Source organism: Salvia hispanica, chromosome 1 (assembly GCF_029641045.1).
Source record: "Salvia hispanica isolate PSC_SH4W2 chromosome 1, Shi_PSC_v1, whole genome shotgun sequence".
Taxonomy (NCBI): Eukaryota; Viridiplantae; Streptophyta; class Magnoliopsida; order Lamiales; family Lamiaceae; genus Salvia; species Salvia hispanica.
The window spans coordinates 22,790,649-22,934,119 of record NC_142692.1 but is presented as its reverse complement, the minus strand read 5'-3'; the positions used below and the strand labels follow the sequence as shown (position 1 = coordinate 22,934,119).

The 143,471-nt window shown below is 36.6% G+C and overlaps 12 protein-coding genes, 2 long non-coding RNA genes, 2 other non-coding genes and 1 pseudogene across 20 annotated transcripts; 9 read left to right on the top strand and 8 right to left on the bottom strand.

Moving 5' to 3' along the window:
• Positions 1 to 15,571: 15,571 nt before the first annotated feature.
• Positions 15,572 to 19,031, top strand: TAF15 (TBP-associated factor 15). Of its 2 annotated transcripts, none has more exons than XM_048082132.2 (8): positions 15,572 to 15,689; positions 15,881 to 16,061; positions 16,361 to 16,713; positions 16,825 to 17,019; positions 17,485 to 17,568; positions 18,100 to 18,181; positions 18,255 to 18,378; positions 18,606 to 19,031. In XM_048082132.2, exons 2-8 carry the CDS (start codon positions 15,942 to 15,944, stop codon positions 18,788 to 18,790), a joined length of 1,143 nt encoding a protein of 380 aa, XP_047938089.1. In that variant the 5' UTR covers positions 15,572 to 15,689; positions 15,881 to 15,941; the 3' UTR covers positions 18,791 to 19,031. The 2 variants fall into 2 exon arrangements, with proteins under 2 accessions (XP_047938089.1, XP_047938088.1); XM_048082131.2 differs by having other exon boundaries at positions 18,603 to 19,031.
• Positions 19,032 to 30,494: 11,463 nt separating this feature from the next.
• LOG7 (Putative lysine decarboxylase family protein) lies at positions 30,495 to 33,733 on the top strand. Its single transcript, XM_048126941.2, has 7 exons — positions 30,495 to 30,733; positions 31,352 to 31,449; positions 32,182 to 32,212; positions 32,293 to 32,392; positions 32,471 to 32,541; positions 33,034 to 33,177; positions 33,363 to 33,733. Exons 1-7 carry the CDS (start codon positions 30,623 to 30,625, stop codon positions 33,456 to 33,458), a joined length of 651 nt encoding a protein of 216 aa, XP_047982898.1. The 5' UTR covers positions 30,495 to 30,622; the 3' UTR covers positions 33,459 to 33,733.
• Positions 33,734 to 34,880: 1,147 nt separating this feature from the next.
• Positions 34,881 to 37,644, bottom strand: LOC125223708 (2-Cys peroxiredoxin BAS1, chloroplastic-like). Its single transcript, XM_048126971.2, has 7 exons — positions 37,381 to 37,644; positions 36,878 to 36,952; positions 36,426 to 36,507; positions 36,259 to 36,338; positions 35,890 to 36,015; positions 35,263 to 35,376; positions 34,881 to 35,185 (listed from the first exon to the last, which is right to left on the bottom strand). The coding sequence occupies exons 1-7, from the start codon at positions 37,576 to 37,578 to the stop codon at positions 35,069 to 35,071; spliced, it is 792 nt and encodes a 263-aa protein (XP_047982928.1). The 5' UTR covers positions 37,579 to 37,644; the 3' UTR covers positions 34,881 to 35,068.
• Positions 37,645 to 41,233: 3,589 nt separating this feature from the next.
• On the bottom strand, positions 41,234 to 44,016 carry LOC125224574 (2-Cys peroxiredoxin BAS1, chloroplastic-like). Its single transcript, XM_048127993.2, has 7 exons — positions 43,666 to 44,016; positions 43,171 to 43,245; positions 42,719 to 42,800; positions 42,552 to 42,631; positions 42,194 to 42,319; positions 41,644 to 41,757; positions 41,234 to 41,566 (listed from the first exon to the last, which is right to left on the bottom strand). The coding sequence occupies exons 1-7, from the start codon at positions 43,861 to 43,863 to the stop codon at positions 41,450 to 41,452; spliced, it is 792 nt and encodes a 263-aa protein (XP_047983950.1). The 5' UTR covers positions 43,864 to 44,016; the 3' UTR covers positions 41,234 to 41,449.
• A 10,424-nt stretch (positions 44,017 to 54,440) lies between these two features.
• On the top strand, positions 54,441 to 55,952 carry LOC125220164 (uncharacterized). The gene is made up of 3 exons (XR_007176327.2): positions 54,441 to 54,700; positions 55,162 to 55,539; positions 55,627 to 55,952. It is a non-coding gene; the product is annotated as an uncharacterized LOC125220164 (long non-coding RNA).
• A 127-nt stretch (positions 55,953 to 56,079) lies between these two features.
• LOC125223833 (uncharacterized) lies at positions 56,080 to 57,126 on the bottom strand. Its single transcript, XR_007176788.2, has 2 exons — positions 56,768 to 57,126; positions 56,080 to 56,620 (listed from the first exon to the last, which is right to left on the bottom strand). It is a non-coding gene; the product is annotated as an uncharacterized LOC125223833 (long non-coding RNA).
• Positions 57,127 to 57,856: 730 nt separating this feature from the next.
• LOC125224489 (alpha/beta-Hydrolases superfamily protein) lies at positions 57,857 to 61,414 on the bottom strand. Its single transcript, XM_048127894.2, has 2 exons — positions 60,684 to 61,414; positions 57,857 to 58,388 (listed from the first exon to the last, which is right to left on the bottom strand). The coding sequence occupies exons 1-2, from the start codon at positions 61,352 to 61,354 to the stop codon at positions 58,082 to 58,084; spliced, it is 978 nt and encodes a 325-aa protein (XP_047983851.1). The 5' UTR covers positions 61,355 to 61,414; the 3' UTR covers positions 57,857 to 58,081.
• Positions 61,415 to 63,664: 2,250 nt separating this feature from the next.
• LOC148933451 (uncharacterized) lies at positions 63,665 to 64,842 on the top strand (annotated as a pseudogene).
• Positions 64,843 to 70,009: 5,167 nt separating this feature from the next.
• Positions 70,010 to 81,745, bottom strand: LOC125223004 (FAD-linked oxidases family protein). Its single transcript, XM_048125945.2, has 18 exons — positions 81,460 to 81,745; positions 81,091 to 81,193; positions 80,881 to 80,981; positions 79,985 to 80,033; positions 79,796 to 79,888; positions 79,097 to 79,211; positions 78,583 to 78,643; positions 78,201 to 78,237; positions 78,063 to 78,124; positions 77,625 to 77,721; positions 72,287 to 72,361; positions 71,912 to 72,020; positions 71,542 to 71,651; positions 71,294 to 71,356; positions 70,837 to 70,916; positions 70,629 to 70,759; positions 70,484 to 70,527; positions 70,010 to 70,390 (listed from the first exon to the last, which is right to left on the bottom strand). Exons 1-18 carry the CDS (start codon positions 81,708 to 81,710, stop codon positions 70,271 to 70,273), a joined length of 1,701 nt encoding a protein of 566 aa, XP_047981902.1. The 5' UTR covers positions 81,711 to 81,745; the 3' UTR covers positions 70,010 to 70,270.
• Positions 81,746 to 83,133: 1,388 nt separating this feature from the next.
• Positions 83,134 to 83,236, bottom strand: LOC125185726 (U6 spliceosomal RNA). The gene has a single exon (XR_007170229.1). It is a non-coding gene; the product is annotated as a U6 spliceosomal RNA (small nuclear RNA).
• Positions 83,237 to 89,510: 6,274 nt separating this feature from the next.
• Positions 89,511 to 92,688, top strand: LOC125219524 (myosin-binding protein 7-like). Its single transcript, XM_048121524.2, has 5 exons — positions 89,511 to 89,654; positions 89,735 to 89,952; positions 90,134 to 91,634; positions 91,900 to 91,946; positions 92,273 to 92,688. The coding sequence occupies exons 3-5, from the start codon at positions 90,285 to 90,287 to the stop codon at positions 92,379 to 92,381; spliced, it is 1,506 nt and encodes a 501-aa protein (XP_047977481.1). The 5' UTR covers positions 89,511 to 89,654; positions 89,735 to 89,952; positions 90,134 to 90,284; the 3' UTR covers positions 92,382 to 92,688.
• Positions 92,689 to 92,900: 212 nt separating this feature from the next.
• On the bottom strand, positions 92,901 to 98,413 carry LOC125219274 (downstream neighbor of Son). 4 transcript variants are annotated; one of them, XM_048121201.2, is made up of 15 exons: positions 98,268 to 98,413; positions 97,959 to 98,097; positions 97,158 to 97,228; positions 96,943 to 97,072; positions 96,713 to 96,801; positions 96,470 to 96,623; positions 96,199 to 96,389; positions 95,575 to 95,774; positions 95,402 to 95,500; positions 94,907 to 95,028; positions 94,654 to 94,755; positions 94,263 to 94,369; positions 94,041 to 94,128; positions 93,495 to 93,691; positions 92,901 to 93,393 (listed from the first exon to the last, which is right to left on the bottom strand). In XM_048121201.2, exons 2-15 carry the CDS (start codon positions 98,076 to 98,078, stop codon positions 93,177 to 93,179), a joined length of 1,887 nt encoding a protein of 628 aa, XP_047977158.1. In that variant the 5' UTR covers positions 98,079 to 98,097; positions 98,268 to 98,413; the 3' UTR covers positions 92,901 to 93,176. The 4 variants fall into 4 exon arrangements, with proteins under 4 accessions (XP_047977158.1, XP_047977157.1, XP_047977160.1 ...); XM_048121200.2 differs by having other exon boundaries at positions 98,249 to 98,399; XM_048121203.2 differs by having other exon boundaries at positions 97,959 to 98,094; positions 98,249 to 98,399.
• Positions 98,414 to 101,780: 3,367 nt separating this feature from the next.
• LOC125185778 (small nucleolar RNA Z247) lies at positions 101,781 to 101,917 on the top strand. Its single transcript, XR_007170276.1, has one exon. It is a non-coding gene; the product is annotated as a small nucleolar RNA Z247 (small nucleolar RNA).
• A 5,788-nt stretch (positions 101,918 to 107,705) lies between these two features.
• LOC125223773 (calcium-dependent protein kinase 20-like) lies at positions 107,706 to 111,234 on the top strand. Its single transcript, XM_048127068.2, has 7 exons — positions 107,706 to 108,865; positions 109,522 to 109,665; positions 109,730 to 109,882; positions 110,059 to 110,174; positions 110,349 to 110,516; positions 110,628 to 110,852; positions 110,932 to 111,234. Exons 1-7 carry the CDS (start codon positions 108,037 to 108,039, stop codon positions 111,034 to 111,036), a joined length of 1,740 nt encoding a protein of 579 aa, XP_047983025.1. The 5' UTR covers positions 107,706 to 108,036; the 3' UTR covers positions 111,037 to 111,234.
• A 6,992-nt stretch (positions 111,235 to 118,226) lies between these two features.
• Positions 118,227 to 118,652, bottom strand: LOC125221021 (uncharacterized). The gene has a single exon (XM_048123146.1). The coding sequence runs from the start codon at positions 118,650 to 118,652 to the stop codon at positions 118,227 to 118,229; it is 426 nt and encodes a 141-aa protein (XP_047979103.1).
• A 16,261-nt stretch (positions 118,653 to 134,913) lies between these two features.
• On the top strand, positions 134,914 to 135,550 carry LOC125185623 (uncharacterized). Its single transcript, XM_048082180.2, has 2 exons — positions 134,914 to 135,150; positions 135,235 to 135,550. The coding sequence occupies exons 1-2, from the start codon at positions 135,012 to 135,014 to the stop codon at positions 135,417 to 135,419; spliced, it is 324 nt and encodes a 107-aa protein (XP_047938137.1). The 5' UTR covers positions 134,914 to 135,011; the 3' UTR covers positions 135,420 to 135,550.
• Positions 135,551 to 138,878: 3,328 nt separating this feature from the next.
• Positions 138,879 to 140,061, top strand: LOC125222082 (uncharacterized). Its single transcript, XM_048124514.2, has 2 exons — positions 138,879 to 139,167; positions 139,242 to 140,061. The coding sequence occupies exon 2, from the start codon at positions 139,324 to 139,326 to the stop codon at positions 139,819 to 139,821; it is 498 nt and encodes a 165-aa protein (XP_047980471.1). The 5' UTR covers positions 138,879 to 139,167; positions 139,242 to 139,323; the 3' UTR covers positions 139,822 to 140,061.
• The last annotated feature ends 3,410 nt before the right edge of the window (positions 140,062 to 143,471 follow it).

The following is a 143,471-nucleotide window of genomic DNA, read 5'->3' as shown; positions in this document are numbered from 1 at the left end:
AGAAAAAGGCGCGGGGTTGAGTAGAGAGGGTTAGCGCATCAGGATGGGTGATCTACCTAGTCATACGCAAATAATATTCCACATACTCACAGGGATTGAAATTTTAAGTTTTGATTTTAAGAAACGTTTTTACGAACCAGTTTGTTTTATTATTAAAAATATGTTAAATTACATTTATTTATTAGCATATTATTCTGGATCTTGGATAAATTACATTTATTTATTAGCATATTATTCTGGGTCTTGGATTTGCCACAAACAAAAAGTCTAATAGTAGTATTTTGATATTTAACTTCACACTATACATAGCTCCGTCAGTGCAATACAAAATCTTTTGCAGATTTAATAATAATTATAATAGTAGTATTTATTAAAATTAATTATAAACCGTAACAACACAATGCAGGATTGGAATAAGATTACTATATTTTTTTTGTAAAAAAAAAAGAAAATTATACTACTGCATCACATGTAGTGTCACACTGTCACGGTTTAATATAAAAAGATTGTTTTTAGTGCTCTTAATTTTTGTCTATTTGTAAATAGCATTATAGGTTCAATCTAGGTGTTTCATATTGCTCTTGACCTACGCTATAGTTACAGAATTTTCAGTAAATATAAAATTTGTTTCAAATCCAGATTGTACAAATGCCAAATAAGTATATCTTGTAAGACATTATATCTTGATTGTGATTGAAGGGTTAATTTTAATTATGTTAATTTTGGACCGTTGTAATACATGTTTAATTAGAGTAGGAAAATGTTGAATATTTGTAAAATTAGCCGTTGGATGAGAAAATGTACACGCTCAATTATCAACCAATATATTTTTATTTGATTTGATAAGTTTGAGATTCTTCCTCCGATCTCTTATCCTTACGAAGGCAAGGAATACTATATTAGAGCATCAACATCCGTACTCTTAAATAAGAGCACGCATGTGATTCAACTTATTTTAAAACAAGTAGTACCCGCAAGTGTACGGGAACAGTGTAGCAATTAGCAAGCAAGAGTATCGTATCCCACAGAGACAAATTTGTATCAACTTAACTACCACGAACAAATGTTGACTACTATCTAAAGAATCATGAAAGGTTTGGTTGTTTTCTAACACTACGAAAAGCATATAATGAGCAAATAAACAAATAAAAGCAAGTAAACACGGAATGAAAAGATAATATGGAAAAAATTGTAGAACTCAAGGATCCGATGCACAATTCCAAGCTCTTATCCAATCAAATTGTCTTACCTTTTGGTGTCTCTAGAATTACTAAGTCGACCACAATTATAGATTAAACCCCCTCCCGAGGTGAGAAACCTGCAGATTAGGTGCTAGGATTGAAGTCCCCTTCTAATCCTAAAACCCCTAACTCCCAAAAACTCGATTAGATCAAAGACCTCACTCAAAACCTCAACTCTCCCGAGTTTTATTGCATTAAGGTGTGAATTATTCTTATTTCCAGATTAATTTTTTCATCTCTCGATTAATCTAATTAATCCTACACAATCAAGTGGTGATCAAGCAATTGAAAGGAATAAACCCAAGAACAATCAAATAACTACAAGAGCAAGGTAAGAACAGAATCAATTGGATAAAAACTATGAAATTAATGTATCATTACCAAGAATTCTACAAAAAAGTGTTTAACTACTCATGTTCTTCACAAAAACCATGTTTGAAACAAAAGATTCTATGAAATACATGGAGAAAAGATTAAGATACTCCTGTGAGAATGAATCTATGGAATGGCAACTTCAATCTTCCGATTGGAAGTCTTCAATCTTCAATTCTCTCTCAAAGTGTTCTTGGGGGTGTGTGTGAGTGTTGGAGGCGGTAAGTGTAGAATACCTCTCGCAGAATGCAACCCTAGCCTTTTTATCCTGATTTTTTCGTTAAAAATCGCGTTTTCAGAAGTCAAACTGACTTATCCGGCCGGGTAGGATTTTTGTGCTGGAAATTCACCCGGCAGGGTGTCAAAATTCGACCCCTTTCTTACCTTCATATGCTGATTCCATTCTACCCGGCCGGGTGGAATTTATCAAGGTAAAATTCACCCGGCCGGGTGAAGCCTTTGAAGGCTCCGCTGCCTCCTTTGCACAAACGGCCGGATTTTTGCCTCTTTTTCATCTAATTATCCTAGATCACTCAACAAACACATGAAACTCCAAAAGATAGGATAATTGGCTGGAAATAGACAATTCAAGCATCAAAACTCAACATTAAGCACCTCAACAGAGCAATTAAACTGACTATAACATGAGTTTATCAACTTCCCCAAACTTGAAACCTTATTTGTCCTCAAATAATAAGAAGATCACAACAATAGACTCATACAAGAGGTAAAATTAGGCTTTGCTTCAGGTATAAATTCAAAAAGACAGTAGCATGGAAGTATGCAAAGATTATCAAACATTACCTTGAGTTACTGTCTCGTGTATCACTTGGTTTCAATGCCCTCACAAGTTCATGAAGTGTAAATTTATTTATTTATTTATTTATTTTAAAGCTTCTCTCACTCTCAAGTGTATATAGGCTCAATAATAATCACTCAAATCAAAATACGAGTAGTGTTTACCATAGGCTTGCTCAAAATCAAACATCTCCTCTACTAGAATGTGAAAGTGAGTCTAAAATCAGATAGGACTTTATTAAGGTTGTAATGTGTCTCTTTAGACGGTAGGAAATATTTAAGCTAAAGTGGCTGAAAAGAATACGAAGCACAAGTACCACATATTGAATCTCCCAACAAAAGACCATTTCCCAATACAATTCTCAGATAAGTAAGACTTTGTCAAACTTCTTCCTCCCATCCGATTCCCACTTATTTAGAAACCCAACCAAGGACTCCTCTAGACTTCGTCTAGCTTATACCTCCACAATTTATTTGATGTTTTTTTTTTCTTTTTTTTACTCTAGACTTCGTCTAGCTTATACCTCCCTTATTTTCGTACAACGCCCCATATGTGCTTCTAAGTTTTGTAGGCTTGTCACTTTTGAGAGTGATTTAACAATTAATCAACAATCAACACTCTTTTTATAGGCTAGGAGGGTTGACTAAGGATTAAGACAAAATATCTACACTTGTGAGGGGAAAATCAAAGGCAGAATGCCTGACGTCATCTCCTAAATTCACAATCACTATGTATACTTGAAAATGATTAGGAGGAAGTTCTAGAAACAACAACAAGTACTTGATAAAATCACACAGAAACGAATGTTAGGCTCAAATCTCACATGGAATTGGCATTGAATAAGCAAACAAGCAATTCACTCAAAAGCAAATCATAACCAATTAAGCATATTCCCGCCATTTTCACAAAGCATTTTTCAGATAACAAAAGAAATCATCATAAGCGCCCAAAAATAAACACCTCACAATATGGATAAGTATACGATCATTACATTCCCATATTCAAGTCCCACAGGAGGGACTTGAATTTAAATTTAATATCATCACAATTTTACAATAAAATTAAAATTTTAAATTTTTTAATAATTGAAAAAATCCACACACACACTTCACACACTTCACACATTTAACACACTACACACACTTCACACACTACACACTTCACAAATTTCACATACTACACGCACTACACACATTTCACACACTACACACACTACACACACTTCACACACTTTACACCCTACACATACTACACACATTTCACACACTACACATAGTTCACATACTGCACACACTTTACACATTTCACACACTACACACACTACACAAATTTAAAAATAGGATGCTTGAAATATGTTAAATATGTGTAATGTTTGTAGTGTGTAAAATGTGTGTAGTGTGTGAAATTTGTGTATTGTGTGAAATGTGTGAAACACGTGTGTATTGTGTGAAATGCGTGTAGTGTGTGAAATGTGGTAGTGCGTGTAGTGTGTGTAGTGTGTAAAATGTGTAAAGTGTGTGAAGTGTGTAGTGTGCGAAGTGTGTGTAGTGTGTAAAATGTGTAAAGTGTGTGAAGTGTGTAGTGTGCGAAGTGTGTGTAGTGTGTGAAATGTGTGTAGTGTGTGAAGTGCGTGTAGTGTGTACTGTGTGTGCAGTGCGTGTAGTGTGTGAAGTGCTTTTTTGGTAGAATCAACATATTAATTATTCATATTTCATTTCATTCCATTTCTATATTAATTTGTAGATATCAAACATAGGAATGAAATCAATCAAGGAATAACAATTTCATTCCTTTTGCATTCCTTGTGCTAACAAGCACAAGAATGTTCCATTCCCACCTTCATTCCATTCCCATTCTCATCTCCATTCCATTCCATTCTCATTCTATTCCATCCTTCCAAGTAGGAAGACTTCCCTAAAAGATTTAAAAGAAACATCAATGCATACATTTTTATTAAACTTTTAAAATACTAGTCGAAATAAGGCTAATTTAACTAAACGGAAATCAAAGAGCCCTCACATTTTTATTAAATGCAATATAGAGCATCCATAATAATGCATTCATTATCATTCGATTATTTATTCATAAGTTCTACATTACTTTTAATTATTTTTATTCTCTCTCTTAACTAGGAGATAAAATACAACTATTCATCCCTTGTCATTCCATCACATAATTATATGGCCCCACTATCATTTCTTCTTTATTAAATTTGTTCCAACCAATTTAATTTCAATTAAAGATTATATTCAAATTATATAAAATGACATTATGTTAACATAGAACTAAAATAACAATCGAAATTGCATAATTGAAATGCTAAAATTATAATTTATCTAAAACGATAAAATACATATTTTTTTGGAATCGGCTACTAGTTGTCAAATCTCATAAAAATATTCTTGGTTAGATCTTCTTGGAGTTAGATGTGGGCGGCATTATTGCGCGCAATTGCCCGAAGGCATATGTGTTCATGGAATGGTGTCGGCGCACTCCGCGTGGGGGACTACTTGCGGTTGAGCTTCTAAAGGTATCACCGTCGAACCAATTTGCCACACACGGTCCTTCTTCTTCAACTATCATATTGTGTATGATAATACCCGCATAAATGATGTCGATTAGGTTGCTCACGTGTCACATACCACCCGGGGACTTTATAATGTTGAATCGTGCTTGAAGAACTCAACGCTTTTTTGACATCTTTTCGAACAACCTCTTGTCGCTGCGCGAAAAGAATCCGTTTGGATTCTTGTGGCATGTTGAGCGTCTTCATGAAGGTCAGCCCCTTCGGATAGATACAATCGGTGAGATAGTACCACGTATTATATTGTCGATCGTTTGCCGTGAAGGATATCCCGATGCTCTAACATTTAATACCCGGTTGAAGAAATCGGATGAGCTAGGTGTTGGGGTTTAGTGCCCCTTGCACAGCGGAAGACTTGTACAAAACAAATAAATCAGATACGGATCTATTTGACCGATTATGCGATTAATCAATTCACATGTTAAACAGATAATTGCATGCTAGAACGTAAATAATTCATGCTTAGAAAATATAAATCCTAAACATGATTTCTACGGTTTAGAGTTACCGATTTGATTCTCCAAAGAATCGCCGATTGCTCGCGCCTTCTCCACGTGATGATCTTCAATACTAGACCACGGATCTTCTCTCTGGTTCCCGAACTGTATCTCGATATCAGGGTGGGCTGATCTTATCAAAATATTAGGACTCAAATAAAGAAGACAGAAGAAATCCTTCTCCAATTAGGAGAGAAATTCGAACTCCTCTAGGTAGAGGGGGACGAAAATTATGAGTAATAATAATGAATGATTTTTGTCTCCTTTATTCTCCTATTTATATTAAGTTACTTTTGGGCCCAGACAGGGATCTATGGAAGGTTTTGGATATGGGCTCCCCCAATTAGCTTTTTACTAATTAAATTGAACCCACAATTTAATACAAGCTTATATTGGAATATTACGAGCAGCCACTACAGAAGTAACATTGAACTCTCTCCATCCAAATCCGAAATTGCAAGTAATCCGGGTTTCCACTTTGTTTATTATTTATTTCCCGCGCTTAAGATATAATTGTCCATTAATTAATTAATGTCTGCTATGGACTTAATTAATTAACATCTTATTAATTCCAAGAGTGGACTTAGCAAGAAACATTTATTTATTATTCATAGAGTAATAAAACTCCAACTGGCCAGTTTTCTGAATAATAAAACCTTGTTCAAGCTCCTCTTGAGGTTATTATCAAACGAGACTCACCTCGCGCACGATTCAACATAATAGTAATCCTAGCACCACTAGATATTAATCACCACTACCCAATATATCAGGATTATTGGGTTGTGAAAAACCCGCACCATTTGTTAAGTCAAAGTAGTGCATAATCAATACCGTATGCTCAATGCTAACATATGTAGATTAAGAAGTACTCCCTCCGTCTCGCTTAAGATGACACGTTTTCCTTTTTAGTTTGTCCCAACTAAGATGACACACTTCCTTTTTTTGTAACTTTCTCTCTCCAATTAATACACTCAACCACTTTTCTCACTCCTATTGAAATATACATCTTTCTTTATATCTCTACTTTAATACTTACACTCACATTCTCTCTCTTCTATTAAACACTTTAACTAATAACTCCTAAAACCCCGTGCCGGCTAAGCAATGTGTCATCTTAGCCGGGATGGAGGGAGTAGTATTTTATCAATACCTAGTCTTTCAGTAGATAGCATAAAGACACGTCTTGCTGTTAAATCCGTTCAGTGCTATACCACACCAATGTCATCTTATTTCAGTAAGGCTTAGAAATATGCGGACTGACATTGCAACATTTCACGATAGGTAGCCAAAGCCTATCTAGGTTGTGAAATTCTTCTTTTTCTTTTGCAAAGCATTGCATAGATCTGACCGTGTTACCTTAAAGTGGACGACGCCCACAACCGGTCTACTAAGCAAAAGACTTAGACTTTGTTTACTTCTTATGCATTTAAATGTTTGTAAAACATCTTATAAATGCACAAGCAAACACAATGTAATAATAATAGTGATTCTATTCGTGCGAGGCTGCTCGAATAATACTGAATCGGGTTAAAAGTGGATTGTAGAGTTTTACGTATACAAGCAAGATTCTATTCACGCGAAACTTGCTCGAAACATGCTTTTCAGTATACTAAACCTAACAATCTCCCACTTATACTCAAAACATGCTTTCGAGTATACCCACTGCCAAACACTCTCCCACTTATACTCAAAGTAGGTCTTTGTACTAGATATATCGAACTACCATTCATTTCACTAAGTGAAAGAAAAATCTGCATGGTTGTTCTCTGATAATATCTTTTTCATCATAATGTCTTTGCTGCGTACTTGATCTTTAATTAATTTCATTCCCATATGTGATTGCTAAGCTTAATAAACTCGTGTGTCCTTTGAGTTAGCCTTCACTAGAGTAGTAAAAAATAATACTCATAGGCATACTCAAACTTAAGATTAAAGCTATTAGGAAGATATTCCTAAGGTAAACACATATTCAGAGGATGACTTACTCGATCACTGATTAGTCATAAAACTAAGACAGTGTAACCCCAAGGACATTACATGAATGACTGGTAAACTAGAATATAGTTACTAGTCTTTCTCAAGCACTAGGGTATATTCATTACCTCAATCAAAATCCTTTGCCATGGTTAATATGATATATACTTGCTATGCATAAGCACAACTAATATCACACTTAGTACACATTATAGCATATATGAGACAACTATCTCCGAAACTAGTCTCATAATTCTTGATCTCACTAAGCGTCAAACGACACTTGACTAGAGACAAGACAATTCCATCTTGAGAGGTATAAACCTTTTCATGGAATTTCTAATGCTTAAATGTTCCAAGCAATGTGTGGATATAGAATTCCTAAGAGAATCTCAACATTCTTTCTAGCATCTTAAAAGGACTTAGATGCTAAGAATGTAATTAGTTTCTCTTAAATCATTTATCTTAAACTAGGTAGACAACCAGTTTCCTACGCGAGATGCCAATCTTAGTTGTTTGCAACTTTTGTAGATTTCATCATCGTAGAGTACCAATAATACCATACGTAATGCACTTTCAACTTCCTTGTGTTTACAGCACTGTTAAGGACACAAGTCAAATTCCAAATATTTGACAATTTTGATAAAACACATATACTCTGATTTAGATGCTTGCCTAAGACCACGAAGGTCTATATAAGCTTCCAATCATGCGTTTCTCGCCCTTAATTATATGTCCCATTAGAATGTTCTAGTAAATGATTTCCTCAAGACTTCTATTTATAGAAGGCTGTCTTGACAATCATAATACATACATTCTAATTTATGTAAGTTTTAATAGACAATATGATCGAATAAATTCTGGCACAACGATAGCGAGAAGATAATTCTCTTTGGGCATAACCCATTGTCATTGTCTAGCCATTTGAGATCCACATTTACACTTGCAAAGATATTTGCTCCCACTGACTGACACAACCTGTAGGTAGTATTGCAAGTCTTGTAAAATATGTTGTCTATCTTAGATTGTAATATGGAATCTATCACCTTTTCAAAGATGATTATCCAAATTAACCAATACTACATTGTAGTTAAAGGGATTATGTTCAAGTTAATCTAAGACCGAGTCTTACGACACTCTTAGACCCAAGAACTTGTTGTGTTCCAGTGGAACGCTCCCACTACGATATGGTTCTTACAATCTTAGGTACTGAAGTTGATTTTATTAATGCAAAAGTTTCTAATGGTATGACTTCTTGGTAATGTGGAAAATCCGATATCTCTCTCTTTATTTTGAGAGTTATCACGCTGTTAGGCTTGTAGTTCATCTCTTGATCTTCATACAAGAATTATATCTTTGAAGATTACAGAACTTATAACCTTACATCATTTGGGACAATCCTTAAAACATGCCTCAGTACTCAACTCCAATTTCTTGGACACTTTTCCAACACGTGTTGGAACAACATTACACCTTGAGATGTGCTAGACTAGAGACGCTCTAGTACACAACTCGTGTTTTGTAGAAGGTACTGATGTTGGTAGTTTCTTTAATGTTTATCCCATCAATGATAAGATTTTAATGAGTACAACTCATCACTTAATCAAACTTGTCTTAGAAAGACTTAGATTCCTTCTTACATAACTATCCCATTCATTAGATGAATGCTTGGATTCGTTAATGGAGATTAGACTCCCACTACTGATCATAACCCTTTGCTCGTCTCCTTATGGTGTAAACCATTAAGACTTGCTAGTCTTTCTATGTTTCACTTCTATAAGTATTCTGAATCTCTTGAAAAATCAAATGATTCTAACTCATAGTGCATTAAACAGACTTTCTCAACTGTCAAGCTATTTAACGAAATGTTAAAATATTGATAGTCTAGATCAGTTCGAACAATTTCTAAGTATTTTCTTGGCCTTAAGGCTAAGAGCCATAAATACTTTTTCATTCAATGATTAAGAAGTTGATGGTTGTTGAATACTCAACCTTGTCGCACTAATATTATTTTAATACTATGATGCCTTAAGCATCAACCATAAAACAATAGTTGAGCATTAATAGCTCCCACTGCAACAAAAACCTAACTGGATCAAGATCTCTTACTTAGAAGTTGCATTGCATGTAAGTAATTGTCCTTCTATAAAATAGGTCAATCCAACTCACAAAGCATCTTTTTTTCGCTTTAAACAAACTTCGATGACAATCCAGGCTCTCACATTTCCATATCTAGTCTTTTGTTCAAATGAACTAGGACTTAAGAAAAATGCAGCCTTTATGAATTCGTCATCTATCATGTTACTTTCATCTAATAGTAACACAACGACTATTATTCTGAAGATTTTCTAATTTTCAGTTAAACCTTCTTATAGTCATTTCTTGTTACTTAGAGCGATGACTTGTGTCAGAAACTATTTGAGTGATCAAAAGATTCTCAAAACATTATGTCACTCTAGGATATTCAAATCGAATCATCTTGACAGATTCTATTGATATACATCTTTCATCGTCATTAACCAAGACTTGTCAAGCTACTTAAGGAAAGTAGCTTGACCTTATTCCTCAAAGAGCTTGTCAAGTACATGCATAATGCATTCTCGAACATTTTTCGTGGAATTATGTCGAGGAAATGGAGGACATGAATCATTGAGTATGAACTCAAGGTTTTCAGCGATGAGAAACTTATCCATTTTCGTTTCCGGCCTACATAGTTTAGGCATTCGAGTTCTCTTTCTTTAAGGATCGCAGACAAATATTAAATGACATAATGAAGATTTTGGCAAATAAACTTATTATCACATACTCATGCTCAATACATAATCACAAATAACCACAAAACAATTATGTATCTTACAACAACAAAATTAATAAATTGTATCCTCCTTTGGAGGTTAATACGCATTAAAATTTTGACAATTTTACTGGTCACAACACCGACGCATTAAATTGTATCCTCCTTTGGAGGTTAATACGCCTAATGTTGCCTAAGCACGACCATCAGATTTAGCATTACAGAATTTTATTTCTACAACACACTCCCATAACAATGTTCATGTGCCGATAACAAAACCAAGTTATCTCATAAATTCTGATTGAAACTTGAAACTCGCAGTTCCTTAGGATTATTGTCCCTACTTTGCAGGTGGCAATAATATTGGGAACCACTTTCTAGTTCATTCTATTTATTATGTGAGAAGTCCGCCCTTATGAACTTACTGTTTTCGTAGGATTATTGTCCCTACTTTGCAGGTGGCAATAATATTAGAAAATCAGCTTCACAAAATTCGGCAGTCCAACCGATGGAGACCGTATACAACGCACTTGTTGTAATCATCACTTAGATATTTTTATATGGTTTTTGCATAATTATCACATAAGCAGATAAAGCAGATAATCCACTTAAAATAGATAAACACCAAATAAACAGATAAATCCATTTAATGCATGACATTTAAACACACCGGATAATTATCGAAAATTATTTAATCTAGTGAAAGGAGAATCAATTAAATAATTAAGTTTTATATTGGATCATAATTATCCAATTACTGATAGGATTTATCAAGATAGAGTTAACTATCTAAATCCATTTAGGATTATTCAAAATTTTATTTCGATAAAATCAAATCCTACAATTCAAGATAACGTTGATCTATGATTATCATTATTTAAATCGTACTAGGATATTACTAGATAGAAACAATTCCATCATAATCCATTAGATAAAAATAAAATCCTATCAACCAAGATTTATATCAATCTCAATTCTATTTAGAATAGACATCATGGATATATCAAACATTACTTATGATTTCTTAGATAAATAAATTTATCTAAATCCAATTACATAAGGATTTTCTTATATATTATCAATATCCTAATCTATCTAGGATATAAATCCAAAAGATAAGGATAACTTGGATTAATATTTATTTTCAACTCATCTATGATTTTTCTTAATAGAATTAAATCTATTCAAATCCATATGATAAAAATAAATTAATATTAATATTATTCCTAATCCATCTAGGATTTAATCTTGGAGTAAATCCATATAAATACATAGAATTAGATAATATTATATTATAATTATTCAAATCTATCCAAGATTTATCTAGGAACAAATCCATATAAATCTATAAGATAAGAATAAAATATTATATCATCACTATCTAAATCCATCTAGAATTTATCTATGAATAAATTCATATAAATTCATAGGATGAGAATAAAATAATATTATATTTATCTAAATCCAACTAGGATTTGTCTAGGGATAAATCCACATTAATCCATAGGATATAGATAAAAAATTAGATTATTATTTTCCAAATATAACTAGGATTCATCTAGGAAAAAAATCCATATAAATCCATTAAATAAGGAAATAATCTAGTTAATCCATGATTTAATTCATAATTAAATCTCATATAATATATAAAATCCACAAAAGATATATTCAAATCTTATTTCCAAATTAATCTTGAATACTTTCTAAAATTAATTGCAAGGGTTTAGAAAACCCTAAACTAAAATTTTCTAACCCTAAACTAAATTTGGAAATAATCTTGATCGTTCCTTGCAAGGAGCGGCTGGACTCCCACTGAATCCATGGCCACCGCTGCCTGCATGATGCAGCCATCTCGGCTGATGTTCCTCGGCTCCTCGCACCGTCTCTGCAGCCACCGGTGTTGCCCACGAGCAAACCACCGGTCTAGACCGCACGACACCACTGCGCGACACTGAATCAGGCCGTCGCTGCTGTGCGGAACTCCTTGCGTCGCTGCCTCATCCCCGGCGTTGCTGCGCGTCGTCATTGCTGCTGCAACAACGGCTTCGCTGCGACTGCTGCACCGTTGTTTCATCAGCAAAACTCGACGTCAACTGCTCCGATCAGCGCCCTTGTTGCGCTTCTGACGCTGCTGCATCGTTACCTCCGCAGCGACTGCGACAACAGCTTTCTTCGAGCCCAGAGACTGCCCAGGAAGTAGGGCTGGGTCGATACGATATACCGTATCAAAAATTTTGTTTCGTTATCATACGGAAAATATCGATATGAAAGAATTTCATATCGTTATTGTTTCGAAAGTTCGGTATACCGTATTTCGGTATACCGAAATTTCGGTATGAAAAAGAACTATACCGTTACCGTTTCAAAATTTCGGTATATCGTACCGAACTTCGGTATACCGTTCTGAACGGTATATCGATATTTCGTACGATATACCGAAATTTTATACCATTTCGAATACCTGTATACCAAAAAATATAATTTCAAAACTGAAAAATAAAACCAAAATTAATATAATTTTAACATAATAAAATAAACATTGTCCACATCTTCATAATCAAAAAATATATAATTAAGTTATATGGATATATTTATGATTTAAACTTTTAATCTTAAAAAAATAAATTATATTATTATTATTATTATTATTATTATTATTATTATTATTATTATTATTATTATTATTATTATTATTATTATCATCATCATCATCATCATCATCGGTATAAACGATATGTATCGATGATTCGATACGTATTGATTTTCGATATATTTCGGTATACCGATAATATCGATATATATCGTATATTCGATATAAAACGGTATACCGCGGTATAAGAAAATTCATATCGTTATCATACCGAAAACTTTCGATACGGTATTGTATCGTACTGAAAGTTTCGGTATACCGAAAATTCGATATTTTTCGATATTTTTCAATACGATACGATCGATATACCATTTTTTCGGTATATTTACCCAGCCCTACCAGGAAGGGCTCCCACTCAAAAAGCAGTCGGCGCCGGAACAGCGTTGTCTTCAATTCCGGAGGCGAACCGACGATCGAATTGACTCACAATTCACGCATAAGGTAAAAAAAAGTTTCGTTCATGCACGTATTCAAAACCATTGGAGTCAAGATAATCATTACCACATAATTATTATGTTATGATTACAAAAATTAGGAATTAGATTCCTCATGGTACGTCTCCAACAATCCCGCAAAAAGACGACACAATTCATCCAACCACACAACGGTCAAAACATGCATTCAAGCAATTCACATAACATGAAATTAATCCACATAATCAGAGCCAAAAATTGGCTCTGATACCAATTGTTGGGGTTTAGTGCCCCTTGCACAGCGGAAGACTTGTACAAAACAAATAAATCAGATACGGATCTATTTGACCGATTATGCGATTAATCAATTCACATGTTAAACAGATAATTGCATGCTAGAACGTAAATAATTCATGCTTAGAAAATATAAATCCTAAACATGATTTCTACGGTTTAGAGTTACCGATTTGATTCTCCAAAGAATCGCCGATTGCTCGCGCCTTCTCCACGTGATGATCTTCAATACTAGACCACGGATCTTTTCTTTGGTTCTCGAACTGTATCTCGATATCAGGGTGGGCTGATCTTATCAAAATATTAGGACTCGAATAAAGAAGACAGAAGAAATCCTTCTCCAATTAGGAGAGAAATTTGAACTCCTCTAGGTAGAGGGGGACGAAAATTATGAGTAATAATAATGAATGATTTTTGTCTCCTTTATTCTCCTATTTATTTTAAGTTACTTTTGGGCCCAGACAGGGATCTATGGAAGGTTTTGGATATGGGCTCCCCCAATTAGCTTTTTACTAATTAAATTGAACCCACAATTTAATACAAGCTTATATTGGAATATTACGAGCAGCCACTACAGAAGTAACATTGAACTCTCTCCATCCAAATCCGAAATTGCAAGTAATCCGGGTTTCCACTTTGTTTATTATTTATTTCCCGCGCTTAAGATATAATTGTCCATTAATTAATTAATGTCTGCTATGGACTTAATTAATTAACATCTTATTAATTCCAAGAGTGGACTTAGCAAGAAACATTTATTTATTATTAATAGAGTAATAAAACTCCAACTGACCAGTTTTCTGAATAATAAAACCTTGTTCAAGCTCCTCTTGAGGACATTATCAAACGAGACTCACCTCGCGCACGATTCAACATAATAGCAATCCTAGCACCACTAGATATTAATCACCACTACCCAATATATCAGGATTATTGGGTTGCGAAAAACCCGCACCATTTGATAAGTCAAAGTAGTGCATAATCAATACCGTATGCTCAATGCTAACATATGTAGATTAAGAATGTATATTTTGAAGATGATATGCAAAACTAGAATTTGGTAAAAGTTTGGAAGTTTTAAGCAAATTACCTTAGAATTGTGTTGTAATTCCAATATTATGGAATGAATTTGAAGTATGATGTCCTAATTTAGTTCCAAATCATGCCAAAATTAAGTAATTGATGTAAAATTGTACTAGTATTTTATTTTAAATTTTCCACATGGTTCGACAAAAGATTAACTAAAATTTAACATTGACAATATTTTTTAGCAATATTCTTGATCCATCCTATTGAAAATGATCCACTTTTCTTTTTTATTTGTCCTAATCAAAATGATCCATTATAAAAAATGGAAACACATTTATCTCCACTTAACACACAAAATAAAGTTGCATAAAATCTCGTGTTGCCCAAGAAATGAGTCATCTTCCTTGAGATGGAGGGAGTATATTTTTTACTCTGTATTATTTTAATGTATTTAAAATTATGTGTGCGGATGTATGTGAGGTGAGATGTGTGTTGTGTGCAATAATGTGTGTTCTCTCTGTGTGCGTGTGTGTTCCGTGTGTATTTGTACGTTTCTCTTTGTGTGCGAGTGTGTTCCTTGTGTATTTCTATGTAGTCTGTGTAAATCAATTTTATACTAATTATTTGTAATTTAAATATTTACTTCTTCCTATAAAACTGAAATTGCAAAATTGAAAGATTTTGAAATGAAAATTCTATTTTAGATTCAAATAATTTCAGTACATCAAACAATAAAATGTAAAATAAAAACTATAGTAGTACTGATTTCTTAAGCTATGGCAACACTCCAATTCTATCACACCGGACTAGCAACTTTCTTCATAACGATTTTGGGCTTGCCGAAGGCCCAGAAACGTAGGACTTTTAAATTGGGCCTGGGACCAAAATGGCCTTCTGATGTAAATTTAATTACGTTCAAGTCCCAGGGCGTATTTGCGATTGACTGGATCCCTTCGCGGTCAGAAAATCCCCATTCTTTCCTCATCTATCTAAACCGGCAGTGAACCTGCGACGGCACTGGCACCACCACCACAGAAATCAGGTTTTTGATTCCTTCTCATATTTTCTCTTGAAAATTTTTTATTGAAAAAGCTTAATCACCACTTTCCGAAAAATTGCTCGGATGTGATTATTAGCCCTAATTACGCCCTAACATTCATCCCGAGCCTTGATTTCTAAATAATTAGTGTCTCCTCTTTTTTATGCCTAATGATTACTTGGCGTGGTTGATAGAGTGGTGATTTGGAGCTTGAATTATTGTTTGTGGTGCGGCGCTTCATGAATTTTGAGCGGAATGGCAAACTATTTGGGGAAAGGGGCGCCGACGAACGGGTCTGTGTATGTCTGCAACTTACCTTTTGGTACTGATGAGACAATGTTGGCCGAGCACTTCGGCACCATTGGCTTGCTAAAGGTATTAACTTTTACTCTTCTATTCATTTAAAAAATTGGATTTTGCCCTTGGATTATCATTTAATGGTTTTATCCATGCTACATTCGTTGATGTATGTTTTACAAGCATAACTGTTGAAGTTGTTTGGATAGCATCCATGAGACCTTTAATTTACTGTTGGTTTGAAAAGCCTTGATCATTTATTTGTTACAAATACCAAAGTTCATGTGTATGCATTTTGCGTAATTAATGGGCTTGTGTGTGCGTTTCTGTGTGAGTGGTCATTTGTTGTCTGACCGAAGTGAATTTCTATTCCATAGAAGGACAAACGAACAGGCCGTCCAAAGATATGGCTATACCATGATAAAGTGACAAACGAGCCCAAAGGAGATGCCACAGTCACTTATGAGGATCCTCATGCTGCACTGGCTGCTGTTGAATGGTTTAACAACAAAGATTTTCATGGAGCCACAATTGGAGTCTTTATGGCAGAGTCAAAGAATAAGGACGACGCCGTGAATCATGTCGATGACCAAACTATTGTTAACGATGTCAATGATTTGGAGGAAGGATCCTTGGATCCGAATGATGGGAGCGGAAGAGGTAGAGGGCGAGGGGATGCTGGGGGGAAGCCATGGCAACAAGATGGAGATTGGTTGTGCACGAATACAAGGTCTGTGATGCAATTATTGGTGAGCTGCTCATACTTGCTCTTCTGCTATCTGTTTATGTGACAGCTAGAGACTGTTTGTGCAAAGAATATCTTACATTAATTGGTGGACAGTTGTGGCAATGTGAACTTTGCATTTCGAGGTGTGTGCAACCGCTGTGGAACTGCACGCCCTGCGGGAGCCTCTGGTGGAGGAGCAGCAGGTGGTGGTCGAGGAAGGGGTCGTGGTAGTAGTGATGCAGGACCTGGCCGTGCAGTTGGCGCTGCTGGAGGCGGCCTTTTTGGTCCAAATGATTGGTCTTGTCCAATGTAAGACTGTTTACAACCTTGCTTTATTACCCACTCCCCCCACCTTTTTGTCCAATAAATAGTATCTAATGCCTGATGGTAAATGGAAACAATACCACTTACTTAAATGATGCTTGGAGATATAACTTTTATAAAATTTTGATTTAAATATTTTCCTTTGAGATGTTTGGGACTTGGATTCCAATAGAGTTTGTTGGATCATATTGATTATTTAGGAAGTTGTAAGAACACACTACATGATTATGAATGGCCTAAGTAAGTTAGTTATCATGGCAGTAAATATTTCTCTTGGTTCTTGATGATTCAATCATTGCTTATGAATAATTGCATTTGGTTTTCTTCTTCTGGTGCCTATTTTGTTATATAAGGCTCCTATGTTCTCTATTTTACCATGGGTGATGCTTATGCTCTTTTTCTTCAAATTTATGCCTGTCATTCTACTTAGTTCATGAATTGATGATTCAGGTGTGGAAATATTAATTGGGCAAAACGCACAAAATGTAATATCTGCAATACCAATAAACCTGGAACTAACGAGGGTGGTGTGAGGTAAGTGGATATTTTGTTCTTATCTTTTATTTTTTAATTCCTTTGTTATTGCATCTGGCACAAAGCAAATACAATGATTTTGAACATATAATATTAAACCCAAACCTATGCTATATGCCCAACCACCCCTAGTCTTTGAGTCACCAAAATTTTACTCCATATGATTAGTTGCTTTCCTCAGGTAAAGTCATTCATTAAGTCCAGACCTTATGGGACTATCAATATACAAGGTAGAATGGTTAGAATTTTGAAACATGATTTATTTTCTCAATTCAGCCCCTTAAATTATAGAGTATCCTTCATTATTCCAATTGCCTAGTGAGTTGGTTTTCAAAAAAAAAAAAAAAAAAAAACCTTTTACAACTAAGCATGTTACCCTTTTATCATCACCTTGAGCTGATTTTCTTATTTCTTCTTGATGCTCATGTGGGTGTTGAATGAAGGAGTGGAAGCTTTTTTCAGTTTCTTTATTCTTGTATGTGCTTGTCTTAACTGAATACTGATCTTATTTGAGAGTTGATTTTGATATAGAGGGGGACGTGGTGGAGGGTACAAAGAGCTGGATGAAGAAGAGATAGAAGAAACAAAAAGGCGCCGACGAGCAGCTGAAGAAGTAATTATCAACCTTCATCAGAAGTATGGCACAGTTTCAATTAATGTAACCTAAATGATATTCGTGATTACAGGATGATGGTGAAATGTATGATGAGTTTGGCAATCTTAAGAAAAAGTTCCGTGCAAAAACACAAGCTGAAACAACTCAGGCTGTTCCTGGAGTTGGCCGCGCAGGATGGGAGGTTGAGGAAATAGGTATTTAATCTGTCTGATGATAGCATACCATTTTTTGACTTTAGCACACATTTCAACAACCTCCAAACTCTCTTTATTTTAAGCCATAGTGTTTGCTCAATTAATTGATTTCAAATATCATTGTGGTAAAAAAACGGATCTGCATTTTATGGATGCTCACTCCAAAAAGCCGGTAGCCAATCCACCAAATGCTCATCTTACAATTATCTTTGGTTATGTCGCAGCAGGTGACAAGGATAAGAGAGAGAGAAGCAAGGATAGAGGAAGAGATCGTGATGATAGGGAGAGGGACAGGTATAGGAGTCGAGATTATGATAGGCACAGGGAGAGAGATCGAGGTTACGAGTATGATCGGGACCGAGACTATGGGCGGGAACGAGAGCGTGATAGAGACCGTGGTAGGTACCGTTGAAATTTTTGGCTTCTGGGAGTGCCTCGACTCTTAATCATATGGTCGGAAACGTGTTCCATTTGTTTACTTAGTATGGATGGTGATGGTTGCAACTTTAGACCTTTATGTTTATGCTTATTCATGATCTCGGCTGTGTTCACAACACAAAATGCGTGGTTTTGTAATGGAATTTTGGATGCAAACTGATGAATTTCATGTGTGAATGATGCTTTCTGATCTACAAAGTGCAAATTAGCACTCAGCGCTCTTCTGTTATTTGTTTTAGCTTATTTTGATTTTGAATTGCATTGTGTAATGTTTGTCCATTTGTTTTAACTTTTGAGTTAAAACAAGAATGCAATTCTACTTGAATATGATGATATCCGCCATAGCTCCTTGAATATGCTTTATTACTTGATCCAGGTTCTTCAACAGAAAATGAAACATAACATAAGCTCAAGATTATCTGAAAAATTAATAGGGGAAGTGATGTCGGTAGTTAGCCTAGATATCTATATCCCCTGAGAACATTGCACAAGGGAAATAAGTCAGACAACCCATCCGTTGCTACTAACATTTTGTAATTTCTACGATTTCGGTCGTGATGGATATGGAAAATGAAATTGATGAAGTCGATGCAATGTATAATTAATTGTACTAATAAATAAAATATTATAAAAAAATTATTTTTTGAAATATAGTACGCATTATCTTTTCTAGTAGACTAGTACTTGTAGTTGATTCCTGCAAGTATAGATTAATAAAAGATTCTAAAAATATGTTCAGGATTGATTAATATGCACATAATTGTTTAATGGTTATTAGCGTCTAATACGATAATATTACTTTTTCTAGTACCGGGTTAAGTGAGTTCGGACTTCAGAGTTATCGTATACAAGCAACCGTTCGGCTCGAATGCATGCTTTTTCAATATACAAAGTTACCGCCTCCGATACAATTAACCCCTTGTTGGCCAGTGCCTTAAGCTGCGGAGGGAAAAGAATGAGACTTTCGTTTCTGTTCTGTTCCCATTTAGAGGAAGAATTGGACTTTTGTTTTTGTTTTTCATCTCTAAAATTACACATCATGTATAACTGAATGAGACTTTCGTTTCTGTTCTGTTCCCATTTAGAGGAAAATTTTGTTTTTGTTTTTGTTTTTCATCTCTAAAATTACACATCATGTATAATTGACATGTAAACTAGGGATGTGTATTTTCAACTGCAATTGCAACATTGTGAACGCCGAAACATTTTTGTGGGACATTTTATTCCCAAAACTAAAACTATGGATACTAAATGAGTAGTAGTAGTTAAATGGTGGAACATTTTCGGGTCAACCCCAATGAATGAGATATTTTAGACTCTTTACCCTTACAAAGTGTATGCTCTCATTTTTCATTTATTCTCAATTTAATTAATTCTAACAATTAATATTCAATAGACATATAGGAGTATATTTTTCATTATTTATAATAGAGTAAGTATGAACATTATTGTTTGGACGTGTCCTAGAGCATCTCCACCGGCGGACGTCCCGGTAGGACGTCGCGGAAGTCCGACCGGACGTCCGCCATTGTGAAGGAAAACGTCGGACACGGACGTCCCGTGAGGACGTCGGATATCCGCGCGACGGGCGGGCGGACGTCCGCCATTGTGGCGAGGGTCAGACGTCAGGGTCGGACGCCCGACTTAATTTTTTTTTTTTTTTTAACTCTATAAATACGGCTCGTTAAACTCCATTTCATTCATACCACTTGTGTTGACAAGTTTCTCTCTCTAATCTACAAGTTTCATTTCTACTATAAATTGAGTACAATAGGAACTCCCCCACCACGAGCGGATCAAACACACCCACGTTTCCTGCCGAAACGGAGGGAAACTTTAATGCGGGGATGAATCCCCAAATGGCAGGGATGAATCCCCAAATGGCAGGGATGGCGGGGATTACTCCCCAAATGTTCTACAATATGTACAATTGGATGAGTCAGATGGGTGGGACGATGCCCGGTGCAGCGGGGATGGGCGGTATGACGCCAAATATGGCAGGGGTGGGTGGGATGATGCCTGGGGCCTCGGGGATGGGGAGTATGACGCCAAATATGGTGGAGATGGATGGGACGATGCAGCATAGGAGCCCTTAGACACCTAGGGAATCTGTCTATCGCTCATATATAGATTTGTTGTCCGATGATTCCCCTAGTACTATTCCGGAGATTCAGTACGCCGGCATCGAGACTTTCTCTTTTGAGGAGTTGAGGCTATCGCCGATCCGTGAGACTCCCGATGAGGCGGAGCTTGCTGCAAGGGGCAGGGGCAAAGGCAAGGGCAAGGCCAGGGGCGGGGGTAGGGGCAAGGGCAAGGGGAAAGCCCCCGAGCTCTTCCTCGCAAACGGGGGCAGAAGAGGAGCATGGTGAGGAAGAGCGGGGGAAGAGGTCGATCTGGACCGTGTGGGAAAACGCCGCGCTTGCGAAGTCCTGGGTCGGTGTAGTCGAGGATCCCTATGTCGGGGCGAACCAGTATATTGACCGATTGTGGCATCGCATTAGTGAGGCTACCTCACACACAAACCGGCTGGGACGAAGCCTCGCAGTCCCGAGCAATGCCGGAAACAGTGGGATCGGTTGAGGCCTAAGCTCAGTCATTTTTCCACCCTCTACCAAAACAACCTGCGCATGGCAACCAGCGGCATGTCTGAGGAGGATGTGAAGAACCGGGCCTTGTCCCAGTACCCTGATAAAGAATTGAAGTTCAAAGATTTTGACCAATGGGAGGCCTTTCTCATGGTCAGGGGTTCGCAAAAGTTTTGTGCAGGTGTTGACTCGGGCTGAAAGCGGACGAAGATCAACTCTTCCGGTGAGTACAACAGCAGTGCTGGTTCGCACGAGCTCCTCGAAGTCGAGGAAGTGTCCCCGCTACCACGATCAGACTCTCGCCGTCGCCGTCGTCCGATGGGGCAAAAGGCTGCGCAGCGGATGACGAGGGGAAGCGACAGCCGCAGCGGGTCCTTCGAGGTCGAATCGGAGGCCTCGGATGAGTACGACCGTCTTGCCGCGCGCAGCTAACGAAGACCCTGAGTCAGAACATGCATAGGTGGTATAGCACGAACGATCCTGCGTACAAATGGATGTGCAAGGATGTGATCGACGCATGTCGGCGCAATTTAGAAATGCCACCCATTGATGATTATGCAGTGTCGAGATTGGGGGCGGGGACGTCGGAGGCGACAGCGGCACGGGCGACGGGGACGAGGACGAGGAGTGAGAGCCGAGGTTGTATTTCTCGACTTTTTATGATTATGTAATTTTTAACTTTATTATGTTTTTTTATAAGTATTATGTAATTTTTTGTAATGAAGTATTCGAATTTTCCCGTAGTCCGTGTCGACATTTTAATTCCGAAAATTGAATAATTGTGAATTTAATTTTATTGCGGGAAGTCCTAGTGGGAAGTCCTAGTGATGTGGCAGTGGAATGGGAAGTCCTAGTGATGACGTGGCAGAAAGTTTTTGTGGGAAGTCCGCCACCAGAGATGTTCTTAGATAATTTTTCTTATTTAGAATTAATTTAAGCACATCGGCTTCAATTTTGTGCAAAAATGTATTCCTATAAAGAAAACTTAGAAAAAATAATTATTAGTGTATATTTTATTTTAAATTATTTTTGAAATGCTAATATATATTCTCTCTGTCCTTAAACAATAGTCTTCTTTTTTCTAATTTAGTACGTCCCATAAAATTAGTCCACTTCCATTTTCTGCAAGTTCTGATCTCTTACGTGGTAGGCCGGCCTCATTCCTCACCAACAACACTCCAAAATCACTTTTTATTCTAGAGTAAAGGCCAAATGTGGTCCCTAACATATGGTCGTTTTATCAATTTGGTCCTTAACATTATCTTTTTGATTATTTGGTCTCTCACAAATAAACTCGGACCAGAATCGGTCCTTACTTAACAGAACCCTCAAAAAATAGACGATGAACCGCAATTTGACTATATTAAATTACTAATGGTAATTAATTATACCTAATTATAATTATTTTCCTATAAGCAAAATTGGAAAAAAGATAGTATCAGTTGCAAAATGAAATGAATAATTTGTAATTTAATGGGAATTAAGAATTATAATTAGGTATAATTAATTACCATTAGTAATTTAATATAGTCAAATTGGAATCACCGTCTATTTTTTGACGGTTCTATTAAGTGAGGACCGATTCGGGTCCGAGTTTATTTGTGAGGGACCAAATAATCAAAATGATAATGTTAAAGACCAAATTGATAAAACGGCCATATGTTAGGGACCACATTTGGCCTTTACTCTTTATTCTATGTCGCTCTTACTTTATCAATTTTGTATTAAAACTTATATCCGTCCTCAAAGTTTCTATTTTTATGGCACAAAGTGAGGGTCAAATTAAAACTATACTCTCTTCATTTTTTAAAAATAACAACTATTTCCATTTTTGGTCGTTCCTTAAAAATAGAAATTTGAGAATCTTTCTATTATAGGACATGAACTCCATAATTCACTAACTTTACTTTCATTACATTTTATCTTCTTCTCTCTTAATTTACTCATTTTTCCTTTCATCTCTCTTACTTTACCAATTCTTCTCATTTTTTTTTACCAATTGTGCATTAAAATTCGTGTCGTTTCAAATGTTTTAATTTTTTGAATACGGAGGGAGTATATGTATTGAATATTTAATATTAATTAAATTAATTTGAGAATAAATGGATAATGAGAGAGATGAATAAAAAATTAATACTAGAGTATAAAAGAAAGAGAAGAAAAGGGAAAAGGAGAGAGAAATATGAAACATAGAAACTAATTTCTTTAAACTAACATGAAAAAATGACCAAAGAGTCTGAAAATAATGCAAAAGTACATTAAATATAATTAAATATTTAATTTCTTTAAACTAACATGAAAAAATGACAAAAGAGTCTGAAAATAATGCAAAAAGTACATTAAATATAATTAAATATTTGTCCAAATTTTTTTAGTAATACATTTTTTTTATCAAATATTAAAAATGTGCAAACTAAATTGTTCAAGAATGTTTTGTAATTCACTCAATAGGGAAAAATATAAAATTTATCGTGCACATTGTGAACACTTGACCAAATCATAATTGCTTATTCTATACACTTAAAGATTTTATGGATATTATTTGATATTTTAAAATTCAAACATATCTTCCTGAAAAGTACATTATTTTGTATAGTCATTTTGTTGCTATTTATTTTATCACTATTCCGTAGTATTTTTTCCAACTCAACGATTTTTTTCGTTCACATTTGACCTAATCTTAACAACTTATAAATTTCTAATTGAACATTTTACGATATTTATTTCATACACTTGATTTGAATGACTATTTAATCATTATTAAAATATTCTGCCTATATTTTAACACAATGATGAGAGATGTGACTGATAGAGAAGATCGAGGCAGGAGGACCTTGGATTTTTTAGGCGAAGCAAATAATTAAAAATTGAGCTAGGGAGGTGTGAGGTGCACTACAACGTGGATTGAGTCGAGAGTCGAGAGTCGAGTAATATTATTATTAGTGTTTTTCATGCCTTATTAATTAGAAAATACTCATTTGTCTTATTTAAGGTAAATAATTTTAACATGAGATTTTTATCAGTAATATTTTATTTATTAAATAAAAATAAAATAAAATAAGAAAAAAAGAAAAAATAAAAATGAAAATTAATATATTTACTTTTAGAAATACATCATTGTAAATCTACTAAGCATGCTCACTAAAACATAAATGTATCATCTGTGCTAGACAACGGCTGAGGTGGAAATTTGTAAGATGAGGGAAAATTATGTACAAATAAAAGAAATTTTAAATATTTGAAGAGAGATATTTAGTGAGAAATTTTAAAAACTAATTTAGGAGTACATATAGGATCATATAGGAGCACAGGGGTTTGATATATTGCTAAATCACCCCTAAATTGCTAACTATAACTAAATGATAGATATTAGATTTTTAAATCAAAGGTAAAGATCATTCAGTCTTTGAATATTAATATCATGCACAAAAGATATCAATAGGAATATTAATGTCAATTAACTACAAAATTAATTATAACTAACTTTTAAAAGAAATTTCTTAATTATAACTAACTTTTAAAAGAAATTTCAAAACTTTAAATTCATATAACATATATCAAATTAAAGATAATTTTATAAGGATTCCAACGATATCCTACATGCATATGTTCTGACGTCAAAATTTGAAAAAAAAATTCAAAATTTTTTAATTTTTTCGTATAGCAATAATGTCAACATACTATTTGTAGAATGTCAATATAAGCAATGAGTTAACATTCTTAAAGCATTATGTTGACATTCTCAAAGCATTGTGTTGATATTTTTGAAACACTATATTGACGTTTACATCAAAAACTTTAATTTGGAGTTTTTTTATCTTTTTCGATTTAATTAATAAAAAAAAATTACACGTGGCAAATTGTAGACCACACGTTTTCTAAAATCCTATGGCCTTAAATTAGTTATAGTTAGCAATTAAATGATAAGTTAACAATTGATCACTCTCCTAGGAGTACATCACTTATAATACAATTTAAACAATAATTTGAACCGTTAGTTTTCAAGATTTGATGTAAAAAAATGTCCAGCATTATCAAGTTTTTATAATTTTAGGCTGTTTGAAAAAATAACAAATTTAAAAAATAAACAATGTGAACTCTCATTTCATGTTAACCCTATGTAACTCGGGTTAATTAGGATCAATCCTATAAGATTGTGTTTTATTCGGTTTAAAGTCATTCGAATTGTGTTTTTGTAGTTATAATTTTTTAATCATAATCCTATCATATTATCATGTTATTTAGACCAAAATACTAAAAAAATACTACTATATATACGTAGTAGTATTATGTAGACAGTAAATTACTACAATAAAAGTAGTCCATATATATAAAAGTATTTATCATTACAAATAAAATCTATACATCAAATTAAAATGACAGGCTTTAATTAGTTTCGAGTCGCTTTTTTATTGGTTGAATTTTCAAAATCATACAGTATTAACTTTATTGAGATTGCTGGTATTAGTTAATTATCGATTATCTTAATTATTAACTGAATTTGCTTACATAATTAGGGAATTTAGTTTTTAAAATTAATTTGATTTTATATTTTTATTTTTTAAATAAAATAAAAAAAAGAAAGATTATCATGAAAATTGAAAAAATCAAAGAGAAAAAAAGTTAAAATTAACTAAAATCAAAATCATGTAAAGATATCAATGAATAATATTTTTATTTCTTTTTGGCCGTTATTTTAGAAAAATAATAGTATAATTTATAGTTAAAGAAGTGAAAAAGTAATGTAAAATCTCACTTACTTTATTTTATCTCTATTTTAACTATCATTTTCTCCAAATACAAGTTAAAACTAGTTAATCACTTTGAGCTTGGCGGACAGAGTATTTAGTAGCCTAAAATATCATTTTAAATGTCACAGATATCCTTTTAAATTTTAATTGAGAAACAGTTGTGTATCTCACTTTCTTCGTGTAACTTGTTTTAAACAAAATTTAATTGTGAAACAAAATTGTTTTATCTTCTTGAATGCATATTCTTTTACACTATTTAACGAAATTAGTAACTAATTTACATTTTAATTTTATTTTTACTGAGTATTTTTTTACACTATTATCTATTATATTAAAATTAAGGATCGGAAAATGTCAGAATCCAACTTTCTTTGTATTAGTAGTACTCTAGTTTATAAAAATAAAATCATTGTATAAATAATACTTCCACCGTCCTAAAAAGAATAGATTCATTTTATTATCTCGAGTCATTATTAAAATTAGACCAAGTCTAAATGTGGAAAGTTTTCAACAAATAATAATCATATAGAATTATACAGTAGTACATCACTTATAATAGGGGCCACAATCCATTAATACTCTCGCCTTTTGTTTTTTTTTTTCTTATTTTACCAATTGTATATAAAAATCTAGTATATCATTTAATAGTTTATCTCTCTTTCTCTTATTTTACCAATTGTATATTAAAATCTATATTCCCTTTGTCCCACAATAATATGCACTCTTTCCTTTTTAGTTTGTCCTACAAGAATATTCACTTTCCAATTTTGGAAACTCTTTTCTTTTTAAAAGCATCCAGAGTTGGGCGGACGATAGCCCGCCCGATGCATCGTCCGCCCCATCGTCCTCCATTGTAGCTCTGTGGACTATGCAATTTCCTTCCTCCGCGCCCTATGCATCCTCCACGGACGATGAACCATTTTTTGTTCCTGCGGCCTATCCTCTGCCCATTGCGGGGGATAAGGAGGATAAGTCCGAACGATGCACACATTTTTCATTTTAATTTTTTTTTATTTTCTTATATATATCACCAATTTTTTTACTTCATTTAGCGCCTTTCACTCCACTCTCTTCCCCCGCTCAATTTCTCTCTAAATTCAATAATGAATTCCAACGATTTTCCATATTTGCAAGCATAAAATATAAAAAAAATAAAAAAAAAATATCGACAATAGGATTTGCCTTTAATTTATGGTATTTTTATATTTATTCTTGCTAACTAATATATTTGCAAATATTAAAAATAAAAAAATAAATACAAAATAGGAGTTAAAATTATAGGGTGGGCTGTAGGGCGTCCCACTGGAGGTGGATAGGATTGAGGAAAAAATGTTGATGTGGCGAAGGATAGAGCGCTCCATTGTGGATGCTCTAATGAGATAAGACTCATTATCAAGTAACAATACTTTAATTACTTTTTTTTTTCTACCGTTCTATCACTTTACTAATTTTTCATTAAAATCCGTACTCCAAAGTGTTTATCCGTTTTGTTATTTTAGGACGAAGAAAGTAAAAAATAAAATTAAGAGTGAACTACATAAATGGTACATTATCTTTCACTTTCGCACATAAAATGGTACTTGATTTTTATTTTATATCGTTTTTGGTATCCAATGACAAAAATAACCCTAGATACCAAATACGTGCTTTTTTTCATAGAGGATATTTTTGAAAATTTTAATTAAATAGTATACCAAATATGTGATTATTTTTTCTTCCTTTCTTATTTCTCTTTTTCTTCTTTAGTTTCTTCTTCTTTCTTTTTTCTTCATTTTCTTCTTTCTTTTTAGTATTTTACCTTCCTTTCTTTTTTTTCTTTTTTCTGCTTAATTTATGTTTCTTCTTCCTTCTTTTTTCTTCTTTTTCTTCTTTCTTTTTATTATTTTATACATATGTCTAATATAAATAAAAAATAAAATACCTAATTAAATTAATTATTTAAAGTAATTAAATTAATTAAATATTTTTTATTAAATTATTTTATACTCATTTTAAGGTTGAAACACCTAACTAAAAATATTCAACTTTTTATTTCATTATAAATACAATCACAATGTTAAATTTTTATTAAGGCGGTAGTGATTAGTTACTAATTTAATGTAAAATATAATTATTGCTATTATTATTATTACATAATATTATGTGCTTCATAATTTATATAATTATACCATAATTATTTATTAATTTCTATCCGTTTTTAGTATTATAATAATAATATGATTATAATAACTAAATATAATTATTATATTCAAATATATTGGAATGATATTAAAAATGAATTAATTATTAATTTATAATATCAAAGTAATAATATTAATATTGATTAATAATAATATTATAAAGAACGAGGAGAATGAGAGAATATATTATAATATTATTTTTGGTACTAATTTTATATATGCCTAAAATACTCTGTATGACATAAATAAGAAAATATATTCGTTTAAAGGATATTTTGGAAAGAAAATTACATCAAGTACTGATTTATAAATATAAAAAATAATATAAAATAAAGATTAAATAAAGATCAGGTACCATTAATTTAGTTCAGTGATTAAAAGGCTATCTTAATTTTACCATATATCGAGTGGAGGTGGGAAATTAAAGGGGAGCTTAACTTGTGTTTTGATGTTTACACTGACAAATATAATGATTGCACTTTTGCTTGATTTATGCAAAACTGACTGATTGATACGTTTACCATTTATTGAAAATCGAAATATATATAAGCATTCCATCTTTCCTACTTTGCCCTTGCAATATTTAGTTTGGTAAAAGAGAGTTAATATTAGTAAAAGAGAGTTAATATTAGTACCTAGTATTTGAGAATTTTGAAAGTAATTAGAAATATTTAGTGAATTAGGGATAATACAAATTTGAGAAATTTAAAGGGCCTAAATGGAATTATTAAAGATTAATTCAACTAAGGTGAATAGTCCAGCTGCCATGTGCCATCGTATCCTTGCTTTACATGCCACAGTTTGCACTCATCTCAAGTGCTCAATACACTTGTGAATTGATTATATCAATCCAAACAATGTACTACGAAGGTGTTCGATTGATAAGATTAAATCTCATGATTAAATATGTATCATGTTTGGTTCATAAGATTAATCCTCTCAATTCATTCATAGATGGATAGTCTCATGATAATTAGTCATAGCCTCCTCTTCCAATTAAAATAATCCCATAATTTAATCCTAAATGGATAGTCTCATGATTATTAGTCATGACAGCCGAACGGCACCTACTACTACTGGTTTCTATTCTCTTACACCCCCACTAAATATTGTAATTAAAATACTAAGCAAACTTCCCTGAAGTATTTGTATTACTAGTAATTAAAAACTTGACTCCACAAACGCATGACATCTTTTAAGCAGAAAATCTTCAAACATATCAGGTCTTCGGCTTAGCGTATCGGCAAAATATTATACGAAGCTCATTTATAGTTTTTATATTTACTTATTTTAATTATTTGTTTCCTTTACTGTTATCTTTTAGTTGAGCTAATTGAACAAGGGTTACATTATTAAAAAATTTAATAATTCAGAGGAATGGAACTTTTTTTAATAATTCACCGGAATGAAACTGGGACGTGGAGGCATCCTACATTGTAGTTTTCGCAGTAATTTTAATTGAGCTTGATAATTACACGAATATCTTCAAACTATTTATTAAACTAATTTTAATGTAAATGTCATAAATATTAAATACTAGTAATTTTATTACACTTTAAACTTAAAAGATTATTAATTATACATCCACTCCCTTTTCACACTCACAATATCTCAAAAAGTTTGTAAATAAATGAGCAATAAAAAATAAGTAGTCATTTGTCTAAAATTCAAAATGAGATAAAATTTGAGATACCATTAATATTAATTTCATACTTTATTTTATGTTTGAAAATATCATTGGAGATTATCTATATAATGCACTAATACTGAACTAATTAGTTTACATACATATAGTGTGCCATCAAAATAATAGTATTTGTGATGAACCCGCCGTTGAGAAGTAGAACACATTAATTATAATGTCATAAATAACCTACTTCGTGAGAAACTAAATTGATACATCATCCGTAGAACATAGATAAATATCAATTGAATCAGAGATTCCGAATATCTTCAATACGATTAATTTAATAATAAGGAAATAAAGTAAGAGTATTAATTTATGAAGTGATGAAAATTTAAAAGTGGAGTAGCTTTTGGCTTAACCAACCAATCAAGCCATCTCTTTCCAAAACTTTTGACATAGTAAGAGAGAGTACTAGTATTGTTTTTTGTGAGTAAATAAATTAAAGCAAAGGGGGTTGGGTTGGGGTTATTTGGTACTATAAAAGCTTAACACTATTGCTCCATTTCTCATTCCTCATCTCCCCAGTTGTACTTGTAGGGCATCATTCATTTTCACACAAACATAAGTATATACTCCACAAAGAGAGACAGATTGTGTGTGGCGATGGAGATGGAGAAAGAATCAAGATTCAAAAGGATTTGTGTTTTCTGCGGCAGCAGTTCTGGCAGGAAACCAAGCTATCAAGAAGCTGCTGTCGACTTGGGAAAACAACTGGTAATCACACTATAATTTAAAAAAAAAAAGAAACCTTTTTTACCTTTGTGTGTGTGAGTGAGTACAGTTTCTTCTCTTGAAAAATACAGTATTTTGTGATCAATAACGAAACAAACAAAATTGTCTCAGCATTGCTGATTTCTGACAAGTAGTTTCTGTCTTTTATTCTCTCATTCATAGGAGTATTATTTATGTCACAATATAATTCTTTGTTGATAATGAATACAAGTTTGAGTATTCTCTCATGAAATCTGCATTTAGAGAGAGAGAGAGAAAGCTGCTAGCTGTAATCTGTCTGTAGTTGGGAGCAGCCTTCTTGCGTGATCTCAATTTGTTTATAGTAAAATAAAAATAAAAGAGTGCCTTTGAACGGGGAACCAAACGTGCCCTATCGAAATGATGACTGTCTCAAGCGTGTTCCGTTTCGCCCCCATTACCATTTACCAATCCTTGCCTTGGTCGTTTCCATTTCTTCATGCACGTATAATTAAACAATCTCATCATTTTTTATTAATTTTAATATAAATAAGTATAACTAAGTAGGAGTATATTCTTCATCTACAATGTGGAGTATGATGTTGAAGCGATGTGTAATTGTTTTGATTATTAAATGGGAAGGTGGAGAGAAGGATTGATTTGGTGTATGGAGGTGGAAGCGTGGGTCTGATGGGTCTTGTTTCTCAGGCAGTTCATGATGGTGGGCGCCATGTTCTAGGGTATGTCTCTCTCTCTCTCTCTCTCTTTCTCTCTCACACATATATACTACTGACTATGTGTGTTGTAGGATGTGTCAAATAAAGAGGGGAAAGAATCATCAACATCATTTCTCCCTCATAATTCCCATCTTTTGTTTCTCTAGTTATTTATCATAATAATAAAAGACCATGCAACTCTGTCTATCTAGTCTCCTTACCACCCAAAGGCAGACATCATGGGATCAAATGCTTCTTTTCTATTATCAATGCGTCTTCTCTATTTTATTACCTTTATTACAAACATACCGACTTGTCTTTTACTATCATTTCAAGGAAATTATTATGTTAATTGCTGTCGTAATCTTGGTCTTATGATATTAGTTGCAAGTGTAAAAGGATTGGATAGTGCCAAAATGTGCATCTAAAACTTGGTTACTTAATCTAGTACTCCCTCCGTCCCAAGGTATTAGACCAACTTTCCTTTTTGGGATGTCCCAACATATTAGACTCGTTTCCTTTTTTAGCAAAAAACATCTATCTTATTTTATTCTCCACCTACTTTTTTCTCTCTTCTCTCCTCTACTTTTTCCCTCTCTCATACTTTACTCTCTCCACTTTAACTATTTAAATATTAATTCCTTAAATCATGTGTCCAAAAGAAGTGAGTCTAATACTCTGGGACGGAGGGAGTAAATGATTGTGTCTTTATTTGGAAAACATTACCTAATTCAAGGGTTTGTGATTGTGTTGCAGAGTTATTCCAAGAACTCTTATGCCTCGAGAGGTAGCATTTATTATGTGTATGATCATTTTTGAGTTGGTTTCTTGTCATATGCCAATAATACTATTGAAAATGTGTTGTAGATCACGGGCGAAACTGTAGGAGAAGTACGAGCTGTGTCCGATATGCATCAGAGGAAGGCAGAGATGGCGCGACAAGCTGATGCTTTCATCGCCCTTCCTGGTATACGATGCACACTAGATTTTTTATCATCTAAATTGGTTTTCAAAGTTGGATTTTGATGAGATTCCTTCCTTTTAGGTGGTTATGGCACTCTTGAAGAGTTGCTTGAAGTCATCACTTGGGCTCAACTAGGCATTCATCGTAAACCAGTAATTAAATCTACTCCTTTCTTCTTAATTCATACTAATGATATAAATTTAGTAGTGTAACAAGGTAATGATTCAAAATAAGGGAGACAAAAGACATTACTACTATCACCTTAATAATGTAGTTTTGGATAAACAGAGAGGCAATGAGATAGATGTCTTCTTTTATTTTGACTATATGCTATGATGTTAAGCCCTTTTAAATATTTGGAAGCCATTTGTTTATAATTTTGGTCAAAAGTGGGATATTCTTCAACAATGTGGAACTTGCTCTTCACATGGAGAGATCGGACAAGATTTGGTACTAGCAATGATTCATGGTTTGAATAGTTAGAGAATCCCTCTACGAATTGTAGAAAAAAATATAAAGTTTCAGAAAAAGGGATGATGATTAATTAGTGGTCAAAGGAAGGAAATTGTATGGGTGTTTGATTAATGTGGTTTAAGCATATGATTAGGCGGTGATTAATGTAGTATAATGATGTGAAAACGCAGGTGGGGCTGTTGAATGTGGAAGGTTACTATAATTCCTTGTTATCTTTCCTTGACAAGGCCGTTGATGAAGGCTTTATCTCCCAAACCGCACGTCGAATTATTGTGTCTGCCCCGACCGCCAAACAGTTGGTCCTAGAGCTCGAGGTAATATAACTAAACGAGGTGCCTAGTGCCAAAGGTTTCGGATTTAAATCTGTCATGACATAGTCTTTAAATTTATGTTCATTTATGAAAAAAAAAAAGAAGCTAAACTGAGTTGAATTATGTCATGCTTGACTATACCATTGTGAAAGTTCTAAATTAATTTATTTTAAATTTATAAATTGTAGGAGCATATTCCGGAATGTGATGAAATTGCGTCGAAATTGATATGGGAAGAGGTGGAAATGATGAATTACTTGCCTGAATCAAATGTGCCAACGTGATTAATGAGGGAATATGGGCTTCGACTTTTGGCTTTGGAATTTTCTTGACTTTGTGGTATATATACGAACTACTACTATATTTTGATGCACAGTAACTACCACTTTTTTCTTTTCTTTTTTTTGTACTTTTGTAACTCTCCCCGCAACCTTAAAGTTGTAAACGTATTGGGGGAAAGTGGAAAGAAAAAAAAAATACTCCTACTACGTTTAATTGTTCTACTTATACAATGGTTTTACTACTACATTTTAACATGTCTAATGTAATTTTCTGGGCATCTTGTTCATTTTTATTATTGTATTTGTATTAACCCACATGATTGTTTTATTCCATAACAATAGTATACGTACAGTACTATTAACTTCGTATATATGGTTAATTTTCCATTTCTAACAACCAAAAGTTTAGATATTAGATGAACTCAATACGAAGATGAATTCAAATACATCTCATATTTTACTTGGCTTAATATATTACATTATATACTGTGAATGGAATATAACCTAAGGTCCTTTAGGATTTGTTTTTTTTGGTTTATTGACATAATTTGTATTCTTTCTGTGGAGCTAACTAAGACAAAATCTATCTATATCTCCCCAAAAAGATAAGTTTATATGCTCCAAACATAGTCATAAAATCTATCCATATCTATCTAGTCATTTAAAGTAAACATGCCCTTAATGTTTATGGAAAATACCAATTTACAACAGAAGTTTGTGATTTTAGTGACTAGTACCCTTTTCTAAAATTATAAAATATTGATTTAAAGAACTTATATTCAAATTTGAAATTTATGTCTTCATAATTAAAACCAAATCTTATTCAAACCTTTGACCTAAAATAATTAAAAAATAAAAAGATATAGTGCGTGTTTAATAAGTTAGTAATACCAAGATAAAGAATTATATATGGAAATTTCTAATTGTTTGATATCATAGTTAAGCTTAATTCAAAGCTCAATATAAGATAAGGGCTCTTTCTAATTTTACTAAAATTATAACTTTAACCATGTTTATGTAACCCACGAATTTGTCAAGTTAAACCATGTTATTTAATATGCTATACAAATTTAGATAATTTTTGTTCTATCAAACATAACGAAAAAAATCATATCTTTGTATAAATTGACATGAAGGCCGTATTTCTTATCTTATTTTATCAAACGAGTCCTTAATCTTGATGGATGGTGGCATTGGAAAGTGAGAAAAAAATGACTTAGTGATATTTTTCATTTACCAAACACATGTGATTTTTGATTTTTTTTCAAGAGATCTAACCATATATTATTATAGAGATTAAATTTTAAGCTCACCCTTGAAACAACTGATATTTTCAAGTAAAAATTTATGATCTTAGACATATAAGCCCATTAAGCCTTTTTATTTCTAATATTGGCTAATTGTACTTCATTTCAGACCAAGATGTGGATTGTAGAGTAATAATAAGACAATGGAACATTATACATGCGACAGCCTTGCTGCGTTCTACATTGATGTCACTGGAAAACAACTGCGAAATCCATCGAATTCAATAAAAAACAATTTGCGCAACAAATGTTTTCGATGACATCTCTCTCACACACAAAACGAATAACATTAGTATCAGGAGCTGTTTATATTGCAGCAAAGTACTCCTTGCTGAGCTTAGGGTCTGGTTTCATTGATTTCTCCCCAGGCTTCCATCCAGCTGGGCAGACCTCATCCGGGTTATCCTGCACAAACTGCAAAGCCTGCACAACCACCAACCACCACATTTAGATGGACATAGAGAGAGGGAGAGAGAGATTGTTCTAGTGTGATATAGTACCTGGAGTGTTCTCAGCGTCTCATCCACACTGCGACCAATAGCAAGATTGTTGATGGTGGAGTGTTGAATAATTCCCTCCTTGTCGATGATGAATAGTCCTCTCAAAGCAATTCCCTGATAAAGACAGCATCACATATGATGCAAAGATTTAGAATACTGCTAAATAGCTGCAGTTCTTTGTTCATATGTTACGTTGGTCAAATTTCAGGAAATAAATTGGCTGTTAGTGACATCTTATAATGAGTAATAAACAACTGAACGAGAGGTTGATTGGTATAACTAAACTCAACATCGCCACAAAGATATAAACAAGCTCCATTCATATCTGGAAACTCTGAAAGAGGTCAGCAATTTAACATCCTGAGTTAGATTAGTAACATAATTGTTAAAATAGTTACTGAACCAACTGCATGCAGACTTCCAAGAGTTTTGGGATAAAAAAAGTCGGTCTTTTCTGTAACTCAAATTCCTTTGTCTCGCTCAGATACAAAATAACAAATCATACCAGGCTGGCAATAAGAAAACATAAATTGAAGTTGATCTAATCAAGCATTGTTGAATCAACTAATATTCTGTGCGGGACCAAACAAATAGAAAATTATGATAGCAACAATGTTAAACACATACCTGATCCGGGATCAGCACGCCATACGATTTTGAAATTGATTTGGTCACATCGGAAATTAAAGGATACGCTAGATCACCCAAACCTCCAGACTTTCTGTCAGTTTGAACCCATGCAAGGTGGGAAAACTACAGTAAAATTAAACGACCAGTCAATGCAAAGTTGAATCCATCCGGATTCTACGAGAATTATCTAGAGAATGCAACACTTAGGACCAATACATCGAGAAAGCTGAAGAATAATAACGAGCACAGAAAATCCAAGACTTATCAGTTATTGTAAATGCAGACATAAAAAAGTAACATAAAATACCATCATGCTGTGAATGGGAAAATCTAGACAATATTTAACATGTTGAAAGCACTACATACCACACTGTCGACAGATACACCCAATATTTCTGTGTTCAACTTCTCAAATTCTCCATGGCGATCACTGAAAGCAGTGATCTCTGCAAGAGGAACAATAGATAAGGGGAACTGCCGGAAATACCAGTTTAATGACAGCCAAAATGTTAACAAGGCAGGTTTGGACGTACCAGTGGGGCAAACAAAAGTGAAATCCAATGGATAGAAAAAGAGAATAACATATTTCTTCTTAAAATAGTCAGAGAGTTTAACCTGCAGAAAGAGAAACTCATCCATTTGAGAATTATGGATATTTAAACCCATTCACCAACTAATTTTGCATTTGGATTTAGAATTGGGAGTGCAGCATTCGACATTATAATGAATTTCTGACATTTGTTGTACAAATTCTGAGTAATATTCAGATGATACCTGGGGATAAATCCACCTAATGTTTAAAATATTTTGATTCATTTTCTCAGATTCGAATAACATAGCATTAGTTAATACAATAGCAGAATATATACCTTGAAGGTTCAGTTTGAATATATTCTGATGAAAAAAAGCTTCTTTGCAAACAAAAGCAACTATAAAATGTACTCCACATAAACAGATACCTTAAGAAATGATGAAGCAGTGTTACCTGGACAAATTCCTGATCGAAAACAGCTTCTGCCTCAAAATCTGGAGCTACATTTCCAACTAAAGGAAGTTCACTCTGCAAAAAGGAGATAAATACATCAGCAAAAATAGATCAGTTAACAGTTAACACTCACAACTCCCAAATCATCAAAGGCAAGTCTCGCGGTGTGAATTTAGAGCACATTGGTTCCGTTTTCATTCATAACCTCCCACATTTTACAAATTGAGCCAAACATAACACAATTATCAGATAAAATAGCAATAAATAGTCAACCCTAAAGTTAAACATGAAAATGAGAATAAAAAGGCAATTGGATAGAAAGGGGAATGCTAAGGATGAAAAGAAATACTACTCCATATTCTATGAGCTCAAACCAATTATAAAACCAGATATTAAAACAATGCTAGCTTAAACCCTATAAATTCAATACAAACAGACGCAACTGAAATTGAAAGCGCATATCCGTATGTAACAGCTAAAGTGAATGTGAAAGGCAAACTTACGGCACGAACAGCCAAACTCCGGCGTCTGGAGACGGAAGGGAGAGAGCGAGTGGCACGTGGCACGACGGGCCTGCCGGCGAACGAGGAGGGAAGGGAAACGGGCCGCAGAGAAACGGGCTTTTGGGAAGAGACACAAGCTTTGGGATTGAGATTGGATGAGATGATAGCAGCCACTGAAGCACCAGCTGAGCACGCCATTGTTGCTGAATTAGGGGCTTTCACTATCTCACTCACTCTACAGTGTTGAATATAAATAGATGAATAGTTTGGGATCTAAAGGTGGAGACTTGTTGTAGAGGAGCAATACAAGATAACGGAACTGCGTCGTTTTGTTGTGAGTATTTTGGGCTGGGCTGGGCTGGGCCTTTCCGCAGTTTGGTCCTAGTTTTGTCTTCCATCACAGTAAAATTGATTTATTCTGTTTATTAATGTTTTAAAAATCGGACAGCTAATAAAATTGATCAAGTTATTAATTTATTTGTCTTATTGCAAGGGATTGATATTTTATGTTTAGTTGTCTTATTGCAAGTGAAATTTTTTTTAGCTAACAGTAATCTTTTTTTATCTTTTACATTTTATTCTGCAATCTTTATTCTACTTTTATCTTTCTATTTTATATTCTCCATACTTTATTTTATCTCTATTTAATTCAATAAATATTACTCCCTCCGTCCACAAAAAATAGATCACTTTTGTCATTTTGGAACGTCCACAAAAAATAGATCATTTTCTAAAAATAGAAAGTTTATCTCTTATACTTTACTCACTTTTTCTCCCTATCTTTCTTATTTTACCTACTTTTTCTCCTCATCTCTCTTACTTTATCAATTCTACATTAAAACTCATGCCGAATAACAATAGATCTATTGTTTATGGACGGAGAGAGTATTTTTTAAATTTATATGCGCAACAAAACTCAGTCACTCTAAGTGAGACAGATGGAATTATAACAAATATTATCATTTACTCTCTTTGTTTGTCCTTATTTTTCGTTTTGATTTGTTCACCAATACTTGTAATGCTTTTTTCACTATTTTTATTATTACACCTCTCATATTGCACTAGGAAAGTGTTATATTGTTAATTCAATACTTAATTACTAACTACAATTAAATAATAGCCATTAGATATTCAAATTACAACATATATCATCAATCTCGAAATGTCAATACAATAAAAAAAACGTCAATAAGGATATTAAGGTCAATTTACAACAAATTAGTTGTAAGTAACTTTTGAAAAATATCTCATAACTTTAAAACGCATATAACTTTCTCGATTTAAATTGTTTTTTCGCAAAACATATATCAAATTAAAGATAATTTCATAAGGATTCTAACGAGATCTCTCTTGCATATGTTCCGACGTCAAAATTTGAAAAAAAAATAAAAAATTTAAAATTTTTTAGTATAACACAAATGTCAACATAGTATATAAAATATGTCAATATAATACATGTAGAATGTCAATATAAGCAATGTGTTAACATTCTCAAAGCTTTGTGTTGACATTCTCAAAGCATTGTGTTAATATTTTCGAAACACTATATTGATATTTTCATCCAAAACCCTAATTTGGTAGTTTCTTTTATCTTTTTCGTTTTAATTAATAAAAATGAAAATTACACGTGGCAAATAGACCACAAATTTTCTAAAATTCTATAGTCTTAAATTAGTTGTAGTTAGCAATTAAATAATGAGTTAGCAATTGACCACTCTCCTATTTGCACTAATATTTTATTACAAAAGTATATGCAAGTGTTCACATTCCACTACTTCTTACACCCCCCCTCTGTCTCTCTTGTTTTTGTTCTCTACTTTAATAACTCTTTTACTTTATTCACTTTCAACTTTACTAACAAAACCCTATTTTCTTAAATCCTATACAGAAAGTGTTTTGGCTCACTTATCATGGGATGGAGGAGTATTTATTTTTCTTGACATTTTCTAAAATCCCAGTCAAATCAATTTGTGATAATTAATAATTAACATAGGAAGTTTATTTAATAAAAAAATATTATATATTAAATTACTCTACGTAAATACTCCCTCCGTTCTAACTAAGTTGAGTCGTATTCCTCTTTGGGTGTCTTAACTAAGTTGAGTCATTTAAAAAAACAAAAAAACATCCAATCACTTTTACTTTAATTATGTACTCCCTTCGTCACACTCCAAATGTCCACTTCTTGAGTGGCACCAGATTTTAGGAGGAGTTGTTAGAAGGTGAAAGTACAGAGAAAAAGGTATTTCAGTTGAATATTTTATGAGAGAGGAAAGAAAATATAAATATAGAAAGTTGACATCTTGATGTAGTTATAGAAGATAAGACTTGGAGGCTAAGCAAGTTATATTTTAGGTTTTATTTATTTTCTAGTTAATAGAATTAGTCGATGGAAAAATATTAGAAGTAATTGTTTTTCCTTCTATTAAATTAGATTTTCCTTTTTGTTTATTTTCTTTTAGTTTTATTTTCCATAAGTTTAGGATTTCCCTTCGCTTTGCCTATATAAAGGCCTCATTGTTGAACTAAAAAGACATACTTTTGAATATTAATTTTAGATGAGTTTTTATACTCTAGAGTTCTCAATTTATTGAGTTCTTATTTCTAACAGTTTAGTCATTTTTATACGTTTCTGCACCACATCTTCAGCGGGACAAACTAAAAAAGGCAAGGCTGGCATCTTGAACGAGACTGGATGGAGTATTTTTTTAATTTTGCAATTTTATTTTTAGAATTTTAATCTATAGTTTTTGATATTTTATTTAAGTGTTTTAAATGAATTGTTTTTAATTAATTGTCATTTTTAATTGAAGAAATTACCATGAATAATTAAGAATAGATGGTTAGGTCGTTAGGACTTGGGAGATAAGAGCATCCACAATGGATGCCCAATCGCGCGTCCGATCGGCCGAGATCGGGCTCGGGCGTGGTCGGGCATCCATTGCAGGCGTCGGTCGCGACCGATCGCCCGCCCGATCGATCGGGCGCCCATTGCGTCACAACGCCCGTGCCCGATTTAAAATTTTTTTTTATAAAAAAATCAATTTTTAATTATAAAAACCAATTTTTAATATTAAAAAATCATTTTTTAACTTGAAATAAAAAAAACTATAATTTCACAACGATCCGTACTAAAAGACGGATCCATGAATTAGTGAGCAAGTTCTGCATTACTCGAGTAAACCTTTTATAGATAGGTTTTCAACTCTAACTTTCATTGTGACTTCGATGTGGGACAAATGATAGTTTTATAGATAGGTTTTCAACTCCAAATTTCTTTGTGATTTCGATGTGGGACAATTAGTTTTACACGAGTTTTTTTTTGCTTTATGTAAAAATTTGTTTGATTTCATTACATAATCTAGGTTAGCCTAATGATAAATGTATCTTGTTAAATTATAGAGTTTGTGTGTTCAAGCCCCAAACTCAACATATTTTTTTTTATTATACTTTTCTCATTTTATTTGATTAATGTAAGTGTTTTATTTAAATTTATTGTGTTCTATAATAGTGTATTTATATTTTGCTATTTTTTATTTGATTAAAATTAAATATGAAATTTACAAATTCTTTTTTTAAAATTAAGTAATGCATGATTTTCATTTAATTTAGTATTTAATTTTTTTTATTTATAATATGTGAAAATATAAAAAAAATAATATTAAAATTAAAATGAGAAATGAATAAGAGATAGGGCATCCACTAGGGCTCTACCATTGTAGAAAGATAGGACATGCTGATGTGGCAACCATTAGGGCTCTCACTAGGGCTTCCACTAGGGCATCCATTGTGGATGCTCTAAATAATTGCCAAAAGTTGTGAGGTGGAGTATGATATGAGACCCATACATAACTTAGATAAAAGATGGATAAGAGATTCATTTCAGACCAAGATGTAGACTGTAGAGCAATAAGACAATGGAACATTAGACACAACACATCCTTGCCGCATTCTACATATATATCACTGGAAAACAACAGCAAATCCATCGAATTCCATTATTTGCGCAACAAATGTTTTCAATGACCTCTCTCCTACAAAACGAATAACATCAATAACTGGGAGCTGTTTATATTGCAGCAAAGTACTCCTTGCTGAGCTTAGGGTCTGGTTTCATTGATTTCTCCCCAGGCTTCCATCCAGCTGGGCAGACCTCATCCGGGTTCTCCTGCACAAACTGCAAAGCCTGCACAACCACCAACAACCACATTTAGAAGAACACAGAGAGGGAGAGAGAGATTGCTCTAGTGTGTGTTATAGTACCTGAAGTGTTCTCAGTGTCTCATCCACACTACGACCAATAGCAAGATTGTTGATGGTGGAGTGTTGAATAACTCCCTCCTTGTCGATAATGAACAGTCCTCTCAAAGCAATTCCCTGATACAGACAGCATGACATATGATGCAAAGATTTAGAGGACTACTAAACAGCTGCAGTTCATTGTTCATATGTTACTTTGGTCAAATTTCAGGAAATAACAAACAGCTCCTTGAGAGGTTGATGGGTATGGCTAAATTCGACATCACCAAAAGATATAAAATAAGCTCCATTCATATTCGATAACTCTGAAAGATTGCTTTGGGTTGTAGTCGGCAATTTAACATCCTGAGCTAAAATAGTAACATAATTGGAAAAAGTCGGGTTTTTTCTATAACTCATTTTCCTTTGTCTTGCTCGGATACAAAATTACGAATCATGCCAGGCTTGCAATAAGAAAACATAAATTTAACAGAATTGATAACTTGAAGTTTACTAATATTTGTGCGGGACCAAACAAATAGCAAACGCGATAGCAACGATGTTCAACACATACCTGATCTGGGATTAGCACGCCATATGATTTTGAAATTGATTTGGTCACATCAGAAATTAAAGGATACGCCAGATCACCCAAACCTCCAGACTTTCTGTCAGTTTGAACCCATGCAAGGTGGGAAAACTACAGTGAATTTAAACGACCAGTCAATGCAAAGTTGAATCCATCCAGATTCTACAAGAATTATCTAGAGAGAGTGCAACACTCGAAGCCAATACATCCAGAAAGCTGAAGAATAAAAATGAGCACAGAAAATCCAAGACTTATCAGTTGCTATAGATGCAGACATAAAATACCATCATGCTGTGCATGTGAAAATCTGGACAATATTTTACATGTTGAAAGCACTACATACCACACTGTCGACAGATACACCCAAAATTTCTGTGTTCAACTTCTCAAATTCTCCATGGCGGTCACTGAAAGCAGTGATCTCTGCAATAAAAATGATAGATAAGTGAAACTGCCTAAAATACCAGTTTAATGACAACCAACATAGGAACAAGGCAGGTTGGGACGTACCAGTGGGGCAAACAAAAGTGAAATCCAACGGATAGAAAAAGAGAATAACATATTTCTTCTTAAAATAGTCAGAGAGTTTAACCTGCAGACAGAGAAACACTTATCCATTAGAGAATTCTAGATGTTTAAACCCGTTCGCCAAACTAATTTTACATTTCGACTGAGAATAATGAGTGTAGCATTCAACATTATAATGAATATCTGACATTTGTTGCACAAATTTTTAGTACTAATCAGATAATAGCTGGGGATAAATCCACCCAATGTTTGAAACATTTTAATTCATTTCTCATATTCAAATAACATAGCATAAGCATTACAACAATGTAATTTATACCTTGAAGGTTCAGTTTGAATATATTCTGATGAATAAAAGCTTCTTTGTAAACAAAAGCAACTATAAAATGTACATAAACAGACACCAAATTTAAGAAATGATGAAGCAGTGTTACCTGGACAAATTCCTGATCGAAAACAGCTTCTGCCTCAAAATCTGGAGCTACATTTCCAACTAGAGGAAGTTCACTCTGCAAAAAGGAGATAAATACATCACCAAAAAAAAAGATCAGTTAGAACTCCCAAATCAAAAAGGAAAGTCTCGTGGTGTGAATTTAGAGCTCATCGGTTCCATTTTCATTCATTAACTCCCTACAATTTACAAATTGAGCCAAACATAATAAAATATCACATAAAATAGCAATGAATAGTCAACCAAATGAGAATAGAAAGGCTAATGGATGGAAAGGGGAATGCTAAGGAAGAAAAAAAAAACTACACTCCATGAGCTCAAACCACTCAAAAAATATAATTTAAAACAATGCTAGCTTAAATTCAATAAATTAGATGCAAAATCTCAGACGCAACTGAAATCGAAAGCGCATTTCCGTATGTAACAGGTGGTAATCAAATGAGGACAACAGAAAATGAATGTGAACGGGCGAACTTACGGCACGAACAACCAAACTCCGGCGTCTGGAGGCGGAAGGGAGAGAACGAGTGGCATGGGACACGACGGGCCTGCCGGCGAACGAGGAAGGAAGGGAAACGGGGCGAAGAGAAACGGGCTTTTGGGAAGAAACACAAGCTTTGGGGTTGAGATTGGATGACATGATGGAAGCCATTGAAGCACTAGCTGAGCACGCCATTATTGCTGAATTGGGGGTTTTCACTCGCTCTCTCTACAGCGTTGAATAAATAGATGAATCGTCTGGAATCTAAAGGAGGAGACTTGGTTGAAAAGGAGCAAGAGAAGATAAGTGGTGGAACTGCGTCGTTTTGTGTGCGACTGTTGAGGGCTCGACCTTTCTTCCGTTGGTCGTAGTTGTCATCAATTATATACTACTCCTACTATTAAACATTGGTTCGATGAGTAAGTACTACGAAGTTATTAGTTGGGACTTATTATCATCTATCTATACATATATAAAAGATGAGTTTTGACCTTAATACTAAATATTTATTAATTTAAGGGCATAAATTTAAATATTTATAAGTTTAGGAATTTTGAGTAATTATAGTGATATGTTTAATTCCTATGATTTTAATCAACAATATAAATGTAAAGGTACAATTAATGTATTCAAATATGGTACTCATCATTTTGTAACTGCTTTCTACCCAAATAAATTAAAATTACTATTAAAACTTTAAGTTTTTATAATGATGGTAAGCAAAGTGTCAGTTACTAACGAAAATTGTATAAGCAAATTTCTATATTCTATAGTTATAAACGTATATTATAACTTTTCACAAAATGTCTTGTTACAACTTTTGAACATATAAATCTTTAATATTGTTATTGTGGAGCCTAAAGCCTAAACCCAATCATCTATAATTTAATTCATTTATAATAGCTTCTTTCTACTTTTTGCCTATAAATATGTATCATTTGTTACCTTATAATTCACATCCTCATTGCCTCCTCCCATAACATTACGAAATCTCAGCAAAAAGAAGAATATTTTCCGGTATGTTATTACTCTTTGCCAATGATAGTATCTTTATTTGAGTATATAGTAAGCGTTCTTTCTGTGTGACTAATATGTTCCTAACATTGTGATCTTACCAAAGGAAAAAATTGAAGTCATGGAATTAGCATTCCTACATGATCTAAAGCCTAGCAATAACTAAATCAGTCAACAGAGACCGGAGTGCGCATATTTTCTATGATCGTAAGTTATTTGTGTCATTACTTATTAAGTTTTTTTATTTATCCAAAACCATTGATTGTTACTATATTCTTTTTCCATGCAGACCAATAGGATTCAAGGAACATGTCTCGACACCTTACAAATTAAGCTTCGTGATCAAATTAGGGAGGGATCTATTATTTCTATTTTCAAATTTTTGTGAGAATATATATAGTCCATACCCCTATTATACAAACAAAATTATTATACCTCGGCAAGGTAGTTCGATCAGTCTTATACAACGTGCACATGTCAACATATTCTCAACCTTAATTTGCCGAGGTAGTTCGATCAGTCTTATACAACGTGCATATGTCAACATATTCTCAACCTTAATTTGTCACATTTTTTAACACATCCTTTACACACCATGTAAAATCACTCTTCGTAATGGCATTCTACAGTTTTTAAATTTGCCAAGAATTCAATACTATGGAACACAAACCCAACAAATTTCATTCAAAGATAAACAATTTTATTAAAAATGGACGGGTTTTCTTGGTTATTGATCACTTAATTGTACTTTTGTCATATACATTCAAGCCATAGTTTATTAGTATTATTGTTTTGGACTATAATATTAGTATAATTAATTTAATATATTGATAATAGCTTTTTTTTTACATATAATTGTGGAATAATTATTTCATATTTGTTTAGAACATTATTAATTTATGGAGTATACTATTGATGAAACTAAAATAAAGTTTACAAATTAAATGTAATATTAATAAGTAAATTTTTATAAAAATATATGTCACTCTATATTAAAACTCCTTCTGCCACATCATCTAGGATTAGAAATATAACTGTCACATTATTAAAACTGGACTAGTACTAGGACTAGCCACAATAAATAAAATTATAAAAAATAAATAAATTACAATCACGCAAAATACGGAATTAAATTTACGACACAAATACGGGAAAATGCAATAATTTTATTTAAATTAAAAAAAAGTATATTAAAAAAATTACATAATTAAAAAAAAAACCTCCTACTTCCACACACGAGCCCCGCCTCACTCCTCGTCGCCGTCGTCGCCGCTATCTAGGAATCCCAAATCTGCCGCATCTGAGTCCCCGGCGTCTCCCGCCTCCCTACGTGCGGCAGCCAAATCGGCCTGCATACTCTGGAGGAGATCAAGAAGAAACCCCTTCTCCACAGGGACAGTTGTCACCCGCCATTCACCTATGATTTTCCACATGTTCACCTGCGTTTGTTGACGCGCGAGGCGGGTGAGCTCAGCTGACGACTGGCCAGTAGGGGGGATGCCGACTGGACCTCCTGGGACCTGTGGGCGACTCTCCTAGCTCCCTGTTGCGCCCTCTTTTGACCAACCGAGCGAGTGCGGCAAGTAAACGATGGAGGGGATGGGAACTCCTGAGTAGGGGTGGGAATACGGATATCGTGTATTGGATTTACCCGTACCCGACCCGATATTCGCCGGATTTTGGATACCCAATATCCAATTTTATGAGATTGGGTTTGGGATTGGGTATTGAAATATAAGATAAATCGGGTATTGGATAACCCGAATGGATATTGGGTATTACTCGAAAATATACAATTTATTATTTTAATCATATTTTAAATTAGATTTAGTCATTTTGCATTAAATAATCTTATACTTTAAAATAAAAGTGTTCCATTTTTTTTTGTTTTATACTACAAAATAAATAAAACATTAAAGACATTAGTCAATTTAGATATTTCTATATTTTCATTAATATATAATATTCAATTTTATTATATTAGTTATTAACATATGTAAAGAGTCGGGTATTTGGGTACCCGATACGTCGGGAATGGATACCCGAGGCGGATATTGGAGTACCGAAAAATATATCGGGGCGGATTTTGGATAAACATTTTAGTGATTTTCGGGTTTGGATACCCGGTTTTTTCGAGTCGGGTATCCATGGATACCCGTATTCCCACCCCTACTCCTGAGCATCGTCGGGGAGCGAGTGGGAACCACCGCTGCTGCTGTAATCACCGGAGAGGTTCAGCCGCTGCTTCTTTGGCCAGCCAACATCGACACCCGCCCGAAAATTCTCAGAATCCATCAGCACCTCATAGCAGTTCCAGAAGGTGAACTCCTTATAAACCCCCTTCAAGGGGAAGACGGCCTCCACCATCCTCCTCACATCGTCGTCAGTTTGGCCATTGGTCTTCATGCGGAGGTTGTTGGCGTACAAGCCCGCAAATCGGGAGACCGCAGCTCTGATTCGGTCCCACTGCTTCCAACACTCCTCCTCGCTGTGTGGCTTCCTGTCCGGGCAAAATGTCTTGTAGGTTGCTGCTATTTTAGCCCACAAGTTGATGACCCTCTGATTGTTCGAATGGAGGGGATCATCGCAAACACTCACCCAAGCCTTGGACAGCGCGACGTTCTCCTCATCCGTCCACTTCCTCCGTACCTTACCCGAACTGTCGTCATCAGCCGGCACTGTGACGACTCGCCGACAACCCCTTTGCCCTTGCCCCTCTTCTTCTTCTTCGGTGTGCCCCCACTTCGACCTACTCCCCCTGTTTGAATTGGAGAGTCCGCATCCTCGAGATCACTCCCCAACTCCTCTAAGGAGAAAGTTTCAAACCCAGTGAACTGCGTCTCCCCTGGGGTCGATGTGTGGGAAGAAGCAGTCAAAAAGTTAAGACTGGGGCGATAGACATTGTCCCCCTCCCCCTGCCATCCCCTGCATCCCCGACATACATCCCGATATCATCTGCATCCCTGGTACCCCCTGCCCGCCTTGCACCCCCTGCCACCCCGGCATACTACTACCCCCGGCTGCCATCCCCGGCCAAGGGTACATACATATTGTAGTACCCGCCCATTGAACCCCATCCACCTCCCACGGGTATCGTGGGAGTTTGCGACCCGCTCGTCACTAGAGGCACTGGAGGAGAGTCGTTGTTATTCTCCATTTCGCGTTATTGCTCTTGTACAAAAATTAAGAGAGAGAGAGAAACTCGTTAAAACAAGTGGTGCGAATGAAAATGACGTGCAGATCGCGTATATATAGAGTTAAAAAAATGCGCTGGCCGAACGCTAGCCGATCGGGAGCCTACAATGGCGGCCAGCGGATCGGCTAGCCCATCGGCCAGCGCCCGTGAATCGGCGTGGGCTAGCCGACCTGCTCGTCGATTTCGCGCTCGCCGGTTCCAATGGTTGGTTTGCGGACCGGCCAGCGCCCGGGAATCGGCCAGCCGGCCCGCTAGCCGCCATTGGAGATGCTCTAAAAGTAAAATGTGATTCTTATTGTGGGAAGTACCAAAATGATAAAATGTAACTCTTATTGTGGGACGAAAAGAATACTACATTGATTGGATAAAATATGTAATTCCATCCCTTCCTTAATAATTAAATTACTTTTTCATTTTATAATGTTACAGAATATTTAAGTTATACTCCTCTATCTCACGTTACTTTGACAAAGTATAAGAGCATCTGTATCGCCGCTCGCCCAGAAGAGCAAGCGTCGTGCCGTCGGCACGACGCGACCCCTGCTCACCGCTGTGCTCAAGCCGACGGCACGACCATGGTCTTAGCATCGAGCATCGTCGTGCCAAAGAGCACGCTTACGTGTCGCGCTATGATTCGCCAAATACCGTTGGCTATTTTTTTTATAAATTTTTTTGAAAAATATTAAAAAATCAGATTTAAATAAAAAAAATATTTTCCCACTTCACAATAAAATATATTCATTTTTTCTCCACTTTTTAATTTAATTTTAATTATTTTTACTCCAAAATTCACATTTTCATCTATAAATACCTTCCATTTTAACACAAAAATTTACACCACACTACACTACACCAAACAATTCTCTCATCAATATAAGAGCATCCACAATGGGGCTGATGTCCCGGTGGACATCCCCAAGGATATCCCGACGGACATCCACAATAATAAAAATTCACCAAATTAAAAAATTTACGAAATTTAAATTTCGACACGAATACGGACGGAGAAAGTGCAATGATAATTTCATTAAATAAAAAAAAAATAGTTAACAATTTTTTTTTTAACAAATTACATTATAAATATCAACGTGCACCCCTCCGCGTCCATAGCTCTTCAATTATATCGTTCTGGAGTCGAATATGAGCTTGTTGTTGGCGCATGTCGGCAAATGCACGGACCCGATCGGCCTCTCCATAGGGTATCCCCATACGTACATTGACGGTGGCCATGCCGTGGCTTGGACCGGCAGCATCGACATCATCATTGGCCTAATCAGTCAGTGTTGGACCTTCATTTTCGACAATCATGTTGTGCATGATAATACATGCGTACATGATATCAGCGATGCAGTCAATATACCACATCCGTGACGGACCCTTTACTGCCACACATCGAGCCTGGAGCACACCAAATGCCTGCTCCACATCCTAGCGCGATCCTCCTAATGTTGCGCAAAGTAGATCTTCTTATCTTCTACTGGGCATCTGATCGTCTTCACAAAGACGAGCCACATAACGTATATCCCATCCGCCAAATAGTAACTCATAAATAGCGGACGATGCATCCTAAAACGTCACCGGAATATATTATCCCCAAACCGCGGCTCCGGAGCGAAGTAGTCCTCATACAACCGACGGTGTGCAACGATGTAGTCCTGGGGTACTATAGCTCGACGACGGATGGGGCGAGGTACCGCCAGCTGCTGCTGCAAGGCCGCTTGTATAAGACGATTTATCTCCCGGGACGTATGGGCCCGCACGCTTTGTTAATTTGCCGGCGTACGTCATCAGCATCCCCACCACTACTACCCGCACCACTACCACTACAAGTCTACCACCTCCACTAGTCATTTTGGATATACTGATAGTGCTGGGGTTTTGAGCCCCTTGCACAACGTAAGACTTGTACAAAACAAATAAATCAGATACGGATCTATTTGATCGATTATGCGATTAATCAATTCACATGTTAAACAGATAATTGCATGCTAGAACGCAAATAATTCATGCTTAGAAAATATAAATCCTAAACATGAATACTACGGTTTAGAGTTACCGATTTGATTCTCCAAAGAATCGACGATTGCTTGCGCCTTCTCCACGTGAAGATCTTCAATACTAGACCACAGATCTTCTGACTGGTTCCCGAACTGTATCTCGATATCAGGGTGGGCTGATCTTATCAAAATACTAGGACTCGAATAAAGAAGACAGAAGAAATCCTTTTAGAAAAGGGAGTAGAATTCGAAATTCTCCTCAGCTGGAGATTTTCAAAAATTTCGAAAATTACAAGAAGTAAAATTGTGATCATTCTGTCTCCTTTATTCTCCTATTTATGGGCTCGCCCAATTAGCTTTTTACTAATTAAATTGAACCCACAATTTAATACAAGCTTATATTGGAATATTACGAGCAGCCACTACAGAAGTAATATTGAACTCTTCCCATCCAAATCCGAAATTACAAGTAATCCGGGTTTCCATTATTTATATTATTTATTTCCCGCGCTTAAGATATAAATGTCCATTAATTAATTAATGTCTGATATGGACTTAATTAATTAATATCTTATTAATTCCAAGAGTGAACTTAGCAAGAAACACTTATTTATTATTCATAGAGTGATAAAACTCCAACTGGCCAGTTTTCTGAATAATAAAACCTTGTTCGAGCTCCTCTTGAGGACATTATCAAACGAGACTCACCTCGCGCACGATTCAACATAATAGCAATCCTAGCACCGCTAGATATTAATCACCACTACCCAATATATCAGGATTATTGGGTTGCGAAAAACCCGCACCATTTGATAAGTCAAAGTAGTATATAATCAATACCGTATGCTCAATGCTAACGTATGTAGATTAAGAAATAGTTATTTATCAAGACCTAGTCTTTCAATAGATAGCATAAAGACATGTCTTGTTGTTAGATCCATTCAGTGCTATATACCACACCAACGTCATCTTATTTCAGAAAGGCTTAGAAATAATCGGACTGACATTGCAACCTTTCACGATAGGTAGTCTAAGCCTATCTGGGTTGTGAAATTCTTCTTTTTCTTTTGCAAAGCATTGCATAGAACCGTCTGTGTTACCTTAAAGCGGACGACGCCCACAACCAGTCTACTAAGCAAAAGACTTAGACTTTGTTTGCTTCTTATACATTTAAATGTTTATAAAACATCTTATAAATGCATAAGCAAACACAATGTAATAATATACTGATTCTATTTGTGCGAAATTGCTCGAATAATACTGAATCGGGTTAAAAGTGGATTGTAGAGTTTTACGTATACAAGCAAGATTCTATTCGAGCGAAACTTGCTCGAAACATGCTTTTCAGTATACCAAACTTAACAGATAGAAACCTAGAGAGAGAGAGGGAAACTCGTTAAAATAAGTGGTGCGAATGAAATAAAGTTCAACGAGCCGTATATATAGAGTTTAAAAAAAATCAAAATTCAGGACGTCTGCCGGGACGTCCGTCGTGGCACCGCAATGGCGGACTTCCCGACGGACATCGCCGGAAGGCCGCAGATACCTCACATCCACGGCGGACGTCCGCATCCGCCTCTTCTAGCCTAATGGCGGACGTCCCGCACGGGTATCCGGCACGGCGGTCCAACGTCCGGCGGGAAGTCCACCATTGCGGATGCTCTAGTTCTCACTCTTTCTCTCTTGCAAAAATGTTCGGCTCCGGCAATCACCCCTCCGAGTCCCGCGAATGGAACCACGAATGGTTTGGGGCATCGCCATTCCCTTCGCCAGATACGAATTTTCTCGCCCCTCCCTTTTACCCAAGGTTTGCGAATTCCGAGTGGCTACCGGCCTTACCCGGTGAACGAGCAAGATGCCTCCGAGGGGCAATACGGGTGGGCACCCGAACAAGGCTCAAGAGGGAGCGCCTCGACGCCACCGGTGTCCCAAATTCTGAGTGGCGATTCCGGCAGTCGTGGCGCTCGTGGTGTCTGTGTCCGTACTCGTAGCAGTGCCGGTGACCCCAACGTCCGCACCCCGTACACTCCAGTCGAGATGGAGAAGGTATTCATGACCTATTTGAAAATCTCCAAAGATGAGAAGGTAGACACGAACCAAACCGAGGACATGTTTTATTTCCACGTCGCTTGCTTGTACAATGCCAGCCGACCGGCAAGAACTGTGGAGCGCAATGAAAGTATGTTGTGCAATGTCATTGAAAGAGCCAACGAACAAATCCAAAAGTTCCATGAGTATTATCTCCAGGAACAGCGGTCGGCAGGAGCGACACGAGCGGTTCCCGACGCCGGCAGCAAGGAAGGAAACAAGCGACGACCAACCGCCGTCGTGCCGTGACCCCAGCTGCACCGCCGGCTCCCGCTCCTTTGTGTCGCCTCCACCCCCCATCATCACGTTGTGGGCCCTTCTGGCTCAAGCCAAAATGGCCGATACGTCTCGGATGAGACCCGATCAACTTGATTCACATATTGCAATGATACGAGCTCTCCGATAACAATTGGGGATATCACCATGCGACTAGTCTTCTTTTAAATTTCCACGGATGTATTTTTTAGGATTTAATTATGTAATTTTTAATTTGTAGGATTTTAATTATGTAATTTTAATTTTTAGGATTTTAAATATGTAATTTTAATTTTTTTTAATTTGTAATTGTAGTTAGGAAATTTTTAATGCATCTTAATATTGTGGAAATGTTTTTATTTAAATTGAATAATAGAATGGTGGGACCCTTGAGCATGCTCTTGCGGAAGAGCATGAATATGGGTGTTGTGCTCTTGCGGAAGAACAGAGATTAAAAAATAAATAAAAGTGGGTCCGGGCCCATCCATGCAAGATCATGGATGTGTTTGCTTTTACTAAAAAGGAAAATGACTATTACTATGGAACGTACCAAAATGGCAAAATGACTCTATTACTATGGAATATGGAACGAAGGGAGTATCTCTTATCTTATCATTCATCTACCTAACACACTAAAAAAAAAATCATAATCTCTTTACCGAAAAAATGACTCAATTTATAAGAAACGGATGAGTATATATTATTTTATAAAATATTAGTAATATTTATTAATTGAAAAAAAAAATTACTATATGATAAATCAATTTAACTATTTTCCAATAATATACATGTAGAAAAGTTTTGGAGATACTAACAAAAATGTCATTGGAATTATTATAAAAATAAGTCATACTAACTTTTATTGTGTTTTTAAGGGATATTGGCAGGTAAAACTGTACATTTTCGCCAAATTTTAGTATTTTTCATGAACTTAAAATTGGTCTAAAATATAACAAACTTTATATTTTGTTTGTTATTTCTCAACTGACCGCTAATAATATATATCTTCGGCGTCTACGTCGGTAACTATGAAATATTATGATATTTAGACCACTTTTTAAATCGTGGCAAGTAGGATAAAAAAAACCATATAGAAAACCATATTGATTTAGTAGTGTCTACTAGGATTAAAAAAAACACGTAAGTTAATCGTGAAAAATAACAAACAAAATATAAAGTTTATGATATATTCAAAAGTTTACGAAAATTTCACAAATTAACCAAAGTTTATGATTTTAGGCCAATATCTCAATTTTTAATGCATAAAGTGAATGATTTTTTTTTTTTATATTTAACTTTTGCGAAGTTAAAAGGATTTTTAACTTATCACAGGTAGGGTAAGTGAAAAGTTTTTCGAATGTGATTCTAATTTTACAACTTCAACTATAAATATGATACGTTGGAACGTCAAATAACATTCTCTTGAAACATTTAATAAGAGCATCTGCAGCGATGCTTTTGGGGAAGAGCAGCCGTCGTGCCATTGGCGCAACGAGTACCAATGCGCCATGCTTGTCGTTGTGCTCTAGCCGACGGCACGGACGTGCTCGATAGCAAGAGTACTGCAGTGCCGAAGAGCATGGCTACGTGACGCCTCTGATAGAGCTCGTTTTTATTCTGTTAAATTTACTCTTTTTGGAAATTCATAAAAAATCGAAATTAATCTAGAAAAAAGAAAAACAAAAAAAAAATCGGATTCCCAAAAATATAGCCGTTTATTTACCCTTTTTTCCAAATCTTTTGATTTTTTAAAATCTTTTTATCCCAAAATCATCTATAAATACACACATTCATCATTCATTCTTTACATCAAATTATCTCTAATTCATACTTCAAATTTTCTTTTATTATGAATTTAATTATGTAATTTTTAATTTTTAGAATTTTAATTATGTAATTTTTTAGTAATTTGTAATAGTATTTCGGGTATTTTTTGATGAATTTTAATATTGTAGAAATATTTTTAGTAATTGAAGTATTTAAATTGAATAATAGAATGGTGGGACCCTTGAGATGCTCTGGCGGAAGAGCATAAATGTGGTTGTTGTGCTCTTGCGGAAGAGTATGAAACTAAAAATAAATAAAGGTGGATCTGGGTTACATCCGAGATAGATATGGATGCTCTAATTTTGCCACTGAAATTAAAATAATTGTTTTCGTTCATAAATCATAGGAGTAATAAAAGCACTACTATTAGCTAAGAACTTTGTCTTTCCATTTCATTCTTCCAACACATTTTGCTGATTTTCAGCCTCAAAATTCAGCTATAGTTAAAAACTGAAATCCCTCACTCATTCAGGTGTCAGATTATCGAATCGATTTTCAACATTTGTGTTTAATTTGATTGCGGCAGCAATCGATTGATCAATAGATCAGGATTTTGTGCCGGTGTGACATGAGTTATAATGTTGGCGATGAGGAAGATCGTTGGTTCGTGGAGGATGCTGAACTTGGTCTAAACAAGGCAGCTGACACTTTGCAGGTAATTAAACTTGATCTAGCACCCTTTCGTTAAGTCCTAGAAACTTAATTGAATTTCAACTATGCAGGCCCAGAAAAGATATAATCCTTTGTCCTATAATAAAAGTTCTATTTGATTATGATACGAGTTTTAAAAAATATAAAGAAAGGTGGATTGAATAAATTAGTGGAATAGGTGTCCCACTTACATGTATTAGTTTTATAATAAAATGTGAGTGAAATAAGTTGGTAGAATATGAGGTTACTTATCATTTATAATAAAAGTGAAATAAGACTCTTATTGTTATCGAAATGGCAAAACATGATTATTATTGTGGGACAGAAGGAGTATATATTACATGACGAATGTCCTTGAAGGGATTGGTCTTATTGAAAAGAAGCTGAAAACCAGAATACACTGGAAGTAAGTGTGTTTAGAATGTTAGAACTATCATTAGATAATAAGTATCCTTATCAATACAGAGAATGACAATAATGGCAAGAGAATGAGCCTGATTACTTAATAGGCTACTTGATCCTTCCTGGACAAGTGGACGACAAGGATGGTGCTCTTCTGCATGTAAGTATGATGGAAAAGTTTGAAAAGGTGAATGGAGTTGAAGATTCAACAAATTTCCCTAATGCCTCAAGCAAGTTGAGAGGCACATCAGAACTTAGCACTCGAGCGATCATCAATAGCATATGGTACACCACAGTTTGAAACTCAGACACAAGATAGCCATAAACTTAACAATTGTGCATGATTCTAAAGATGTTTTCTACTGTTACGGAACGATTCAGACTACTGGCTTTTATCAGATGCAGCAGGCATCAGGCTGACAGACTTGTGGAAGACAGATAGTAACATTCTACCAATTCTCTTAATACTTTTAATTTTCTTTTAAAATGAATCTTGCTCAGAAGCAAAATTCTTTTTATCTTATGCAGCTGGTGTGGAGTGGAATGATGTAAATATGCTTGAAGAGGAGTTGGAAATGGCTGCTATTGGCACACCAAAAGCACAGATTCCATCATCTGTTGATACTGTTGTACATCCTGTTGTTGATAATGTCCAACCTAGGTGATTCACTAGAATTTGTTGGGTGGGGAGGGAGGGGGCAAGAAGACTCCTATCCAATTCAGATAGTAGAAACACTTGTCATTTTGATGTTTATGAATTGATTAGCGTCACAACAATAAAGATAAACCGAGTGTTTAGACCATTGAATTTTTACTCGATTTGAATACCGTATATATGGAAGAGATATTAATTTGTGACACTTATTAACAGAATGATTATGCTCCAAAGTCTGCATCAGTAGGTTATTTCCATTCAACTCATAAGCAAAAATTAGAAATACAAAGTGATAGAAAAATGAGTGTAAAATGGAAAAGAAGCACTAAAATGAAGTGATATAGCACTTGGAAATTTATGGACCCATTTTTTTTTTTTATCTCATGTAATAGCAGGCTTTACAGTCCGACTTGCTGTCAGAATTACAGTTTCACCTTCTCCATATGTAGGATTTTACAAAGAATCAAAGACAAGATTACACCCTCTAATTATCCAAGACTTTCTTCACTAATTAAGGCACCAACCAACATTTATTTCAACCACGAATTTCCACACCAATAGAAATTCTTAACTAAGTACTTTACAAATAAAATTGAGCGAATCTCAAAATTCATAATTGAAAATAAAATGTATTAGTAAAATTAACTAGCATGAGTTTGAATGGTACTTTGTTGCTTTGAGACTGGTATGATGGAGGAAGCATGATTTGAAGTGATAAACAATGACCTCCGGTGGCCATTAAAATCTCCAAGTTGTTGTTCACGACTTTTTTCCTTCAAATGATTGAAGAGAAAAATGATTTCGTGCACAAGCTCTCGACATCATATAATTTAAAACTAAATTTATATAGTAGAAGGCCATTTGCATCTGCAAGAGGATGATAGAGAAGGAGCATTAGCTTGACAAGTAGTCTTAGTACATCAGAACCAACAAATGGTCTCTCTGCAGCTAAATTTCTATAAAAAGGCATATGAATGAAAACCCATCTGGTACTAATCACTAGCAAGAGCGTACCTTTTTGAAGATGATTGGTCTCGGCGATCAACGACATATATTATCCATAGCCAAAGTTTTTTTCCAATTCCGCCCATACCAAACGCATGAATCGATCCTCCTACTTGTCCTCCATCCCAATCGAGCAACCCCAAAATAGAAGATTTTACCATTTTTTTTGGAGACATATTTGAGTTGTGAATTGCACAAGATATAGGGTCGAGGAGTCTTGGTCAATGTCAAGTAGACTCGCTTCACCTAACACGCCCTAACAACTTGCAGCTCCTCTATTATTTTTACCACCAAAATCACATTGACTTTGATATTGACTGTAATCGACGACTTCGTCAATACGTATTCCAAAATTTTCTTTCTTGATTTACGACGTACTCCAACTTTGAGTTTTATACAAATTGCCTAAACTTTTCTTCCCTTCTCTCACAAAATATTCTATTTTGTCATTTTAATTAGGTGTCCACAAATTAAGTACTCCACAATTTACAAACTGATATTCTTTGCCCATCTTTCCACCCAATTTCCTTATCTTTTTATTCGTACTTTATCCACTTACATATATATAATGATATAGTAATTCATTACACATGACTCATCATTTTCCACACACAAAAAAAACTCTACCAATAAAGTGGAGTTGGCTCCACTCATAATATACTAGTACTACATAATTTATCTCATTTTTACTAAATTTTGGGATGGAGATTATTTCAAATTTGCTTTTTTAAATTACCTGTACTAGTTTCTGATCGAGAATAAATTTAGTGAATACTCCACTTAGAGTTTTAAAAACGTGGTAAAGTAAAAATTTTGCATATATTTTCCATTGATGTATAGACTATAGAGTAGTATAGAGTACTAATATTGCAATCCTTTTGTTTACATTTTTTTTTTCAGTTTTGAGAATAACTAGTTTGCTCTAGTAGATTATTGAGTCTCGCAAAGCTCGAGCTTAGTTTAGTACACGCTTAGTTAATAGGGGAATTTGTTGGCAATTGAAACTAAAAAAAATGCAATATAACTATCCCTATCATCAATTGGTTTTTAGGATGTAAACCATGATTTCTATCATAATTAAGCAATGATACACTAATATAAGGAAACTAATTTTACACCTCCAATTTGAATCATATAATACACGACATCTTATTACATAAGTACATAACTATATAATGTAATTTCATGATCATGAACTATGAACATGTGCAGAGATACAAGATTCAAACTGTTTATTCTAAATTACAAACTTTAGTGACAAAATCTGGATACACGACCAACTTCATAGTACTTTTAAGGTGGAGTCTGAAAGCAAAATACTTTTCAAAGGGAGTTTTTGGTAATAAAACGCTTGATTTCTTCTAGAACTTTGTAAGCAACTTGTGAGAAAGGTTGATTGACAAAGAAACCGTGTTGTTCACCTTTATATTCAACATAATCAACTTCTTTTCCCATCTCTTTCAGCCTTTTGGAATAATCATCAATTCTGTCTCTCATCACTTCACTCCCTCCAACCAACACCAACATTGGGTCAAGTTTAATGCAATCCAATCTTGGGCTTGAAGGTCCAAAAGGGTTTGCAAATGGGTGGTCTAATGTTTCCCCACTTGGAATTGACAGCCTCCAGAACCTATTCCATTTCCAATTTTAAAACAAAAAAAAACAATTAATTAAGGTTTGCAATCCAGATAGTCTTTATGGACTCCCACAAATTATAGAATCCAAAGAAAAGTCTTTTAAGGTTTATGATTTACAATAACATGCACACAAGTATTGAGATGTCATTTTCATGCAAGTTTAATGTGGAGTAATATAAAACAGAAGGCAATGATTCTTGTACAATAAAATAGTTGTATAAGATATTAGGATGAAACTTATCCAAATCTGATATCTTTATCTAATATCTTATCTTTTAAACGTGACCTAATATTAGCACCTTTTGTTTTTGGGGATGAAGACATACTTATCTTTTAGCAGAGTAAACCACTATCTGTAAAATAAATATTGCAGAGGATTAATTATTCCATATACGAGAGGCTGCAGTTGCAATACATTAGTAATTCATTAAAGTACTAATTAGTTATAAGTTTGCTCACCTAGACGATTTAGGTCCTAACGCTACATAATTGCATTAGGAAAATGGTTTTCAATTGCTTCAAATATTTTAAGAAAATAATACTAATATTTAATTAGATTTAGATAGAAGAGTCACGCTTTTGAAATTGAAGATTTTGGACATTTTACCGACGTTAAAAGACTTTTCATTCGCAAATCGCAACAATATGCAATAATGCAAAAGGATGTGATTAAGATTTAAGATATTTGGACGTGTCATTCACAAATTTTCCCGCATTATTGGTGACGGACCTTTCACTTTCCTATCATGTATTAATTGAATATTGACCATATACCGGGAAAAAGGAGATAATGATTTATATTTTTTAATATATAAATAATAAATAAATACTATAAATTTAATATAGTAGTCTGTTGTGGTGGATTTGAATCCGAATTTTTTTATTTAATTTCAGGCATTACCGTATTATCACTAAACCGACACACACTGATTTATTAATATGAGGTAATAAAACACCCTTAAAATACTGATCCCCACATTATTTTCCCCACTTTTCTTCATATGAAAAATATAAATAACTCTAATTAAGTGCTAACTCCTAAACCCTACTAATAATACTATTAATGATAATGATATGACTATAATTCGACCTCGTGGCTTTGCATTCACATTTAATTTTATTTTTTCCTCTTTACTTTTGAGGGCATCTTTACATTATCATGTAGAAGACTTTTTCCCCTTTCTATGGATGGTTATATATATAAATATTCCATAAAATCTTTGGTCCAGTCATGAAAATATGGGCGAGATAAGATTGAAAAAGCTAATCTTAGGAATGTGGTTGTTAGTGGATGCCTATATATATAGTATAATCTAATACATATATGCGACTAAATTCATGTTGAAAAATTCCAATATATATACATAAATGGCTGCACCTTTCTTGACGCTGATAGGTTTTGTCTTCATCTTCTCCTTTCCATATCCCACTACCTCTTAACCGGTCTCTATCATTATAAAGTTTTAGTAATTATTCACCACCATTTCCCACCCTCCACAAAGTTATTGCAAATTTGATTTTACGTTTGATTAATAGGAGTATTTTAGTTTTCAAATTTTATTAAAGAAGAAGAATCATTTGGCTAGCTAGCTTTTGATTTATTTTGGTCAGATATATATGCTTCTCAAATGGGCTCCAATATTCATGAGTATCTAAGTGGATAGCTTTTTTGACACTATTTGTCGACATATTTCACCCAAATTTAAATTAATTACTAATAAATAAATAAGTTTGACTTGATCCACGTGGTGGCCTAATTATTTCCATTTCGCTTTCCATATGTAATACTCCTCGATTGTAAAGTGGAATATTGGAGCACTCAGCATTTTCCGGATCAATTATTATACCAACAACAAAATTCATACTGAATAAATAGTATACCATGTCAATAATTATACCAAAACATGGGATGTGCTCCCTAATTAGATATTGATTTCGTTTTTTTTTGTTTTGTTTTGAAGTGATAGATTTATATATACAATTTTTTATGTTGAATCTGGTTAGTTGATATAAAGATAAAGAAGAATATGTAGGAAGTGATATACTATAGTTCCTTTTATTGCATGCATATATATATGCAATAGATGTTTCATTATAAATGTAACTACTGTGCATTACATTAGTACTATTGATATTGGAAGATTCATCATAAAGTATATTCTTGTTCTACTCTATAAATTAGTAAATTCAAATAGTTTAGTGTTATAATATTTATCATCATTTCTAAATTAAGCCGCCCTAATTCCCATGCAAACAAAATGCTTTTCACGTAAGTAACAAAGAAATACCTGTCGAGAATTTCCAAATTCAAGTATTTTTCCGGCGGCCCTTCCGCTTCCGATTTAGTCCTAACAACCCCGCCGAAGAACGGCGCCATCAGCACGTATCCCCGCACCCTAACCGGGGCCAATCCAGGCGATCCAGGGCGGAGCTCCACCGCCAGATGGTGCGCCAGGTTCCCGCCGGAGGAATCGCCCACCACGAAAACCCTCCCGAAATCAATCCCCTCCCGCAGCCACTCGTCGGCGGCGGCGGACGGCATCAGAGCCTGTTGCTGCAGCCACTCGAGGGAGGCGCGCGCGTCCTCCGCGGCGGCGGGGAGGCGGTGCTCCGGGGCGAGGCGGTAGTCCGGGGCGACGACGAGGGCGTGCAGGGCGGAGGCGAGGCGGAGGCAGCAGCTGTGGCAGTTGGGCCAGGTGCGGGAGCCGACGCAGAAGCCGCCTCCGTGGAGGAAGAGGAGGACGGGGAGGGGGGCGGAGGAGGTGGCGGAGCGGGGCTTGTAGAGGCGGAGGTGGAGGTTGTTTTGGTTGTCGTATAAGCAGTCTTTCCAGAGGGCGGTGCCGTCGTCCTCCACTTCCATGGGGAATTTGACGAATTCGGAACGGGAAATGGAGCCGTCGCTAAACACTTGTACAATTCCTAGGCAATCTTCAACTACCTTAGGTGGAAGGGATCCCATTTCTCTCTCTCTCTTTACTTTCTATGTGGAATGGTGAGTACTTTAATTGTATAAATAGGCTTGAATGCGGGAGGAGAGGATAAAATTGAAGGATTCAATTAATATAGTAATGGATAATGACAAGGGTGTAATCGCGCAATATTGAGGGGGAAAAAGCAAGTGATAACGACATTTTTGAAATGATAAATGGAATAAGAAATTGGAATTCGTATCTGATTTGATAGTGCTATGTCCACAACCAACAATAAAAACCTAATAATGTAACCGTTAATGGAGTAATGTAATTACTCTGATTGGTTGGATTTCATTTTTATCATGTGATATTATATATCCGGGTCAATTAATAATTTGCAAGCACAACTTGAGTTCGGCACTTGCAAATCAGTATACTGAGCAATTGAGCATTAGTCACAAATTGAGCATTAAGTAAGTAGTCACATAGTATATCGAAAGTATACGTGTTTGCAAAAGAATTACGAGTACATACTGGTTTCATACAGTTTGGTGTCATGGAAAAGTAAATTAAAAATTGTTAAATATTCCCTCCGTTCACCATTTAGATTTAGTACTCCATTATTTTACCATTTTTAGATATCCACAATTTAAAGATTTGTTTTTCTTTTTCCACTTTTAGTATACAGATCTTATATATCATTATTTTTTCCACCTATGATAATCTACAATACTCCCTCCATCCACAAATATATATTTCGTTTCACTTTTTCTATAAATAGTAAGTACACCACATATTCCACATGTCACTTTGCTTAAATTATATTACTCTATTATAACAGTAATAGAGTACATTTTTAGCTATCAAGTACTATATAATTATACTTCACATAAATTATGAGGATCCTATTTCAAAACTTTTTCACTCGCCCATCTCCTAAAATCTTTTCATTCCTCCACTTATGATAAGGAAACATTTCAGTTTCCTAAATGTGTATATACATTAAATTCAGTTTTATGTCTGTTTATTAAGATGGGATCATGTATTGTTTACATTGTAAAATGTATATAGTACCATAATGAAACACATCCTATGAATCCTCCAATAAATATATTTTCTGTAGTCGAGTCATTTCTTTTTTGGACTCGTTTTGAAAAAATAATAATTAAAGAGAAAGTAAAGAGAAAATAATCTAGATGAGAGTCTGATACGGTAGTCCCTCCAATCCAGACGGAGCAGCGCCAGACCGTCATAGAGGAAGAGGAGGTCGAGGAGCCGCAAGCGCCGGAGCTGAATTGCGACACGGTGGAACGGGGAAGACCGTCGCCAAGGGAGGCGAGTAAACAGGGGAAGCCGAGAAGAAGAACAAGGCCAACTGTTAGATTTGGAGACTTTGTCTCTAAATGAAGCGTGGAATAGAATAGGATTATTTATTGCTATTTTCTGAATTTATTGTTTTGTTTTATTATTATTATTTGGAACTTTTGAGTCGAGCAATTTATAAGCTCCGTTCCGGGTTTTCTTTGTTGGTTCTTTCCCGGGCCGTAAGTCGAACCAACCCTAGGGTCCTTAGATTATAAATAGGCGCTGAAATTAATAAAAGAGTATCGAGAATTCACCTACTTTTCTGTTTTCTTTATTTTATCGCTACAAACCCTAGTTGTCGACGGGATTCTGCCTCTCGGGACTTTTTATTTCTGTTAACGGCATCAAGTTGAGAGGAAGACTCTTAACAAATTGGTGCTTTCACTGAACTCATGGACACTATCACTTCTGATGTCGTTCGATCGGATGGGTTACCATTGTTTCGGTCGACCATCTCGCCAATCAGTGCACCTGTTTCATCTGGTACGCCGATTCAGGGCCCGAATCCGGTGTCAACAATGTTCGAGCATATTTTGGCTTCTTTAGCGAGATTCGAGACTCGCATGGATGATTTTGATCGGCGTTTAGTGCCTCCGCGATCGGCGTCGGAGCAGAGTTTTGGACTTCCTTCGCACTGGTTTACCGATTCCCTACCTCGTTCGACGCCTCTCTCAATCCCTACCCAATCAGTGGTGATGACCATGCCGGCCTCTACATCATCTCATCGGTGGGAGCAACCGGGATCAGCCGCGGGCGCGACTGGAGGGATTCCCTCGCTCGGATCGTTTATGCCCACCTTTTCTGCACCTGGCTATGGTAACGGTCTGGTCAGCAGATGGCGCGCGGGTTCAGGCCAGGGAAATTGCTGGGAGCCTCCGGGGGGCAACCAGGGGATGGTGGCACCCTTGGCTCGTCAACCGACTTCGTGGGATAATCCAGTGTAGAACAATAATGGGAGCCATCGGGCATGGGAGGAACCAAGGGATGTGAAGATGAAGCCACCACGCTTCGATGGGTCGGATGCTGTTAATTGGATTGCCAGAATCCAATACTATTTTGACCATTTGATGATGCCCGAGGCCTATCGTCTACATTATGTGGTAATGCTTTTTGAGAATCAAGCGGCAGAGTGGGTGTTTAACTATCGCGCTAGCAACCCAGTGGTACTGTGGAAGGACTTCTTGGAGGATGTGCGGCGTCGTTTTGATCCGCAATGTTTTGAGGATTACCTGGGTTTGATAGCCAAATTGGTGCAGACGGGTTCTCTGGCAGAATACAACGCGACCTTTGAGTCTATGCGGAATCGAATCCCAAACGTTTCGGAATCTACTTTTTTACCTATTTATGTGGCTGGTTAAACACCAACACCCGCGTTCCGTGGCGGCTGCAATGGCCCTTGCTACTGAATTTGATGGGAGCGTGGAGAAGCCACCAACCCAACCGGGTTTCCAGCGACGGAATTGGACTTCCAGAGAGCAGAAAGGTCCAATGCCGGCATCATCATCTCAGCCACAACAGCAACTCCAGCCAACGACCAGACCTGTTCGCGCCAGAGGCCCCGATTACGCGAAACTGCCAGTTATCCACCTAACCGCAGAGAGAACAGATCGCACACGGCGCGGCCTTTGTGTTTATTGCCAAGAGAAGTGGGTGTCAGGCCATGCTTGCAAACAGCCATTTTTGGCCTATATGGGAGGAGAGGTGGAGGGCGAAGTTGAGGAACCAGAGGCATTGGCTGAGCAGCAGGACCCGGAGGTGATAACGGCGGACCTTTCCCACATCTTTGCGCTGGACGGGAAACAACGACCAGAGGCGATGGAATTGCAGGGTACAATTGGCGCTGACCCCGTTGCCATTCTGGTCGATACGGGCAGCACTCACGATTTTTTGCATCCTAGAGTGGCGCAGCAGTTATCACTTCCTTTAACGGCTGTAAAACCGTTCAGAGTGTATGTGGGCAACGGAGAATCGTTGGTTTGCTCACACGCTAGCCTCCAGACGCGGATAGTGATTCAATCCCACGTGTTCTTGATTGATTTGCATATACTTCCGATACATGGGCCAGAAGTGATTCTAGGATTGGCGTGGCTGAAATCGTTGAGGCGTGTAACTAGCGATTTTGTGGAAGGGACGCTGGAGTTTATGCGCAATGGGGTACCAATGTCGTTGAGGGTGACCACACCGAAAGCTCAGCCGGTGTCCCTCAAGGCTGTCGCGAGCTTGCTGTCACTTCGGGGCGAGGCTGAGGCGTTGAGTTGATTTCGGTCCCCGAGGACGAGTATCAGGGGGCTGCTGCCGAACCACCCCACTTTCCGGACGACCTGGATCCCATGGTGTTGGCAGTTTTGAGATCCCACGAGGCAGTGTTTCACGCTCCGACGGGGATGCCGCCGCCACGACCTTTCGACCATCGTATACACTTACTCCCAAATTCAAAACCGGTTAATGTGAGGCCGTATCGCTACCCATACTTTCAGAAGAACGAGATCGAGAGGCAGGTGAATGAGATGTTAGCCTCGGGCGTCATTCGCCCCAGTCAGAGCCCGTTTTCATCCGCGGTTTTGCTTATCAGAAAGAAAGATGGCACGTTTCGGTTTTGCATTGATTATCAAGCCCTGAACATGGCAACGGTACCCGATCACTTTCCGATACCCACCTCGGATGAGCTGTTTGACGAGCTGGGATCAGCGCGTTTTTTCACAAAGTTGGATCTGCGATCAGGGTACCATCAGATTCGGATGCACGCGGATGACGTTTTCAAAACAGCTTTTCGGACGCATGACGGCCATTTCGTGTTCCTGGTCATGCCGTTCGGTTTGACTAATGCTCCATCTACATTTCAGTCGGCCATGAATGCGATTTTTAGGCCCCTGCTACGCCTCTTTGTTATTGTCTTTTTTGACGATATTTTGGTCTACAGCCCCACCTTGGAGTCTGATAAGGCTAATTTCATGCATCGGTTACATGGTGAAAAGCGTTACATTTTGCTGGGTCTAACATGTTTCCTAAGCCAGGTGTGTGATAAAATCGCTAGATCGAGAGAATGCTGAAGGAAACAATCTAGCGAAAGGAATGAAGTGAAATGAGCAGACTTAAAAGGAAAAGAAGGCGTGACGGAGGGAGTCAGTAGCTGAGGGCAACAAAGTCTATCTATACCTCGTTGGGCCCCACTCCAACGCCTATAAATAGAAGAACATGCAACGCACAAAATCACTTTCTTTTGCTCTCTTTTAGCTCACACACATAACACACACTTGGGAATGAGAGATCTGGGGTAGTTCGGGGTACGAAAGGGTTCATTTCTTTAGAAAGTTTCAGTGCAACACCGTCCGCGTGTGGGCGAAGATACAATCTCTTTAAATTTCAGTTGTTTTTTGCACTTTTGCGTCGAACTTCACTTTTGGGAGTCGACTTGGCTGTTGATGCTACTTATTATCATTTCGCTTATGTCGGTTTGCGTTTATTTGTGATATTTCAAGTTGATTTACGTAGATCTTGCTGCTGAGAGTTTATTTTGACAAGTTATATGCCGATCTCTGTTTTATTTTGATGCTGTGATACTCGATCTGGGAATTTGGTGATAGATCTGTAGTTTGTTGACTAATTGGAGGTTGTTGTTTAAATCTGAAGTGATGAAGTGTTTCTGTTGGTTGGAGTTTGTGTCGGACGCTTGGATCCGGAGTGGATTTAGCGTCTGAGGTTGGATCCACAGTGAGGAGATTAAGTTGTGCATGAATTTGAGTTTTCAGTTTGTTTTTTGTTTTACTTCGTCTAGCATCCTTAGATCTGTTGAGTTCTTGTTGTTTTGCATCTAATTGGTTTAGATTTAGTCTGCTCTGCTCTGATTTCGTTCATGTTGTTTTTCTTCTGAGTTTTTACGCAATTTGGTTGAAGAAGATGATGTCGCTGTTCGTTAGTACCAGAGTTAGTTGTTTTGCCAGCTTTTCGTCCGTACTCAGCTTTTTCAGTCATGGTCCCCACAGTCAGTTTGTTTCTCAGGTCTAGGTAATTAGAGTAGTTTTTCTTTTAGATCTAGTGATTGTGCGGTTAATTTTCCTTGCATAGTTTTCTTTGTTGCTTCGCCTAGGTCTAGTTGTTAGCGTAGTAGTTTTAAAATTCCCAAGTCAAGTTTATTTTGTTTTCCTCAACCCAAGAAAAATGCGTGGCAGCAGCCAACACCTAAAACAAGTCCAAATCCTTGAACATAATTATTACGCATCCTTCTCTGTGGGATCGATCCCTACTTCCCTGTACTAGGTTTAGTAAAGTGGTTGAGGGTTTTTGAAAGAGTGCTCTGTGTGTCCGACGACCAGGATCTCCTACGACCAACGAGTTCCTAGACCGCGTGATCTAGTGGATTTGCTGGACCAAGGGAACCTGTTTATTTCCTTCTGTGCGCACCGTGAGAGCAACCAACGTACTTTCAGAGTCTCATGTGCGCCACCTGCACGAGGTACTCACCATACAGAAATCTAATCAGTTTTTCGTAAAAATGTCCAAGTGTGTTTTTTGCAGCACCACGGTGGAATACTTGGGCCACTTGATCGCGGAAGGCCAGTTGAGGGCCGACCCGGAGAAGATTGCAGCCATGGTGGCTTGGCCGATCCCTGCATCCTTAAAACAGTTGAGGGGATTCTTGGGCGTTACAGGGTATTATCGACGATTTATTGCGAATTATGCATCCATTGCAGGACCATTAACTGAGCTCCTTAAGAAGGACGCATTTGTCTGGTCACCCGCAGCGGAGGACAGTTTTTTGGCGTTAAAATCGGCCATGACTTCAGCCCCAGTTTTACGTTTGCCGGATTTCTCCAAAGTATTTTTTGTTGAAACAGATGCTTCGGATTTTGGCGTGGGCGCAGTCCTTCTCCAAGACGGTCACCCCTTGGCCTACTTTAGCAAGAAATTGGGCCCCCGCCGACGGGTCTCGTCGACTTATCATAAGGAGTTATACGCAATTGTAGAGGCGGTTTAGAAGTGGCGCCAATATTTGTTGGGGCGCGAATTTGTGATACAGAGTGATCAGAAGAGCTTAAAAGAATTATTGCAGCAAATTATCCAGACTCCTGATCAACAGTTCTATGCCAGAAAATTGATGGGCTACAAATTTCGCATCGAGTACAAAACAGGGGCATCCAACCAGGTGGCGGACGCGTTGTCACACAGGGATATGGCGCCGGAGGTGGGAGTGGCGGAGCAGGAACATGCCGATGCAGCGGCGTTGGCATTGGTAGCCCACCCTGTGCCGGATATCTTTGAACTTTTGCTGACCGAGACTGGGTCGTTGGAGGAGCTGATCGAGCTGAAGGCGCTGATCGCCGACGGCAAAGCAGGGGCTGACATGACTTTTGTGGGGGGTCTGATTTATCGGGGTAGAAGAATTTATGTGGGCGAGCTATCGGCGGCTAAATTGCCGTTGTTGCATGAGCATCATTCGACCCCACAGGCGGGCCATCCGGGCGTCGAGCGAACCTTTCGCCGTCTGGCAGCACAGTTTTATTGGAAACACATGAGGAAGGATGTTCGAACCTTTGTGGAGGCATGCTTGGAGTGTCAAACTACAAAGTACTCGACACAAAAACCTGCGGGGTTGCTGCAGCCCTTGCCTATCCCATCACAGGTTTGGGAGGACGTGTCTATGGACTTCGTGACGAGCCTTCCTCAGTCTCGCGGGTTCACAACGATCATGGTAGTGGTTGATAGGCTGACCAAGTATGCGCACTTCGCTCCTTTGCCGCCGCATTTTAATGCTTTGAGAGTGGCCAACCTTTTTTATCGAGACAGTGGTAAAGCATCATGGGTTTCCGAAGACTTTGGTCTCGGACAGGGACTCGGTGTTCTTAAACGACGTGTGGGAGGAGATGCTGCGTTTGAGTGGCACGAAGCTGCATTTCACGACCGCATACCATCCTCAATCTGATGGACAGACGGAGGTGCGGAATCGTGGGTTGGAGCAGTCCTTACGCGCTTTCGTGGCAGACAAGCCGAATAAGTGGGTGAATTTCTTACCGTGGGCCGAATTGTCCCTGAATTGTTTCTTTCACGAGGGTTTGGGCACTTCGCCATTCAAGGCTCTATATGGGCGCGAGCCACCTCCACTCGTCGCAGCGGAGCCGTCGAACTTCACCCCTGCTGATGTAGCTTCTCTGATTCGTCAACGGGGTGAACTCATTGTTTCTTTGCGCGCCAATCTGGAGAGGGCACAACAGCGTATGAGGACCGCTGCTAATAAACACAGGCGTCATGTCGAATTTCAGGTCGGCGATGAGGTGTTGTTAAAATTGCAGCAGTACCGGCAATATTCAGTGGCCAAGCCACTGTCTTCAAAGTTAGCTCGACGGTTTTTCGGTCCCTTCGAGGTGTTGGAACGTATAGGGCAGGTTGCCTATCGTCTTCGTTTACCTGAGGGCAGTCGGGTGCACAACGTTTTCCACGTGAGTTTGCTTCGACCCTTTGTGCAGGGAGCTTCGCCAGAGTCCATAGCGTTGCCTCCTTTGTTCGCCCAGGGCCGCCCTGTTTCGAGGCCGCTGAAATGGGTTGATAGCCGAACGGTATGGAGGGATGGAGCGCCAGCGGAGGAGGCCTTGATACAGTGGGATGATGATGGGGGAGAGAGTCCTACGTGGGAGCCATTGTCGGTTGTTCGTCGCCGTTTTCCGACACTGATCCTTGAGGACAAGAATGCTCTTATCCGGGGGGGAGTTGATACGGTAGTCCCTCCAATCCAGACGGAGCAGCGCCGGACCGTCATAGAGGAAGAGGAGGTCGAGGAGCCGCAAGCGCCGGAGCTGAATTGCGACACGGTGGAACGGGGAAGACCGTCGCCAAGGGAGGCGAGTAACCAGGGGAAGCCGAGAAGAAGAACAAGACCACCTGTTAGATTTGGAGACTTTGTCTCTAAATGAAGCGTGGAATAGAATAGGATTATTTATTGCTATTTTCTGAATTTATTGTTTTGTTTTATTATTATTATTTGAAACTTTTGAGTCGAGCAATTTATAAGCTCCGTTCCGGGTTTTCTTTGTTGGTTCTTTCCCGGGCCGTAAGTCGAACCAATCCTAGGGTCCTTAGATTATAAATAGGCGCTGAAATTAATAAAAGAGTATCGAGAATTCGCCTACTTTTCTGTTTTCTTTATTTTATCGCTACAAACCCTAGTTGTCGACGGGATTCCGCCTCCCGGGACTTCTTGTTTCTGTTAACGGCATCAAGTTGAGAGGAAGACTCTTAACAGAGTCTCATCTAATAAACGTATAATTAACAAGATGAGAGTCTCATCTAATAAACGTATAATTAACAATGAGTAAAGTTGACTGCAATATCACGAGACGTAGTACTAAAATAAAAGGCTTATTTATTTGAAGATGGTGAAAAGTGAAAACTACAAAAATTGCATCTTCTTTTACAATGGTACAAGCGCAGGATTAATAATACAATTATCCCAAACACAATATACTGAATCACTGATACATGCAACTATGTCTGGTAATAATCCTCGCCTGCAGACTCAGGAATTAGAGAACCGGGCTACGAACCTCAGTATTAGGGATCCGAATCCCTCCCCGTCATAATGCTTTCCACTCAACGGCAGCACAAAATTACATGCATACATGGGGAGGGATAAGCTTTCCTGGATTCATGATGTTGTTGGGATCTAAAGCAGCCTTAATCCTTTTCATCGTCTGGAGAGCCTCCATCCCCAGTTCTTTCTCCAGATACTAAAATGTTCAATACCATTTTAATTATAATCTCATTGCCTGTGATTCTACAATAAATACTACAATTCAAATTTTTAGTGCATTCAACAATACCTTCATTTTTCCCGTGCCCACACCATGTTCCCCGGTGCAAGTTCCTGATCATGATAAACATTGGATTAACTTTTACTTTAGAAAGATGTTGATTATTGAATGAAATTCTGCTATGCCAGCAAATGGTTGGCAATTGATTATATACCGTCCATATCCAGAGCAGCATGCACCATGAAACGGTTTAATCTCTCAGCTTCCTTTCGTTGCTCCTCTTTGTTCGGATCAAACAAAACCACGCAATGGAAGTTGCCATCACCAGCATGAGCAAGAACGGTGCTGTTCTAGCATCCATGTGTATCAGTGAAAGTGAAAGCATTGCCAAAAGCTTTAACAGAGTTTGGGAAGTACAATACCAGACTAAAGGTGAAGCATCTAGCTGCTTCTTGGATGTTGATATTATTTCAGCAAGGCGAGATAGTGGGACGCATACATCCTACATTATTATAAATTTTATGAAATAACCCACATATCAAGTATAAAGGTAAGACATGATGTGCTAGCCAAAAAAAAAAAGCTGAAGTTGAGGGACAGAACATTTTGAGGACTAAGGAAAAAACAAGTTTGATTTACTGATTTATCCTGCATAACACTGGCTTGGAGCTGATGTATTCTAGAATATGTGAAACTTCGGTAAATTAACTGAATGAGCTAAACTTGATGGAAATTATTGTTCTAAACAGAAGAATATAAGGTAGAGAAAATCACTACTTAGATGCATTCTAAAATATGTTCTGAAAACTTCCGTATATTAATTGAATGAGCTAAACCTGATGGAAAATATTGTTCAGAAAAGAAGAATATAAAACTGACCGTGATTAATGCTTCGGAATTAGGTTCCATGGCAAAGCATGCCCAGAGTGCCTCCTTCCGTATCTAATAAGAAACAGACCATAGAAAAAAAAAATTAGATGCAGAGCAGAAAAGTTTTTTCTTCCATCGTCTTCTCGCTGAAGCTTCAAAGAAGATGTACTTCTCATTAGTTCTTTTTTCTGGAAGTGCAGATAAAATTTTCCATAACTTATTTACCCAGACATGTAAGCAAGTTATATCTGCTGTACCTTCCAAAGTTCCTTTTTTGCTTCAGGTTCCTCTGCAAACACAAAATCTGAGCCATGGTGCTCAGAAGCAATCTTCTGAACCATAAGTGTTTGTTCACGAGAATATGCTTCTGCCATTATAGAAACCAAAAGAGAACATGAGAAACGAAGATGCATGTCAGATTAGAGGGTAAATAAATTTAGTGCTATAAATAATAAAATCAGAAATTGAAAATAATGGAAGCTATTGAAGCAATATTATATATTTGCCAATAGAAGTGGAGAACTTTCTTAGCCTCACTTCACCCACCAAGAATCATAGCTAAAAAAACACAAAAAATCTGTTTGAAATGCATTCATTTATTTTATCCAAACATATACCACTGCTCACCTGTGCCAATAAACTCGAACATCAAAGTTGGGGCTTCAGGTAGGCTTTTCCCATTAGCAAGGTTGATTGCCCTGACTTGAACCTCATCAAGAAGCTCAACCCTTGATACCTATTACACAATATAGAACAAGATAAAAGGATGAAATGAACAAGAAATTGCATCTTCAAAAAGTCGTTATGAGAATGGAAGATTATGCAGCAATAATTCAACAATAATATAAACATGCAACATATACTACCAGCTCCTTCAAGACCTTTACCTTTCCACGCTTTCAGTTATGTATAACTGAGTATAAGTACAATCAGAAAAGCTAGGAACCACAACAAATATGCAACAGATTGGACCAATCCTAGAATCCAGAGAAGCCAACTGACCTGTATACCAGACATCATAGTGGCAATAGCAACATCTGCGGCATCTTTAATTGTAGGAAAGTTGCACATGGCTACCTATAAAACAATTGAAGGTAAGCCAATATGCAGCTTTCAAACATCTTCCCAAAAATATCACATGTCATGCATGGATTGTTCTATTTCAAGTGAAAATTATTAAAATTTTGAAAGCCTCAACTGTTGGTCTATGGGAGCCAATAGAAATCCAACTCAAATATCATACAAAAAATAATTGCCCCAATCCACTGGTAATAGTTGTGGGGTATTTTTTATTGTCGGCATCACCCGTTCATTGTCGGTTGTCATTATAAACATCGCTATAGCATGGTGGTTCGTGATGAAAACGCCATCGCCACACCGATTCTTTGCATTTTTTTTGTGTCGGCCACCATGGCGGTCATTTGCCTGTAATTTTGACTTTTTTGTTTTATTTATATAATTTTGGCTTTTTAGTTAAATTTTGACTAGAAGCCCAATAACTGAACACACCCAAATAACCCACCCACCACCTATTTTACAATTAAAATGAAAATTAGATTAAAATAAAAAATTGAAACCCTAATTGAACACCTTCTCTCTCACGCAATTCACATCTGTCCGCCTCCTACCCCACGCCGTCACCGCCCAGCCCCTCTCCTCCTTTGGCTTTTCTGGCTTCAGGCGCAACATAGCGGACCAGCTCCCATCCGGCCTTCCTCTAGTCCCGCCAGCACTGTCCTGTCCCTGCTGGCACCCTTCAGCAACAAGGTAATGCTCCCTCCGTCCCACGTTACTTGAGGCGTTTCTTTTCGGCACGGGATTAAACAAAGTTGTGTTTAGTGAGTTAAACAAAGAGTCCCATAATTTTGAGAACGTATACAACATTAGTCTAACAAGGAAGTCACCATCTTCAATCCCCTTATCTCCTTTGATAACTTGTTCTGCACCTACTCTTCACATGTAAACATTCTTCTAAGGTAGTCCTTAACCTCAAACAAGGAGTTAGTGGGGCCGACCATCACTCGATTTGTTACATCCTATCGATCATTATAAAGGATTCAACAAGGAAGAGACAACCTTAGGAGAAAGAGTGGATGCAAAACAAGTTATCAAAGGAGGATAAGGGAATCGAAGTAACAAAACTATTATGATTCCTTTTGGACTAATGTTCTATACATTCTCAAAATCATGGGTACTCTTGTATGAGTTCTTAGAATGGTTGATGGTGAGAAGAAAGTAGCAATGAGCTACATCTATCCAACATAATCGTGCAACCAACATCGCTCTACTCTTCCACCTTACGCTTCAACAATGTTTCAGTACATATTCTAACTCTTTGCTCAAAAGAGGGCCTCCGATGTCGTGATAGCTCGGAAATGGAAAATGCTTGTCATATTCTCCAATTGATTGAACCATACGTTCAAAGCTCTCCAATCGAATTGAGTTGAACGACAAGCCTGCTTGGTGCCAAAACCGAGCAATATCCTGATGGACTCGGTCTTCGGCTTATCTGCCAAAAGCTTCTTTCACGTATCTTCTTTGTGTTTCGTTCGTTTTTCTGCAATTTCACACCTTTTGAAAAATGCATTCAGCCCTTTCTTTCGACGATCAACATTATGTATTTCTTGAACTAATGTAGCATCAATCGCTTCTTCATTATTGAATCTCATACCCCCTAGATCAATTATGTCTGTATGTTTTGAAAAATCAGAGCTTCCAAAAGCCTTTTTTGCTAGAAAGTGTTCCCAAAGTTCCCCTCGCACTTGCTTCAGAATTTGGGACATGCGGAAACCTTTCATTTCTTTCCCGTCAAGTGCTCTTTGGCTCTTGTAATGCCGTCGATTATCACTTTGTTGCAATAGTTGCATAATACTCCCTCCATCCCACAATAAGACTCACATTTGGTGTGGATACGAGTTTTAAGAAATGTAAAGAATAGTGGGTTAGCAAAATTAGTGGAATATGAGTAGAGACGGTTAGTAGAATGTGGAACCTACTTATCATTTATGGTAAAAGTGAAATGTGACTCTTATTGTGGGACGGACCGAATGGGAAAATGTGACCTTTATTGTGGGACGGAGGGAGTACTTATTGGTTAATTTTTCTCCATCGAAGAGCAATATTTCCAGTCTGAACCTTTTCCACTAGGGCGATTGAAGAAGCTTATTCTCTAGTAGACATTCTTGCAAATGTTATATGTATAATAACAAAGCAATGTTATCAAATAGCAGATATGGCTGCGCCATGGCGTTTGGTGGTGGAAACGCCATAGCACCGCCATTTGACAACATTGCGTGTATACCCCATTTGGGAATGGGGCATTATGCAAGAAACATGGAGGTTAGAGTTATATTTTATGCTTTATTAATTGTTTTAAGAGTTTTAGATGTTATATTTTTATAATTTTCTAATTTTTGAATTATATATAAATATATAAGTATTATTTTATTTATTTAATTATTGACCGCCATATCCGCCATACTAATACGCCATATCCCTCTGGCGGTTTTTAGGCAAACCACCATACGAGATTGATAACATTGTAGCAAAGAACACAATAAAAAAAGTTTATAATCTACTGGATCAGTTGTATATGCAATCAGGACAATATATATAAATATGAAGTATATATACGCAGGGATGTATTCATATCAAAACCTTATCTTTTGCCAAAATGTCAAACCATCTACATTTTATGCCGTTTAATGTACATTTTATGTACTATAATGTATTATCCCATAATGATGTAAAATATACGAATTATGTACATTATTAAAGATAACAATGTTATCAATCTCGTATGGCGGCTTATGGTGGTTCGCCTAAAAACCGCTGCAGGGATATGGCGTATTAGTATAGCGGATATGGCGGTCAATAATTAAATAAACAAAATAATACTTATATATATTTATATATAATTCAAAAATTAGAAAATAATAAAAATATATCATCTAAAACTCATAAACAAATAATAAACCATAAAATACAACTCTAACCTCCATATTTCTTGCTAATGCCTTATTCTTAAATGCAATACACATGCAATGTTGTCAAATGGCGGTGCTATGGCGTTTCCACCACCGAACACCATGCCATAGCGCCATATCCGTTATTTGATAACATTGAAAGACAATACATTATTTATACATAAAATGTACATTACTGGTGTGTATAATGTACCTTAATGATGTTTTACATGTAAGATTGGTTTTGACGTTAACACACGCCTATCTATATATCAAAATTCACAAGTATCATAATTTTCAAACAAAATATAAAACTACTTGATTTGTAACCTAAACCCTAAACCGTAATCGGTTTGTAATTACTTATGTAATTACTAATCGGTTTGTATAACTTATGTAATCAATCACTAATCGGTTTGCAATTACTCCCCCCGTCCCGGCTAAGATGACACATTGCTTAGCCGGCAAGGGATTTTAGGAGTTATTGGTTAAAGTGTTTAATTGGAGAGAGAGAAGGTGGGTGTAAGTATTAAAGTAGAGAGATGAAGAAAGATGGATATTTTAATAGGAGTGAGAAAAGTGGTTGAGTGTATTAATTGGAGAGAGAAAGTTACCAAAAAAGGAAAGGTGTCATTTTAGTTGGGACAAACTAAAAAGGAAAACGTGTCATCTTAGGCGGGAGGAAGGGAGTACTAAATTGTACTCCTCCGTCCCACTGTCCCACTCTAAATGGAGCATTTCTAATTCAGCACGAGATTTTATGTAGTGTTGTTTTATAAATAAAGTAGAGAGTAAAATAAAAGAGGGAAAAAATAGAGAGTGATGTTGCTATATTTAGAATTGTGTCATTTAGAATGGGAATCCCAAAAGAGAAAAGGTGTCACTTAGAGTTAGACAAAAGGAGTAATAACATTTGTTTATGTGTAAATGACAGTTAACGGTTTGTATAAATATATAATCATTAATCAGTAAATAACTTGTTACATTGTCGTTGATTTTCTAGAGGGTGCCGGCAGGAGCTAGAATGCTGGAGCATGGAGTTATGTTGCACCTAAAGCTGAGAGAAGCCAGAGAAGGAGGAGAGGGGCTGGGCAGCGACGGCGGACATATTGTGAATCGTGTGAGAAAGGGGGTTATTTGCATTGGTTGAATTAAGTTTCAATTTCTTATTTTAATTTTAATTTAATTTTCATTTTAATTGTAAAATGGGTCGGAATGGGTGGGTGGGGGTTATTTAGGCCGGTTCAAATATTGCGTTTATAGCCAAAATTCAACTAAAAAGTCAAAATTGGATTAAAAAAATGACTGCCATGGTGGGATATTATGGCGCCATAGCGCCACGACTGTGATGGCCGACACAGAAAAATGCCAAAAATCGGTGTGGCGATGGTGTTTTCATCATGAACCGCCACGCTATACGGCTATAGCGCCATATCGCCGCCGTACCCGATATTTAACAACATTGAGTATAAATATACTTTAAACGGTTAAATTGTTGGGGGACCATGGGGTCACCAGGCCCCAAAGTGGCTCTATCACTATTCGCAGGTATAAAAAGTATATATGAAACACAGGTTTAGTACAGGAAGACAAGGACAAAAAGCATCGTGAGGTACAAAACATTTTTCCGGAGCATGTTATTTGGGTTGGGGTGAAGGGGAAACATATTTAAAGAGATTTTCCCACAAGAACACACATAAATAATATATATAGAGAGAGAAGAGAGAGGGGTTTCATATATGTGTTTGCCTCATAAAAGAAGCTTGGCCTGCAGAATTTTTTTGTTTATATAGATGAAACTCAAACCTGATCATGCTACGCACAATCATTATTTAGTAATCTGGAAGCACTAATCTCCCAGCAAGTGTTTGACATCACGCAATTCGTTCAGGGAATGATGCCTAGCTATAGCATTTTCAATTTGTGAGAAATTCATAGATAAATTGCATTATTTAATAGTATTATCCATCCATTTCAATTTCAACAGCCTTCATTCTTCAATTGTTGTGATGGATATCATGGATTACATGATACAATAAATACGTATTTAGATCTTAACACCACAATAACCTCACTGTTCAGCATTTACACTTGAGCTCATTATAGAGTACTCCCTCTGTCCCTTAAAATTATGCACTTTCTATTTTAGGAAAAAAAATTCTCTCTAATTAGATAAGACTCATTCTCCACTAACAATATTTCAAGCATTTTTTCTTCATGTCTCTCTTACTTTACCAATTGTGCATTAAAATCTATGCCCCTTCAAAAGTTCTTATTTTTAAGGGATGGAGGGAGTATAAGATATTCAGCTTCAAATTAAGAATAGCAGGTGAGGGTGAAGAGAGAGAGAGAATGAGAAAGTACTACGAAAATACCACTGAGAACTGAGGGATTTTTTGGAGACGTAATGTGACTTCTGTTATCACACCCAATGTTCCTTCACTTCCAATCATGAGACGTGTCAGGTCATACCTGAGAAAGATTAAACAAAAAACATATGGCTTTTAATTACAAAGTAAGGGCAGGGAGAAAGATGAAATTGAGCTTGAAAAGCAAAAACGGTGAGCGACGATCAGAAAAGATATAAATGGATAAAGAAGCAAAGTTGTAAAGACACAAAATTCAATAATCTCAGTTACAAACTACAGAGCTTTCCTATGTGGAAATATGCATGATGCCATTGGTCTAGACATTACTGTGTTTTTTCTTGCTCTTATTGAGTTTCAAGCACCATATAAAGACTTGTTGCAAACCAATTCTGATCAAGCTATGGAACAAACTTATATGGCAAAAAGTTAAAATAGAGAACATACCCAGCAGCACTTTTCCTGGCACGAGATCCAGTCTTCACAATGTCTCCATTGGCTAGAACCGCCTGAAAGGAATAAGCATCAATGCATCATGAGTGTGATCTCAGTGAGCATAAGGAACATAGCATGAAATATACATACCTTAAGGTTAATGACATTTTCGCGCATAGTTCCATACCTACAAACTAGAAATGAAATAATTAAACTGAATTAAGAAGGTAACAAAATAGTTCTTAGGTTTAGAACCTAACCTATACAGCTTCTCAACAATCATTTTATGCAATGGCATGAGCTAACCAGCTACTAAACAACTTGCCTAGGCATATAAAGCTAGGTTTTCACACAATGTGACAAATCATGCACAATGCTGTTAGTTTACTGTAAAAGTTTGTTTTCGTGTATATATCATCAGCTACCTAGTATTACCACAAAATTTATGATCATGCAGAAGCAGATAAGGCTCAAGTCTCAACATATATGGAAAATGATGTTTATGCTTCTAAAGCTGAAACAAAACAACTACCTTACAGCCAATGAGCCGGAGCAGCGTGTGGCACACATCCCACCAATGGTTGCTCCAGGACCTGAGGACCAGCTTAGTTACAAAATATTATATTGATGTGAAAATTACAAGTATCCAGTAAATTCATAGGAACAAGGAATCTAGGAAGAAAACGTAATAGTCTAATTTGAAGAGCAGCTGCTCAGTAAAGTTCTAAGGAATCAGGATACATAAAACCAAAAAAACCTACTCCTAACTGAAATGTAAGCTTTAATTATTGATACTAGAGGCCCCATTCAGATTCGGTACCAAGAGCTTAATTAAGCAGTCATCTTCATAGTAAAGGCAATAACAACTGAAAGAGTTCAACGGCCTTTTTGCATATCATATAGGGTCAATTTCTTGGATTAACATGTTCTAATATTGCATATTCTTACAAGTTACAATGCAATCATACACCCGTCAAAAATTTAGAAAAAAAAGGTAAAAACTAAAAGGCAAAAGCACCAAATAAGAAGAGGTGTGTGAACTTTACCAGGATCTAGAGGAAAGAATAAACCATATGGTTCGAGGTATTCATTAAGATCCATCCACCCAATTCCAGGCTCAACAACCACATCCATGTCCTTTAAATTTAATGATTTGATACGCTACAATTTGAATAGTTAGCAAAGTAAGTAACATGATGCTTTCCGGCTAAGTCAAAATATTACATGATGGATGAGAAATCCTCACTCATAATTTCCAATGTTGGGAAATAAGTACATGCAGAGGGGAGAAATTTTGAGGATTGTGATAACAATTAACAAAGTTGATTATATTTGGTGATAGCAAATGAAACAACAAACTGATAACCTCAGAAAGAAACCAGCCTACATCATATGTGGAAGAGTCCCTAGGCCAAAACATATACTCCCTCTGTCACAAGATAAGTGAAGCATTTCTTTTGGGCACGGGATTTAAGGAATTGATATTTAAAGAGTTAAAGTAGAGAGAGGAAAAAGTAGAGAAGTAAAGAGAGAATAAAGTAGGTGGAGAATAAAGTAAGAGAAAAGATTTTTTGCTAAAAAGGGAAATGGCTCACTTATAGTGGGACATCCCAAAAAGGAATATGACTTGCTTATCTTGGGACGGAGGGAGTACAAACTAGAATGAAAAATATTTCACTGTTATAGAGATTAATTAATCACAATAAGAATTTAGTGGCAACATATACAGATGGGAGCTTTCATACTTTCATTTGTGTCATGTCAATGCAAACTCCACCACTAGGAGACAAGGTATGGCCTTCGATAGAGGTAGCTCCACCATATGGCACAATAGGAACCTGCCATCAGCAGAGTAAGAGAGTGGGTCAAAAACCCTATACCATTAAATTCCCTGAGACTACAAAGCACATGATGGTGTGAAGCGCAGCTCTAACCTTATGTTTGTTGCAGGATACTACTATCTTAGACACCTCCTCCTCAGTCCTACAGAAAATATATAAAATATGAACATGATGTATCTTAAGACAAGGGTGCCACTCTGCCACTAAGAGCTAGAATCAGACCATGTACAAACAGTTTCCTCTAGCCCAGCAATCAAACAAAGAGTAGTGAAGAATAAACCATAAAACACACTAGAATCACGGAACAGGGGTGCAAATCTTACAACAAATGGGAAGTCGGGTAGTCAGGTATGCAAGTGTATGAATGCCTTCAATGAATCCTCACTACTATGCATGCTATTATGAATAAATTTACTACTCCCTCCATTCCATAGTAGTGGAGTCATTTTGCCATTTCGGTACGTTCCATAGTAGTAAAGTCATTTCCCTTTCTAATAAAAGTCAACACATTTCTTCTCACTTACTTTACTCTCTCTTACTTTATTCTCTCTTCCTCTCTCTATCTTTCTCATTTCTACTTTATTTTTTCATTACTTAACCCACTTAACACAATTTTTCTTAAATCGCGTGCCGTAGAGAAGAAACGCCTCTACTACTATGGAACGGAGAGCGTATATATTAACATCATATGACAAGCCTAGATGTGAAAGTTACTCGTCATGCTAATGATGATTGGCATCCATCCACTAGTGCCAAACTCTGACCTAACAACAATTGTAGTTTTAGCAATCCCCATTTTCCAGACCAGCTGTTACATATCTGTTTGTTCAGAGGACAGAAGAATCTAAAGTAATAAACCACCACAAGAATGGTCTAAATATAGATTTTAGTATTAGAAATTCATGCACTAAATACCTTCTCAAGTATTCCTCAAGTCAATACTCAATATACAAGTTGCACATAGTCAAAATCAACTCCACGGTCCTCACCTTGGGAAAACAATCACATCAGGGATGTTCTGAGCCTTGTGAAAGCTGTTCTGTGGCTTCCCATGATAGTATCTTTCATCGTAGTCCATTGTCATATTCTCCTGCACCAGATATTCATTAATATCCCATTAGATAAACTAAATGCTGCATTTTAGATTGGGGCAAAGCTTATTCGTAGTCAAGTCATTGCAGGAAACTGTCGGTTCACACCTTGCAGATGATACTGAGTTCTTCAATAAGCTCTTGCGGAACTTCTCGGTGTGATCCTTTCACCACGTAATTCGTGCTGTCTGTGCCCCCAATCCTCTTATCACTAAAAGAGAAGTCATTCACAAAAAAGACACCATTAATTCCATAATTCCATTTAGCTTCCAGTAAGACGAAACAAAACATCAGGAAACACATCTCTCGGATAGAATTCATGAAATATGCATCCACATCAGAACAGTAATCAATCAACGCACAAACTAGTATCACCAATACCACGAGAATAACAAACTGAAAAACTAAAAATCCGCGCGTTTATTCAAGCAATAAACTAATCACTAAAGAGAAACTAGCTTCGAATAGAAGCCTTACGATTGAGCGAGATTTGGGGCTTCGCAGCATGAAGGAGCGTTATTGAAGTAAGAGTGCAAAGCAAGAGACGCGGCAGAGACAGTGAAAGCAAGCGGAAGCAAAGAGCTTTCCCAATGCGAAAAGGACGGTCCCCGGAGGCGTTCCGCCGTTGGTACAGTGGCATGGTGCTCGTGAGAACGATAGTTCCGGAATTTGGTGTAAAACGGCCTTGAAGAAGAACGCAATCGAGAAATCCAGGAGGATAGCGCCATTGTTTGGAGGTTTGTGGGGAGCCGGATTGCACTATGACACGTCCTTATGAAGCATATAAATTGATTATACAAAATAATTTTTTAACATCATAGTAAGATTTTAAGTGGAGTAGTAAATTTACATTGTATTTTATATTTATACTTTATTAAATAAGCTCACCAACATGCCAACAAAACTAGTTTAGAAATCGCCAAATCTCAAGACGAAAAACATAGAAATAGTAGTATAAAGGTTTTCATTCCAAAACAAAATTAAATAATCATTATTAAGTAGTTTAGAAATAAAAGTTACTTGTTTCTAAATGAATGCACAAGCAAAACATTATTTTAGAACAAAATACTAATTCTATCGAAAACTAAATGAATTAACTACAACTAATATACACATGTAGCATTATCAAATGGGACAACTATCTCACAATTGATTTCCATGAGAGACAACCTCATACATCTCCTACTACATACGCAATATTTGTGCATGCAGTAGGAGATGTAGCAGATGATCCTCATTCTTATACTGTAGTTTTCTTATTTCCTAATTAAAACAAATACTCCCTCTGTTAAAAAAAAATAGGATACTTTACTTTTATGCACTCATTTTGAAAAAAATGATAATAAATAGCTAAAGTGGAGAGAAAGTAAAGTATGAAAGAGAATAATGTAAAGAAGAGTCTTATTTATATTATTCTCTTTTACTTTTTTTTTCTCTTCACTTTAGCTATTTATTATCATTTTTTCAAAATGAGTGCAAAAAAGTAAATACTCTATTTTTCGTGGTCGGAGGGAGTATACTACAAAACCCCTATTAGCATAATACAGTAGCAATCAATATCCACTAATACCCATTAATGGATAGAAACCATCGCTAGACATAATTCAACTACAAAAACTTGATGAATACCTTGATTTATTCGTTAGAAGAGGACGTCACAAATATAGTGCTCTTTCAGTTGACAATATATATAAGCAATTTTGATTTCTTTGTATTCTTTTAACCTTCACGTCCTTTCTTTGAACCGCCATTCTATTGTCTTTTCCTCCACCAAATGAAACTCCATACGAACGAAAAGAGTTGGCGCCCTTCTTTTATTCCGCATGCACATAACTTCAATTTCTAATCTGACTTGGTATACCTTTTGATTTCATCAAGCCCTAGATATTGATAATGACAGTACAAGGGTGAAACTATGAAAGCATGATGTATTATGCTAATAGGGGTTTTGAATCTTGACATTCTCCCAATAACATCATTTCTTCCAAGTCATTGTACATCATAAGAGCCGCATCTCTTTCGAGTATACTTCTTTTGATTGTTTTCACCATGATATTTGAATGGCATAAAGTCTATTTGTTCCAAAATTGTTTCATGTCTTTTGTAAATTTTTAAGAAAAATATGCTTGTTCAAATACTTTTGAAAACTCATTTTCAGTAGATCATTTTTCGATTTATGCGTGTCATCCTTGCGCAGGGGCCATGCTAATCTTCTCTGTATCGTTCCAATTTTATCAGATGTCCCCGAAGGGACAACTCAATTTCAATAGATGGGGACAAGGTTGAACTAGAACAAAATTAACTTTCATATAACAAGGATATTATCCAAATTTTCTTTCCGAAGTTTGAAGGTTGGTCCTTCTAGTTCAATTAATTTTAATACGATAAACGCTAATATCACATAACATGCTTAATTGGTAAGACAAAAACTGTTCGTTTGGTATACTATTGTTTACCCAAGTTTTCATAATTTCCCAGGTAAATTATGAAATCGTTATATCTTCAAGTCATCATTAGTCCATAGAAAATATCTATTAGAGATTTGTATATTAGAAATATCTTTCGAATGAATGATTGTATGCTGTAAAAACTCTTATTATATTTTATAAGGAATAAAAAAAATTATTTTTGCTAATGATTGTTATGTTTTACATTTAATGGTTGTTTTTCACATGTTTAAATGTATAAGAAACTTAACAAATCTAACTCTTTGTTTTAGTAGACCGGTTGTGGGTGTCATTCACTTTAAGGTAACACGGTCAATTCTAAATAAAGAAAAAAACACAATTTCACAACCCACTTAGACTACCTATTGTGAAATGTTGCAATGTCAGTCCGCATATTTCTAAGTCTTACTTAAATAAGATGACATTGATGTGGTATAATACTGAACGGATCTAACAACAAGATATATTTGTATGCTATCTACTGAAAGACGAGGTCTTGATAAATAATCATTTCTTAATCAATATATTTAGCATTGAGCATGCGTTATTGATTTTGCATTACTTTGATTTATCAAATGGTACGGGTTTTTTGCAACCCAATAATCATGATATTTTGGGTAGTGTTGATTAATATTTAGCGGTGCTAGGATTGTTATTATATAGGAACATGCGCCTGGTGAGTCTGGTTTGATAATATCCTCAAGAGGAGCTCGAAACAAGGTTTTATTATTCGGAATCTAGCTAGTTGGGATTTAATTATTCCATTGAATAATAAATAAGTGTTTCTTGCTGAGTCCACTCTTGGAATTAAAAAGATACTCCCTTCGTCCCCCAATAATTGTCCACTTTGGTTTTAACACAAGTTTTAAGAAATGTAAAGAAAAGTGAGTTGAAAAAGTTAGTAGAATATGAGTCTCACTTTTATACTATATTAGTTTTATAATAAAATGTGAGTGGAATGTGAGATCTACTTACCATTTATGGTAAAAAAGTGAAAGTGGACAATTAATGTGGATCAGACGAAAATGACAAAAGTGGACAACTAATGGGGGACAGCGGGAATATTAATTAATTAAGTCTATAACAGACATTAATTAATTAATTGACATTTATATCTTAAGCGCGGGAAAAAACCTTTTAAAAGTGGAAACCCGGATTACTTGTAATTTTGGATTTGGATGGGTAATTCAATATTATTACTGTAGTGACTGATAATAATATTCCAACATAAGCTTGTACTCCCTCCGTCCAATTAAATATGAAACATTTGGTTTTCGGCACGAGATTTTATGTAGTGTTGTTTTGTGAGTTAATGCGAAAAGAGTGAAGTAAGAGAGGAAAAAGTAGAGAGAGTGCGCTTTCCATTTTTAGAAACACTTTATTTTTAATGGGACAGAGAGAGTATTAAATTGTAGATTCAATTTAATTAGAAGAGCGAATTAGGTGAGGCCACATCTCCATAGATCCCTGACTGGGTCTAATATGTAACTTAGTACAAATAGGAGAATAAATAAGAGATAGAGCTACAATAATTATTTTATGAAATTTCCGTCCCCCTCTCTATTGAAGGAGTCGAAATTTCTACATCCCCTACTTTGTGTGGGAGTTATGTCTTCTTTATTTAAGTCCTAGTATTTTGATAAAATCAGTCCACTCTGATATCGAAATACAGTTCGGGAACCAGTCAAAAGATTTGTGGTCAAGTATTGAAGATCATCACGTAGAGAAGTAGCAAGTCATCTTCGATTCTTTGGAGAATCAAGAAGGTATAATTCCATCTTCGTAAAAAGCATGTTTAGGTTTCAATTAATCAAAAACATGTTTTAATTCAAGTTTTTTGAGCATGATACATGTGATAATTATGCGAATATAATTTATCTAAATAATATGCAAAATAGATCTAATTCTCTTATTTATTTGTGCTTCCGCTGCCAGCCCCATCAATATCGCTCCAACACCTTCTGCCATCTTCACTCTATAAAGGCTACCACAATAAATTAGAATTCCTTGATAGCCCAATTAAATATTAAAAATTCTACAAATATACACTCATTTTTATTCAAAGTTGATGGCCCAATTAAAAGAAGTAGGAGTATAGTAACTTCCTAAATATTCCTTCTCATGAAACCTACCACAATAAATTAGAATTCCTTGATGGCCCAATTAAATATAAAAAATTCCTACAAATATAAACTCATTTTTATTCAAAGTTGATGGCCCAATTAAAAGAAGTAGGAGTATAGTAACTTCCTAAATATTCCTACAAGGCTACAGATATAAAATCACTTTTATGTATACTACTTTGTAGTCCTAGTCCTATTATACTCATTTCACATTTCTTCATTGCCACTTGACAAAATTTTTGAAATTGGTTCATCCACCGTTAACTCCCGAAATTGGTTGTTGCACTGAGAATGAGTAACACCTTTTTGAAAATAATACAAACATTATTTCATTTATAAATAAATCTTAGTAGTAATATTTTATTTCATTATGCATTTTGAGAATGTGTAAGTAACTAAAATAGACATCGCATAGTGGAAAGATTTTTACTAATTATTTTGTTGTTAGGATTTAATTTGATTTATTTTTCTAATAATATATCTCCCATAAGAATAAATAAATAAAATTGTGAAACTCTTGCTCCAATCTTAATCAAATCTCCTAAATTTTTGTCATATATCTTTTTAAAATTTCCTACAAACTAATAATCATGTTCAACAAATTTTAATTACATAATATTTTTTTTTTCATATTTTCTAAAAATCATAGTACTAAAACTAATGGTTGTATGCAAATCTCTTAAATCTTTTTTATATAATTCATTATTTTTTCTTATTGGATACTTTCTCCAAATGATTATATTATAAATGAAATGTATTTTGTGTTATTTTACTTAGTCATGCAAAATGTATATTTAGTTACACATTCTCAAAATACGTAAAATCTAACTTAAGAAGCATAAAAAATACTGTAGTTCATTTTCAGAAACTAATAGATGGATCCCTTTCAAGAAGGAAAAAAAAAAGAAATTCATTTGATAAACTAATAGATGGATCCCTTTCAAGAATATTGCCCACCTAGCATTGGGGGTGCGCGTTAATAGTTATAATCTAACATTTCTTAAATTGCTAACTTATCAACGTTGTATTAAAAATGTCAACACGATCACATTAAAATGTCAACACATATTTGTATAATATGTGTTGACATTTTAATAAACTATGTTCACATTTAAATATTAATTCAACACAATGTATTAAAATATCAATTTAAGTTTATATTGACATTTGAGTATCATCGTGTTGATATTTTTAATACACTATGTTGATGAATAAGCGAGTTAGCAAATTAAGAAAAATTAATAATTAATAGATTGTATATTTGTATTTATTTATTTAATACTAATAAGTATCTCTGAACTTCGTTTTTGAAAATTCCTAAAAGAACAAGGATATTAGGACAAGGACAAGGAACAAGGTTAAAAATATTGTCACGATCAAATCATACTAACAACTTTGGATTGCCTGCTTTGTTTTCTTTATCTATGAACTTATATTCAATTTAAAATATTTGATAACAGCTAATGAATTGCGATTTACAATAATTGGTTAATGGTAGCCCCAACACCTAAATGTATATGGAAAAATGTTCTTGAAAACGTTCGTAATAGTATTTCAGAAACAAGATTGATCTTCCTTTTACAGGTGAGGTGGGGTTGGGGTGAAGAAAGGGAAGTTTAATCACGAAGAGTATGTAGTTGGAATTGTCCAACGTTCAATCATGGAGTAATAATTACTGCACACATAACCAAGAAGGTAATGACAGATTCGTTTCATTCCATAGGGCATGCTAAAGTCTCACTCATTTGGTGGAGTCCAAGTGTCGTATTAAAAATTCAAATTTTGAATTGGGTTAATTGCATGTAAAATTACTTTGATCATATTAAGTTTTATCTCAATTTTGTTATTTAAATGACAAATTGTGAAGTTTTAAATAATGTACTCCCTTTCGCAGTGATTTTAAGTTTTAAATAATGTACTCCCTTTCGCAGTGATTTTTTCCCAAGTAAATGTGGTGCTAAACTAGGCACACATGTAAAAATTTGGAGATATTAATAAATATTGATTTTAATGTGTATGTGATAACGTAAATGACAAAATAAGTGTGAAAAATAAGTGACTCAGCTATGAGAGAACGAATGTAGTATTAAAAATTAAAACAAAATAAGTTTATTCAAATAGAACCAGATTTCGAAACTTAATAAGTTATTATTACAATTTTAAAAGAGACTAAAATGACTCTCTTCCTAATTTTACAATTTTTATACAAAAAAAGCTCTACAAGTACATAAAAATGGCGATAATTTGTTTTTAAAAATAAATCATATGACTTCTGCTATATTCTCGTGACTCATCGATTCCCAATTCCATTCTAAACTATATTTATCCGATCCTTATTATTTGATGGAGTATATTTCACTTAGTACTTTTGGTAAAATGACATCAGATTTAATAACTCGTGTCAATCACAATTATTCTTATAAAAGTGAACTCACATTTTATTAGTTTGTTGGGTAAACTCGTATTTTTAAATAAAGTTAAAAACAAATTCTTACAAATTGCACCAGTCAACTATCAAACAATTAGTTGGGATCGGAGGCAGTACTAATTATTTTATTGGGTAACTATGGATTAGTGTTAAAATCATACAATTTCGTCTGTATGTTTTTGTAATTGTGTTCCTCCATCAGTTATAGTTATGAGTTGGATTTATCTGAATGGGTCTTGAAAAAATCAGTTGTTTGATTTATTATATTTGTATCAGGTAAATAAATGTCGACGGTTTGGTTCAATAGAAAAGGAACACACTTGACAATTTCACATCTGCAACTTTGATATCAAAATGTTGTTCTACTTCTACGTACCCCTTTTACCATTCCAATTCTGATGATTTACTCTCCAAGAATATTAGTAACTTGGTGAGGGCCAAAGAGAGTTGCCATTGGTTCCTTGTACAACAGCTAAAACGGTACACGTTTAAGTCGAGGTTCTTAATTATCGCGAATGGAGGATATAGCCTAATTAATTTTGCACTACAAACCAAATTTACAGCGATTTCAAAGTCAACAACTTTCAAAAACAGGTAGAAAACTTAACGGCTCGGCTCTGCAGAAGAACAGTGTAACATGTGGGTTCTGGGGGACGAGGGAAGGGAAGGCATGCAGAAATCTTCTCACTTTCCCAAACAGAGGTGCCAAACTGCCAATGAAAGGTAGGAGTGGTAGTATTTTTTTTGGAGAAGGCTAAAATTGAGGGGTATTAGAGTCTTTTTATGTAAGGAAATTGATATTAGGCTCAAGCCATGCTATGCACCCGTAAAAATTTGACAGATTGGGTTAACCGTGTCTATCTATCGGTGTAAAAACGTCGGGCTGAGGCGAATTGCTCATGCCATTCAATTAGCATTGTCATCAAGCCAAAAATGCCACTAATTGGGCCTAACATGACAGCTCCTTACATTTATTAGGAATTAATACTACTAGAATGCGTATTTATTACTTTTGTCCTTGCAACTATTTCTAAATCTCGACTCATTTAGATAATTGAAATTAATAGTAATTTGAGAATCTAATTCAACTAAAATATACTGTAGATGATTTTTACATTTGAATGACAATATCATTCAAACTATTTACAATTAACTCTATACTGTATTTTCCAATTTTCTCTTTAGCCTATTATATCGTTTTCCCCGCAACAGACGCTTTCTTATGTTGTCATTACTAAAGCTAAACTAATTCTTTATTTTTGGTATTACAAGGTAAATGACATTAATCCAAGCGATTAAATTAAATTAAAATGAAACCGGTATGCCCTTAGTAGTCCACCTTCCCGTCGGAATAGCCCAATTTTGCGTTACATGATTAGTTGATTATATCCTTGATAATTAGGACAACTGTTTTTTAAGAATATTAGCAAACACAATCATCGGAAAATAAGGAGAAATATAGAGTTTACGTACCCCAAAAATTCTTGAGGTGAGAATGAAAGTGTCCAAACATGTATAACTTTGGGTTGTGAGTTGTGATGATGTATATTTATAAAGGCAAAAACAAGGTAGAGAGAAAGAGAGAGACGGAACGAGAGAGAGATGGCGGCCGTCCGGCTAGATTAATCGGGACGGGATTGAAAGTGGTTCTGAGTAATTTGGAAGGGCAAAAAGGTAATTACGATGGCTGATGTTGGCGCGTGTTTATAAAAATAGCAAACAAACACCGATTAATCCTCTTTCTCTCTCTGCAGATTTCCACGCCAAACGAAGCTAATCTGAATCAAATACCAGAAGCACTGACCGCACAACGCCTGCGAATTCCTCTCTTGCTCAATTTGTGTTCCCCCTCTCTTTACCTCAATTCTCCATTTTTTGCCGCGAAATTTGAATCAGCAGCCACAATGGAAGGCATTTTCCTCGGAGGATTTGAACTTCGTTTGGCCGCATTTGTTTATATCAGAGCTGCTAGGTAACCAAATCACGCATGCACACACTTACTAATTCAAATACCTGTTTTTCTTCAGATTTTGTGCTTTTTGACATTATATTTTCGTCTGGAATTTTCTAGGATAATAGATATGTTTTTACATTTTTAGGGATCATGAGGATATTATTTTGATCCGGAACGATACACGTTTTCTGTTTTGCAGCAACGAACCGGAAATTTATTTATAACCTGCTGGAAATTTGTTTGTTTTATAAGTATTTATTTATTTGTCGAGTATTCAGCGCGGGGAGTATTGATTACTTTGAAGAAAGTATGGTGGAATTGAGTGTGTAGTAGATCCGTATTGGTGGTGAATGGAGTCTGGGGATTATCCCACATCGGGCAGCGAGATAAAATGCTGTGACCGCGACTCCGATTGCAACGATTCTTCGATGATGGAGAGGACTGGTGGTCAGGCTGTGAAGCGAAAATGTGATGAGTTTGAGGAAGAAACCTGCCTCTCCACCCAAATTGCCCGTGTAGAGATAGGAAATGAATGTACGGCTCTCCGTGAGATGGTGATCAGCCAGCAGCAGACCATTGATGACCTGATTTCTGAGTTGGAGGAAGAGAGGAATGCTGCGTCCACGGCTGCCAATGAAGCTCTCTCAATGATTCTGAAGCTTCAGAAGGATAAAGCGGAGTTTCAGATGGAATTAAGGCAATTTAAGAGGTTCGCAGAGGAAAGAATGGCTCATGATCAGCAGGAGACGTTGGGATTGGAGGATATGTTGTATAAGAGGGAGGAAGCCATACAGTCACTTGCTTATGAGATTGAGGCATATAGACAGAAGATGTTGAGCTATGGGCTCTCAGAGACTGAAGTGGATGGAGTCGTCCAGGCTATGAGCCGGAACTACAGCATGATTGAGGACATTGAAGGTCAGTTTGACTATGTAAATGAGATGTACCCTCCTCTCAAATGCAATTTGAATGATTCACTAACTTATCCAATTGGTGATGATGAAATGCCTGATATTGAGAAATATGCATTTGGGGAAACTCCGCATCCAAGCGACCAATTAAAGGATTTGGATTGTCGAATCAATCAATTGGAGAAAAGTCCAAAAGCCATTTATCCTGATGGTGAATTAGTTAATGCAAAACAAGTGCTTGAAAAAGTAATAGTTGGCCATTCTCCAAGACCTAGGAAGTTCTGTACTGACGGCCAACAATCACCTTTTGCAATGGCTAAAGAAAAGGGCCCAGAATTTTCCAAGTGTTATTCTCCAAAGTTTGCCGGCAGTTTCAAGAAGTCAGTATTTTCCTATATTGAGGAGAATCCTAGGAAGGCAGATAATGCATCAGAATATGGAGATGAATCGTGCGACAGAGTCTGCACAGTTGATTCTGTTCAACAGGGACCTATTCATAATCAGCCAATGAGTTGCAATGCTTCTTCTTTTGGTGTTGGTGGTGATGAGGAGTTGAATTATTCCAGTTCTAAAGACCTTGAGATTCAAAAGTTATATGCAAGACTTCATTCTCTTGAGGCTGATAGAGAGTCTATGAGACAAGCAATTATTTCTATGGGGACTGAGAAAGCACAAGTAGTGCTGTTGAAGGAGATAGCGCAGAACTTATGCAAAGAAATGTCTCCAAAGAATATCCCCTTGAGGAAGCAAAACGAGACCAGGAAATTTACCTTCATGTCGATATTCAAGGTAATTCTGATAACAAGATTTGACATTATTTCTGTTCATTTATGTCTCTCCATGATACAGCAGACTATTTTACTAAAAAACTAACTTTCGATAATTCTCTTTGGACCATGCTAAGAAGTTTTGAATACATTCATTGGTGTAGTGATTATTACTGACCTCGACTATATTACTATGCCTTTTGAATATTAATTCTCTTGTTCATCCCTAGGATATACTGTATTATTTCATTAACTGCTGACCATATTTTACTCCTTTTCCTTTTCAGTGGATTGTTCCTATTTTTAGCTGGAGGAGAAAAGGACGAAGGGCCAGGTACGTGCATATCCATCAAATTATAATCGATTGTCTTTTGCTGCATTTAGCCTTATTGCTTAAAGGCTACTTTTCTCTAAGCGAAGCTGCCTGCATATTGGCTTACCTCTGACATTAAGTATAAAGCATTTATATCCAGGGACTGAAAATAGAGCTTTGATTCTAAACTAACTGGACTGAGAACTCATAACTATCAAAATGTAGGAGTAAATCAATAAAACCGAACAAGAGGATTGAAACAGAACGTATACTGATGCTCCAAAAAGTTTGTTGCACTTGATTCTAGCGAGCATTTGTGCTCATGAAAGTTGTTTGTATTTTCTCAGGTACATGTTCGGTTTATCAGCCAACAATATTGGCACGTTAGTGCTTTTAGACAGGAGCCCTCGTGTGGGATTATGGAGGCATCAATTCATTACAAACACACAAAACTAAAAAGTGGAAAATCAGTATGTGATGTCTTTGATCATCAAAATGGATGTTAGTTTTTTTCTTAAGTTCTAGCTGCAGCTTGATTGGTATGGTGCTTGATAGCCATTGTTTGCTCCTTACTTGTGTTCATTGTATTTAGCGTTGTGGTCAGTCACCAATATTCGAAAACCTGTCTATCCTAGCAAAGGCAAGCCTCTTTGCTGCCTCTTTTCTGTGTATTTGTTTTTGGATGAACTCTCAAGTTTATTGTTTGCTAAATAAACGATTTTTCCACCCTCAGTTAAAAAGAATTAGTCTAATTTGCATAGCCTCTACTGTGTTACTAATCGGTAGCTTACAGAATCTGCATTAATTATATAACTAGCATTATCGCATAATTCTCTTCAACTACATTAAATAAGTACATCTAAGTTCAGAGACAACCCATGCTATTTTTTCCAAGAACCACAAAAATGAGAATCTCAAAATGTGTAAGACATAGCCAGAAAATGAAGGAGAAGATGAAACATGAAAACACAGATCTGGGCGTGTACTACTAATGAGCACATATAAGTTTTCTCAATAAAAATGGGGGTACATCGTAGTATAGCGCCATTGCCAAAAAACAGTCGAGCGGCGCAGTTTGTTGTATTGCTCAATTGCCTTCTGTAACACTGTCTAAGTAAAGGTGTTTCTTAGATATTACAGCTGAAAACATACAAATAAATATCCCTCCCATTATTTAATAGGCGGTGAGCAAAATGTTTATCCATCAGAATCTACAAAGGCTCAGATATGAGAGAGCTTATATGTTAATCCTTAATCAATCGGTGATAAAAAGGCTGTATAAGAAGTATCACCATACTTCAGTCCTTTTAAAAAGGCAGAATGTCTTAGAAGGGAAAGAGTGGTGTTTGGAATACCAAAAGAAAGATCCTGCTCTTCCATTGGTATCTCTGCCTCAACCTGCTGGGGAGGTTGGTTAGTTGAGTCTAGACCAACATTCAAGCCAATGGATGTGGACTCCGTCACAAAACTGCATATATATCAAATCAAATTTAAGGCAGCAGCCACAAATGAGCATTGCAGAAGGGCTTAACCTGACAGGCAAACATATGAAATGGGAGACCGGGATACCTGGCTTGAAAGTCACCCCCGTTAGAGCAAATAGCATCGCAAACTCCAGAAACTACCCAAGGAGGAATATACGCATCCTTAAGTTCAATACTATAGCTGATGCCAGAAGATGAACTTCTCATAGGTTCACTATACATATTAGAGTCCTTTAGCTGTGAAGACATATGCTCAACTCTTCTAACCTGTTTGCATCTGATCTGCACAATGCAAAGGGAGTATTATAAGAAGGGTGAATTTTGCAAAGGGAATGAAGGAAAAAATTGATCAAATGTAAGAATACGTGCAACAAATGCTGAAACCGGAGAATAATGCTATGGAAATGTTAATATTCATCAAGAGCCGGTATTTTTCTTTTTAACTTCTGGTCTGGTAAAATTTGAAGTGGAAGCTGAGAGGTACAATGTATCTGAAAAGACTAACTATTTTCTAGAAGTTATCATGGCATGCTCTTCATCACAAACACTCCAACAAACAACTGTAATTAATACGGTATTGCCTATTCATGATGCATGCTCTAGAAAAACATAGTGAGAACTAAAAACCCACCTCAGGAGCAGAAAGTGCAGCATTTTCAAAAGGAACTGGTGAATACAGAACTGGAACGTCACTACCAATCAAAGGGCTGTAAAGGGATCTGAAACCAAAGAAATGAAGAAATTGAGATGAAGAAAAACTCAGATAAAACTTCATAATATTAAGTACTTCAGCTTTTTTCCTTCTTTACCAAGTACTAATAAGTAAATGAACAAACTAATGCCAGATACCAACCTATAATTTAACAGAAAATCATACAAGCCATGCACATTCTTCCCAGCAAACATTAACAAAGATTGTGGGGTATTATCAACTCCAGTCAGGGATTCCACAGCTCGAGTCTGCATCATTCAGCAGAATAAAATGTGTGGGTTAGCTATGGAATCAGTTTGCTAAATACTCCACAAGTTAATCATTCTTGAAATTGATTCTCTAAAAGCAAGCAACCTTGGCTCATACAGCAATGCAACTGGAAAGATAAGGACTACCATATCATAGAAATAACATCTGTAGAAGTGTAGATTCCTCAACAATGAATACATGCCACAATTATAAATAAACAATCATATAGCTCAAGCACCCTATTTTACGAGATACCACTGAGGCAAAATGGACGGATTCTAACCTTTCCAAGGTTGTTTCTTTCAATTTCAGAGAGTGCAACTAGGTCTTCTGCAGTAACCTCCTCTACTTTAGAGTGGCAAAGAGGCATAGAAAATGAAGCATCCTGCAAAAGCATAGTGTTTAAGAAAGCATTATTCTTGCTAACCAGTACAATGACAAAGTGAATGACCACACAAGAAATAGATAAGTTCAAGCAATGACAAATTGTAACTAACTTCAAGTAGGAAATACTTATAGAAGAATAAATTACTCACATGTTCTTTCAAAAGTGACCTCAGATTTCTCGTTGATTGAGACACATAGGCATAGCAAGAATGCTTGGTTTTGTTTGGGCCATCAGATATGGTAAACATAGCTACAAAGTGCACTGTGCACACTGCAAATGTCCAGGGCAAAAACAAATGAATTTTCATTGAGAAGGCATAGCAAATCCTACAGTTTGAAGTTAAAACAGAAAAATGCCATGATTGAGCTAGGTTGGGCCTGTGTGACAACTGATACTATTGCATTCTCAATTAGAAATGATGTTCCAAAATCTACAATAAATCAAGTGCCACTACCGTTGCAAGAGAAGATAACTTTGAGGGTCACCTTGATTGATGGTTTAGGCATTAATACAATTGATAGATAATTATTACTTCCATCCAATGAATAATAGCTGAGTCAGATTAGAGGAGGAGAATTTCAGAGTGTGATGATTCACCGGACAGTCAGATACATCAAAAGATTATATGAAAGAAGACAATTACCATAAAATATTTTACACAGTTTCTTTCGCAGCATGTAGTAGAGACTTCGAAATGAATCCTCCCATGCCTGCTGTCGTTTACTTAGGAAATCCAATTGCCCTTGAGAAATGATAACATTATTAAAAAGAGGAGAAATGGAATGAGATAAGAAATAACCTTTTAACCGAAAATACCTCCCACGGCAGAGGTCAATGCTGATATAACTACATGGGGTAGACTGGATTGGGGGTGCACCCAAGAATGAAAAACCCCATGCCTTGCGATTTGGCTGGTGCAGATAGGGTGCGCTGAGGTCATACTTTGGCCTTGGAAACCCTCATGCGAAAATAGACCCATGTCGTTTAAAGTGGCACACGTACTTAATCTATAAAACCTGTACAACCATTAATTATATTGATCAGCATTTAAAGTCTGATACATTGATAACTTCATATCCAGCAGGTGAAAGTTTGAGCCAAGTTTTAAGTGTTAGGCCGCTGTAGTCTGTAGGGGATGTATAAATTGTGAAAAAGTACAACCTGTAGATTTATAGAAAAATAATCCAAACAGACATCGTCCATCTCACTTTTATAGATAACAAATAACAATAAAATAAAAACTGCTCTTTTACACATAAGTCAACACTCACAAAAACAGGTGAAGGTGTCACTGGGAACAGTAGAAAACCACAAGTCAGTGATGCCCTTTATATACTAATGTACAAGTCTACAGGATGATAATTACACTGGTTTGTCTACTTTAAAATATAGAGATGTTAGTAGTCTTTGGGGCATCAGAAATTTTACTAGTGAACTTACCAATTCACAGACGATGCTGACAGCACACGCATACTAGTTTTTAGTGTCAAATCTAGTGGACTCTTCTGTCCAGGTATATGGATTTCTGAAAGGCGTTGCTGCGCAATATTCCCTGATCTATGCATAGACTGAGCAAGTGGAGCTGAAGAAGCATGAGGTTCGCATGAAACCAGACCTTTTAAAGCTTTACCCTGAAAACAAGAAGAGCACTTCACATTTTAGACCTCAAAGAGTGCTTTCCTGGTCAAGAAGTTACAGAAAGTGAAAATACCATGTCTACTGATGAGGAGTTGTATATCATTCCACCCCTAAGGGATAACTCCCGAACACTCTTAAAAGTATTAGCAGTGCTATTTTCACATGAATTGTTATTAATTTGTCTTGAAGTGTCGTTGTCACCTTCTGAAGCAACAGTGCCCTCCAAACTTCCAAGTACATGTAGAAATCAAACATTCTGAATCACAAAAACAAAGACACAACTGAATGATAATAATTCATTCAGTATAATCCGTACCATGAATTCTGTAGCCCATGTTTATCATTTGAATCCAAAGTAAGACTCGAACTCTTCATGCTGCCAACACACTTGCTATGAATATTTTCCTGCAGTTGTCAGCAGACAATATCTTCAAGCAGTACTAGGTCAACACTATAATCCACCATCTCATAATAAAATACTAACTTAAAAGATGGGATGATATCAGCAAAAGCAATAAAAAATGTCCTAGATTAAAGTCTAGTAACCTTGAGATTTTCCTTTCTGCAAAACATCCTACTAGTTTTAGTGACAGGAAAGTGTTCGTCCATCCTTCTGAACCGTGCTGCTTTTAATGAATCAGATTTATTGCTCCCAGAAACTGCTCCATCAGCATTCCTTAACAGACAAAGATATGATATCAAGGTCTGAGCCATGAGGTATCTAAGGTAATAGCAAAAGAAAAATATGGGAATGATTCTACCTCATGGAGCCAGTTTTAGTTGGAGGCTCGTCTGAACAATCCAGTAAATTCTTTTTCTTCAGTAGTTCCCCCTGTCGAGTAAAGGAAAAGAGTATTCTGTTACAGATCATAGGTAGTTATTGCTGCTTGGTAATCAACAGATACATCATATATATTGAATCATACAGGGGCAGACTTTGGTATTAACACATAGAAGGGCCAAACTGAAGATTTTGGGAACATTCCAGTGTACACAAGTGGCAGATTAACCTATGATGAGTACAAAGACATTGTCAATGACTAGGCATCGAGTTCCGTCTCTTTTCTTGCTTCTTAGCATAACCAACAGCATAATATGCCTGTTTTTAGCTGAGAAATGGATGTGGGACACTTTTAGTTTCACTAAAATGGCAATCCTAAGGGTCTATCATGATTCATGTGTACGTGAAGAAACACACATGATGGTATGCAAAGAAAGGTGTATGGATTGGAATAACATTGAGAGATTTGAATAACATTGAAGCTGGTGTCACACTCCTATTCAACTTATAACAAAATAGAGACGAAAACTAGAAATTAAGTCACCATTCACCGCACTTTTATAGTACATTATTTTTACCCAATTCGGCCTCTGAGAGAATTGTATAGCTCAGCAGCTTAAATGCACCACCACTACCGATAGTGAAGATTAATGATAAATGAAGCATGTAAAGATTGACATCACTTAATAGAGTATATCTGATCAATAGAGTGTGACTATATTATGTCGAAATTAATCAGATTGTAAAACGAAACTGAAAGATGAAGGCTTGGAAATGCTACCCTCAACTCCGAGGGGGTTTTCCGCTTCAATTTGGTGTTCGAAACTCCTCCGGCAGAAACACCGCCATAGTGAAGATTATTAGGCATCGGCAATTGACTTGCTGTCGCAACATTACTCATCCTTCTCCGCGAGCAACTGCTGCAAATTACATGAATACAATCCATAAGATCCACGCACACAAAAAACTCAAATTGGGGGAATAAATCAAACTCGTCCTCAATCTAGGGAACAGTAGAGGGAAAAGAGAAAAATAGCAATAACAAACAATCAAACAAAATTAGGATCGCACTTAGAGAAGAAGAACTAACGCAGCGACTTGAGGCAGTCAGATAAATCCAGAAATCATTCGAATAGTGTTCTAGCGAGGAGAGAATGCGGCTCGACTAAATAAAGGGGGGAAACAAATTTGGTTTTGGATTGATTTGAATTATTTGTTTCCCTCTATTTGAGATGGACTACTTCTTTGGGCTTCATATTTTTCTAGAAAGGTCTTCTTTAGTGGATAAATTTGTGATAAAATATAATACCACTCACAAGTACACCCTTTGTCCCATCTATTTCGATCCACATATGTTAATGAGTATATAAAAAATAGATGAAAAAGGTAATATTGTATACCAATTTTATAATAAAATATAAATATAATAAAATGTGAAATTCATTACTAGAAATAATAAAAATAAAGAGCTACAAAAATCTCAAGCAAATATTTAAATTTATCATTGATTTGACTTATGATAGCCTTTGATTACGTAGTGATATATCAATATATCGATTTAATTACTTTGTTACTAAATCTAGCAAAAAAAAGTTATAAACTTTGGCGAACAATCTTAAAATATAAGCTTCAAGTTTAGGCTAAAATAACTTATCACTTGTGTAGTATAGAGACATCTGCAAGACCGTAACGTGGATTCATTTTCCCATCCCTAGAACAGGACTCGTGAAATCAAGCGAAAGGGGTTGGAGATGTAAAGATACCTGATGAAGTTGAACAAATTGATGCATCGGATGATGGACATGTGTCGAGTAATGAGCACACTCCAGCTCATGAAAAAGATCACAAACGGTCATGGAGCGACGTGGTGAAAGGAGATGGATTGAAGAATATCTGATTCTTGTTATTGTTACAGGAAGTGGTCCCATGCTGAGTTGCTGGCTAATGGCTATTAGAGCATCCGCAATGGTCGGCTAGCGACCGGCTAGCCGATTCGTCGCGCTAGCCGATCGGCTAGCCGAACCATTGCAGTCGGCCAGCGGCAAATCGGCGAGCGCATCGGCGTGGGCTGGCCGATCGCTCGTCGCTAGCCGATGCGCTGGCCGACCGGCTAGCCGCCATTGCAGCGGCCCGATCGGCCAGCGGCAATTTCCGATTTTTTTTTTTTTTTTTTTTAAACCTATATAAACGCGATTTTCGTTTCATTTTCATTTGCACCACTTGTTTTAACGAGTTTTCTCTCTCTCTAACTTTCTGTACAAGAGCATTATCGAGCGATGAGTAACGCGGGTAGTAGCGGTGGTGGTGGTGGTGGTAGTGGTTGGGATGCTGAGGAGTACGAACGGAGGATGAACGAGGCTATGAATGCCTACATGGACCGCGAGATGGAGCGGTACATGCGTATGGTGGAACAGCAGGGGATACCTCGCCCTCCACCGGTTATCCACCACCGAGCAGTGATTGAGCGGGATCACGTTGCTGCACACCAGCGGCTGTTCGACGACTACTTTTCAGAGCACCCGCGCTTTCCCGCCAACATGTTTCGACGGCGTTTTCGAATGCGCAGGGAGTTGTTTATGCGCATCGTTGGCGCATTAGAGCGTCGCTATATGTGTTTCCGCTTCAGGCACGATGCGGCTGGCAGACCCGGCCACACACCTATTCAAAAGTGCACGGCGGCAATCAGGCAGTTGGCCTACGGAGGCGCGGCAGACATGTGGGATGAGTACCTCCACATCGGCGAGTCGTCAGCCCTGAAATGTCTGAAGGAGTTCTGTAGGGGCGTGATTGCCGTTTTCGGTGAGCAGTACCTTCGAAGCCCTACTCCCGAAGATTGTCAGAGTTTGATGCAGATGCACGGGGAGAAGCATGGGTTCCCCGGGATGTTAGGCAGCATAGACTGTATGCACTGGGAGTGGAAGAACTGTCCGACTGCCTGGAAGGGGGCCTACACGACCGGCTACAAGTCAAAGAACCCCACGATAATCCTCGAGGCCGTAGCTGATTACCGGCTGTGGATTTGGCACGCGTATTTTGGGGTAGCCGGGTCGAACAACGACCTCAACGTCCTGAACTCGTCTCCCCTCTTCAACGAGAAGTGCCAGGGCGTCGGTCCAGCCGTCTCTTTTGTTGCCAACGGCAACCGGCATGATATGGGCTACTACTTGGCGGATGGGATATACCCTCGGTGGCCGGTCTTTGTGAAGACGATCCGACAAACAAGCGATGAAAGGAAGGCCTACTTTGCGCAACGACAGGAGTCGGCGCGCAAGGACGTGGAGCGCGCATTTGGTGTGCTCCAGTCTCGATGGGCGGCAATTAAGGGTCCCACGCGTTTGTGGGATGTCGGATGCGTTTCCGAAATAATGTACGCCTGCATTATCATGCACAACATGATTGTCGAAGACGAAGGCGTACAACTGACTAGTTGGGTCAGTGACGATGAAGCCGGTCCAAGCCACGGAACGGCCACCCCTAGTGTACGCCAGGGGGTACCTCTCGATGAAGCCGGCCGCCTCAAGGAATTTGCCAACATGCGCCAAGTTGAAGCTCATATTCAACTCCAAAGGGATATAATTGAAGAGTTGTGGGCACGGAGGACTCCGCGATAGTTTTTTTTCTTTATTATTTTTGTAATTTTTTTTTTAATCTATGTAACTTTTTTTAAATGCATTTAATGAATTTTCCCGTATATGTGTCGTAAATTTAATTCCGTATTTTAATTCCGTAAATATAGTGTATTTTGAATTATTTTTATTGCGGCTGGCCTATGGCTGGCCTAAATCTGATGTGGCAGGTGGTTTTTTGAGTGTTGCTGACGTGGCAGGGGAGAGAATGGCTGGCCTATGGCTGGCCTATTAACCATTGCGGATGCTCTTAGATCAGTTTTATGTTCCCTTTTCTTTATGCTTTAGTAGTCTTATATATAAGGAGGTAATGTGTCTGTGTAATGTATTCTGCAATCCTATCATTTATAGTAATACAACTAGCAACTTTCTCTTTTTAAAACAATGGAGTTTCTCATTTTCCTTCATGGTATCAGAGCAGGATCCTGATCCTGTCTCTTTTACTTTGTTTTTCTTCATTTTTTTTTAGGTGTGATAATGGAGGGCACCAATGCATCCAACACTTCCGCTCAGCTATCTCCATCCCAAATTCCTCAATTTCCTCAAAACTCACCAATCTCTGTGAAGTTATCGGATACCAATTTCCTCATGTGGAAACATCAAATGGAGGCAACCATTTGGGGTCATGGCCTTGAGTCATACATTACTGGTGAGGATGCTCCACCTCCAGAGAAGGTGACGATACAAGGGCATCTGGCAGCAAACCCGGAGTTTTTGGCCTGGCGTCGTCAAGATTTGAGGCTCTCTGCCTGGATTCTCTCTTCCCTTTCAGAGAGTGCAATGGCTCTTGTAGTTGGATTGAAGTCCACCAAGGACATTTGGAAAGCCTTGGAAACAAATTTTGCTAGCCAATCCAAGGCAAAAATGATGCAGTATAAAATGCAGATTCAAACCATGCGAAAAGATTCTCAATCTATGTCAGAATACTTGGGGAAAATGAAGACATGCTGTGATCTCTTGTCTTCAGCTGGGTGCTGCATTTCTGAAGATGATCAGATTCTTCATATTCTTGGAGGATTGGGCCCAGATTACAACCCCGTGGTGGTTTCTATTTCATCCAGAATAGAGCCATGGACAGTCCGAGAAGTTTCCTCCCTATTATTGAGCTTTGAATCACGATTGGAAGGAGTTGCTGCATCTGGAGGAAGCCTTGAAGGGTCTCAACCTTCTCTGAATATAGTGCAGCAAGCAAATCCAAGAAAGGATCCTTCTCCTCAACACAATAGAGGAGGCTTTACTGGTGGAGGAAGAAGTTTTTCCAGAGGTGGGAGATCTGGTCGAGGAGGTAGGAGCTTCGGGAGATTAATTTGCCAACTTTGTGAGAAACCTGGGCACACTGCAAGTAAGTGCTGGTACAGGTTTGAGCACTCTTTTTCACCTCAAAGTCCGCAAGCTAGGCCACAACAACAATACACTCCTAATCCCTCGGCACACCTAGTCCAGACCAGGCCTCCACCACAAAGCAATTTTCATTCGGGTTCAATCTCATCTGAGTACAACTTTGATGGGAATGCATCTGCCTCATGGTATCCTGACTCTGGTGCATCGAACCACATCTCCAGTGATCTCAGCAACTTGAACATATCTTCAGAGTACACTGGTGGTAAGAAATTGCATTTAGGTGATGGTTTTGGTGTTAAAATTGCTCATATTGGTCAAGGACACATAGAGTCTAACTATTCATCTCTTCCCTCCAGAAAACTCATTTTAAAAAATCTGCTTCATGTGCCTGATGTCACTAAAAATTTGCTGAGTGTTTCTCAATTTGCTTGTGACAATAATGTCTATTTTGAATTTCACCCAACTTTTTGTCTTGTGAAAGACCAGGCAACCAAGGAAACCGTGCTCAAGGGCAATCTTGAGAAGGGTCTCTATCATTTCCGAGTCAAGCAACCTGCTGTCAAGTCCAAAGTTCATTCCAATTCCAGTTTTCTCTTCAATCAAGCTGCAGATTCACCCTCTGTGCACTCAGCATCAGCTTCTTCTTCACAGGCTAGAACCAGTAGTGTAGTTTCCAGTCTAGCCTTGTGGCATAATAGACTTGGCCATCCTACTCTTGATGTAGTCAAACATGCACTCAATGGATGTAATATTCCTTTTCAATCAATGGAAACTAAATCCCCTTGTCATTCTTGTTGTGTTTCAAAAGCTCATAGACTTCCTTACAATTCCTCTCAAACTGTCTACTCCACTCCTCTTGAATTAATACACAGTGATTTATGGGGGCCTTCCCCTGTTAAATCTAGGAATGGTTATTCTTATTATGTGTCTTTTATTGACCAATATAGTAGATACACTTGGATATATGTGCTAAAGAACAAGAGTGATGTTCCTGCAGTGTTTCAACAGTTTAAATCCTTGGTTGAAAATATGTTTTCCAGTAAGATCAAAATGTTGCAAACTGATTGGGGTGGTGAATATCAAGCGTTATCTAAATTTCTAAAAGATTGTGGAATCCATCACAGAGTAAGCTGCCCTTATACCCCTCAACAAAATGGTTTGGCCGAGAGGAAGCATAGACACATTGTTGAGACTGGTCTCTCTCTTTTAGCACAATCTGGTCTGCCTCTTCACTTCTGGGATGATGCCTTTATTACAGCTGGTTTCTTGATTAACCTTCTTCCTACTAAAATCATACAAAACCTTTCTCCTCATGAAAAGCTTCTAAATTCCAAGCCTGACTACTCTTTCTTGAGATCTTTTGGGTGTCTTTGCTATCCATACACCAGACCCTATAACAAAAATAAGTTACAATTTAGGTCTGCTGCCTCCATCTTTCTTGGCTATAGTCCAAATCACAAAGGCTATAAAGTCTTATTACCTCATGGTAAAGTGATAGTCACAAGAGATATTTTATTTGATGAATCTGTCTTTCCCTATAAATCAGGTTCTGTTATCTCTTCTACTTCCACTTATCCTCCTCCCATTAGTATGCCTCATATTCCCTCTTTTCCTTTATCATTAGCCCCTGATTGCATCTCAAGTCCTATTAGGAATGACCTCTCTCATGAATCATCTCTTCCTCATCACTCTCCAGTTTCTTCTCATCATGAGAGCAGGCTTGTTTCTCCTCTCTCTAACTTACCTGCACACATGCATACTTCTGCTAATCAATCTGATCCAGCTGATGTTACAATTCCTATCTCTAACTCTGCTCCTACCCCTGAACCTGCTCCTATTGCTTCAACCACTGAATCTGCACCTCTCACAGATAATGTTGAATCTGCACCTCTCCCAGATAATACCCCATCTCATCCCATGGTGACTAGATCCAAGGTTGGTATTTTCAAGCCCAAAGCTTTCACTTTGTGTTTATCCCCTGCAACTCTCCCTAGATCAGCTCTTGAGGCCATTTTGATCCCTATCTGGAAAGCAGCAATGTTATCAGAATTTTTGGCTCTTCTGAAAAATAAAACATGGATTCTCACTCCTCTTCCACCGGGCAAAAACCTCATTGGCTGTACTTGGGTCTTCAAAATCAAGAAATTTATTGATGGGAGCATAGCTAGATACAAGGCTAGGCTTGTGGCTCAAGGATTTTCTCAACAAGCAGGTTTTGACTTCAATGAAACATTTAGCCCAGTTGTGAAGCCAACTACTGTTAGATTGATCTTGAGTCTTGCTATCTCCAATGGTTGGGCTGTTACACATTTGGATGTGAACAATGCCTTTCTTAATGGAAACTTAGAGGAGGATATCTACATGAGGCAGCCAGTAGGATTTGAACAGGGCTCTCCACTCCTAGTTTGTAAGCTTAATAAAGCTATATATGGTTTAAAGCAGGCCTCGAGGGCTTGGTTTCTCACTGTCCTATCTGTATTGCTTGACCTTGGTTTTCGTCAGTCAAAGTGTGATGCCTCTCTGTTCTATAGACATAAGGGTTCAGAAAAGATTTATCTACTCATATACGTAGATGACATGTTGATTACAGGGAATGCTCCAGCCTCTATCTCCAAAGTCATAGCACAGCTCCATCAACATTTCTCTCTTAAGGATCTTGGTGAGGTTAACCTTTTTCTAGGTGTTGAAATCCTCAAAACTGATCATGGCTTTCATCTATGTCAAGCTTCTTACATCAAGGATCTTCTTCAAAAGGTTAACATGACAGGGGCTAAAGGGTGTCCTACACCCATGATTTCCAACATTGAGCTCAGCAAATCTGTTGGTGAACCTATACCTGATGAGAAGCTTTACAGAAGTACAGTGGGTGCACTACAATATGCTACAATCACACGCCCTGACATCAACTATGCTGTCAACAAAGTAAGTCAATTCATGAGTTCACCCTTGGATACACATTGGCGAGCAGTTAAACGGATTTTAAGGTATCTTTCCGGTACTTTGGACTTTGGTGTTCACATCAGGAAATCAAATACAAGAATTACAGCTTTCTCTGATTCAGATTGGGCTTCGGATTTGGACGATAGAAAATCAACAAGTGGCTATTGTACATATCTTGGGGATAATCTGATTTCATGGTGTTCTAAAAAACAATCTGTGGTTGCTCGATCAAGTACGGAAGCAGAGTATAGGAGTTTGGCCAATGCAGCATCCGAAGTCACTTGGATTCACTCTCTCTTCAAGGAACTTGGGATCAAGCATGAAGGGAACACTATCATTTGGGTGGATAATCTTAGTGCGATGGCATTGGCATCCAATCCTGTTGTTCATGCAAGAACAAAGCATATTGAAATTGATGTGCACTTTGTTCGTGACAAAGTCTTGGCAAAGGAACTGGAGCTTCGTCATGTGCCTTCTCTGGATCAAATAGCAGATGTGTTAACTAAACCATTGAGCCGACAATCCTTCATTAGATTACGTGCTAAGCTTAGTGTGATCGCACGATCTGCACTTGGATTGAGGGGGAGTATTGGAGATGTAAAGATACCTGATGAAGTTGAACAAATTGATGCATCGGATGATGGACATGTGTCGAGTAATGAGCACATTCCAGCTCATGAAAAAGATCACAAACGGTCATGGAGCGACGTGGTGAAAGGAGATGGATTGAAGAATATCTGATTCTTGTTATTGTTACAGGAAGTGGTCCCATGCTGAGTTGCTGGCTAATGGCTATTAGATCAGTTTTATGTTCCCTTTTCTTTATGCTTTAGTAGTCTTATATATAAGGAGGTAATGTGTCTGTGTAATGTATTCTGCAATCCTATCATTTATAGTAATACAGCTAGCAACTTTCTCTTTTTAAAACAATGGAGTTTCTCATTTTCCTTCAGGGTTGTCTTGCCATGTAGGCTAACAATTTTTACACAACATGAACATCTCAAAATTAATAGATTTGTGCCAACTTTTATTATGTTTATGTCCTTATCAAATCGACATAATAAGGATACGATTATTCCAGTTTAGCTAAGGCAAAATTCGAGTAACTCGTTAATAATTAATATTATTAATTTAATTATTTTACTTCCTTATTTATTATTCTTATTACTTGGTTATAGTTAAATTATGTTTTCATTTGTCATATATTGCCTCCATGGCTCCCCATTCCATTATCTGGTTGCACTGCCACAAGTCTGATATCACACCGTCATTGGATCATAGCATATTCGCAACACACCTGAATAAATTTGAGTTGTTGTTGTGTTATGTTTGTGTCTTTGGGACGTACCCAACGTAGGCCAATAGTATCCGCTCTGGCAGGACTTCGTCCCCCTGCCATGACCCTGCGGTTGAGGAGGTAGAGATAGAAGAAAAGAGGCGTATTTGTGTTATTGGGCTGATGAATTGTGGAATTGAACTTGACTTGTAATAGTAAGACTTAAATTATACTTTTAATTGATTTCGGTTAATTAACCAAGTAGATATACAATTTGAGAATTACATGCATCTATTAATAATTTAATGATAGAGATTATAATTTGTGTATAATTCTTTATTGAAATCATTATTTTTAAATTAAATAAGTAATTACTTATATTTACAAATACAATAAACCTAATCAAATACTTGAAAAACATTATTACGTGTATTGTTGATACCTTAGTCTAGATTTTTGGTTTTCAGATTTTGTTCAAGTCTAAAAATCAGATATGATCAATCAAAATTTTAGGAATTAACAATTTCGCGTACCATAAAAGATAATGTATCTTAAAGTTTAATTCATTTTCAAAAACATTTCTTTAAATTACATCACCGGTTTATTTAAATCTTTGGTTTTGTCGCTGCATATCAATATGTCATTATCGTATTGTGTCGAGTTTATGCAATTATTATGTTGTGTCAATACAAATAATATTGTATTTCTAACCAGTTCAGGCACTGCGTGAGTCATGTATCGGATATGGACATAGATCGGATTAGTGTGCGGACAGAGGGAGTTATTTTATTATATACTAATGTGTCGGTCTATATATTAATGATGTACTATCTAGTATAGTGGTTCATAAGTTTTTTACAACCCATTGACTTGAGTTCAAAACCATTTTGTCCCATTTTAATTTTCGGATCTCTTTTTATAGATAGTCTTTTACCCATTTTAGGATGGAGAAATATTTATACGCCAAATATCCCGATTTTTGGTGAATAGTATGGTATTAGCAATTTAAATGTCCCAGTGAAATGCTCTTGTTTAAATCTTAGATTTGGTTATGGAAGATGGCAAATACTATATGTATATGGATATTTGGAAAAAATAAATTATTTGCATGCATGTGTTGATGTAGAATTTTGAAAAAGTTCAAACATTATAGAATAAATGCTATATACATGCGTCGAAAAAATAAAAACGTGGTGTCTATTTTATTTGCCGTGAGTATAATTTATATTCATAACATAGAACGTACGTGATATTATTATTTGGAGGCACGAATCTGATAATCATAACATACATTGCATGAGACCAAAGGGATGCTCAAATATAAGAATTCGGGCTGGTCATCTCCTGCAATTCTGCGCGGAACAAAGAACATGTAGAAATTAAACCAAAACAAATCTGAATCCAATGCCACAATTCTCATCCCACTTGACTCACCCACTAATCTCTCGCATTATTTTGTCATTTCTCCTCATCCAATTTTCTCATCCCCTCCCGCTCAGATTTTTTCTCCATTGTCCAATTTTGATTCGGCAGCGCAGTTGCACCAATTGATTGCACGTTGAAAATTGAAGGTGATAAGAAGACGATTGATCAGAAAATTGGGGGTGATTCGCGATCAATTAGGGCACGTTAATTCAAAAGAGTTGGGGATTTCCACAAATCGGAATAGTGTTTGGATGGGGAACAATTGCGCAGGGCCAACTACAGGGAAGAATCCTGGATTCTTCCAATCCATGACCGCCGCCGTGTGGAAGCCGAAGGAGACCCCTCCGCCTCCGGATCAGGACTCCGGTGGCAACACCAAAAACAAGGAGAACTCCGACGTCCACAACACCCTACCAACACCGACCAATACCACCCCCGAGGAGGAGCCTAAGAAATCGGATCCTCTGCCATCGCCCAAGGTAGAGACGACCACCAACGATAAGCCGGCCGATGCAGCAAAACAGAACAAGCCTGCATACGCAAAGACAGTGTCATGTGCAGGACTACAGGTGGAGTCAGTTCTACAGCGGAAAACGGAGAATATGAAGGAGAAGTTTACTATGGGGAGGAAGCTAGGACAAGGCCAGTTTGGGACGACATTCCTGTGCGTGGAGAAGGGGACGAACAAGGAGTTTGCTTGCAAAACAATAGCTAAGAGGAAGCTGACAACGCCCGAGGATGTGGAGGATGTCAGGACGGAAATTCAGATCATGCACCACTTGGCAGGGCATCCGAACATGATTTCTATTGTGGGGGCTTTTGAGGATGCTGTGGCAGTGCATGTTATGATGGAGCTTTGCGCAGGTGGAGAGCTTTTCGATAGGATCATCCAAAGGGGGCATTACACTGAGAGGAAGGCGGCCGAGCTGTCTAGGATAATAGTTGGTGTTGTGCAAGCCTGCCATTCCCTAGGAGTTATGCATAGAGACTTGAAACCTGAGAATTTCCTATTTGTTAATCAGCAGGAGGAGTCGCTGCTTAAGACCATTGATTTTGGCCTCTCTGCTTTCTTCAAGCCAGGTGCTCATTTACCTGCATCTTGTTCTCTTTTTTTTTTTTCAGGTGAATGATGGGTGAGTTTGTTCCACTTTGTTGACTGTGTTTTATGACCTTTTGACATCAAGGGATGTTTTCAATAATTGGTTCATTTGGAAATTGAAAACTTTTGCAAGAGTGGCTATTTATATTCTATGCCATTTGTTCATTGTTGAATTTAAGTCATAAGAAGAATCTAGGCTTGGAGCTGTTAGATTATAAACTACTAGCTTGTTGAAATTTGAGAACAATCCTGACCTTAGCATGATGACATGACAATAGATGGAAGAAGAGATATCAAATAAGCATATCACTTTGTACTTGGGAAATGATATTGAACCACCTGGAAAGAATCTTGTTATCTTCATTGTAGCAAAGTCATTAACTCTAAACTTGTCTAAATTTGTATCCTTTAGTGTTAAATCAAACGAGAAGTGTGTTTTTAGGAACTATGTGATCGATGTTCTGAATGAGTTTCTCTTATCAATTTCTTTCTCCTATTCAATGAGCAAAATAACATTTATCGTCTCGCCATTCTCTGACTAAGGTCATGCTTTGTTTCTAACCATTCGACTGGAAACATCCTTGCACTTCAGTCCCTTAATGCATACGCCTGATCAAGTTTGTATTTGTTTACTCAGGAGACACATTCAATGATGTTGTTGGAAGCCCTTACTATGTGGCCCCAGAGGTACTAAAGAAGCATTATAGCCAAGAATGTGATGTTTGGAGTGCGGGAGTTATTATCTACATATTGTTATGTGGAGTTCCACCATTTTGGGATGGTAAGAATTTATTCTTGATCCCTATTATTTGCTGCGATCAGGCTAATGTATGCTTTTGTTTCAGAATCGGAACAAGGAATTTTCGAGCAGGTTTTGAAAGGCGAACTTGACTTTGTTTCGGAACCCTGGCCTAGTATATCCGAAAGTGCAAAGGATCTCGTTCGGAAAATGCTTGTACAAGACCCTAAGAAGCGGCTAACAGCTCACCAAGTTCTTTGTGAGTTTATCATCTCGCTCTTCTCAGATCTGTGGTATTGTTTAAGAAGATACAAGTTGCAGGAATAACATATTTGGTAGAGAATAAAACGGAATGTGGCTACTAGCATCTATCAAGATATTTTCATATTCAAAACATATGGAATGCCCATTAAAGTATGAATATGTTGTATTTAGGCCATCCATGGGTACAAGTTGATGGTGTTGCTCCAGATAAGCCTCTTGATTCAGCTGTTCTAAGTCGACTGAAGCAATTCTCTGCGATGAACAAAATCAAAAAGATTGCAATTAGAGTGAGTTCTCTCTACTTTCTCTTATGAACACTATTTAACTGAAACAATACAATCTTAATTGGAATCCATGTATATGCATGAAACGTTTGATTTTAAGAACGATATCAAGTGGTATCTTTGCATACCAGTCGCCTTAGTGAGCTGATGGCTACATCATTGCTTCAACCTTTGCAGGTTATCGCCGAGAGCCTATCTGAGGAGGAAATCGCAGGATTAAAGGAAATGTTTAAAATGATCGATGTAGACAATAGTGGGCACATCACACTTGAAGAACTCAAGAAAGGGCTATCTAGAGTTGGGGCCAACCTCAAAGACTCGGAAATAGAGAACCTAATGCAAGCTGTGAGTTGATAATGATATACAGTAGTACTACTATATATCAAAACCATAGCATCGCTGGGTTTGAAAGATTAGTTTTTGTTGTGATTTAACTAGATTTTGTTGGCAATGCAGGCTGATTTCGACAACAGTGGCACCATAGACTACCGGGAATTTGTAGCAGCAATGTTGCACCTAAACAAAGTGCAGAAAGAGGATCACATACACGCAGCCTTTTCGTATTTTGACAAAGATGGCAGCGGCTACATCACAAGGGACGAGCTCCAGCAGGTCTGCGAGCAATTTGGAATAGAAGACGTCCACTTGGATGACATCATCCGTGAAGCCGACAAAGACAACGTACCTCTCCCTCTCTCCATTATTCATGCTCTGATGTTGGATTTCTCCAAAAATCATAAACTTGTCTTGTTTGTTTCAGGATGGCCGCATTGATTACAGCGAGTTCGTGTCAATGATGCAGGACAGTAGTTTGGGGGGCAAGGTAGTACAGAGTAGCATAAGCATGGGAATGAAGAGTTCTTAGAAAAAAAACTTTTTATTTTTCTTTTTAGTTTGTGTAAATTTATGTGTAGATGCAAGAAAAGAAGTTGGATGAATAGAGAATAGTGATGAGTTGTGTGCCCTTCTTTAGATTTTTAGGTTGATTTTTGTTAGGTTGTTTTGCGATTCTTGAATTGAAATTGTTGTCTATATAGTCCACAGTGTATAAATATTTGGTTAATTGGAAAATGATTTAAAAAATAATAGTATATTCACTATATGCGATTCCGGAAAATTAATATTCTGAATGGTTATTTGTGTCAATTACAATTTACAATCTTCTAGAATTAGAAAATATTTATGAGCGGCACGTGAGATACAACTTGAAAGTATTAATGATATATCTGCAATTCAAGAACACTAGTGGATACTTTAATTGGATGAGAATCCATACAGAGTCATGTCAATTCTTACAAAAGGTAGCACAAGCATAAATTACTAGTCCATCAGTCCTACAAAAAGAAGTGTACTTTCCATTTTCGTCCATGACATAAAAATATGAGCATTTTTATTTATGGAAAGTTATCCTAATTTATTACTCATATACATCAAGTTATTTACCACTTATACCATCATCAATATACTAATAATAATGTGTGTCACACTATCCATTAACACTACTTTAACCACCTTCTTCTCATCTCTCTTACATTCCAATATTATTTTAATTCTCGCGCCATATCAGATGCCCATATTTATATGGGACGGAGCGAGTATTATTGAAATTTGAAACGCAAAACCTATTTTTGAGGAGGATAGCATATGACTTTTTGTTCACTCTTTTTTAAGCACATATCAAAAACAATATTTTGTCAAAATTGGCAGATAAAGAAGATGTTTTCTTAATATTTTAATGAAGAAAAAGAGTAAATACACTGACATACCTTTCACGGGCTTGAGGATATTTTCGCCCAGCTCAAATGATATTAAATTGAAGTCATGGACTTTAGAAGATATTTTAAAATATTATGGAGCAAAATTGATTCCTTGGCAGAATTCGCCAAAAAAAAAAAAATGTTCCCTCTATATTTTAAAGTGACCGTGATTGCTCAAACTTGAAAGTTAAGGTCCATTTAATGTAGTTCACTTCAATAATAGTATTATAGCTAAAAACTACTCACTCCGTCCCATAAGAATATGTAATCTTTTCTTTTTATTCTGTCCCACGAGAATATGTATTTTCTAATTTTGGAAAGTTTTTTCTTTCCAACATGAGCTGAGACCTATTATCCACTAACAATTCTTTAATTACTTTTTTTTCCTATATCTCTTACTCTACCAATTTTGCATTTAAACTCGTAACCAATCAAAAGTGTATACTCTTGTAGAATAGATGAAGTATCTATTTATATTAAGTTTATTTATTTAATGAGGTGGATTCTATTTTCTATTAATAATGCTTTAACTATTTTTTTTATCTTTCTTAATTAGTACTCCCTCTATTCCAAAAAAGTTAAGTCACTATTTTTTTCACTCATTTAAAAAAAAAAATTACACTCCATCCGTTCATGAAAAATAGTCCTATTTTATCATTTTGGAATGTCCACAAAATGTTGTCTCATTTCTAAAAATGAAAAGTTTTTTTCTCATTGGATAGAATCCGGTACACTTTTATATTTCCATTGAAGCCATAAACCATATTCTTGTCGTAATTCTTTTTTCAGACATGTACAAGCGAAGGGGCGTATGCATGAGTAAAATTAACAGAATGTTATTTGTGTCACCAACTTGGTAACAACGGGGCAAGGTCTCCAATTGTCACTGCTGATATGTATGAAGACCCCGCTTTGTCAGTTATGGATGAAAAATCGGACTGCATGAGCATGGCCGCATTCATATTATGTTATTTTGGATGGAATCAGGGACGGAGATAGAATAGGCCAAGCCACCGCTGCAGCGGGGGCTTGGCCGGTGCCGTCCTCTTAGAATCGGATGTAGTGTTTACAGAGATAGAATAGCTTGGGAGATAAGATAATGAAGAAATAAAGAAGAGAGGGAAGAGAAACAGGGTGTTGAATAAATAGGAGTAGACGAGTCATATAAATTATGATCTCGGTAACAGACAGCATTTAAATCTTATTTCTTGTTTTGTGTGTTTAGGAATATATTGCTAATATTTTTTCTTTTTGAAAAATGTTTTAATATCAATCTGTACAATTTAAAATTTTATAATTTTTTTCTATATCAGAACAGTATTATATGAATCAATTTATTTATTAATATTTTGTAATTTTATTATTTTTATTTGTATAATAACATTATTGATTAATATTTTTTAAGCAATTATTCATCTCATATTTTATTTTTGGTCTATATGCCTATACATACATATTCATTTACTATTTTTCATTAATTTTAATAAATAAATTTCACATTCTACTCATTAGTTACTCCTATTTATAAAATTACTTATATAGAAGACCACATTCGTCTAATATTTTTCTTTTTTACTATAATTTTAATACTATTACAAACGAGTCAAAGTAATTGTAAATAGACAATACGAGGCATCGCGCACTTTGGTGTATTTATAGTGAAATTTCAGCACCGGCTTATTTCAATTTCTAGTTCCGTCCCTGGATGGAATACACTTTTGTTATTATGATCACTTTTTTTTGTCTTAGCTCATTGTGAAAATAGAATCATATATAATTGTTCCCAATTCAAACTTTCTGTTGTAATCTGATGTCGTCGGGTAAGGAACTATTTTGCTTAGCCTACCAAAATGTTTAGGACAATATCTGATTATGTTAGAAATGTCCAGGGCCTCTTCGTGTTTATGAAATGAGGTGTTTGATAGCGTGGATATATTAAAAGAATTCAAAAGTTTTAGTTTTTCAAATATAAAAATAAAATAATTAGTTAACGATATTTAAATGTCTAATCAGGCGGATTAGTATACTTTAAATGTGTTGACCATAGTTTTTTACAATTCCGTTAGAATTTGGCAAAAGGTAAACCAATATCTAAACTTAGATTCATAAAATACTAAACATAATATTTTTATATTTAGCAACAATTTTAGACTATAATAATATATAGTACTCCCTACTGCTCCCTCTGTCCACTATTAAAGTCTCACTTCTAAATGGCGCAGAGAAATATTAATTCATAAAATACTAAACATAATATTTTTATATTTAGCAACAATTTTAGACTATAATAATATATAGTACTCCCTACTGCTCCCTCTGTCCACTATTAAAGTCTCACTTCTAAATGGCGCAGAGAAATATTAAGAAAAGTGAGTGGAAGAAAGTTAGTGGAATATGAATCCCACTTGTATATATTAGTTTTAAATGATATGTGAGTGGAATGAGTTAGTGGAATGTAAGGTCTCTTTACCATTTATGATAATTATGAACTGAGACTCTTATTTGTGGACGGACCAAAATAGAAAAACAGAACTCTTATATGTGGATGGAGGGAGTATATATTAGTACCATATCTTTTGTAGACATGAGTATATGTGCATTTTTAATACTCCATTTTCCCATTCCATTGTAGTTGGGTCTTGAACTCCGTATTTATTAGCCCATTCGAGATTGATAGAAACTACACCATTCAAAATTTCAAACCAAACATTGGGAAAGTTCAAAGATTTTTTCAAAACACCGCTTTAGGTTTTCTTTTTTTTTTTTTTTTTTTTTTCTTTTCAAATTTTGAAGTTGAGCATTATTTTAGTCCTATATTCTTGGTAAGCATGTAAACCTATTTTCGGTCCAATCAAATGCTTATCCAACAATCTTGCACTTATAATTGTACAAAATAAAATAATCCTTCTTATTCCTTTTCCCCTTTACTTTGGTCAGTTGGTGTCTTGTAAAATAAGCTTTCAGCATTTTAGTCCTTTAATGTCACAATAACAATATCAATTCTGAAAAGTTCATTTATGGAAGTTTATTAGTTACTCGGAATTTCTTTTAACTTTATCGAAATACTATGAAATAACAATTGAAATGATAATATACTATGGAATTACGGTATCAGAAAGTAATTGCTATCATATTCGATTAAAAAACCATTTACTAACTCATCCTTTTTTAACTAAAAATCTGCTCAAATTCATTCTGACCACTCAATACATTGATTAAATATTCAGTTGTTAATATTTTAGTTGGTAATTCATGTTTCCAAGCTTGGTTCCAATTTCAAATTTCAAATAATTTTAATTCAAACCATATCATTTCGGTGCAATTCACTTTTTTTTTTTTTTTTAATCGTAGTATATAAGCGCCCATGCTCAGATCTGAAACTTTGATCTTACTCCACAATCTCTTTTCCCCCAATTCTTTCCATTTCCCAAATTTCTCAACCCTCAATTTGCTCGCACAGAAAATGACTCTCCGCCTGCTATATGGATTGGTGTTCCTCTCCATCTCCACCGCTTGTTTCCTCGGCCTCCACCTCATCCTTCAGCCGGTGTTCTATTACACATCGTAATCGCCGCGGCGGCGGATGCGAATGCGAATGAATCTCACATGAATCTGCTACGGTCAGTCAATTTGATTATAGTGTATGTACAAAAATTAGAGACTATGTAGCCGTTTCACGGAAAACAGGGGAGAAATCGTGGATCCTCTGTTGCCGGCCGGCTATGGAATTGTGTTTCTATTTGCGATGCGATGATAGATTAGCCGTGCAATTTGTTTGCTTTTTTGTTATAGATTCGCAATAGATTGTTATACTTGTGATATGGATCAATATATCGTTTGATCTTATTCTAATTGATTTGTTTTTGGTTTATATTCAAACTTTTTCCGTTATCGAATTTCCGAGCACCTTGTTTGTTGGTTGTAAATTTGTAATTGTACGGATACGTCTGTGGCTTATTTTTCCAACGGCTTCGGCTCCGCCTCATCTGCAGCTATCCAGCTGGCGCTATTGGCTGCATCCACATGTCATGTTTACTCATGTGGTGTAGATGATGAGGCCAGATTTAGATAAACAGTTTAATTGCTTAGCTAAGAAGATTTTCCCCATTTCAAACTATATAATAATAATAATAATAATAATAATAATTTAATAATAATAATAATTATTATTAAATAATAATAATAATAATTATTATTATTAAATAATAATAATAATAATAATAATAATTATTATTATTATTGTTATTATTATTATAATACTCTGTACTTGTTTATATTTATCTACATAAAAATGCAAAGTCAATACTTTTTCTCAAATGGAGTAACAAAATACACTTTAACTTTTAGTATTAAATTTCATGGTATATAAAAGAGACCATTATTGTTTGATATAAGAAATTTTAAATGTAGATTTGAATATGATTATTATCTTATAGATCTCCATTGATTAGACAATTTCTTTAGATGTATCCATTAATTGGAAAAGTGATACTCCGTATTAGCTTTTTGTGCATTTGGTATATTGCTATATTATGGCCGAATGGGCGTAGTTAACAATTGAGATAGGAGTATAAAGGAAAGTAGCATTAAAGCAGTTCTGGGTATTATTCTCGACGCATCAACGAAGAATCTTCACTTTGCATCCGATGATATCTTTTTTTTGTCAGTTTATATTTGGCATGTATATTATTAGTAGTAATTTAATTAAAAGGAAAATTGCCCAATTTTTTTTTTTATCTTTTCAATTTTTTTCAATCATGCAATTTTTAACAATATATGATTACATCCTGAATTATAATTTTCTCAATTATTCCCTGGTGATTGGTTTGTGGCAAATTGTTTAAGCCAGTGAAAAAATATTACACGGAAAATAAGTTCGGCTTATGAAATGACGTCGTTCCATTACCCTAAAGATAATATAGTTTTACTAAATTCAACCCTTCTTACAAATTTAGGGCTTGAATCGCGCTCTACACCTCTCTTCTTTTTTCTTATTCGAGATTCAATGTCTGTGTAAATTGTTAAATTTAAGCCCAGTCAAAATGCAAATTGTTGGAATCTAAGCTCAGTTAGAGCATCCACAGTGGGGAGGACACTTCCCGAACAAGCCATTTTTTTTTGTCCTTAGCCACTTCTGATTTGTCCACAGCAAAAAAAAAAAAGTTTTCACAGCAATAGTGGACATTTTTTGGCCACATTTCAATTTATTTTGTTTTTTCAATATTTTAATTCAATTAGAATTAAAATTATGGAACTAAAAATAATTAGAAAAAACATATAATTTAATAAAAAATAATTAAAACTAATGACCAAAAACCAAATCATTTTGATTGGACTCATTTGACCAAAGTAATCAAAATCCATTTAAAAAAATCCAAAATTAACTTATATTCTTCCTCATTTACAAAAGTCCAAACTCAACCAAATTAAAACCCTACTTGTCATCTTCTTCCTCATTCTTCTCTTTCTCTCTTCCTCATTCTAGTAAATGAAAATTTTTAAAAAAAAATTCGAAGAAGGCGCCGCCGCACAGTAGACCGCCGCGCCTATCGCCGCGCGGCTCCCTCATCGCCGTGACCTCGACGTTTGCTCGCCGATGGCCTTTCTGCGGCCTCATACCCGGCTAAGCCGAGGCGCCCGCTTCTTCCACTATAGATCGCCGCGCCGTTGGTGACTCCGGGGCGGCCGGCGCACTGCCCCTATTTAAGAGCATCCATAGTAGTGAGGACACTTCCCGGACAAGGCACTTTTTTTTTGTCCTCAGCCACTTCTGATTTGTCCACGGCCACAAAAAAAAGTTTCCACATCAATAGTGGACACTTTTTTTGGCCACATTTTATTTTATTTTATTTTTTGCTTATTTTTTCAATGAAGATTAAAATTATTGGACTATACATAAATAAATTCAAATTGTAAACTAAATTTTTGTCGTATTAAAGTAAGGGGAAAATTATACAACGAAAATTTCATCTACGAAAATCACACATGTTCTTCACGCTGCGCCCCCTCCCCTACGTGCCCAGACCTCCTCAATCAAATCGGCCTGGAGTTGGGTATGTGTTGTGCTCCTGTGCATATCAGTGAAACATTGGAGCAGATATTCATTACTACGTGGTACACCCATCTGTATCGGCGCGGAGGCAACACCGTGACTTGTACTAGCACTATCTTCCGGTGCCCAGCGCTCTGCAGCAAATCCTTCATCTTCTATTATCATATTGTGTAATATGATACATGCTATCATCATATTCGCGACATCATCTTCGTGCCAAACTCGTGCCGGGCACCGTATAATGGCTCATCGCCCTTGGAGCACACCAAAAGCTCGCTCAACATCCTTCCTAGCACCCTCTTGTTTTCGCTCAAAAAATTGTTTCTTCGCTCCAAACGGTTGGCGAACTGTCTTCACGAATACAGGCCAACGACGGTATATCCCATCTGCCAAATAGTACCCCCTGTGGTACTGCGTGCCGTTGGCTACAAATCTGATTTCTAATCCCTCCCCTCGGTACTTATCATTGAAGAGAGGCGATGACTGAAGAACGTTGATGTCGTTGTTCGAACCTGCAATACCGAAATCAGCATGCCAGATCCGTAAACGGTAGTCAGCAATGGCTTCCAGAATCATCGAGGGATGTTTGCTTTTGAAACCAATTGTGAATTGGCCTTTCCACACCACCGGACAGTTTTTCCACTCCCAATGCATGCAGTCGATGCTCGCCATCATCCTTGGGAAACTGTGCACCGCTCCGTGCATATCTAGTAGTCTTTGGCACTCATCAGGTTGGCTTTCGTAGGAACTCTGGACCAAAGACTTCCCGGATGCCCTTACAGAACTGCCGCAGCACTTCTAGGCTAGTCGTCTCACCCATCTGTAGGTATTCGTCGAACATATCAGCCAGTCTGGCATAGGTAAGCTGCCTAATTGCAGCGGTGCATTTCTGAAAAGTAGACAGCCTCATCCGACCAGTGCAATCACTCCGGAGGGTGAAGCACCTGTACCGCGCCGTCAATGTCGTCGCTATATGGGTGAAGAGCATTCTCTCAAACACGGTTTCTCCCTCTTGGAGAAAACCCTCAATCTTTCTCAAATTCACGCTAATCACCCCTTTTCTTCAAGATAGACAATTAAAGCCTATGAAATTGGTGCTTTCATTAGGTTCTCTTCCTCCTATTGATTTCTACCACCATGTCCGTCTTGCTGTCATACTCTACTCCAGACTCTCCTCCTCGGTTTTCTGGCGTTAACCCCGTGAGATGGATTTTGGATATTCAAGAATATTTTGATTATCACTTGTTTTCTGATGCTGACCGTCTATTTTTTGTGAGGTTGTTTTTTGACCATCCAGCATCCGTATGGCTCCACATGGCTCCACGAGTATCGACGCTCGAATCCTGATTGCTCATGGCAAGAATTTCTAGATGCCGTTTATCATAATTTTGAAGAGGATGCCATTTAATTCGCCGAGACGAATAAACTTCTCAACAAAATTATAGAGGGAGTGGCATATTTAGCTAAAAAGGAGGTTATGGCTAAAAAGGAGGCCACATCTGATTCTGTCATCAAGCCTGTTGCAAAAAAGGATGATGAGCCAACAACAAATGTCAAGTTTGATCCCATCATCGAAGAGATGGTAAAAATTGATGATGAATCGCCTCAAAAGCTAGATGCGCCAATGGTTTTGGTGGAAACCCAATTTCCTCCAAAATCCCGTAGCCCAAAAATCAATGTTGTCATCATTGGTTATGTCACTGAAGTCGCGGAAGAGATCTCATGTTTAAAGACGGATTCTCCATCACTCGTTGCGGTCCTAAACGATATACTTATTTTTGCAGACGAAGATCCAAACAAAGACAACGAGTTGGAAGATTATTTTCCTGACTTCCACCTTGAGGGCAAGGTGATTTTCAACGGTGGGGGAGTTGATAGGGACCTGATATTCTATTTTATTCCGGAAGGGAGCTGATATTCTCTCCGTATATTTATTTAGTTTATTTATGTTTTAGTATTGTTTAGTTGCTGTGATTTTATTTACTTTCCCTAGTGGTTAGGATTTGATTTGCTTTTGATTTGTTTTCCTAGTTTATAGAGATCTTTTTGTACCACACATATTATAAATATGTGTGGAGTCTTTTATTATTATCAAGCAGAATGAAGAATTAAAATATTAATCTCGTTCTCTACCTCGGTTCTCCCTCTCGGAGAAATCGCCAATCTCTATAATTCTCTATAATTCTCTCAAAGTCACGGTTGCTCATATAATTTCTCCAGATAGGAATTAATCTCATATTAATTCCTATCAAATTGGTGCTTTTAGGTTTAGAATTCTATAGCATTTTCATTCATTGAGAAATAAAGTTAATTACTTGGTCTCATTCTCGGTTCTGGCGGAAATCGCCCCCTAGCACCTCAACTAGGGTTTATCTTTTCCAATATTTGTTCGTTCAAATCGTGGTGCTCACGCTCGATAGGTCAAGGACCTATCTGATGGGTAACGGGGGTTATTGCCAAAGTAGTGTGCCATCAGCCGCTGATGCGCTCCGGAATGGTCTCGTGGGATTATACGACGATGGTGAATCGCACGAGGGAGCGCCGCTGCCGCCAATTCCGCCGCCGCCTCCACATCCTCGTCGTCGGCTTCCCTCTGCACCTCTTGAATCAGAGAATCCCACGCGTCGTTCTACAAATCATCCATTTTTTAAATAGCAATAGAATCCACAAATTTTAGAGAGACAAAGTAGGAATAAAGAGTTGAATGATGTGAAAATAATGAGGAGAATGGGGTGTATTTATAGGCAATTAAAACAGAATAAAAAAAACGAAATTTTTTTTTTGGAAAGTGTCCGCCGAGGCGAATGCGCCGCACAATAGACAGCCGCGCCGCCTCCTCCTCGGCGGCTCACCGATGGCCTTTCCGCGGCCTCATACCCGGCTAAGCCGGAGCGCCCGCTTCTTCCACTATACATCGCTGCGCCGCCGGCGACTCCAGGCCGGCCGGCGCGCCGTCCCTACTGTGGATGCTCTTAGAGCATTTTGATCGGATTGTATAAGTGACATAACATTTCACTATTATCAATCTATGTTCCGAGTAGATGATCGACGTACATTAATTTTTTCTAAACCAACGGTGAGAATCGCCACACTAGGAGCACTCACAATAGGGGCATCGTCCCGCTGTTGTGCGAACAATGCCCCCGATGGCGCTTATTGCGCGAGGAGGGCCGTGGGACTATGGTCGGCGGATGCCGCATGTTCAGGCAGGAGAAAGGGGCACTCGATGTTCTCTCGGTGCCTATTGCCAGTTGAACGACCGCCGAGCGGGAGTCGTCGGCCATATTTAATTTTTTTTTTGAATTCTTAATTTCACATATATAATACCCTACTCCCATTTAATTTTTTTTTCATCCAATTTTCTCACTTCACTTTTCCTAACCTAATTTTCTCACTTTCTAAAAATGGCTTTGGGTGGTAATGATGATCCAATTAATTAGTTTATTTCGAAAGCCGTGTGGGATTAGTCGTGTGCCCAGATAAATCACGAACTAGAACGATGCCCGTGTTAGAGTTTGTATACTAGAAATCACGTTTCGAGTGATTAAATACTGTAAAACAGATTATTTTTGTCATAATGTTGTTATGTTTTACATTTAATGGATGTTAATGCATGTTTAAATGTATAAGTTAACCTAACAAAGTCTAAGTCTTTGTTTTAGTAGACCGGTTGTGGGCATCGTCCACTTTAAGGTAACACGGTCAGTTCTAAACAAAGAAAAAGATGAATTTTACAACCTAGTTGGAATTTGACTATCCAACGAGAAAGGTTGCAATGTCAGTCCGCATATTTCTAAGCCTTACTGAAATAAGATGACATTGGTGTGGTATAGCACTGAACGGATCTAACAGCAAGACTTGCCTTAGGCTATCTACTGAAAGGCGAGGTCTTGATAAATATTTATTTCTTAATCAATGTAGGTTAGCATTGAGCATACGGTATTGATTATGCACTGCTTTGACTTATCAAATGGTGCGGGTTTTTCGTAACCCAATTATCCTGATATATTGGGTAGTGGTGATCAATATCTAGCGGTGCTAGGATTGCTATTATATTGTATCGTGCGCGAGCTAAGTCTCGTTTGATAATGTCCTCAAGAGGAGCGCGAAACAAGGTTTTATTATTCGGAACCTAGCTAGTTGGAGTGTGATTACTCTATGAATAATAAATAAGCGTTTCATGCAAAATCCACTCTTGGAATTAATAAGAAGTTAATTAATTAAGTCAATAGCAGACATTAATTAATAATGCACATTTTAATCTTAAGCGCAGGAAATAAAAGTTAAACGGAAACCCGGATTACTTGTAATTTCGGATTTGGATGGGGAGAGTTCAATATTACTTCTGTAGTGGCTGCTCGTAATATTCCAATTATAACTTATATTAAATTGTGGGTTCAATTTAATTAGTAAAAAGTAAATTGGATGAGCCCATATCCAAAACCTTCCATAGATCCCTGTCTGGGCCCAAAAAGAACTTAATATAAATAGGAGAATAAATGAGACAAAAATATCACAATTTTATCTTTAAAATTTTCGAAAATTTTCAGCCCCTAAGCTAAAGGAATTTTCGAATTCCTCTCCTGTTTCAAAAAGGATTTCTTCTGTCTTCTTTATTTAAGTCCTAGTATTCTAGTAAGATCAGCCCACACTGATATTGGGATACAGTTCGGGAACCAGAGAGAAGATTTGTGGTCTAGTACTCAAAGCATCACGTGGAGAAGAAGCTAGCCATCTTCAATTCTTTGGAGAATTATTTAGGTATTTTTCTGCTCCGTAGAAAAGCATGTTTTAGGTTTCAATATTCTTAAAGCATGATTAATTCAAGTTATGAGCATGATACATGTGAAAATTACGCGAATAGGTTTTGTCTAAATAATCTGCTAAATAGATCTGATTATTATGTGATTGTTATTTATGCGCCCGCTTCTGCTGCCAGTTCCATCACATACTCAGTGGACTCATGCCAAAACGTTTTAATAGTTATGCCACCCTTACCCTAGTGAACTCGAGTCTTTGCATTTATTTAAAGAATAACATCGAGTATCACAAAATAATTTCATGGACTGGCCAGTCAAACAATACCTCCCATTTTTTCGTCAATCAACAATATCATGGTGCGACGAAGTGTGGCCACACTTTCGCCCACGAGACCGGCCAACTAGCAAGGACGGCTCCCCATCTCCCGTGTACACTAGCCTGATAGAGTTTGCAGTCCTACTCAGACCCGAATTCGTTTATATAGCCCTATAGCCTAATGGAGCGTACTCGCAAACTAGGCATCAGGCACACACAATATCCAAAACAATCACAGGCATGACATAACAGTTTAATCCACCCTTATTTCTTCACTTCCATAAATTTGCAACATAAATGAGTTTAAGAATAAAGCCCACCTCGATTCCTAGATCACAAGTATGTTCTTCTTCTTGCTATCACTCCGTGAGCGCGAGTTATCATCTTTAATTTATGTATTACAAGTAAGTCTCAATCATTGATCAAAATCATGCATGTTCCCACGTTTTCCTTTTTCCCATCGATTAGTTTTAATATCACCATTCAAAATCAAAGTACGATTATCATATCGTTTTTATTCGCACAACAACTCCAGATTTATCATTAAATCGTGTCACGCAAGAGTGTTTTTCACACAACACACGCACGCACACACACACGATCACACACACACACACCTATGCATCCCAAATTCATCAATTGTTTTCCCCTTTCACTCAATCTAAATGCATGTGGACTCAAGAACACCGATTAATCGGTAGATGAAGAAAAGATCAAAATAAAAATACCTTTTTCGATAGAATGAACGGTAGAAACAAAGTAGTAGCCTTGATTCTTCAAAGATTCTTGAATTTCAACTTCAATTCTTCTCCAAAAGATGAAGAAATATTGGAGAAGTAGAAGAAAATTTTGAGAGAGTGAGGAGAGGGAGAGATCGAGATTTTGGGGAGTGGGGCGTTTTTTTGTGATGCTAGGGTTTAGGTTCTCACTCTTATATTTATAGAGTGCAAGATTTAATCCCACAATTAATTAAATAAAAGATTTGAGGAGATATGGTGGTTGTAGTTGGCGAAATTTTGGAGAGAAAAATAGGGGAGTTCGAATTTTAGGCTATTTATTTAGCCTATAATTTAATTTGAATATTTCACGGAGTAAGATAAAATATCACGGAGCATAATAAAATAATAAACCTCCCCAAATAATTAGGAATAGGCGTTAATATTGATTCTCTACAAGGAATCAATTTCAAATATTATTTAAAATAAGATATGGCAAGATCTCCTTAGATATGGCAAGATATGCTAGGATATTCGAATTTATTTATGGAAGAGAATAAATAAGGGATCAAATAATATAATAATAAAATTCCTTCTCCCATAAAGTAGGAGATTTCGAAATCTCCATGAATTAATGTGGGGTTCGAAAATTTCATGAAATAAATAAGGAATAATCGGACTTTGGATTTAATTTAAATAATTATCTCAAGCAATAATTAAATCCAAGAAAAATAGGATTTCTTTCCAATAAATAGGAGGATCGAAAATTCCATATGAATAAATAATGCTCCTATTTAATTATCACTCATCCCTTAGGAAAAATAATTCACCACAATATTATTTCACCCCGCATCAAAAATATTCACATATTCACATCACAAATCCACCATTCTAATTTCACCGCCACATCACATTTTCAACTACTTTGACCATTCCACGGCCACGTCATATTTTCCAAAATCTTGACTATTCAATAGCCACGTCATATATTCAACAAGTTTGACTATTCAAATCCATCTCAACTCCAAATCGCAATTAGGTCACAAGGAATCATGCAATAAATTACTCATAATTTCATCCACATATTTCATAGCATTAAATGCAAAATTTTCACATCTCAAAAATTAGGGTTCAAAAAAGTGGGATGTTACATACACTGTATAGGAGTGGATGAAAATTTTGTGAAAAATAAAGTCTATTTTCTGTCTCATTTATTCTCCTATTTATATTAAGTTCCTTTTTGGGCACACACAAGGATCTATGGAAGTAATATTGCACTGCCCATCCAAATATGAAATTACAAGTAATCCGGGTTTCCGTGTTGCTATTCATTTCCCGCGCTTAAGATATAAATGTCCACTAATTAATTATTGACTGTTATGGACTTAATTAATTAACATCTTATCAATTCCAAGAGTGGACTTTGCATGAAACACTTATTTATTATTCATAGAGTAATCAATCCCCAACTAGCTAGGTTCCGAATAATAAAACCTTGTCTCGCACTCCTCTTGAGAACATTATAAAACGAGACATCTCGCACACGATTCAATATAATAGCAATCCTAGCACCGCTAGATATTAATCACCACTACCCAACAAATCAGGATTATTGGGTTGCAAAAAACCCGCATCATTTGATAAGTCAAAGTAGTGCATAATCAATACCGTATGCTCAACGCTAACGTATATTGATTAAGAAGTAAACATTTATCAAGACCTCGTCTTTCAGTTGATAGCATAAAGACTTGTCTCGCTGTTAGACCCATTTAGTGCTCTACCACACCAATGTCATCTTCGGAAAGACATAGAAATAATTGGACTGACATTGCATCTGGGTTGTGAAATTCTTCTTTTTCTTTGTTCAGAACTGACTATGTTACCTTAAAGTGGATGTCGCCTACAATCGGTCTACTAAAACAAAGACTTAGACTTTGTTACATTGCTTATACATTCAAATATGCAATAAACATTCATTAAATGTAAAACATAACCGCATTACGACAAAAATAATTTGTTTTATTCCTTGGAAAATAAATTAAGAGTTTTTACTGTATTCAATCACTCGAAAGGTGATTTCTATTATACGAACTCTAACATGTGAATGCTCTTATCAAATGCTTAAACAACAACAAAAAAATCTACAGGAGTAAAAAAACATAGAAAACATGTAATCACAGTCAAACATAAAAAATCTTCGTTGTATTAGAATTTTGGAAAACAATACAACGATAGACAAACTTTTCAAATAAAATACAAATGATATCAATGGTTACGTGTAATCCTATGTGCCCATATCTCTTTAATAATATCGTACTAGTGTCTAATATGGGCTTGTTCCTGGTGCATACTAATAAATACTTGGAGCCTCTGACCCTCACCATGCGGTACACCCATCTGTACGAGGGTGGTGACCATACCGTGGCTTGATCCAACAATATCTTCATTGACCCTATTGGTGAGTTTTGTACCTTCATTATCGCCTATAATGTTATGCATGATTATGTATGCATACATGACATCAGCGAGACAATCTTTGTAGAACATTCGTGTCGAGCCTTTCACCAAATGTCTGCTCCACATCCTTCCATGCAACATCTTGCTATTGCGCAAAACTTTCTTTATGTTGGGCATCTGATTATCTTTACAAATATGGGCCACATGTGGTATATCCCATCAGCCAAATAGTAGCTCATATTATGTTGGATCTCGTTGGCTTCAAAATTGACAGGCGAACCCACACCTTTGTATTGGTCATTGCAGAGGGGCGACGACCTACGTTGATGTCATTGTTTGACCCGACAACCCCGAAGCACGCATGTCAAATCCACAGCTGATGGTTAGCAACGGCTTCAAGGATCATCGTTGGATGCTTGCCTTTGAACTCAATAGTAAACTGGTCTTTCCAAGTTGTCGGATAGTTTTTCCATTGCCAATGCATGCAATCTCTGTTGCCCAATAGTGAAAGTCGTGCACCCTCCCGTGCAAATCAAGCAGATATTGACAGTCGAGAGGGGCCGGCGTTTGAAGATATGTGGACCCGAATACTTCGACGACGCCCTGACAAAACACTTCAGACAATTACGGTCAGTCGTGCTGCAGATGTGAAGATACCCGTTGTACATGTCGGTCGGTCCTCCATAAGCCAACTGCCTAATTGCAGCAGTGAACTTCTATAGCGACGATAGTCCGGACCTGCCGTTGGCATCAGATTGCTGCTGGAAGTATGCGTAATGCACTGACAACGCCGCCACAATGTGCATGAACAAATCTCGCGCATTTTAAACCTCCAACGGCAAACCACCAGCTCCCATTGCGGCTCCTTGATAAAGTAGTCAGCAAACAACCGTTGGTGAGCCCCAATGCGATCACGGATGACTGTCCGTCGATGCTGGATCGGTCGAGGGACCGCCGCCTCCAACTTTGCCTACGTGCTGATTGTGCTGGCAGCAGAAGCGGGCGCATAAATATCAATCACATAATAATCAGATCTATTTAGCAGATTATTTAGACAAAACCTATTCGCGTAATTATCACATGTATCATGCTCATAACTTGAATTAATCATGCTTTAAGAATATTGAAACCTAAAACATGCTTTTCTACGGAGCAGAAAAATACCTAATTAATTCTCCAAAGAATTGAAGATGGCTAGCTTCTTCTCCACGTGATGCTTTGAGTACTAGACCACAAATCTTCTCTCTGGTTCCCGAACTGTATCCCAATATCAGTGTGGGCTGATCTTACTAGAATACTAGGACTTAAATAAAGAAGACAGAAGAAATCCTTTTTTGGAATAGGAGAGGAATTCGAAAATTCCTTCAGCTTAGGGGCTGAAATTTTCGAAAATTTTAATGATAAAATTGTGTTATTTCTGTCTCCTTTATTCTCCTATTTATATTAAGTTCCTTTTGGGCCCAGACAGTGATCTATGGAAGGTTTTGGATATGGGCTCATCCAATTTACTTTTTACTAATTAAATTGAACCCACAATTTAATATAAGTTATAATTGGAATATTACGAGCAGCCACTACAGAAGTAATATTGAACTCTCCCCATCCAAATCCAAAATTACAAGTAATCCGGGTTTCCGTTTAACTTTCATTTCCCGTGCTTAAGATTAAAATGTCCATTAATTAATTAATGTCTGCTACTGACGTAATTAATTAACTTCTTATTAATTCCAAGAGTGGACTTAGCATGAAACGCTTATTTATTATTCATAGAGTAATCACACTCCAACTAGCTAGGTTCCGAATAATAAAACCTTGTTTCGCGCTCCTCTTGAGGACATTATCAAACGAGACTTGGCTCGCGCACGATTCAATATAATAGCAATCCTAGCACCGCTAGATATTGATCACCACTACCCAATATATCAGGATAATTGGGTTACGAAAAACCCGCACCATTTGATAAGTCAAAGCAGTGCATAATCAATACCGTATGCTCAATGCTAACCTACATTGATTAAGAAATAAATATTTATCAAGACCTCGCCTTTCAGTAGATAGCCTAAGGCAAGTCTTGCTGTTAGATCCGTTCAGTGCTATACCACACCAATGTCATCTTATTTCAGTAAGGCTTAGAAATATGCGGACTGACATTGCAACCTTTCTCGTTGGATAGTCAAATTCCAACTAGGTTGTGAAATTCATCTTTTTCTTTGTTTAGAACTGACCGTATTACCTTAAAGTGGACGACGCCCACAACCGGTCTACTAAAACAAAGATTTAGACTTTGTTAAGTTAACTTATACATTTAAACATGCATTAACATCCATTAAATGTAAAACATAACAACATTATGACAAAAAATAATCTGTTTTATTTATTGGGAAATAAAATAAGAGTTTTACAGTATTCAATCACTCGAAACGTGATTTCTAGTATACAAACTCTAACAGTATGTTTAAAATACTCAGCCCTGCATGTGTTTTCCCTATGTGCAGGTTGAGCAGTGACGAGCGGGTGGCGGTGTTGAGCTAATAAATTGAATAATGATATGATCGTTTGAAACATCAAGTGGAGTTGTGTCTTCATACATGTTCTTCACTTTTCTCTTGGTTGTTTCCGCTAAACATGAAACTTAGTATCATCGTTTTTGAACTATTTCATTATTTCTTAGAATATTGAGACATAATGTGTTTTGTTGGATTTATATTAAACCCTTGCCTTTTGAGCATATTCCATGATATCTATCCATGATTATTTTCTTGATTAAGCCGTTGACCTATTGCTTTAATAGTGCATTTAATACTTTGGTCAAATCTCTTTAACTGGAACCCTAGCCTATGTTGTGTTGTTTTTAAGTCTGCCTAGGTAGCAGTCGCCGCATTTATTATACCCTAGAATGGCGGGCTGTTACAGTGTAGGGGACGATTTTTCTCCTTCAGCTCTCCTTCGTGAGCTTGAATTTTTCTGTCCTATTTATTCAAGTCCTAGTATCCCGGTGAGATCAGCCCACACTGATATCGGAATACAGTTCAGGAATCAGCCAGAAGATCTGTGATTTAGTACTCGACATCTTCACGAGGAGAAGTAGCGAGCAACCTTTGGTTCTTTGGAGAATTATCAAGGTATTATTTCTACTCTGTAGAAAAGCATGTTTTGGGTTTCAATTATACTTAAAGCATGTTTAATTCAAGTTATGAGTATGATACATGTGAAAATTACGCGAAAATTTTTTGTCTAAATAATATGCTAAATAGATCGTAATTTTATCTGATTTATTTGATGCACGCTTCCGCTGCCAACCCCTTCATCACAATAGGGGCATCATCCCACCGCAGTGTAGACGACGCCTATTGCGTGGGAGGAGGTGTGGGACGGCGGTTGTAGGCTCTCCCTATTGTGAATGCCTGAGAGGATGAGAGTGTTGTGAGATAACTGTGAGGTTTGATGATGATGTGGCAGCAGAAATTCTGTGGGAGGGCCCTCCCTATTGTGAGTGCTCTAACCACCAATAATTAAAATAAATTAAATTGAAGGGATGTTGGTGATAAACACGAGATTTGCATATTTTTAAGGCCTAGATTTGGCTTGTTTTAAATGTCAATCTTTCAAATTATGTTCTTAAATTGCATATATTATATATTTTGATATTTTGACGTGTTTGTTGATAAATGATAGAAAAAATGTGCAAAAGTATCAAGGTTCAACAACCTCTGTTCGAGCCCATCTTCTAATGATTCTGAAGTCCAATCAGTGCTTAATATATACCATTCTCTTCATCTTCGAAAGAGCTTTGCGTGGGTACCTTGAACATCTAAATCGGAGTTCTGTAGAGAAAGTTATGACCATTTCACGAATGTTGCGTAGTGCAGTCAAAATTAGGCGAAAATTAAGGAAGGGAAGAAATTATTGCGAAATCTCTCCTATTAATTGAGGATATCGAATTTACCATCTTTTCCATTACTTGGAGGGTACTTTTTACCAATTATAAATCCTTTTCTAGCCTATATATACCCAATAACCTAATTCATAATATTCATCTAAGAGCCTCCAATCCTCTCCATCTCTATAATATTAATATCAGAGCCTCCAATCCTCTCCATCTCTATACTTCTTCCATCCCATATTCCACATATTATTATTCCATCATCCATTGGAGCGAAGCTTTGCAGATCCAGACAAGAGAAGACTGAAGACTGCATAATTCAACCTTGGGTTTTGTTTTGTTTTTCTTCATGTCTAGTATTTTTTGTTGTTTTTACTTGTCTATGAGTAGTAAACATCTTTTGTGGAATTTTTGGTAAACATGCTATGATTTTGAGTTATTAATTCAATTGTTTTTCCTTGTTAGCTCTTGTAGTTCTTTCAATTTCTCTTGTGCTTATACATTTATTTGATTGGCTATCTTATGAATGCATGTGGATTTTACTACAATACCTGGGAAGTGAGTAGTTTAATTTGAAAGAGGAGAAATTCACGTTTTTCCCATAAAATCGGGAGATTTGAGCCTTTGAATGAAGCAAATTTATCTTAGGAGCTTTTAGGAGTTGTTGCCTTAGTTCTAGGAAGGACACTTTGGTTCTAGGTAGCAATCTACAAATTGCATGCTTCGAGAGAAAATATAGTTTTACATATGTGATAGCTTAGTAACTCTAGAGACCGTAATTCAAGGAAGTCCTTTGGATATTAGCTTTTGATTGTGGTTCCTAAAATTCTGCATTCCTTAGCCTGTTTTGTATTATAGTATTTGTTTTTATGTTTTCTTTTATTTTTTTATTTATTTCTGTCTAGTTTAAATAATCCAACCAAAAATCCGTGTCTCTAAATAGTATATGACGCTTAGTATATACTCCCTCCGTCCCCCATTAAGAGTCACACTTCCGTTTCTGCACCCGTTTTATAAAAAAGATAATAAATAGTTAACGTGGAAAAATGGTAAAGTAAGAGAAAGAATAATGCAGAGTAAAGTTTTATCTACATTATTCTCTCTCTTACTTTATCATTTCTCCACTTTAACTATTTATAATCATTTTTATAAAACGAGTGCAGAAACGGAAGTGTGACTCCTAATGGGGGACGGAGGGAGTAATAGACGGTTGCAATCTTATTCCCTGAGTTCGATATTCCGGTACTGACCTTTAGCTATACTAGATCTATCTTGTATACTTTCAAGTATTTTTAGTGTTAATATATAGTGCATCAGTTGGGAGGTTTATGAGCGACTGAGAAGGTTGTGAGAGGAATGTGAGGTTTACTGATAATGTGGCCGAAGAAATTTTTGGAATGGCTAAAAAAGAGCTCTCTCTATTATGAATCCTCTAAAACAGCAATAAAGAAAGTCCAAATAAAGTAACATTTGTGATAATAAATATTTATCTATTTTTCCATATTGTTTTGTGTAGGAATAATTATATTTTAATCTATTTTATTAATTTCATCAATTATTTCTTTAATTCTTAATAAATATAAACTATCATTTTATTGCAGATTACTATCCATTAGTGTAAAATTAAATAGGAATAGAGTTTAATCAAATATAAAAGTTAAATTTGGTTAATTTTTGTAAACATTTTTTCTATATATAAAAAAATTATTTTTATAAAATTCAAATTTTATGTATCAGGTGGCTTGTCTTTTCTAAAATAAAACAAATAAGAATCATATTTATAACTATAATTTAATTATAATTTAATAATATGTGTATGTAATTTATGTATGACCACTTTATTTTTAATCGAGATCCAACAATGTTCTTCTAATCAACATGCATATTCGTATTACTTTGTTTCAAAAGTTATTTAATTTTATTTAATTAACAATTTATAACTAGAGCAAATAAAATAAAATAGACTATACATCTGACAAGTGTGATACTGGTTTATCTGTAAAATTTGAGTTTGTCCTGCCATTAGTCCATGGACTTTGGAATAAATAAACTATACTATCAAATAATAAAAATTAAATAAACTAATTTAAAATTAACATAGCCATTAAACTATGTCTTTCAATAAATTAGTAATAACTCCTTACAATAAATTAAGAAAAAGTGTATTATGAATACATCGATAGTTAAAATATCGGGACACCTTCGCAATATCGAAATGGCCAACAATTCTTTTCTTTGTTGCATGCGTAGAATAAGGTGGTCACACTTACTGAAGTTGGCCGCTCAAATTAAAAAGAAGTGTTTCACGATTTTTATATGTGGAATTATTATTGCGTGTTTATTTTAGCCACGACTTTGAATATCTGTAAGTTTCATATTCATATACATTTACGCTTGATTAAGCATTACACATCGATGTTCAATTTGCATGATTATATTTTAGGATATTATATTGATTCATGAAATTCAAGCTCATAATTTAAAACATAGATGAATTATCTACTTTACATAACATGCTATAAATAGTTAATAATTTGATAATTAGTTATAGTCATCCCTCCAATTATAATAATTTCACAACTTAATTTCAGATAAATTATCATATAATAATTAGTTATGATAATGAATGACACTTAAAAGTATGGCCGACATCCTTTATCGTTTAGGGTTAAAATTTTACCGTTGTTGTGAATATTCTCTAAAAAGAAAAAATCAATCACAAAATTTTATTAGTAGAAACTCGTGCATCATTCGTCGCACTCCAAAATCGTGCACAATACATAAAAAATTATTAAACACATTTATTTTAGTAAAATGTATGGCGAAATATATGAGAGAAATGTTTAGCAAGAACTCCAAAAGAGTCCAAGTATTCAAAATAACAACTACTTAATTTTTTTAACATTAAAAGTCTCACTCAACGTGACTCATATTTCGTAATGTATAAGCAAAGTTGATTTTTTATGGATGGTTTGATCCAGTAATAATTTTGGACCATTTTCATGATACTGACTATCTGTCTTTTTTGTAATTACCGTGTATGTAGAGTTGGTTACGCTACTAATACTCCTTCCGTTTTATAGTAATAGAGTCATTTTGCCATTTTGGTACGTTTCATAGTAAAAGAGTCATTTCCATTTTTAGTAAAAGTCAACACATTTTTTCACACCTACTTTACTCTCTCTTACTTTTTTCTCTCTTCATCTCTCTACCTTTTTCATTTTCTACTTTATTCTCCTTTTACTTAACCCACCTAACACAATTTTTATTAATCTCCGTGCCGAAAAGAAATGTCTTCATTACTATGGAACGGATGGAGTATATAATTTATACGCCCTCTGTCACTAAAGAATATGCACTTTGGGATGAACATGAATTTTAATGTAAAATTAACAAAGTAAGAGAGAGGTAGAAAAAATAATTAAAGTATTGTTAGTGGAAAGTGAGTCTCACTTCATTAGAGAGAAAAGACTCTCCAAAATTAGAAAGTGCATATTTTGGGACAAACTAAAAGGAAAAGAATGCATATTCTTGTGAGACGAGGGAGTACTACTAATTCTGATGTTACTAAGTACTACTCCCTCTGTTCAATAGTAATAGAGTCATTTTGCCATTTTTGTACGTTCCTCTTTTTAGTAAAAGTCAACACATTTTTCCACACCTACTTTACTCTGTCTTACTTTTTTCTCTCTTCACCCCTCTACCTTTTTCATTTTCCACTTTATTCTCCATTTACTTAACTCACCTAACACAATTTTTCTTAATCTCCGTGTCGAAAAGAAATGCATCCATTACTATGGAACGGAGGGAGTACTATTTAGTACTTTCTCCATTCCATTTAAGATATCCACCTTTTTTGTTCAGTTTGTACTATTCAAGATGTTATATTTCTATATTTGGAAATAAATCTCTCTCAATCCCTACTCATTTAAGTATTCAACTAGTATCTTTTTTTCTCTTTATTTATTCCACTTAACAACTTTTCCTAAAATCTCGGCTCACACTGCCACTCAAGAATGCGGACATCTTAAGTGAAACGGAAGAAGTGCTAATATTATCATTCTAAACTTATCATACAACTAGGATTCGGTTTTTCAATTTAGAGTTATACTCCCTCTGTATCCCACAAGAATATGCATTCTTTTATTTTTAGTCCGTCTCACAAGAATATATATTTTCTAATTCTGGAAACTCTTTTCTCTCTCTAAAATATAGTACTCCCTCCATCCCACAAGAATATACACTAAAACAATAATACATCATCCGTCTCACAAGAATATGCACTTTCTAATTTTGAAAAGTCTTTTATCTTTAATGAGATTGGACCCATTTTCCACTAACAATACTTTAATGACTTTTTCTCTCTATTTCTCTCTTACTTTATTGATTTTACATTAAAACCGATGCTGAATTCAAAGTGCATATTCTTTTAGGACAGAGGGAATAATAAATAAAAATTACTACTACTATTTTAAATTGAAATATAGCAATATTGACTATAAAATAAAACTAATTATACTGTTACCGATCATTTTTACTATATACAACTAGCTATACATAATCACCGATCCTAAAATAACTAACAAAATAAACTAAATACACATTAAATTGCATTATATTTACTCAATTATTACACCAGCTTGAAGGAAGAAGACAAGGCAATGTAAAGAAAAGGTTAGCAAATAAAAGTAAAATGTCAATTCGTGGAAACAAGGTTGATTAATTCTTTAATTGAAAATGCGACGACCAACAATTTTATATCTCCCCTGTTCACATCGCATTGAATCATTCGTCGAAAATACAACATTCATTCTGTCCACATCGTACTACTTCATTTCCACCATCTCTATATATAAATGCTGCTTCACATTAACAATTACTACTACTAAATCAACAAAAATGGATGATTCAGTGAGAAGGGGTTTCATGGCAGCTATTGCAGTTTCCGGAGGCGTAGTCTTCCTAGCAGTGCATGCTCACAATCGACTTCTTTCTGATTTCATCAACAAAATCGAATTTCAGACCAAAACCTCTACCGGTACGAATTCTTCTTCTTTCACACTTTTTTTTTTAATTTTTTTTAATTTTTTTTAAAAAAATATTCCTTGCGCGTTGATATTAGGGAACTCAAAGGATGTGGCAAGAAAGAAGGTGAGGTTCGTGGAGTCAAAAGACGAAAAGTATTACGTGAAGAAGGAGGGGCGGGAGGCAACTTGGCGGAATAATGGTGAAATTTTAGAGGGTATGCCTCAAAACCGGCAAGTTTTGTACAAAGGGATTATGCAAAATAGGAATCGTATGGTTTGATGATGAAAAGTGGGCGGCTGCCGGCTAATCGCTTGTCAATTAGTACTAGTATTAATTAGTTGGTTGAAAAAACATTCTACTCTGATGTAAAATGATCAACATTTAATTTCTAATTTCTACGTATGTAAGTATGTTGTTCGTGTTGCGCACGTGTATATACATATGAGATGATACAAACCACAGATTGTCTGCAATTGATGATTTGGATCGGAAGTTCTATTGATAAAGAGTTCAATTTCAGATAAAATTAATCCAAATTCTCGAACTTGAAAATGGTTGTTAAGGAGTAGTACAGTATAATTTTTTTTTATGCTGGAGCTGTTCCTAAAGTCATTAAGTCAAGCACGCATGATCGGAGACTTGGAATGAGTTGACTCTGTGAAATTCAAGTTAGCATGTGTAGGCATGTTAAACCGTACGTATAATATTAAAATTTTGCATTTAAATATTTACTTTAGGTTCAGTTGCATCTTCGTATTGAATTGATAAAATATTTTGGTTGCTCTAAAGTATTAATCTGCCATGGCTCATCCAAGGTTTCCCATGTGGCTAAGTTAGAACATTACCACTAATTTCGTTATTTTGGCCCAAATTTTGAACGAAGCTCAACAGAAACATTTGTCAATACAACAAACATTATATTTTGTTTTCCAACTAATAATTGTTTATACACTTGCTTTTGCATAGCGAGTGAAATCTACCGAACACTATGATTGAAGAGCGATGTACAAGTATTCGCCGAGCACAAAAAACAAGTATTGTTGATATGAATATAACAAAATCAAATATGAATATATGATATGATAACAAAACCATGTTATTTCAGATGTATTAGTGTTTTAATTAACACGCAAAATATAATGCCGCCGCTTTGTAAAACAGTAATGCCATATTACAATTATAAAAAATATAAGATTGATCAGAAATCAATAAATGGGATCGTGTGCGTGCTTTTTAGGTAATCTAATTTTTAAAGAGAAAGAGTATTTATTTAGTTAATATGTACGCACTATATGGTTGCTTATAATCATGCTTGGGGCCTGTGGGATTTAATAGAGCAGAACCGTACTAATATGAACATTAAAAACGAAGGCCCAATATGCAAATTAAAAAAATGAAGGCCCGATGCATTAAGTTGACTAAACGTAAGAGGAATAACACTAGTTTAAATATTGTGAATCAGTTAGGCATTTCAATCGTAAGAAAATAGCATACCAATTTCAAAAAGTGATATTTTTTCTTACACACCTCTACGGTTTTGAGCACGTGGCTGACGGTGGGTTTATTGCTGCCGTTAACCATATAACAATTATTTCTAGTGAAATAAAAATTAATTATTGTGATTTTGAAAAGATTTAAGCTCAGAAAAAATATAATAAATTGTTTACAATAAGTAATCAATCCGCTCACATTCAAGAAATCGAATTTGGACTAAATCAAAATCACAGGTACAGGTTTTAAACTTATATTAAGAGTATTCACAATAGGAGACGATCTCACTACTGGTCGATGGACGATTTGATCGTACCCCATTACAGCTCAAACGTCGATCAAAGGCGCTTCGTCCATGTCCGACATGTCGTCCGCGTCGTGTAAGATCAACGCTTATTGTAGGCGCGACCGATCTCATGCCTTTTTTTTCATTTTTTTCATCCGCGTCGTGTAAGATCAACGCTTATTGTAGGCGCGACCGATCTCATGCCTTTTTTTTCATTTTTTTCAATGTACTTTTACTTTTCAACTTCTATATATATATATATATACCTCATTTGTAACCTATTTTATTCACTCCTCTCCATTCTCTTTCACATATAGTTTTCTCATGTTTTTTTTTTCTATTTTTATTTTTGACTTTCTTTTCTGTTGTAGTTGTTTTTTTTTTTTAAAATTAATTACATTTGTTTTTTGTCATCAATATATTTGTCAGGTTTGTCGGCGTCAGCAGTATTAGTTTGATATTGTCCGCTTTGGGTCAAGCCCGCACGGATTTGTTTTTGGGTTACTCCCAAAAGGCCTCAAACTAATTGTGGTTGAACAGGAATTATATACACCTTCCAACTTCTCTCAAATGTGGGATAGGTTTGTACTAACAAACCTCCCCCTCAAACCGAGACCACATCGAAACACATAATGGGCTCCGACTCAGACGGATCGTCGGCCCCACTCAAACATGGGTCTCGCAAATCGGACCAGACCCGACGCCAACCTGGCTCTGATACCACTTGTCAGGATTGTCGGCGTCGGCAACATTACTTTGATATTGTCCACTTTGGGTCTAGCCCGCATGGATTTGTTTTTGGATTACTCTCAAAAGGCCTCAAATTAATTGGGGTTGGATAAAAATTATATACACCTTCTAACTTCCCTCAAATGTCCGATGTGGGATAGGTTTGTACTAACAATATTTTATTTTGTTATTTTACTTTAATTGATAAACAAAAAAAAATAGTGGCGAGGTGCAACATGGTATGAGCTAGGGGTGTCGAAACGGGCACCCGACGAGTCGGGTACCCGCACCCGATTTAGGCCGAAATTATTGTCCCGATACCCGTCCCGCACTATGTCGGGTATTACCCGATATCCGAGTCGGGTATCCCGCACCCGACACAGCGGGTACCCGACCCGACCCGATTAAAAAAAAAAAAAAACTTTTTGTTTATTATTTGCATTATCTTCAACTTGTTCATCGTCATCCGTGGTAATGTTAGTATTTTTTATGCATCCTAAAAGCACATAAAAAATCCATAAATCATTAGTGATTAGACATTGAACATCCACAATTTAATAAGTATATGTATATGCTACTGTATATATAATGAGTGTGTGTAGCATATGCTACTGTACATATGCTACTACGTACATATGCCCTATTGTAGTGTATTCTATATAAAATTGGTATTTGTATGCTCTTTAATAAAGAAAAAAAGACAAAAAAAGTTGCATGTTGAAATCAGAGTATGACCAGGATAGTTTAAAAATTATATAAATATTAATAATTACAAAATACTTAACTATAATCGGGTAATTTTCGGGATTATTGGGTATCCCGAGCGGGTATCGGGTATACCCGATACCCGCAAAACCACAAATATGATTACCCGATCCCGACCCGTTACCCGTTTCTGTTGGGGTACCCAATACCCGACGGGTATCGGGTCGGATGTGCGGGTACCCAATGCCCGTTACCTGTTTCGACACCCCTAGTATGAGCTGATAATGTAGATATTTGAGCTAGAGAATAAAGTGCTAACATGCTAAAGAGTTAAATGAAAATGGCAAAACGGAATTATGTTTTGCTATCGTGAATGCACCTTGTCAGACACGTTACAAATAGATCGTTAATTAATAAGACTAGCTGCTAAACCGTGTTTGCTTGCCTACGGATACAATTCAAAACCCTACGCTGCCTTCGCATATGTCTATGACACACATTCCAGACGTTTTAAAATAAAAAATTAGCAGCCATATATATTTAAACAGATTGTGGCTTCCTCCCTCCTCTCTTCACCTCTGATAATTATTGCTATTCCTGTAACTTAGGCAGATTATAAAATATGAATCAGTCCCCCATATATTTGGAATAATCATAAAAATTCCTAGAAATAGGAATAGTAAACAATCGAAGGAATACACCTTCCTACGCCGAACCGCCGTGTTACGGAACCGCGTAACACGGCCGACAACCACAGCATTATACCCGGCAATGGCACATCTTTCTCTCACCTTCAAATTTATATTACCATTTCAGGTCTATTTCAAATTGAATCGACTTTGGTTGGAATTGGGATCATAATTAGGTCAAATTTCAATTTGAATGCGCAGTTAGCTGGATTTGTTTGGTGAAGAAAGGAGGCGATCAAAAGGGGGAATTCAATTGAGAAATTCGAATACTGATTCCAACACAATGACGAGACAATTCGGGCTGCCCCCGGCGTCATCGCGGCAGCCGCTGCTTGACGGCGACTTCTCATCGCGCGGCGGAATGAGGCGGGTGAGGGCGGCGGAGATGGCCGGAGGAGCGACGGCGGATTGCGCGGCGGTGGTCTGCTGCTGCCCGTGCGGGGTTCTGAACTTGGCTGTGATGGCGGTGTACAAGGTGCCGGCAGGGCTGTGCAGGAAGGCTCTGCGGAAGCAGCGCCAGCGCCGGCTGCTGAAGAAGGGGATTCTGCAGCCGCCGCGTGGCGGCGGCGGCGGCGACGACGATGACTACTTCTTCCAGCTCCAGTCGAACGGAAGCTCCGATAGCAGCGTCTCCACCGCCTTCGATTCGTCGCCGTACGACAACGCAGAGGTGATTGAGCTCGAGAAAGAGATGGTGAATAAATTCTACGGTGCCGGTTTCTGGAGGACTCCGTCGCAGAAAAGCGAAGCCTCCGGCCTCACATCGGTCGTCTCCATCTAGTAAATAAATACTTGTAAAAAATAATTTAATTAAACGCTTCAAACATAGGTACCTTCCATCTTCCCCCAAAAAAAAGATGAAGAAAGTGTATAGATGTTCGTTATTAAAATTTGTGGCTTTTGCTTTCGATTGGAATTTTTATTGAATCAATCTTGTAAATACTGGCATAGGAGGTGAAGAAACTCTTTGTGTTTTCCACAGTATGGATACAAATTTTCAATCACAATCTATTTGTCTCTAGCCTGTCCGCATTTCCCATTCACCTTCATCCTCAATTATCATATGTATGATGATAAATCAATGAAAATAAGTGTCCAGTGCAAGACATGGATATAATTGTTAGACCGACCACACCAAAGAAAGCATGCCGTATCCAAAATCTTTGGTCATGAACAGCTTCGAGGATCAGGGTCGGGTGCTTGCCCTTGTCGCCGTTCGCTTATGCTCCTCTCCGCGTAGTAGGATAATTTTTCCAAGCCACTGAGATATTAGGAAAGCCATGAGCTCTGTCGTGCATATTCATAAGCAATTGGGGGATCAATAGGGCCTTCACAAATATGTGCAGCGGAATACTTGATATTCATCAAATTACTCTGTTGTATCTCCACAAGCCAACTGCCTAATTGAGTCCCGGCGCCGTAGTGTCGTAGTTGGGGGATCAATAGGGCCTTCACCGTCCTGGCGCGATGGAGGGGAGCGAGGAGAGGCCCAGGCCGCGCCTAGTGTCGTAGTTGAGTCCCGAGGCCGCGCCCCATTGCGGCCCGACTCGGGGTTGGAGGATGCAGGGCCGTGCCCCGGTGCGTCCCGGCCCGATGTTGGAGGGGGTTCGGGCCAGACCTGGGCCCTAATTTTTTTTTTGGGCATTTGGAAGAGGAAGAGGGAGAGAAGGGAAGAAGATAGGGAGAGGGGCTACAACATTAATATTATATTCCATTTGTCTATGAATATATATCACATTATTTAGTACTCATGAATTTTAAAATACTAATAAATAATAAAATACTAGTAGTACTCCGTATGATTTAAGTTTTCGTTTTATAGTAAGTTTTCGTTTTATAGTAGTAATAAAATAATAAAAATAATAAGAAATGTAAATAAATAATAGAATATAGTTTAAGTTTTCATATTATAGTAATAATAAATAATAAAATAAAATAGATTGGAGTTGTGAATAGTGCAATTTAATAGTTGGGGCCTCGATGGGGACTGCTTGGTTATAAGAGTTGTGATCTGAGCCTAAAATTTAGGAGAATAATGACGCAGAGGGGATTACAACCTGAATCCAGGCCGGGGATGTTACATATAGTGATGTGGTTGGGATGTTAGAGCACTCCCAATGGCCGGCGGCGTTAAATCCGGTGTTTTATCGCCGGATTTCGCCGAGAAATCGCCGTCAATGGGGTGAATTCGGCGTTTTTCCGGCGTTGGCCCCCGAAAAAACGCCGAATTAACGCCGAATGAACGCCGGCCACTGTAGGCGCGTTCGGCGTTTTCCGGCGTTTTTTTTTTTTTTTAATACCCAAAGGCTATTTTTCCCCTATATATAATTCCTCCTCCTCCTCCATTCATCACACAAAATCTTCATTTTCTCAATTTTCAATCTCATTTTCTCAATCTTCTATATTCAATCTTCAAAATTATGAGTTCAAATAGGAAAAAATCTCGAAAAGGTAAAGGCAAAGAGTCGAGTTCCCAAAATCCCAACCCCACTGATGAAGCAAATCAGCAGTGGATGGCCTCGTTGTTGTCGATGGGTTCTCCTCCCGGCCAATATCCATATGCGGGTCCGTCCCCATTGCAGACTCCTCCAGTGTGCAGACTTTCTCCGTACTTCCAGTCTGCCCTCAGCATGCCCTCTCCAACCGACGATGTGTATCGCCCCCAGATAGTCACATCGTTGTTCGACACCCCTGGAGCCACTCCAGACGACGAAGGATCTCAGGCCGCGACGTACACAACGGATCCGACACTCAGCACGGACGACTACGAGGTGGAAGAAACGCCCGCCGACCCGCCTTCCAGGAGCAAGAAGGGGAAGGCGCCGTCGCCGGAGTCGACGGCTGCGACTGATACGGCTTCCGATGAGAAGCCGAAGCGGGCAAGGACTACTTACACTCTGGCAGAGTCCGAGCTTATAGCCAACTGCTGGGCGGACACGACGCAAGACTCGGAGCGCAGCAACTACCAGACTGAGCTCATTTTCTGGGAGCGGGTTGCGGAGAAGTACAAGACCAACAAGACTGCCTCGATGAAGGACCATGGCAGCGAGGCGATTCGCCGGCATTGGGAGCGCCTCATGAGGGACTGCGGCCACTTCAACGGTATATACTCTAACTTGGTGACGAACATGACGAGTGGCCAGAACGAGCACATGGTCCGAGATGAGGCCATGCAGAGGTATAGTGGCAAGTACTTGACGAAGGGCTTCAAGTATTGGAACATCTATGAGACGCTGAAGGATCTCCCCAAATTCCGGACGGGGATGCACAGCGCGCTGCACGGGAAATCGGTGCGCTCGCGACTTAGCGGTGCGGAGAGTGAGGGCAGCGCGATCCCCATCGACTTGTCTGAGGATGGTCCGCACGAGCGCCCTGTGGGAGCGAAGAAGGCGAAGGGGAGGCGGAAGGGGAAGGGCACATCGTCAGATGCCCAGTCGGAATCCCCGTTCTTACAACAAGCCACGTTCTCTTCCAATGCCGCCACTCTGGCGCAGTTTTACACGCTGTACTTCACCAGCGGCGGAACCCCAGAAGAGAAGCAGTCCCTCTGGTCGACCATCCAAAATATGAAGATCAAGATGGGCCTCTCGCCGGACGCTCCTCCCTCTTAGTTTTTTAAATCCTTGTTTTTTATGGTTTTTTATTTGTAGTTTTTTTTTTCTCATTGTATTATATTTTCCAATGATTAATACAACGACGAATTGTTCATTTATAAATCTATTTATTAAACACATTTGTAGGGAAAATTAAATAATATTAAAAATGATGATGTAAAAATGAAATGTTGAGTTAGGGAGAAATAAGGGAGAAACCATTGGAGCAGTTGGCTAAAAGTTGGCTAAAAACTGGGGATAAATTTTGGTGCTGATGTGGCGCTGATGTGACAGGAGTTAGGGAGAAATAAGGGAGACCATTGGGAGTGCTCTTACATATATACCTTATGCTAGTTTTAGTTAGGTGTGGGTTGGTACGATATACCTTACCAACACAACTATATCATATACCTTTAAATAACCAAGATTTTTGGTATTTTCAATATTACAAACTTCAAAACTGATACGGTACATCAATTTCGATATGTTGTTACTAAAACTCGGTATACCATATCTTTGGTTATATCGAACATCAATGACAATAGAAAATTTAAAATTATTAATTACTCCCTCCGTCCCGCTTTAGGAGTCCCGGTTGAGTCGGGCGCATGTTTTAAGAAAAAAGTGTTTAAGTGTGTAATAAATAAATATTGTAGTGGATGTTGGGACCTACTTTTAATTGAGTGTCCAATAAATAAGTGCTTTAGTGGATGTTGGGATCCACTTTTAACACTTTTTTATTAGTTGTAGTGGATGTTGGGACCCACTTTAACACTTTGTAGGCATTTTTTATTAATTTATCTCAATCAGGACTCCTAAAGCGGGACGCCCAAAATTG

Bases quoted from the DNA above. Each gene is read 5' to 3' on its own strand.
- TAF15 (XM_048082131.2), top strand. From the start codon at position 15,942: ATGGCAAACTATTTGGGGAAAGGGGCGCCGACGAACGGGTCTGTGTAT. The intron at 16,062-16,360 runs GTATTAACTTTT...TCTATTCCATAG, and splicing joins GCACCATTGGCTTGCTAAAG to AAGGACAAACGAACAGGCCG. The intron at 16,714-16,824 runs GTCTGTGATGCA...ATTGGTGGACAG, and splicing joins TGGTTGTGCACGAATACAAG to TTGTGGCAATGTGAACTTTG.
- LOG7 (XM_048126941.2), top strand. From the start codon at position 30,623: ATGGAGATGGAGAAAGAATCAAGATTCAAAAGGATTTGTGTTTTCTGC. The intron at 31,450-32,181 runs GTATGTCTCTCT...ATTGTGTTGCAG, and splicing joins GGTGGGCGCCATGTTCTAGG to AGTTATTCCAAGAACTCTTA. The intron at 32,542-33,033 runs GTAATTAAATCT...GTGAAAACGCAG, and splicing joins TAGGCATTCATCGTAAACCA to GTGGGGCTGTTGAATGTGGA.
- LOC125223708 (XM_048126971.2), bottom strand. From the start codon at position 37,578: ATGGCGTGCTCAGCTGGTGCTTCAGTGGCTGCTATCATCTCATCCAAT. The intron at 36,339-36,425 runs GTACGTCCAAAC...TTCCTCTTGCAG, and splicing joins CACTTTTGTTTGCCCCACTG to AGATCACTGCTTTCAGTGAT. The intron at 35,377-35,889 runs GTATGTGTTTAA...TGTCTTTATCAG, and splicing joins GCGTGCTGATCCCGGATCAG to GGAATTGCTTTGAGAGGACT.
- LOC125224574 (XM_048127993.2), bottom strand. From the start codon at position 43,863: ATGGCGTGCTCAGCTAGTGCTTCAATGGCTTCCATCATGTCATCCAAT. The intron at 42,801-43,170 runs GTAACACTGCTT...CTCTGTCTGCAG, and splicing joins TCGATCAGGAATTTGTCCAG to GTTAAACTCTCTGACTATTT. The intron at 42,320-42,551 runs GTATGTAGTGCT...AATTCACTGTAG, and splicing joins GTGTATCTGTCGACAGTGTG to TTTTCCCACCTTGCATGGGT.
- LOC125224489 (XM_048127894.2), bottom strand. From the start codon at position 61,354: ATGGGATCCCTTCCACCTAAGGTAGTTGAAGATTGCCTAGGAATTGTA. The intron at 58,389-60,683 runs GTATTTCTTTGT...GAAATGGAATAG, and splicing joins AATTTGGAAATTCTCGACAG to GTTCTGGAGGCTGTCAATTC.
- LOC125223004 (XM_048125945.2), bottom strand. From the start codon at position 81,710: ATGGCGCTATCCTCCTGGATTTCTCGATTGCGTTCTTCTTCAAGGCCG. The intron at 71,357-71,541 runs GTACAGCAGATA...GTTTCTTATTAG, and splicing joins CAAAAAAGGAACTTTGGAAG to ATACGGAAGGAGGCACTCTG. The intron at 70,917-71,293 runs GTCAGTTTTATA...ATAATAATGTAG, and splicing joins ATTCCGAAGCATTAATCACG to GATGTATGCGTCCCACTATC.
- LOC125219524 (XM_048121524.2), top strand. From the start codon at position 90,285: ATGGAGTCTGGGGATTATCCCACATCGGGCAGCGAGATAAAATGCTGT. The intron at 91,635-91,899 runs GTAATTCTGATA...TTTCCTTTTCAG, and splicing joins CCTTCATGTCGATATTCAAG to TGGATTGTTCCTATTTTTAG. The intron at 91,947-92,272 runs GTACGTGCATAT...GTATTTTCTCAG, and splicing joins AGAAAAGGACGAAGGGCCAG to GTACATGTTCGGTTTATCAG.
- LOC125219274 (XM_048121201.2), bottom strand. From the start codon at position 98,078: ATGAGTAATGTTGCGACAGCAAGTCAATTGCCGATGCCTAATAATCTT. The intron at 96,802-96,942 runs GTTACTAGACTT...TGACAACTGCAG, and splicing joins GCAGAAAGGAAAATCTCAAG to GAAAATATTCATAGCAAGTG. The intron at 95,775-96,198 runs GTAAGTTCACTA...ATGGTTGTACAG, and splicing joins TCAGCATCGTCTGTGAATTG to GTTTTATAGATTAAGTACGT.
- LOC125223773 (XM_048127068.2), top strand. From the start codon at position 108,037: ATGGGGAACAATTGCGCAGGGCCAACTACAGGGAAGAATCCTGGATTC. The intron at 109,666-109,729 runs GTAAGAATTTAT...CTTTTGTTTCAG, and splicing joins AGTTCCACCATTTTGGGATG to AATCGGAACAAGGAATTTTC. The intron at 109,883-110,058 runs GTGAGTTTATCA...TGTTGTATTTAG, and splicing joins AACAGCTCACCAAGTTCTTT to GCCATCCATGGGTACAAGTT.
- LOC125221021 (XM_048123146.1), bottom strand. From the start codon at position 118,652: ATGGCGAGCATCGACTGCATGCATTGGGAGTGGAAAAACTGTCCGGTG.
- LOC125185623 (XM_048082180.2), top strand. From the start codon at position 135,012: ATGGATGATTCAGTGAGAAGGGGTTTCATGGCAGCTATTGCAGTTTCC. The intron at 135,151-135,234 runs GTACGAATTCTT...CGTTGATATTAG, and splicing joins TCAGACCAAAACCTCTACCG to GGAACTCAAAGGATGTGGCA.
- LOC125222082 (XM_048124514.2), top strand. From the start codon at position 139,324: ATGACGAGACAATTCGGGCTGCCCCCGGCGTCATCGCGGCAGCCGCTG.